This window comes from Cajanus cajan, chromosome 3 (genome assembly GCF_000230855.2).
Source record: "Cajanus cajan strain Asha chromosome 3, NIPB_CcT2T_4, whole genome shotgun sequence".
Lineage (NCBI taxonomy): Eukaryota > Viridiplantae > Streptophyta > Magnoliopsida > Fabales > Fabaceae > Cajanus > Cajanus cajan.
Window position 1 is genome coordinate 67,287,582 of NC_138519.1, and position 144,179 is coordinate 67,431,760.

Here is a 144,179-nt window from a genome sequence, read left to right on the forward strand (position 1 = left end):
GTATTTCACCTACACATGACAATGAATAGGGTTTTTGGTAGGATATTATTGTACTATTCATATTTGAAAAATATATTTGTGTATATTTCTTCATCGTAATTTTCGTATCCATTTAATACCTTGCAAGTATACATGTACCTGTTACTCGTACTTTATTTATTATAAAATTAATAAATTAACAAAAAATACAAATTAAAAAATATTATAACTAAATTAAAAACTCACTCTTAAATTATTCAAACATAACTTTAAAATATTTAAACATAAGGCATAACTCGTAATCAAATAACATTAGAAACATAAAATTTTAAATACAAATTTTAATCATTTAATAATATTATTAATATTAATGAAAACAAGTTAATTAGAATAGACTTTAATGAGTTTAGGTCTATTCTATTTTATTTATCTTATAGATTTTTTTAAGGTTGAATTTGACTTGTTTAAAAGGTTTCCTAGCCTAAAAGTTTATCTACATAACTTGTTTTGTATAAGATGTATAAACATATTTATAAGTCTAAGTGCACGTTTAGGAACTAATTTAATTTGAAAAAATATCACAATGAACGACAAAGTAATAAAATGTTGTTTCTTGATTTTTTATTCGGGAATGCGTAAAATCCAATTTGCATCAATGCAAATAGGTTTTCAAACATGTTCTAAGTAGGCCAACAAGTCTTGTTCATCATATTTTTTTTCTTATATACAATAGTTGTACTTTGGTCAAAACCTAATACTTCTTGTATATTATATCCCAACTCTCTTCCCCTTACTAGGCTAACCTAGTGGTTCTCATTCATTTTTTTTTTTTTTTTTGTAAAAATCAATAGTAATAATATTAAAAAAAATATCGGGCTTAATAATAAAATTGCATTCTTCTTTATGAATTCAATTTTTCAAATTTACTAATAAAGATCAAATATATTAAATATATAGAGAGAAATTTAGAAAATATAGTCACTAATTAAAACAATCATTGTCCCGTAACTAAAAAATACAAAATATAAGACTATACAAAGCTATAAATGTGAAAGGTTAGTGAATGTTTGTAGCATAAGCCTTACAGTCATATAATAGTAACGCTTTTAAAATTTCTAAATTAAATTATTTTCATTAAAAAATTTATTATTAGTAATTATATGTGTTAATATAAGCAATATATATAGAGAGAGAAAGAGAGAGAGAAAAACATTATATATATTATATATTCATCTCATTATCATGAAATATCGTATGAACATTAATCTCTAAAGTTTAAATATTATTTTTGTCTAATAATATTTAAAGAAACTAAAACATGAAAAAAAACTAAGGATTAAATTATCTAAAATCATAATTAAAAATACCAATAAAAGATACAATAACTCTAATTAAATAAATAAAATAGTACAATTTAGAATGTTAGGTTAAAATTTTATATTATAGGGTATTTTTATTTAATTAATTATATAAAAATAAAAGTACAAGATGACAAGATGGGTACTATAATACTTGTACCACCCTCATCTCCATTGAATTTTGCAGGTAAATTCTTGCCTCACAACCCATCCTTGTTAAGTAGACTTTTACCCTCCCAATTGAGGAAGGTATTTTTTGACAGTACTTGTGGAGTCCGGTTATATTTTTCTATCCATATTCACTCCATATCTTCACCCCGTTATTCCAACTACCACTAAACAAAACATCTTCAACAACAACAACAACAATAAAAACAACAACAATAGTAATAATAATAATGATGATGATGATGATGATGATGATGATGATGATGATGATGATGATGATGATGATGATGATGAATGAATGAATAAATAAATAAATAAGTAGGGGCACTAGTGGGCATACAAAGTACAAGTGAAAACACACACTAAGGGATAGATGTAGTTGAAAGTATATCATATGACATTTTTTTGGAGCCTCAATTGATTTTGAAAGGAGAGAAAACAGAAGAAAAAAAGTAGGAGTTGTAGAAGTTGACAAAAAAGTGGTTCCACAAAGAGATTCTTGTAAAGTCATCAATGGTGAGGTTGAGACTCATGGTGGTGACTTTTGATTGTGGAATGGTTTCAAAAGAAAGGAAATGAAAGAATGTTATGGAATATGTATGAATATAGTGGTACATATATTGGTAAGAGGATAAGGTAAGTTGGATAGTGGATTCACCTTTATTGGTAATGCGGGTGTATTAGTGTGAAAAGATAATTGTGAAAATGAATTTTTTTCTTAGATGTGCCCAATGGAACAAAGTCGTTCAATACCTAATACCACCTTAGCACCTTAAACCAAGAGAAGATAGCATGGAATTTGGAAAAGTTTATGTTGAAAAATGATGGGTTCCTTTGGGCAAAGGCTTGGACAAAGTTACGTGTTTGTCATTTCCTACCATGATTGAAAAAGGATTCATCAGTATTGTATGAAGATTGAGGTGATGGGCTATACATGATTAAAGTATATTATAAGAGTTGTCTGTGTCCATAAGTATCATGTTTGAGAGACCATGTATGAAGCCTTGGAACTTGAGGATTTAAAAGCTTAATTGGAGAGTTAAAATTGGATAGCATTAAATGGATTGTCCAATGAGGATGGTTTTAGAAGAGTGGTGGTGGTAATTGGGTCATGATGGCAAAAACTAGGAGAAGTGATAGGTGTTCTTCTCCTCGGATTCACCAATGCTTGGACCTCTTCAATGGAGCTTGAAATACGAATGTAAGACACTTGAAGGAGTGAAGATTTTCGGACTTAGGGTCCCTAGACTATGGATGGAAGCATCCAAGCTTAAGGAACAAAGGAAAGCTCACTTCAAAAGGTAGGAAACCTAGCTAGGGTTCCTAAAAAGTGATGGCTCTCTCTTGGTGACTTTTGGAAGAAATTTGGCAGAATATTTGCTCTCAAATTTCATATATGTCAAAAGTGATTACAATGAGTGAAGGAGGCAGCTTAAATGGATCCGGAATTAGGGACACTTGGCGCCAATGTGGAGACTTCACATGTGGCGCCAAGTTTTGAATTCAAATTTTGAATTTGAATTCAAAACTTAACTCACATGTGCAAGTCCGGTTCACATTGATGCTAGGTGTATTTAGGTTTGATTTAGTGTGCATTTAGGGTTGAATTTGAGTCACACATGTTCAGCCAAGGTGACACCATCCATGTGACTCAAAATGCAACTTAAATGCATGCTAAATTAAACCTAGTTTTGAATTTTGAATTCAAAACTTAACTCACATGTGCAAGTCCGGTTCACATTGATGCTAGGTGTATTTAGGTTTGATTTAGTGTGCATTTAGGGTTGAATTTGAGTCACACATGTTCAGCCAAGGTGGCACCATCCATGTGACTCAAAATGCAACTTAAATGCATGCTAAATTAAACCTAGTTTTGCCTAATTCAATTAAACTAATAATCCTCCTTAAATCCTAATCTAATGACCTAAATACAATGGTCAATGAAATAAAAACATTAGGAAATAATAAAAGAAACAAAATGAGCCCAATATTGGGTACCAAAAGCCCAAAGGTCCATGAAGCCCAAAACTAGGCCCAATAGGCCTATGGCCCAAAAATGCTACTCTATGTGGTCCAAAATACAAGACCAAAATATAGGAAACCTATACTAACATGATATATACAAGATATAATAAAATAGCTAAAACCAAGTATGGCCCATGAGAAGCTCAACTTGGGCCTTTCAAGCCCATTGGGCCCATTGGGCCTTGACTGGCCCAAACCTTCATGTCTAGCCAACTCCTCTTGACTCCTTCAATATGTCACCTCTTGCCTTCCTAGGCATGATTCCATCATCCCCTCCCTCTTGAAAAGGATTTGTCCTCAAATCACGAGGATGCATGGAATAAGAATCATCACCTACATACACAACAAACCATGTATAAGAGGTGACATGTTTAGAGGAAGAAAATGGAATGTGGATCCTAAGGGGAATCCTTCTAACTAGCCTAGCAAAGAAAACTAAACTATTAAAATGAGAATCCCTAAAAGTAGAAATAGGATCCTCTTCTAAGTATAACCTAGAATGAAATCCTAAAAATGTAGTGACACTATGACTAAGACAATGAAAAGAATGATTCTTAAAAACTACAACATCTTGCCTAAAGTACCCTAAATGGTAGCCTAGGATTTTCCTAAAATATAAAGAAACAAATACTAGAAAACGTCCTAAACAATTTTGAATCATATTGTTTGGTAGATAAAATTTCTTGGAAAATCTTGAAAACTCATATAAACTATTTTTGTCTTGTAGGAAAGGGTGCAAATTAAGTTCAAATAAAGATGAACTTCCCATAAGATCAAAAATAGAATATGAAATATGACAAGATGTATCTATCAAACAATATATTCCAAAATTTGGGTGCTTTATTAGAACAACTATGGTAGAAGGAGTCCTAAAGAGAGGAAGGCTATCTTCCTTGGGCACCTCCAAGGAAGTAGCACAAGAAGTAGATCTAAGTGTAGTCCACTCCTTCTTCACTACATCTTGAAGTTGAGATTCATTTTTCTTTAAAATATTTTGTTTTAGAATCTCCACTTCATGACTAGTGGTAGCATAAGGGTAAAAGTTAAGGTCTTGATGTATGAAGAGAGTATTTTACAAATGGTTTATAGAACAACTCTCTTCACTCACAAGTCTTTTAGAGGAGATATTTTCCTCCTTACTCTTCCCTAAGAGAAATGCCTTTTTTCTTTCTTTTGCTCTTGTTTTTCTCAATTTTTCTTTTGCTAAAAGTTTTTCTTTCTTTTGTTTAAGAATTTGAATTTCTTCCTCTAAAATTGCAAGTCGTGCTTTTCTTTCAATTTTTTCTTTTTCTCTTGTTAAAACTTCTTGCTTTGTCCAAAGTATTAGTGATTTAAGCTCTTGAGTAGGATGTGAAAAACTTTTTGGGGAGCTTAAGTCACTACCACTTGAGGAATGTTTTCTCATATTTAAACAAAAAGAGTTTTCCAAAATAAGTTTTCAAAAATTCCTAAAGAAAAGTTGGCTAAAGATTACTAGATAAGCGTGGTTCTAAACAACACTAAGCCTTCGGAACTTAGAAATTATTTCCCTTAAACGTCCACAAGCAAGCATATAGCAAACTTGACAATTAAACACATTGAATTTAAAAGCTTAAAAACAAGAAAAAAAATGTTAAGCAAACTAGTTAAGTTTCAAGAATTTTTAAAATGTAATGCAAAAAGAAAATATTTTTTTTTGGTCTTTTCTAGGAATAAGACTAGCACTTGGAAGTCTAAGTGTACAAGTTTCACTATAAAGGGAGGTGAGCTACTAAGAGCCACTTAATAACCAAGCCTTTTCAAGTGGAAATCACTAAACTTCCTTATGGTAATCTCAATTCCACAAAACTTTTCACAAATGTTTAATGATTTATGATTTTCACAAGTGTTTTTGAATGCTTACTAAACATGAACAATAAACTCTACACAATGCTAGTCGAATTAAGGCAGCAAAGTAAACAAATTAAAGAACAAACAACTCAAAGGAAGCAAGATTAAGCAACTAGTCGTTTTGCCCTAAGTGGAAGCTTGAAACATATGAAATTTCCAAGCCACTTCCACTAGTACTACACATGAGTGAGCTACCAAGGGTTAGATATACCTGACCAGCTTCTTAATACTCCCTCCAAGCTTTACAAAATTGATTTAAAATACAAGAGAAATTGCAAAAATTTAAACTACACTAGAAAACAATTTGTGGCGCCTTTAGTGACCAATTAGTGACGGATTTGTTGTCCAATTTTTCTAACAATTGTTTAAGTGTTCCAATCCACCACTAATCTTTGTTTTTGCTTTCTCCTGGACCCTGCACAAATAACACAACAATGTGATGAATGTAGGCTGCTCACAAGGTTAAGGAAATGATCACTCTTGTGAAGGTAGTTTAGGAAAGTTTTGGTCACTAAATTAGGTCAAATTTCAAAGTAGTTTGTAACCAATTCTTTCCTACTTTTTGTTGAGTCAATGTTTGATCCTTAAGCAAGGATTTGAGGCCACTTCCAGCACAGAATTTTTAATCAAAGAAAACAAGACAAGCAACAAAAGCACAATTTATAAAGCTTATACCAAAATTGAAGAGTAAAGTGTTTAAGACAAGACTCAAAGATATTCAAAAATTAAAAGAAGCTAGCACACAAAAGATAACCTATCAAAGGCACTAGAGTGGATTACAAAAACAAATCTAAGATTAGAAACAAAATTAAGACACAAAATATGTGGCTGGACTGAAAAAATTATAGACAAGAACACACCAAAATCGAGAGCTAGGTATACAAGATTTTTCACTCCTTTTGGCTTTTTCTTTTGCTATTTTCTTTCTTTTCTTTTTGAAAAATATTTTTCACTTCTTTTTCTTTGATTAATCAGTAGTTTAAATGCCTTTTTAACACTTATAGGTCTCGGCCTTAGGCTAGAAAACTGTAGCAAAAATTTTCACACAAAAACAAGAGGTGTTCACTTCCATTTTGTAACTAGTGCTTCATAATTTTATAGTATTTTTAGGTCAAATTTTTAAGCACTCATTCTTTTGTTTTTCTCATGTATTTAGAACACAAACACCTATGTTTTGCCTATGTTTTAAATGTATAAGATTTGTTAAAAATTTCAGCCACACAATAAGACTCAAGGAAACCTAATAGGAATTAGTGTTTAGTAATTTTTTTGACAAAACTTTTAACAAGACATAAAGGAAACCTAAATCTAAGAAATTTGCTAGAACTAATAGCAAATCATGAACTCAAATATGTAAAACAAAAGCACATATAGGTAAGGTTCATATTTAATAAGAAAATATGCAAAAAATTTCAGACACAAACAACACACAAACAAAAACTAGGTTAAACAAGTTATTCAAGGAATTTGCAACATATAAGAACTAAACACAACTTACTAAGACAAAACAAGGATTCAAAAACAAAAATCTAATGCAATGGATGGAGTCCAATCACGGACACATGCTAGGAAATGAGAGACTCAAACAAAAACAAAAAGAAGCACAAGCAAATAGGTCCTAAACATATTGATTGTGAAAGAAAATCAAAATACAATCAATCAATGGATAGAAATTTTTCAAAAAAAACAAATAGATCCGAAATGAAACTCAAACAAGACACACAAGAACACAAAGACAACAATACAAACGGACCAAAAAAATTAAGGAAACTTATCTCCAAGAAGAACCTTGCTCTTGATACCAAAATTGATGGCAAAAACTAGGAGAAGTGATAGGTGTTCTTCTCCTCGGATTCACCAATGCTTGGACCTCTTCAATGGAGCTTGAAATACGAATGTAAGACACTTGAAGGAGTGAAGATTTTCGGACTTAGGGTCCCTAGACTATGGATGGAAGCATCCAAGCTTAAGGAACAAAGGAAAGCTCACTTCAAAAGGTAGGAAACCTAGCTAGGGTTCCTAAAAAGTGATGGCTCTCTCTTGGTGACTTTTGGAAGAAATTTGGCAGAATATTTGCTCTCAAATTTCATATATGTCAAAAGTGATTACAATGAGTGAAGGAGGCAGCTTAAATGGATCCGGAATTAGGGACACTTGGCGCCAATGTGGAGACTTCACATGTGGCGCCAAGTTTTGAATTCAAATTTTGAATTTGAATTCAAAACTTAACTCACATGTGCAAGTCCGGTTCACATTGATGCTAGGTGTATTTAGGTTTGATTTAGTGTGCATTTAGGGTTGAATTTGAGTCACACATGTTCAGCCAAGGTGACACCATCCATGTGACTCAAAATGCAACTTAAATGCATGCTAAATTAAACCTAGTTTTGAATTTTGAATTCAAAACTTAACTCACATGTGCAAGTCCGGTTCACATTGATGCTAGGTGTATTTAGGTTTGATTTAGTGTGCATTTAGGGTTGAATTTGAGTCACACATGTTCAGCCAAGGTGGCACCATCCATGTGACTCAAAATGCAACTTAAATGCATGCTAAATTAAACCTAGTTTTGCCTAATTCAATTAAACTAATAATCCTCCTTAAATCCTAATCTAATGACCTAAATACAATGGTCAATGAAATAAAAACATTAGGAAATAATAAAAGAAACAAAATGAGCCCAATATTGGGTACCAAAAGCCCAAAGGTCCATGAAGCCCAAAACTAGGCCCAATAGGCCTATGGCCCAAAAATGCTACTCTATGTGGTCCAAAATACAAGACCAAAATATAGGAAACCTATACTAACATGATATATACAAGATATAATAAAATAGCTAAAACCAAGTATGGCCCATGAGAAGCTCAACTTGGGCCTTTCAAGCCCATTGGGCCCATTGGGCCTTGACTGGCCCAAACCTTCATGTCTAGCCAACTCCTCTTGACTCCTTCAATATGTCACCTCTTGCCTTCCTAGGCATGATTCCATCATCCCCTCCCTCTTGAAAAGGATTTGTCCTCAAATCACGAGGATGCATGGAATAAGAATCATCACCTACATACACAACAAACCATGTATAAGAGGTGACATGTTTAGAGGAAGAAAATGGAATGTGGATCCTAAGGGGAATCCTTCTAACTAGCCTAGCAAAGAAAACTAAACTATTAAAATGAGAATCCCTAAAAGTAGAAATAGGATCCTCTTCTAAGTATAACCTAGAATGAAATCCTAAAAATGTAGTGACACTATGACTAAGACAATGAAAAGAATGATTCTTAAAAACTACAACATCTTGCCTAAAGTACCCTAAATGGTAGCCTAGGATTTTCCTAAAATATAAAGAAACAAATACTAGAAAACGTCCTAAACAATTTTGAATCATATTGTTTGGTAGATAAAATTTCTTGGAAAATCTTGAAAACTCATATAAACTATTTTTGTCTTGTAGGAAAGGGTGCAAATTAAGTTCAAATAAAGATGAACTTCCCATAAGATCAAAAATAGAATATGAAATATGACAAGATGTATCTATCAAACAATATATTCCAAAATTTGGGTGCTTTATTAGAACAACTATGGTAGAAGGAGTCCTAAAGAGAGGAAGGCTATCTTCCTTGGGCACCTCCAAGGAAGTAGCACAAGAAGTAGATCTAAGTGTAGTCCACTCCTTCTTCACTACATCTTGAAGTTGAGATTCATTTTTCTTTAAAATATTTTGTTTTAGAATCTCCACTTCATGACTAGTGGTAGCATAAGGGTAAAAGTTAAGGTCTTGATGTATGAAGAGAGTATTTTACAAATGGTTTATAGAACAACTCTCTTCACTCACAAGTCTTTTAGAGGAGATATTTTCCTCCTTACTCTTCCCTAAGAGAAATGCCTTTTTTCTTTCTTTTGCTCTTGTTTTTCTCAATTTTTCTTTTGCTAAAAGTTTTTCTTTCTTTTGTTTAAGAATTTGAATTTCTTCCTCTAAAATTGCAAGTCGTGCTTTTCTTTCAATTTTTTCTTTTTCTCTTGTTAAAACTTCTTGCTTTGTCCAAAGTATTAGTGATTTAAGCTCTTGAGTAGGATGTGAAAAACTTTTTGGGGAGCTTAAGTCACTACCACTTGAGGAATGTTTTCTCATATTTAAACAAAAAGAGTTTTCCAAAATAAGTTTTCAAAAATTCCTAAAGAAAAGTTGGCTAAAGATTACTAGATAAGCGTGGTTCTAAACAACACTAAGCCTTCGGAACTTAGAAATTATTTCCCTTAAACGTCCACAAGCAAGCATATAGCAAACTTGACAATTAAACACATTGAATTTAAAAGCTTAAAAACAAGAAAAAAAATGTTAAGCAAACTAGTTAAGTTTCAAGAATTTTTAAAATGTAATGCAAAAAGAAAATATTTTTTTTTGGTCTTTTCTAGGAATAAGACTAGCACTTGGAAGTCTAAGTGTACAAGTTTCACTATAAAGGGAGGTGAGCTACTAAGAGCCACTTAATAACCAAGCCTTTTCAAGTGGAAATCACTAAACTTCCTTATGGTAATCTCAATTCCACAAAACTTTTCACAAATGTTTAATGATTTATGATTTTCACAAGTGTTTTTGAATGCTTACTAAACATGAACAATAAACTCTACACAATGCTAGTCGAATTAAGGCAGCAAAGTAAACAAATTAAAGAACAAACAACTCAAAGGAAGCAAGATTAAGCAACTAGTCGTTTTGCCCTAAGTGGAAGCTTGAAACATATGAAATTTCCAAGCCACTTCCACTAGTACTACACATGAGTGAGCTACCAAGGGTTAGATATACCTGACCAGCTTCTTAATACTCCCTCCAAGCTTTACAAAATTGATTTAAAATACAAGAGAAATTGCAAAAATTTAAACTACACTAGAAAACAATTTGTGGCGCCTTTAGTGACCAATTAGTGACGGATTTGTTGTCCAATTTTTCTAACAATTGTTTAAGTGTTCCAATCCACCACTAATCTTTGTTTTTGCTTTCTCCTGGACCCTGCACAAATAACACAACAATGTGATGAATGTAGGCTGCTCACAAGGTTAAGGAAATGATCACTCTTGTGAAGGTAGTTTAGGAAAGTTTTGGTCACTAAATTAGGTCAAATTTCAAAGTAGTTTGTAACCAATTCTTTCCTACTTTTTGTTGAGTCAATGTTTGATCCTTAAGCAAGGATTTGAGGCCACTTCCAGCACAGAATTTTTAATCAAAGAAAACAAGACAAGCAACAAAAGCACAATTTATAAAGCTTATACCAAAATTGAAGAGTAAAGTGTTTAAGACAAGACTCAAAGATATTCAAAAATTAAAAGAAGCTAGCACACAAAAGATAACCTATCAAAGGCACTAGAGTGGATTACAAAAACAAATCTAAGATTAGAAACAAAATTAAGACACAAAATATGTGGCTGGACTGAAAAAATTATAGACAAGAACACACCAAAATCGAGAGCTAGGTATACAAGATTTTTCACTCCTTTTGGCTTTTTCTTTTGCTATTTTCTTTCTTTTCTTTTTGAAAAATATTTTTCACTTCTTTTTCTTTGATTAATCAGTAGTTTAAATGCCTTTTTAACACTTATAGGTCTCGGCCTTAGGCTAGAAAACTGTAGCAAAAATTTTCACACAAAAACAAGAGGTGTTCACTTCCATTTTGTAACTAGTGCTTCATAATTTTATAGTATTTTTAGGTCAAATTTTTAAGCACTCATTCTTTTGTTTTTCTCATGTATTTAGAACACAAACACCTATGTTTTGCCTATGTTTTAAATGTATAAGATTTGTTAAAAATTTCAGCCACACAATAAGACTCAAGGAAACCTAATAGGAATTAGTGTTTAGTAATTTTTTTGACAAAACTTTTAACAAGACATAAAGGAAACCTAAATCTAAGAAATTTGCTAGAACTAATAGCAAATCATGAACTCAAATATGTAAAACAAAAGCACATATAGGTAAGGTTCATATTTAATAAGAAAATATGCAAAAAATTTCAGACACAAACAACACACAAACAAAAACTAGGTTAAACAAGTTATTCAAGGAATTTGCAACATATAAGAACTAAACACAACTTACTAAGACAAAACAAGGATTCAAAAACAAAAATCTAATGCAATGGATGGAGTCCAATCACGGACACATGCTAGGAAATGAGAGACTCAAACAAAAACAAAAAGAAGCACAAGCAAATAGGTCCTAAACATATTGATTGTGAAAGAAAATCAAAATACAATCAATCAATGGATAGAAATTTTTCAAAAAAAACAAATAGATCCGAAATGAAACTCAAACAAGACACACAAGAACACAAAGACAACAATACAAACGGACCAAAAAAATTAAGGAAACTTATCTCCAAGAAGAACCTTGCTCTTGATACCAAAATTGATGGCAAAAACTAGGAGAAGTGATAGGTGTTCTTCTCCTCGGATTCACCAATGCTTGGACCTCTTCAATGGAGCTTGAAATACGAATGTAAGACACTTGAAGGAGTGAAGATTTTCGGACTTAGGGTCCCTAGACTATGGATGGAAGCATCCAAGCTTAAGGAACAAAGGAAAGCTCACTTCAAAAGGTAGGAAACCTAGCTAGGGTTCCTAAAAAGTGATGGCTCTCTCTTGGTGACTTTTGGAAGAAATTTGGCAGAATATTTGCTCTCAAATTTCATATATGTCAAAAGTGATTACAATGAGTGAAGGAGGCAGCTTAAATGGATCCGGAATTAGGGACACTTGGCGCCAATGTGGAGGCTTCACATGTGGCGCCAAGTTTTGAATTCAAATTTTGAATTTGAATTCAAAACTTAACTCACATGTGCAAGTCCGGTTCACATTGATGCTAGGTGTATTTAGGTTTGATTTAGTGTGCATTTAGGGTTGAATTTGAGTCACACATGTTCAGCCAAGGTGACACCATCCATGTGACTCAAAATGCAACTTAAATGCATGCTAAATTAAACCTAGTTTTGAATTTTGAATTCAAAACTTAACTCACATGTGCAAGTCCGGTTCACATTGATGCTAGGTGTATTTAGGTTTGATTTAGTGTGCATTTAGGGTTGAATTTGAGTCACACATGTTCAGCCAAGGTGGCACCATCCATGTGACTCAAAATGCAACTTAAATGCATGCTAAATTAAACCTAGTTTTGCCTAATTCAATTAAACTAATAATCCTCCTTAAATCCTAATCTAATGACCTAAATACAATGGTCAATAAAATACAAACATTAGGAAATAATAAAAGAAACAAAATGAGCCCAATATTGGGTACCAAAAGCCCAAAGGCCCATGAAGCCCAAAACTAGGCCCAATAGGCCCATGGTCCAAAAATGCTACTCTATGTGGTCCAAAATACAAGACCAAAATATAGGAAACCTATACTAACATGATATATACAAGATATAAGAAAATAGCTAAAACCAAGTATGGCCCATGAGAAGCTCAACTTGGCCTTTCAAGCCCATCGGGCGCATTGGGCCTTGACTGGCCCAAACCTTCATGTCTAGCCAACTCCTCTTGGCTCCTTCAATATGTCACCTCTTGCCTTCCTAGGCATGATTCCATCAGGTCACCAAATTCATTTCAACCAATAAGATGAGAAATTTGGGAGTGGTGCATTTGTGACTATAACATTTAGTCTCAATATTAACAAAGACTAGTGGCTCTTCTTTCTTAGAGTTGGCTTTGGAAAATCATTTGATAGGTTGGAGGTTATTTGTGGGAGGGAAGGAATGGGTAGTGTATTGGTGGTGTGTTTGGAATCTTAAAGGGACTAAGGTTGTTAGTGGATAATGGTGTGTAAGAGCGATTAAATTTTGGTGTAGCATTTTTAACCTTAGTTTCCACAAGTTTGGTCAAACTAATAACTTGTGTTATGGATATGGGTTGTAGAATAACAAGTTTTATGAGGATGTCTAGTGTTAGTTCTGAAAAAATACTTAGAATAATGTAAAAAGTAAAACTAGTGATTTGATTACAATTTTTTCAAATATAGCCTGATAATTCATGACTAAGTCAAATTGGAAAAGCTTGAAGAGCTCAACTTGGTGGTTTTCGTATGTCAAAGGGCCAACCAATTGAGGTTCCTCTCTTTTAATGTAGAAGGTAATCATGGGAAGGCAATGATCTCATGGAACTTGACGGTACATGAAAAATTGATCATCCTATAATAGTCAATCAGAGATTAAATTCCATCAAAGAGAGCAAGTTGCAATTTGGTTAATCAAATAGTTTAGTGGAGAGATGTATGAGGTGGATATGGGGCACGTGAGATGTTGTATGTAGAATGGTAATTGTGAAGAGATTTGATTGGTTGAAATAGGTTGATGATAATTAAAAGGGAGTAATAGAGGGTAGGTATGAGTGAATGATGTGGTAGTGTATAATAAAGATATAGTATGTGGGGTGGGACTAGAATATGGAATTTTAACATGAGGTAATTCCTTGGGAATTTGTGGAAAAGGTTGAGGAAGTGAGTGAAAAAGTGTGTGCTATTGTAGAATAAGAGTCGTTAGCTAGTTGTTTAAGGATGTTTATCATTGTAGTGATAATTAATTCATGTATCAAATCTTGAAGCTATAAGTGCACTTTTAGTTGTGTGTTAGATTTTTATAAATAACTAAATTTATAGAGTAATAATATACTGAAAATACTTCATCTTTCTTCATATTCTTTCAACTTGATACAATCACTAGAATAATTATAAAAAAAAAGATATGGTCAAAAAGTTAACGATTAGAGAATTTTAGCTGTACATATGTATACACTTCTTAGAATTAAAAAGAGAAACTAAACAACCTAAAAGGCCTAAAGGTTACAACCGATTAATAGTAATCTTTTAACCAAAGTGGAATTTGAGTCTTCCTTTTGGGTTTGGTGGGTTTGTTAGCTACAACTTGGGCTTGAAGGTTGGTATTAATACCCTCAAGCGAAGAAAAGACCTTATCCTCAAGGCTCAACAAATTAGAGTAAATCACATGAAATGCTCAGTGGGGGCCACATTAAGAGTAGACACGTCTAAATCTTGATTAGAGGATGTATTAGTAGTTGTTGGTGAGTTGGTAAGTGCTTTCGAATTGGACCATTGGATGGTGTTGGAAGGGTTGAGATCTAATTCATGTGGTTGAAAGTCATTAATAGACTCTTCTGTTCGTAGTGGGTCATTTGGAAATTCATTGTTCAAGTGTGTGAGAGAACAAGTATGGGAGAGACAAGATGGAATGGGTAGTGTTATGGTGGGTGGGATGGTTCCATTGAATCATTTCAGTAATGAGACATGAAAAACATTGTGTATTTGTGCTTTGGATGGGATGAGCAGTTCATAGGAACTTTTCCTATAGTTACGAGATAGGAAAGAACTCGTAAAAATTATTTTGCAAGATTATGAGACAAGCGATTGTCCAAAAAAGATTGGTGATACTAGTGCAACCTTAACAGAACCCAATTATCGAGTGAAAAGGTAACATCTCTTCAATTTTTGTTAGCTTGTGTTATCATCATTTGTTGGCGTGTTCAAAGCAAATTTTGCTCAAAGGTTTGTAACACCTGTGTTCTATCATTAAGATATTCATCTATAGAGTGAATGGTTGTGGAGCCTACAATAAAGTCTGGATTGTTGGGGGATGGCGCCTGTAGAGTCCATAGAACAATGTCATTCCGATAGCCAAGTGAAAAGAAGAATTGTACCAATATTCAACTAGATGTAAATATAAGTACCATTTTTGGGGATGTTCACCAGTGAAGCAATGTAAGTATGTTTTTAACCCTCTGTTTAAAACCTTTGTTTGTCCATCCATTTGATGATGGTAGGCAATGGAATGTTTTGGTGTAGTCCCTTGTACTTTGAATAACTCTTTCAAAAAAGAATTAAGAAAAACAAGATCTTTGTCTGTAACGATTGATCACGGACTCCATGGAGGTGACATATTTCACTTGAAAAATGAAAAGCAAGTTGAGAAGTTGTGTAGTGGGTAGGTAAGGCTAAAAAAATGGGCAAACTTAGTCAAACGGTCACAAATCACCCAAATGGTTGTATGGTCAATAGAAGGTGGCAAATAGGTGATGAAGTCATCCCATACCTTGTCTATAGTAGGCAAAGCTTGAAGTAATCTTGATTTCTTTATTGGTAAATATTTATTTTGTTGACATATGATGCAAGTGTGAAGGAACTGCTTGATCGTTGAGTGGAGGCTCGTCCAATAAAAAGTCGTTACAAGCTACAATAGGTTAAACCCAAAGTGTCCTACAAGTGGTGTGGAATGGGGCAGATCTTGAAAGTCAAGAACAAAAATGCAATTTTTGAAATACATAATTCCTCTAGAAACATGGGTGAGATTCATAGTATTTTTGCAATGTTTGTAGAATATAGGAAACTGGAGATGAAACTGTCATGTATAAAATCGAAACTAAAATTAGTCTAGAGAAGGCATCAACAACTTGGTTTTGTTTTCTAGGTCGATAAAAGATATCATAACTTTAACCCATTAATTTGGTAACCCATTTTTGTTGCTCTAGCGTAGTGTAGGCTTAAGTCAAAATTGCTTTAAGCTTTGCTGTTTTGTCAAGATGTAAAAGTGATGTCCCACCAATTACTAATGCCATTTTTTTTACTACTTTTGTGACAGCATAGAGTTCCTTTATATAAATTGAGGAAGACTACATCTAGGGCATATATTTTGGCTAAAAAAAAGTTTTAGGGTGGCCTTGTTGAAAAATAATAGCGCCAATGTCTCTACTAGATGCATTTTTCTCTATGGTGAAGACTTAAGAGAAATTTGACAATGCTAACATAGTAGTGGAAGTTAAAACAATTTTTAATTGTGTAAAAGCAATATTAGCATCCTCTAACCATGTAAATAATTTTAATTTTAAGATGTTGATGAGAGGAGAGGCGAGAATGACATATCCATAAACAAAACGATGATAAAATCCTATAAGGCCTAAAAAATCCTAGAGAGTCATGTGGAAACGTGGCAATGACCATTTTACATTTGTTTTTATTTTTTCTAGATCAAGTGCAATGCCCTTTATTGAGATAGTGTGCCCCAAATAAGTGACCTGATCGATTGTAAAAACACATTTGGAAGCCTTGGCAAAATATTGATTAACAATCAGTAAATCCAATATAATATGTAAATGATTAAGATGATTAACAAAAGATTTATTATAAATTAGAATGCCATTAAAGAAAACCAATACAAACTTGCATAAAAATAGTTTAAGAAGATCATTTATAACATTTTGAAATGTAAAAAGGGCATTTGATAATTCAAAAGGTATAACCAAAAATTCGTAATGACCATCATAAGTGCGAAATGTCATTTTAGGGGTATTAGAAGGACATAACTGGATTTGGTGATAACTAGAACAAAGTTCTATTTTAGAAAAAATTGAGCTTGACCCAATTCGTCAAAAAGTTAATCTGCTATAGGGATAAGATATCAGTCTCAAATAGTTTTTTTTAAACAACAAAATATTAATTAAGGCACTAGGGGTGCCATAACCCTGTTTACAAAGATTTTGGTTAGATATAATATAGTAAGATGACTATATTACTAGCTAACCAGTTTAATTGTCAATGATGGTAATCAAAAACTCGTGAAGCCCAACACCTTCTACCTACAGATTTGGTCCATTCCCCATATCTACATATCCTAGTATTCCTTCGTGGCCCAATATGGTGCTTTCCATTGTTGGTTCCAGCTGTCCCAACTTTGGTTGGACACATGAATGGCATTAAATGCCTCATCACGCACCAGAAAAGACTATTTCATTTCCATTAGACCCTGAATGCATGTGGTCGTTTCTTCCTCATAAACCAAGTTGGTGTTGCCATTTCTTCTCATTTCTCCTCTCCTAAAAATTGGTACCTCAAATGTCCTCACCCATAAGGTTCCTCTTTGTTGAAACATATGCTACCTCCGTTTTCTTAATAATGCTTTGTTAAACAGGTCCATATCTTTAATCCCCAATCCTCCTTGATCCTTTTGTCCGTATTTTTCCACCTTTTCTAGTTTATTTTTGTTCCCCCATTTTCACCTCATAGGGAGTTCCTCCTATTTTTCTCCACACATTATAGCTTAAACTTTACATGAGGCACTCACCTGGGTTTATGGGCCACTGCACAAAGTTGTACTTAAATTTCTTGACCAGACTTAGCCAATTCCATGCAGCAACATGAATATCCTATAGCAATTATTGTGGCTAAAAACCTTTTCCCCTGAACACACAGTTGTTCCTAGTCTGCCATATGTTCTAGATTACTGCACACCAAATAACCCTCCAATTTTTTGTGACTTCTTTTGAGGCCTTGTAGTTAACATAGAAATGTCACAAATCATCCTTCTTTTACCAAGATGACCAGTGATGAATAAGGCTTGTGATTAGGAATGATAATAACCAATTGAAGCATGTCTTGGATGAGGTTAGCCATGATCTCCTTTTGGGAATGTGGATATTTATACGAGCGAACATTAACGAGAGGAATGGGAGGGATGAGGTTAATATGGTAGTTGGTCATGAAGGTGAGGTGGAGGTAAGCCTTATGGTTGTTGAAAAATAGAAGTAAAATTTTCTAAAAGTTTGGTAATTTCTTTACAGTGGAAAGTGGATGTCGCCACCGGCCCGAAACGGGCTTTCGGCATTCGCGAAGGATGGTTGGACTCTTTTATTTGTTTAAAATATGGATTGCTAGAATGACTTATTCTCAAACTGAGACCTCGTCAAACGAGCAATTTTATTAAAATGGTTCACCAATCCATATTAATCCCAAGCGGGACCCTCCATGGATTAGTGGTTTTCGCAAAAGGAGGGTTCTTTGGAGTCGCCACCAATGTTTTACTCAAAACATTGGAAAAAGGGATAAGGCAATCGATTCAAAAATCGACTTCGGCCATTACAACCAGAGTCGGGTAAGGAAGTCGGTTACGCGTAGGGAAGGTGTTAGCACCCCACAGCGCCCCTTTCGGGTTCCCTATGACAGATTATTTCTAAAATAATAGCATAAAATTACTAAATTACCCCTATTTATTCTAAGCAATTAACTATCTACATGATGACAGTTTAAATATGCACACAGAAAGCAGTAAAAGGAAGGATTTAAGAAGAAACCTTTGAAGCGTGCTTTTATATATTTCGTAAAACTGGGAAGCTTTTTGGCGTTCCCTCGCTCTACAAGCCCGCTCGCTCCCTCCTATAAAATTTTAACTATGGAAATCCGGAGGATTTCCCTTCGACTAGGTTCGATCCTCAAGCAAAATGGCTCGGGGCTCAAGAACTTCGTCGGATCAACTCTCCGAGTGATTTCTAGGGCAGAACACTGCTCAAAAACCCCAGAATACTCAAGGAGAGGGTTGAAACTATGTTCCAAAGTGTGGAATGACGTCCAATTGACGTCATATTTATAGGGAACAGGCCCAATACGGGCTACAGAATCAATACGGCCGTATTGAAATTTTTGAACTTCAATACGGCCGTATTGAGTTCAATACGGCCGTATTGAAGCTCAGAAATTTCAATACGGCCGTATTGAGTTCACTGCGGCTGTATTGAAGCTTCAATACGGCCGTATTGATTTCAGTACGGCCGTATTGAAGTTTCAGAAACTTCAATACGCCGTATTGAGTTCACTGCGGCCATATTGAAGCTTCAATACGGCCGTATTAAGTTTAGTACGGCCGTATTGGGCTTCATTCCCTCCACTTCCTTATTTTAAGCTACTCTAAGACCTCTAAATCTAAAGATAGCCATCCTATGGTCTTCTAGGAGTCCTTCTGGCTGACTTTCCTTCGATCTTTGAGGGTCTTCGAGTTTTATTTCCGACCCGGACAATTTTAGGGGTCTACAGCTGCCCCCCCTTTACTTAGTCGGACGGCCTTTTGGTGTACCGGCTGACAAGTAAAGGAGTTGACCCAATTGTCCGGGTGATGTGCCGACCTTCTGACTTGTAATGTCTTCCGGTGGAAAATTGTTGAGTAGCCTCTCCAGGTGGGTGCATACCTCGGCGCTTCTGACATCCTCGGTAGCTGAGTTTACCCTCTCCAGGGTCAACTTCACTCGACGCCCGAGCCGGAAGTTGAACACCAACGTGCCTCTGACGACGCTGATGGTTGAGTACTGTCTCTCCAGACCTTGAGTACCGTCTCTCCAGACTTTGAGTACTGTCTCTCCAGACTTTGTTTGAGTATCGTCTCTCCAGACTTTGTTTGAGTATCGTCTCTCCAGACTTTGTTTGAGTATCGTCTCTCCAGACTTTGTTTGAGTATCGTCTCTCCAGACTTTGTTTGAGTACCGTCTCTCCAGACTTTGTTTGAGTACCGTCTCTCCAGACTTTGTTTGAGTATCGTCTCTCCAGACTCTGAGTACTGTCTCTCCAGACTTTGAGTACTGTCTCTCCAGACTCTGAGTATCGTCTCTCCAGACTCTGAGTACTGTCTCTCCAGACTTCGAGTACTGTCTCTCCAGACTTTGAGTATCGTCTCTCCAGACTCTGAGTACTGTCTCTCCAGACTTTGAGTACTGTCTCTCCAGACTTTGAGTATCGTCTCTCCAGACTCTGAGTATCGTCTCTCCAGACTCTGAGTATCGTCTCTCCAGACTCTGAGTATCGTCTCTCCAGACTCTGAGTATCGTCTCTCCAGACTCTGAGTATCGTCTCTCCAGACTCTGAGTACTGTCTCTCCAGACTTTGAGTACTGTCTCTCCAGACTTTGAGTATCGTCTCTCCAGACTCTGAGTACTGTCTCTCCAGACTTCGAGTACTGTCTCTCCAGACTTTGAGTATCGTCTCTCCAGACTCTGAGTACTGTCTCTCCAGACTTGTGCATACCTCGGTGCTCTCGACAACTGGGTAGCTGAGTACTGCCTCTCCAGGCTTGTGCATACCTCGGTGCTCTCGACAACTGGGTAGCTGAGTATTGCCTTTTAGGCTTTGAGATGATTTTGTCTCCACAGTCCACGATGCTGCTTCGACGGTTTTTCTGATTTTGTGCCGCTGAGGGCTGGATAACGCAGGGATCCGTCTAGGGGATGTGCAGTCATTCATAGGTTCCTGTGCCCCAACTTGCATTGCATTGTTGGTACCCATTGAGGAATTTCTGTTTCCTTGGGGTGTAGACACAGATGCTCTTACTTGAATTGAGCGATGCCTTATGTTTGGCTGACGTCCTTTGACGTTGGTGGAGTATCCCGGTTATCTTTATTCGGGTATCTCTTTTGGGTTTTCTGATTTTTGTCGCCTCTGTGTAGGCTGTTATCCGCTGGGGATTCTGTCGTTGATTTTGATTAGCCTCTTCTGTTAGGCGTATCAGCTTGACGTTCAATGATTGGCTAAAAAGCCAAATTCCGCTTGGGGAATTGTTATTGATTTTTTCTCTTTTTTTTTTGGGTTTTCCTTTTTGAAGGAGTGCCTCTTGTGTAGGCGACTGGGGATTTGAAGTTCAGTGTTCGGCTGAGTGCCGGATTCCTCTTGGGGAATGGTTATTGATTTTTTTTATTTTTCCTCTTTTTGAAGGAGTGCCTCTTGAGTAGGCGATTGGGGAATGAGGGATCTTATGTATCCCAGAGTATTATTTAGGAAGCCTCTGCAGGCTTAGCCTCACTCAACACTTGAGCTGGAGAGCTATCTTCACTGAGGAAGTTTAAGTCCTTTGACTTGGATATTCTGCTTGGGAGATCGTACTTCCATTGGGGATTTTGACGATTTTGCTTTGATAGCTCTCGCTGGGGATTTGTTCCGTGAGCTTGAGTTGAGGTTTCTCTGGGGAGTATTATTTCTGCGAGCCTCTCCAGGCTCATTTATTCTGAGAGAGTATTATTTCTGCAAGCCTCTCCAGGCTTTAGTTATTCTGAAAGAGTATTATTTCAGCAAGCCTCTCCAGGCTCAATTATTCTGAAGGAGTATTATTTCGGCAAGCCTCTCCAGGCTCAATTATTCTGCGGGAGTATTATTTAGGCAAGCCTCTCCAGGCTCAATTATTTTGCGGGAGTATTATTTCGGCAAGCCTCTCCAGGCTCAATTATTTTGAGAGAGTATTATTTCGGCAAGCCTCTCCAGGCTCAGTTATTTTGAGAGAGTATTATTTCGGCGAGCCTCTCCAGGCTTAATTATTCTGTACGAGTATTTTTTCGGCAAGCCTCTCCAGGCTCAGTTATTCTGTATGATTTGTTGGATTTTCTGTATTTTGCCCTTTTTTCAATTTTGGCTTTTTCTGTGTTTTTGTTGATTTTGCCTTTTTTGTTGGTTTTGGCTTTTTCTGTACAGAAATGTCTCAGTTATTCTGAGAGAGTATTATTTCGGCGAGCCTCTCCAGGCTCAATTATTCTGAGAGTATTATTTCGGCGAGCCTCTCCAGGCTCAATTATTCTGTATGAGTATTGTTTCGGCAAGCCTCTCCAGGCTCAGTTATTCTGAGAGTATTCTTTCGGCAAGCCTCTCCAGGCTCAGTTATTCTGAGAGTATTCTTTCGGCAAGCCTCTCCAGGCTCAGTTATTCTGAGAGTATTCTTTCGGCAAGCCTCTCCAGGCTCAGTTATTCTGTATGACGCTGTTGATTTTCTGAATCTTTGCATTTTGTTTGCTGCTGTCATACACAAGCAATTTTTTCTATTTTTTCTATTTTATGCAATTGCCTCATGACGAGGTCTTTGAAAATTTCTTTATGGCCAATACGGCCGCATCCATTTCAGTACGCCCATGTTTGAGTTAAAAATTTGTTCATAACCCCAATTTTAGTACGGGTGTACTGAACATGGTACGGGCGCATTGTTTTTTCTGAAGTTTATATATTTTTTGTTTTTTTTTGTTTGTTTTTTCAATAAACAGAGAATAAGTGATCTTCCAGTACACCTATCATCTGTATGCATGTATGCGGTATGATGCACCTAATTCTATTTGACTCTTTTTTCAAAAGAATTAACCGATGCGTTTTTGGATTTTGCCATTCCTCTTAGACGGGCTGTGCGCTGCCGACTTCTGTAACCGAGGAATGATGCGTATTATATTTGAGATTTGGTGTCATCAACCAAATGATCCTTCCCTTTCTTTAGAAGATGTGTCAACCCTCCTATTGACCACTATATCTCCATGTTTCCACTAGATTATTCAAAAATCGTTGGGACAAGAGAGAAAAGAAGGAAAGGGTATATTTTTCAAAAGTTTGTGTTTTAGAGGGGATTATTTTATTTTTTGAAAAATGGATTTTGTAAGAATGGCTGGCCAATGGTAGGCTTAAATGTTTAGGTTTGTTCGATTAAACACTTATGAGGTTAAGCACATCTTTGTTATTAATGATTGTGCTTTGACAACTTGGATAGCTTTTCTTGAGCCCCTTGTTGAATTCAATTGATGGTACCATCATGGATTTATTTTGTTTTTTTCTTTTTTTGACGGCCCTAACTTTTGCCTAAAACACCCTTTTGTGATGTCTTAGCGGGCTTTTGTATTCATTTTGTAACCCTAACTTTTGCCTAGGTCACCCTTTTCGTGGGATTCCTAGCGGGTTTTTGTCTTCATTTTGTAATTCTAACTTTTGCCTAGGTCACCCTTTTGTGGGATTCCTAGCGGGTCTTTTGCTCTTATTTTTGCGCAGTCCCCTTTTTGGGTTTCCTGCCGAGCTTATTATCTTTAGGATTTCTTTTATCCATGATGGCACTTATTGATGCCAAGAAAAGGTGCTCCAAGCTGTCATGCACATTTCCACATAAAAATGATGCGGGTTTATTGTTATCAAGATGATTTTAACCTCATTTATGCTTATTCAAACAGGGTTAAAATAATGTGGTCTAGAATTTTATTGCAAGCAAGAAAAGAAGCAATAAAGAATTAATGAAGAATGATTTTATTATAATCGCAGCGGAAACATGTGCCCTATCGAGGCTCGGGGGTCGGGCTGTCCCCGAGGAGTGATCTCTAATAGTCACTGAGTCTATACATCCCTATCGGAAGGAGAAAAACATTTTGACGACGACGACCGGCCTTGACGCTTGTGAACCGGCCTTCCTAAAGATCTGGCTTAAAGAACGTCGAGAAGGATCTTGATTCCTCTTCGTTCTTTGATCTTTAACAGGGTTGTATCCTAACCCTTGTTTTCCCGGATTGTCCTTGATAATGGGTAGCTCCGGGATTCCTTGGGAGTCCTTGCCTAATCCTTGTCCTGGCAAGTATCCGTTCTTTGTGAGCATATGAGCTACCTTCTTCATTTCTCAGGGAAACGTTTCAACATTGACAATTTCCAATGCTTGGAAGGCGGTTTCTAGAGCTTCCTCCACTGCATCCACGTAAGGTATGGTGGATGGCTTGCTGATGAGTATGTCATCTTCAGCTTGTATAGTCACCAGCTTGTCACCCACAATGGATTTGACTTTCTGGTGGAGCGTAGAGGGAGCAGCTTTCGCATCATGAATCCAAGGTCGGCCGAGGAGACAGCTGTATGCGGGAGTGATGTCCATCACTTGGAATTCGACATCGAAGATAGTGGGTCCGATTTGGATTGGAAGATTGATCTCTCCCACCACTTCTCTTTTAGATCCATCGAAGGCTCGAACGATCATGTTGCTCGGGCGCATTTGGACTCCCTTGATTGCCATTTGATCAAGAGTTCTTTTGGGCATCACATTCAAGGAAGATCCATTATCTACCAAGACTTTAGCGATGTGATATTCTTTGCACTTGACAGAGATGTGCAAGGACTTGTTGTGGTTCGGTCCCTCAGCGGGGATTTCTTCATCGGTGAAGGTGATCATTAGCCTTGATGTGACTAACAATCCCCTCAAACTTGTCTTGGGAGATAGTGTGCGACACATATGCCTCGTTCAAGACTTTCAACAGAGCTTGCCGATGCGGTTCGGAGCATAGGATCAACGACAACAGAGTAATCTTTGCTGGCGTCTTATGAAGTTGATCCATGATGGAGTACTCGCTCTGTCGGATATATTTTAACAGCTTGTCTGTCTCCTCCTCGGATTCCTTATTTTCCTCGGTTTTTTCTTCTTTTTCTTTCCCTTTATTCTTGGGAGCTTTGTCATGAAGATCTTCGGGAGTGTAGATCCTGCCACTCCTAGTCATGCCCCCAAGTCCAGCGATGTTGGAGATATCGCTGTCGGCAGAAGAGTGGATGTCGTATATCCACGGCACAGCCTTATTTGATTTGTAAGGGAAAGGCCTTGGAACTGTGATCCTTAATGGTGTTGGACCTTCCCCTTTGTTTATCTTGATTACCAACAACGGAGTTGACGTGCGCTCGCTTGGCGCGGTTGTTGGCTTACACTTAATAACAAATGGCGTGCGATCCATCTTGAACATACGCATCGATTATTTCTTTCTTTTTATTAATGTTTATTAATGAATTACTAGGAGGGATGTATGAAGTGCAAACCTAGATCCCTCCATGATCTTTGATAAGAATGCATGATATGAGATGATGAGGTTGAATATGCATGCATAGTGTTTATTCAACTAAGCATTATCATGTTTTTAGGATGTTCCTAAGATGATGCATGATATTGCTTGGTTTGGATAAATAACCCTTTTTTTTTTTTGGGTATTTTGTATCTTTTTTGTATTTATTTTTTGGGTGAAAAGGGAAACTACCTATATGAATGTGATGAAGGTAGATGTTAACACCATGTAATGGAAGATTCTTATTCCCATTTATTCTTATTTTAAAAAAGGGAATGTTGTATGTTTAAATAATGCAATGTATGCTCATACAATGTCACATAATCAATGCACAAACAATTCACTCATCCACGAACAGTCACGAGCGAATCACGAGGTAGGGGTATCCTGCAGAAAAGTGCATATTCAAGGTGGATCTAACTGTTCTCACCGGTCTGAGGCCCCCAAGGTGCCCCCATTATAGGGACCCAATTCCTCTCATCGTAGGTCGATGGAAAGCTCCAACGCACCGTCGGACTCAAGTTCATGGTTATCACCTTGAGTGATGTTTTCCGACAACGGTCTACGGGCACCTATAGACCCATTCGACAACCGGCCGTACTAACATCCACTCCCTATGGTTAATCACTCATGCCCCCGGGTATAGAGGGAACTGTTGTGTGCAAAGGTTTGTGTACAGTTTGTATTTCAAACAATTGCGGAATTTAAACATACAACAGTTATTTAAAGCCATATAATAAATCATGTTATCATACAAGCAAGGGGTAACGAAGTAATTTTTAACTATTATTTGTTAAAAACAATCTGTCACTAAATGGGACTGACTCTCGAAGCTTCCCCAGTGAAGTCGCCATCTGTCGCCACCGGCCCGAAACGGGCTTTCGGCATTCGCGAAGGATGGTTGGACTCTTTTATTTGTTTAAAATATGGATTGCTAGAATGACTTATTCTCAAACTGAGACCTCGTCAAACGAGCAATTTTATTAAAATGGTTCACCAATCCATATTAATCCCAAGCGGGACCCTCCATGGATTAGTGGTTTTCGCAAAAGGAGGGTTCTTTGGAGTCGCCACCAATGTTTTACTCAAAACATTGGAAAAAGGGATAAGGCAATCGATTCAAAAATCGACTTCGGCCATTACAACCAGAGTCGGGTAAGGGAGTCGGTTACGCGTAGGGAAGGTGTTAGCACCCCACAGCGCCCCTTTCGGGTTCCCTATGACAGATTATTTCTAAAATAATAGCATAAAATTACTAAATTACCCCTATTTATTCTAAGCAATTAACTATCTACATGATGACAGTTTAAATATGCACACAGAAAGCAGTAAAAGGAAGGATTTAAGAAGAAACCTTTGAAGCGTGCTTTTATATATTTCGTAAAACTGGGAAGCTTTTTGGCGTTCCCTCGCTCTACAAGCCCGCTCGCTCCCTCCTATAAAATTTTAACTATGGAAATCCGGAGGATTTCCCTTCGACTAGGTTCGATCCTCAAGCAAAATGGCTCGGGGCTCAAGAACTTCGTCGGATCAACTCTCCGAGTGATTTCTAGGGCAGAACACTGCTCAAAAACCCCAGAATACTCAAGGAGAGGGTTGAAACTATGTTCCAAAGTGTGGAATGACGTCCAATTGACGTCATATTTATAGGGAACAGGCCCAATACGGGCTACAGAATCAATACGGCCGTATTGAAATTTTTGAACTTCAATACGGCCGTATTGAGTTCAATACGGCCGTATTGAAGCTCAGAAATTTCAATACGGCCGTATTGAGTTCACTGCGGCTGTATTGAAGCTTCAATACGGCCGTATTGATTTCAGTACGGCCGTATTGAAGTTTCAGAAACTTCAATACGCCGTATTGAGTTCACTGCGGCCATATTGAAGCTTCAATACGGCCGTATTAAGTTTAGTACGGCCGTATTGGGCTTCATTCCCTCCACTTCCTTATTTTAAGCTACTCTAAGACCTCTAAATCTACAGATAGCCATCCTATGGTCTTCTAGGAGTCCTTCTGGCTGACTTTCCTTCGATCTTTCAGGGTCTTCGAGTTTTATTTCCGACCCGGACAATTTTAGGGGTCTACAGTGGATGCAGTAGGTGAAGTTTGAAAGGCATGAAAAGAAAGGTAGTTGGAGGCGACCGAGTCTGTGTGGATGAGGTGACAATATTGTTGAAAAGTGGCATTAATAGGATGAGTTGTAGGGTTGCCTTTAATGGTGATTTGAGGGTCGTCATGCTTAAATGAAATGGTTGGATTGGAGAAATCTATTTCCCATGGGCTCAAGGATCGGAGCCATTCAATTCCAAGCACAATATTTGCACCTTGTATAGGTAGAAGATAACAAGAAATATAGAAAATGTCATTCGAAAAAGCCAGAGGAGTATTGAGGCAAAGTCCCGAGCATGTAATGTGCTCTCTATTTTCAACCATCATAAAAAATGAAGGGTAGGAGGTTGTATATAAATGTAGATGTGAGGCAAGGTGAGGTTGCAAGATATTATGGGAGCTCTTGGAGTCAATAAAGATCATGACAAAAATACCATGGATTGAACCTTGGAATTTGAGGGTTTGTGGGGACTATGAGCAATTAAAGGCTTGAGGGAATAATTGCAAGTGGATTGAATCGATGTGGGATTATGTGAGTATGGACTGGCTAAAATCAAGTTGGTCAATGGCCAATGAGTACTCCTCAAAAGAATCTTATACCAATAAAATCAAGAGTTTAGGGGTGCGCACTTATGTCCCTGATGAAATTTTTTGTCACAGTAATATCATAACCCAATTGCCTTACGTTCTTATATTAAACTTGGGATAGACGTTTGATAGAGAGTGATGATGATGAGGATTGAGTGACACTATTGGTTGGAGTAACGGTGGATGAGGTGATTGATGAGGGTTTGCTTTGCCATGGTGATGAAGTGGAACCTTTGAAAAATTTAGGCTTCAAATCTTGGATTTTGTCTTCAATGAGCTCAGTCAAACCAATAGCTTTAGTGATAGTGGGAGGGTGGTGAATGGCTAATTCCCTTTTGATGGTCAAATGCAAGCTTGAAAAGAAATAATTTAAAATGGCATGAGGAAGTAAATCAACAACGCAGTTATATAATGTTTCCAATTAGGCTTGATACTCATATATAAAGCTAGTTTAGCATAATTTAAATAGCTCTGTCATGTGGTTATTATAAGATGAAGGATCAAAGAACAATTCAAAAGCTTGAGTAAAACTAGGTCAATCAAAAAGATGATGGTTCATGTGCATCCATTTGAACCAACTAAGTGTTTCTTCTTTCATATAAAAGGAAATGATATAAATTCATTGATCCTAAGGTGTTTGATGGAACATGAAAAATTATTCAACCTAAAAATTCCAGTCCAGGGGGTCAAAGCCATCAAAAGGTAGGAGCTGGATTTTAGGAAGTCTTATGGATGGAGCACATCTACTATGATGATTGTGAGAGTCTCATGACAAGGATTTTGGAGTTGTAGGTTGTTGTCTATACGAGTGACAAAAATACTCAATTGATTTGTCAAACTTTGAAGCGTCTCTTCAATGTCCTTGGGATGATGATCCTTTGAGGTATTCTTGGGAGGCATGGTAAATCTAAGAAAGCACCAATTGTTAGTTGTTTATAAATAACTAAATTAAGAGACGAATAATATACCGAAAATACTTCATCTTTCTTTGTGTCCTTTCAACTTGATACAATCTTTAATATAAAAAAGAGGTAACAATCCCAAAGTTAGCGACCAATAAATTTTGATCATATATATATTTTTTAGAATTAAAAAAAGGAACTAAAGCAATCTAAAAGTTATGGTCCATCAATAGAAATATTTTAATCAAAGAGGAATTTGAGTGTTTCTTTTGGATTCCGTTAATTGCAGTTTGGACTTAAAGATTGCTATCATTGTGTAATTGTGTAGAGAGAATACTTAAATTATTTGATAAAAGCATGAAGAGTATTTTCTAGATCCTTAGACAAATGTTTAAAAGGCATGATAAGTCAATGAAAGTACCAAAATATTATGCTAACGTATAGTTGTAAAAATAAGGGCAAGGCAGAGATGGAAATAGATACACAAATTACTAATAACAAAACATTTCACTCCTAAAAAAGAGTTGTTACAACGACTTATTTAAAGTAGTAAAATTGTAACGAAATTAAGTCATCAATTGGGTTGCTTCTACAAAGACCCAATAATAATAGTCCTTAAGCCATGCTAGTGGTTTGGCAACATGTTGGGGCTTCTATTAAATGATCCATTTAAGTTTGCATACGCATAGGCCTATTTTGCTTGTGGGAAGGAGAATTAATATTCTTCGACGTATTTTGGCCAGTGAACTGGCACAAGTATTTAGTTACATTTTTTTAAGTCTAAAAGATGTATACAAGAATTCATCATGACCATTAAATAATTAAATGATGAATATATATTTATTTTATTCTCTAATATAACAAACTCACTTTAAAAGATGTGAATTCAAAATTAAAAGAGAATTCTTATATATATATATATATATATATATATATATATATATATATATATATAACTTATCTACATTATAATAAATAAAATATTATGTATCTATAACTATAATTAAACTTTATTAGGAGTGGTAAAATGAGTGAATATACTTAAAATTGACCCATTTTAGTAAGTTAACGAGTTAAAAATGGTGCATTTGATAAATTAAGATATATTATTACTTTAATATATATTATTAATTGTAAAATTGATGAGATACACTATATTTTTTCAAGCAAATGACCAAAATAATAAATATTTTTATTGAAAAAAGAGATTATACATAAAAAATGTACTGTTAAAAAATATGTGAGTAAAATAATATATTTATATTTTATATAAAATGAGAATAATTACCTAGAAAGCAAAATAATGCAATAAAATCAAAGTATTGATCTAATATAAATTCACTACAAACTTATCTTTTAAGAACATAAAACAAAAGAAAAGTATATTCATACGAGTTAACCTATCGAGTTGATAAGTTAGATGCAATGAGTTAATGAATTTATTTATCATACTCAACTCACCAAAATAGGTGGGTTGACGGGTTGAATATGGAACTCAATCCACATTATCATTTTTATTTAATATTTGCTACCAATTCAATAAAAAAAATATTATTACTACAAAAAGTCAACATACTTGTAATTCATGATAATTTGTAATTAGATAATAATATAAAATTATTTTAGATTATCTATCTATTTTCTCTAATATAAATAGTAAATTAAAAAAATTGTATAGAAGAAGTATTTGTTAGTCTACAGAATTTTTTTTTAAGAAATGAAATTTGAAATATTTGTATTATATATAAATTATGCACATGTTTGTTTGGACACCCATTTTAAAAGTGAGAAATCACGTCAATTTTTTTCAAACCAGTGAAAAGTTAAACTATTTGCTTTCCCATTTTTTATGTGAAAAACCGCATCCCTACCATGTACCGAATACATTATACATTATATGTGATACTAACTCTCACTTGATTTATTTAATTAAATGAGTCCAAAATTGTGATTGGTTTATTTGAAAATATAACGTTTACTTTTGACTTGTTTATAATGTTGGTAATTTCTACGGTGAGGACTTAAAAAAAACCCATTATTTATATAGGGTTATTTTTAACATTTAAATATATTATTAAAATAAATAAATAGTAATAATATACATAAAAATATTTCAATTTTTGGATTACAGACTGATAAGACTAAAATTTGAGATTGGAACTGGAATGGAGCCTGATACTTGCGGATTAGAATGACACAATTTTTTTTATATCTTTTGAATAATAAAAATTAAAAACACTCAAACAAAAACAGCAAACAGAATATGCATAAAGGATTTGAGAATTGAAATTAACAGCACCACCAGCTCTCAGGGTAGCGACAAAAGATCCTAAAAATGTTTCAGTTTTCATCTTCTCATAGATTGTGAAATTACTGGTGCTACTGTAACTCCTTGCCCTTGTCTTTCCACGTTGGCGTCCCAGCCTAAATATATTTCAACAAGAAGTCAGTTTCATATCATTTTGAATGAGAAAGAAGTGCTCAGAAATAACCATCAATGATCAAACTAAACCTACAAAGTGGAATTTTATGTTTCATTTGTTACCCTTTTGTATCGGCACGTAGAACTCTAGCTCAAAGTAAGATCTAAAGGGTGAAAGATGACAAAGATTTAATTATATCAAGACAGCTCAAATGATTAATTCTAATCATGGAAAAAAAGAAGTCAATCTATCACAAAATAAAACATGTAATTTTTCATCCGTCCAATCAGATTCAATAAAATAGTACCTCAAATGTTTTTTTTTTTTATCTTGTTCTCTAATTAAAAGTGGAGATGCAATCTTGTCCCAAAGAAAATTCATATAATAGATCAAGCTAATTATAATAGTAATTTGTAAACTGCACTTATAGAACAAAGATTCAAAGGCGTTATTAGCCAGCAAACCCATATGATATCTGACAATTCACCAAGATTCTCACCCTCGTACATAAAAAACAAAATTTGAAAAGAAACATGGAGATTAGTGGGGAAAAAAATAGGATCATCAAGAAAGTAATTAAAGATCCTGAAATTGATGAAATGACACTATATTTGTCGATCACAAATTAGAGATATTACCTATGCTCAAGTCAAATCCCCGGTTTTTAAGCTCTCTATACTCTTGACATAGAGCACAAGTTTCACAACAGAAATGAACTAAACAGTCCATACAAGGAGCCTCTGGTAAGTTATATTGTGCCCTCAATTTGGACCGATAATAGCACGAATACAAGCATGCAAGCCCAGTCAGAGATAGTAGCGTCCCATAAATAGCCCCATGACAAGTGCAAGCTGCAAATATTGAAACAAAAAATAGCAATAGATATAACCATTGAGTCATCCCCTCCTATATTGTAATGATCATAGAGCTTATTTGGACATTAAACATATCCGGAAAGACTTCTATCAAGAAAAAATTGAAAGAACAAGTGAAATATGTTTCTTCATAAACTAAAATTAACTTATTTATAAGCTATAATTTATAAGAATTCTTTCATATAAATTTTCCAAAAAATTACAAATAAACTTATACATAAGTTAGTGTTAGTTTATAGAGAAACTTATTTCATTTTTTTTCTTCTAGAAGTGTTTTTATAGAAATTTATCCAAATATGCCCATAATATATGTATATATAATGTTTAATATAAAAGCTTACTTGTATTGCCTTTATCTATTATCTCAGCAATCAATCCAAATGTAACGCAAGGGCAGAAGCAAGTGACGAAACCTTAGAAAATGAACAACCATATAGTGTGTCAATTGCTTGATGTTTATACCGCAGAAAAATAATGAATCCACATGATTTTTGGGTTCTTACAGCTTCCAGGATCATCAAGACAACGGCAAAGACCAGTTGACCATCTGTGTGTGTTGACACTGCCACTGGTGGTGATGTATGGAGGAGCATAAGGTTGTATTGGTTGTGGAGTGCCATAACTTGGAGGCACCACTGGTATAACATAGTTTGGATGGCTATGATGAGCTGGATATACCTCATCATGTTCATTCACTATAGGATACATTTTGTTGCAAATACTTACTGTAATGCCTCTAACTAAGACTAACTTCTATAGCTTGTCTTGGTATATAAATTGCAGGAACTTAATAATTAAAAGAAGTTACTCCGCATTTTAATTATCTGATTATTTTAATTGTCAGAAGTTGCAAAGAAATGTACCAATTAGTGATGAGTATATATTGAAATATCAACATAAATAATAAGAAAATGTCCTTTGATGTCAAGTAGATTAAGATAAGATCCTTACATTGCCATGCTCCTTCTTTAGGATTTAAGTTGATGTTTCCTCGAAAATCTTACTGAAAAAGGATTGGAAGAGAAGACAATTTGTGATTACATGATACATGTCTTGACTTGGACATGGTCAGGGAACATCTCTGACTCCAGAATAATATATCATTTGCAATGATGCAAGCTGAAAAACCATGCACCAATGATTAATCTGCCACAGGGTAATATGAATCATGAGGACCTACAATGGTTTACCAGACAAGGATAGTCGTGTTAAAATAAATAACAAGTCAATATGAATCAGTTTCAAGTAGCAACTTTCCTACAAGTATGTAGTTTTTATATCAATACAAACAAATTATTCAACAACCTTAAATCTTATAATATCTTCAACAACCGAAGGTTGTAATTTATTATGTTTTGTGTTCAACAAAATAAAATATAAAAAAAACTATAATTACTTCCAATGTGTAGAAGCTTCATAAACGAAAAATTATTATATTTTTGAAAAGAAAAGCGACTCCACTGGGGATCGAACCCAGAATCTCTGGTTCCGTAGACCAGCGCCTTATCCATTGGGCCATGGAGTCAAATTTTGTTGAGAGTGGGATTTGAACCCACGCCCTTTCGGACCAGAACCTTAATCTGGCGCCTTAGACCAACTCGGCCATCTCAACTTCATGGTAGGTTTTGCTCCAAAATGATATTTGTTATATTATAACAGTATCAGCGACACTTCAATTTAAATATCACTTCGAGTTGTTCTATAATCTTTCGTAGATTCCCTCTCACTTTCCTAGCCATATTTTTTTGAAAAACATAGAAGAGCAAAGCTTGATACACCCTATCTAATTCACCATATTTGTGTTTGACAATGTTATACCAAATTGTCTAATTATCGTGTAGACAACATCGTTTCTACTTTGCAAGCAGGTTAAGATTAAACACCAATTAAGTTTTTACCCCTAGAGCTTCCTATTCTTTGGGCTGACAAATTTCATCTAATTCATGTAATTTTTTTAGCTTCATCCAACCCACTTTCAAAATTTTCGTTGAATACCCGCTAGTACCTAAGCCACTTTTTTTTTTTGAAACAGCCAATAATATATTGAATATGTGGCATTAGGGGTGCCACAAACCCACAATTACAGTGAAAAACAAGGTAAGGTATAGTTAGTTTATGAGCAAAGCTAGGCAGCAATCAAGAAGGTCTACATATTTAGGTATAATTTATCCCAATAGAGAGCACATGTAGCCCGGTAGGTACGCCTGGCCACCATATCAAATCTCAGACTTGACTTCTCCACCCATTTCACAACCACACAGTAAGGTGTAAGTTGACTTTCAATTCCTCTAGCGCAGTCACCCTTCCTCTGAAAATCTTGTTGTTTCGCCCATTCCAAATACACCATACAACAACACTCCTAACAATATCCCAACCCTTCATTTGGCGAAGACCAGAACATAGTTGTGGGTACTGACAATAATGTAGCCTCATTGTTTGAGGCTGGACTGTGCTGATAGAAGCCCAAGAAAAACAGTACTTCCACAATTGGTCAGCAATTGGGCAGCTGAAAAAGAGATGCGGTAATGTCTCTGGTTGCTCATTGCACATCACACACATTGAGTCTAGAGGAGGCAAGACGATGCCTCTTCTTAGAAGATTATCAACTGAAGGAAGAGCATTATGTAGTAGACGCTATTGCAAGATCGCAACTTTAGGTGGGATTTTCAGATGCCAAATGTGAGCCAATAAGTCGTCCACCTGACCATTGTACTTGAGATCATGTAATGCCTTGTAGGTAGAGCTGACCGAGAAGCATCCTGACTTATCAATAGGCCACACCCATCTATCCTTAGCATGTTTTTGCAAGGCCACTGTGGAGACTGCATGTTGAAAGAATATCCATTTCTCTTGATCTCTCTCTAGCCAGTTTCTTCTCCATTGGAATTGCCAGTGCCAATCCTCTCCCTCCCAGCAGCCCATGTCAGCCAGCTTATAACTTTGTTGCTTTGAGTTGACATACACCCGAGGAACCTTTTGCAACAAACTTTCTTCTCCTATCCACACATCCTCCCAGAAGTTAATTTCACCCTCATTCCCAATTTTCCACCTCTTAATTTTATCAAACCATTGTGACTGCTCATGACTTCCACAACATTTCTGTAGATCCCTCCACCACTCAGACCAGAATCTATGTTGTCGACCTCGTTGTCCCCCTCCCAAGCTACCATGGCCACCATATTTTGAGTCAAGGATGCGACTCCACAAGGTATCTTTTTGATAGAATAAGTTCCATCGCCACTTTGCAAGTAGAGAGGCATTGAAACATTTCATGTCCTTTATCCCCAACCCTCCTAGACTTTTTGGAGACGTGATCGTTTCCCACTTTACCCAGCAGATTTGCTTTGTCCCTTCGTCCATGCCCCAAAGAAATCGCCTTTGAATAGCTATCAACTTTTTATGTACTAATGCTAGCATCCTAAGGAAAGACAAGTAATAGAGGGGGATAGCTGATAGCACTGAGTTAATCAAACAGACTCTCCTAGCCATAGATACGAACCTGTGTTTCCAGTTGGCAAGCTTATCTTTAATCTTCTGCAGTACCGGTTTCCGTGTAACTAAATGTAACAGCCCAGCAACCCGCATGTGGATATTGTCCGCTTTGGCCGCAGCCCTCACGGTTTTGCTTCTGGCAATGGCACGCATGCCACCCCAAAACGCGTCCACACAAGGAAGGTATCCACACCCATATATATGGCATGCTTCGTTCTCCTTCCTAACCGATGTGGGACTTCACAATCCACCCCCCTCAAGGGAGTCCAGCGCCCTCGCTGGCACACCGGCCCGAGTCCCGGCTCTGATACCAAATGTAACAGCCCAGCAACCCGCATGTGAATATTGTCCGCTTTGGCCGCAGCCCTCACGGTTTTGCTTCTGGAAATGGCACGCATGCCACCCCAAAACGCGTCCACACAAGGAAGGTATCCACACCCATATATATGGCATGCTTCGTTCTCCTTCCTAACCGATGTGGGACTTCACACTGAACTCCTAGCTGAGGCCCCGATTGGCAGACCCAAGTATGAGAATGGAAAGTGGAGTGATTTGCAATTTAGCAAGTCTGCATACCTTTCTGTAAGACTGTTGTTCACACCTAAAATGCCTACACTGCTTTTGTGAAAGTTGACTTTGAGTCCTGATGTCAATTCAAAACTCCTCATGAGGCACTTGACTGTAATTACATTTTTCATGGTTGCCTCTCCGATAAAAATTGTGTCATATGCATACTGTAATAAGCTGATTGGCACCTTTTTCTCCCCGACTTGATACCCAGCAAATTTACCTTTAGAAGTTGCCATCCTCATGAGCCCTGTAAGGCCTTCAGCCACGATAGTGAACAGGAACGGTGCTAGTGGATCACCCTGCCTGAGACCTTTCTGTGGAATAAACCCTAAACCCTAAACCCTAAGCCACTTTAGTTGGCATATGATACAAAGATAAGAAATACATAGGCAAACTAGATAAAATAAAGTTCAAAAGAGTAATTATACTTCTAAAAGAGACTTGTTTACTTTTTCCCTAAAGGAGTTTATAATTGGTTGCCATGTGGGTTAGTACCTTGGACAGTACATGGAATTTAAATGGAACACTGTCAATGCTATAATGGGATCTTAGAACCTAAAGTAACTGTCTCATTGACCTTGTTACAACCTTGTTTAATGCTTATAATTATGTTTTTCATGTAAGCTATTATAAAACATTTAAGTCGAGAATAACAAAAGTCGTGTGAGTTTCAAAAGATTGTGTGTCATTTTTCTTACCTACTCCTTCATTTTTTTGATCAAAAGATCATTACCATTCGTCCTGTACTTTGGCCTGCACATGTGTCAATATTATACTCAACCTTTTCGCTTTTTTGTTTTTCTTGCTTACTTGAGTGATCATGAGACCGTTTTTCTTTTCTATAGTGAGTTGGGATGATCAATGTGATCTAAATTAACCGGTTATGCATTATACCCACAACTTTGATCAAGCTTTGAGCCCATATTAGCTAGGTTCAGCTTTGCCCATATCAGTAAACATGTTAGAATATTTCTTGTTATACTTTACTTTTTCTCTTCGCACCTTATGCATGTCTTTACTCATCCTAAAATTTCTAATTAAAATATTAGAGCAATATTTTTTTATTCTTTTCCTTTTATGGAAAATTGTATTTTTCATTATAAAATTACTCATCCTAAAAACTAATTTTCGGAAGGCATTAATTTTCGTAGAATTTGTAGATGTCCCGAAAATTTAATTTCCAAAATTTACTAAACTGACCAGCATGGTATACTCTAATATTCTATATATTTTTGTCATCTTCTGCATTCTAATTCTAATTAACCTAAACATCAAAGTCCTTGTAGCTGATCACACATCAGTGTTTGGCTTGTACATAATTCCCAAAGATTATACCACAAATATTTCTAACCTTGGGTTGGTGCTAAACAAAACATATATCTTTTCTATTCACTTTGTTGATTAGTTATATAGTGTAATTTATTAACAACACATAAGATTAATATTAGTTTATATAAGTAGTAGGTGATTATGTCTTTTAATTAAATTATTCAGGATTCGAATCTTGATCTTAAATATGAAATAAATTATATTAAAAAAAAATATATTCACTTTATGTACTCTCACAATTTCTGATAGAAATTAATTATTAATATTTCATATTAATATCATAATTATAAATATAAATATAAATATAAATAAAATAAAATAACAACACATAAGTAATCGTGAACATTCAAGTGATTATGTTAAGCAAGGAGGTGAGGAAATTTCCCTAATCACGCACTTTAAAATCGTTGTTGGTAACCGAGGTTGGCTATTCATTGATAATTAAGTTGGCAAAGAAGTCATGGAGATGAGTTAACTAGGGTTGTACATTATTTTTTCGCCAACCTAGTGAAGGCTATAAAGTATTCTCTTTTAAAATATTGAGATTCGAATGTCTCGAGAAAATGGGATTAGATTCTCTTCTAAGAGTGACCTTAATTATGAAGCCATGATCACCCTTGTGCTAGGGTTTCAACAACTGCAAGCATCCGTTCACACGGCAATAATATTAACCCAAAGAAGAAAAAAGTTTTCCCCCATATAGGGATGAAGAAAATGAAGTAGATAACTTTGAGAAAGGACAACCGATGACTCGAATTGAACCTGGAGTACATATCATTGGTGTTACAGTTTCTGTCATGTTATGTTTGATGTTAGATTCAACCTATGCTATGGCGTGTTTATGTTCACGAAAAATATGATTTGTGTTGATAAAAACAAAGTATGTCGTGCTATGATATGCTGGTATATCACGCTTTCTTTTATCTTAATCAAACATGATCATGAGTTGGATATGTTCTGTTCTTGTCAGTGTAGAATCTTTTTTATATTTCCACTGCCTAACTTGTTACTAAAATCATAACTTAAGCAATAGAGAACAACCACATTCCACAGAATTAAACAAAGTAATTCAACGTTTACAAGAGAGATTACCGTGTTACGTTTTGAGCAAGATTCATGCATGCCATGCCACCCAAAAAATAAATTAGAGGATTTCTCGATCTGACATAGTAAAATGAGCCTTGAGCGTTGAGTGTGTATAAGATATTGAATATAATTAGAATAACAAGGAGTAGAGCATCATTTGATTGGATATGATGATATTAGATTAGAATAATAAGGACTAAAAGCATCATTTATTGGATTAAAAGAGACAAGTTTTGCTAACATGATAGGAGACCAAAAGGGGGACAAACTCTCAGGCCTAACTTTTCTCCAAGTAACCTAGCTAGCTAAGTGGTGAATTTCATTAAATCTTCTACTAATCTCTCTAACAACATTAATCTTCGAAGTGGGATGAAACCATTTGTCCTAAGCTCAGTTCCCAAGAAATATATATAAAAGTTGAGGATGGGGATTTCATGTGAAGGACACTGAAAAGAAACACGTGAAGGTCAATAGTTCAACTGAAAGATTCTTTACCGCCGTATGAATTATTAGTCTTTGCATGCATTACTTAATTTGCATGTATGCTTTGTTTCCTTCTTGTGCTTACAACTAGCTTCCAATATTTGTCAAAAGAAGAGAAGAATACAGACATGCTACTTCGGCTAAATAATCTGACTTAACTCACATGGACCTTCAAAGTCTGAGCATCTACTATTTCTACGTTCACTTATTTTTTATTTTCCATTTTACTCGAATCAAATTTCCAAGAAAATATTAATACTTTACCTATTTAAACATTTAATGGTGATATACTGCCATACAGTCTATTAATAATGGTTTATATGATTTTTTGGATAATTATTATATAAATTAATTTATATATCATTTATGACGAATTATGGCAGAATAACTAGTTAAAAGTGTATTATCATTAAATTTTGTAAACATTGCCTTGATGTAGTCTCTCTTTCTTTGTATGGACAAATGTTCTTTTTCTTACGTTAATGTATAGTACGTATTAAATGTAGATGGTTAAATCTTGTAATAATTATTTTTAAATTATGTTTAAAGCTAAGTGATTTTTAATTGATATGAAAATCTCTGCCTTAACAATATGATAGTCGGTGGAAATTTCGTTCGAAATTTTAACATGTTTTGCATAACACTTGTTATTGGAGATTCATTAGGTTCATGCTTCATCAGTAAGTACTCACCTATTAAGAGCAAGCTATTTTGGAATGGATGTAATAAAAGATTAAAAGAATACAGGAAAAAAGATGAAAAAACTGTATAAGTATAATTATTAATAAATTAATATAAAAGAAGTTTTGAATCTTTTTATAAAAATAAAAAAGACTACAAAAGATGAAGAATGGACATGTTTTTAATACATGAATTTCTTCTTCTCTTTTATTATCGCATCATTAATTATATCACATCATTTAGTTTTCCTTTTTCCCTATTTTTAGGTGTCATAAACACTTCTTATGTGTGCAAAATATCTTCCTTTTTAATTATAACACAGCTTTTTTCTCTCGATAGTCAAAATCATCCGCAAATAATGTCGTTACCCTTTTTATCACGCATCAGTTATATGTCAATATACGTGTGTTGCAAGACAAAATTAAACTAAAAAATATTGTGTTGTAAAAAGATATTGTTATAAAAAGTTTGTCATCCAATTAAATAATTCAACCTGAATTAAATACTTCAAAATTTTATTAAAAAAATTATGTCATCGTATATATACTTTATAAAACAAATTTTTTTAAAAAATATTATCTTATATACAGTTATAAATATTTGATTAAATTGCACTTTTTTTCTTTATTTTTGTCTTTCAATTTTCTATTTTAAAATAGACATTTAATATCTTTAATTTTAAAAATATTAAATTTTAATTTTTTTTCTCAAATTAACATCTATTAACTATTGAATTTTAGCATTTATTTATATTAAGTGATATGACATTTAGTCATTTGACATTTAGAAATGAAAGAACAAAAAATAAGATCATGTAAATAAAATTTATCAATAAAATAAATCAATCACTCGGTTAACATATATATATATATATATATATATATATATATATATAAGAATTTTTATGTTATTTTTTAATTTTTGTTTGTATATGTTATATTACTTAAATGATAATAAGTTATTAAATAATATCAAAATTTAATAATCAATAAGTATTGAATTAATTAATTATTTTAATAAATTATGATATTATTTTAAGTATTCATAGTGTATATATATATATATATATATATATATATATATAATTTAAGTATGTTTTTGAAAAGTGTTGCAAATAATATTTAAGAAGAACTAATAATGTGTGATAGGTCAAGTCAATATATCATGAGGTTTAAAATAAATCTTAAGTGAAATTTTTTTAAATTAATAATGGTATTTTTAATTAAAAAATAAAAATATTTTAGATATGAGTCCTAAAAAAAGTGATCATTTTTGGATTTTTTTAAAGACAAACCTTTTTAAGTGAGTTTTTAAAAATAAAAAGGTAATTTATATGTTTATTTTAAGAGGTCCAAAGCAAAGGTCTCATTAGCGTTATACTTGACCGGCCCTGCATGTATATGTTTGATATGAAAGAAATATTAATATTTTTTTACTGTCTTTTGAGGTGCATGTATTTCGAGAGAAAATAAAATAACAGGAAAAGGAAAAGAAATAAATAAACTTTAAGAAGTGTATAAACAAGAAAAGGATAAAAAAAAAAAATATATATATATATATATATATATATATAATAAAGAATGATATGGTAAAAAGGTATTAATTGTATAATATTAAAAAGCTTTTCGATTGTAATTAGATGGTAAAGTTATTCACATTACAAAGGATAAGAATTCATATGAGAAAAAAAGTTAAACGAATAGATATGGATAATGACAAACATTTTTGCCCAATTGGTCAATAATATATCATTTGGAAAAAGAGTACACTCATATTCACAGGCAACAACTAAACAGTTAAAGGTGAAGACCCGCATTTCTAGCATAAAATGACAAATCTAAATAACATGTTATGTCCACTAAACACACACAGAGCATAGAATCCCCCTCATTATATATAAAAGGGCAAACATCTGCATGTGGAAACTAACCCTTCAGACTGAACGGCCACAGAAGATATAATATAACTATATAATTAAGTTTTGCCACATGAATATTGTCCATGCCCTATAATTAACCAGAAAGTTCTTAGTGTGTGAGCTTCAACCATGGACCCAAGAATCTCCTTCTCCTATGATTTTGTGGTTCCCCAACAGGCAATCAAGCATGAAAACATTTACAGAGAAGATCCCGTCTCTTCAGATTTTGAATTCTCTGTCAAGAACAATTCCATGATATCAGCAGATGAAGTCTTTTTCCAAGGTATGTTGTTGCCTCAGAAGAGTGATGACTGCTCCAAGAAGGTCACCTTAAGGGATGAGTTGCTTGTTAATGATGATGATGAGTTACCAAGATTACCAAAGGGTTCAAGCCGGTGGAAGGAGCGATTAGGACTCAGGAGGGTTTCATCTAATAAGAAAGATAAGAACAAGAATCATGGTTTTCATCAGAGAGTTGCTGATGAAAAAGGGTTTACTATTGGACAAGGAGACAAGACTGTTAGCAAAGACAATATGGTAAGTTTTTAACATCTCTTCTAAATCTTTGTTTACCTTTTTTACCACTTCATGTGATCTGTTACTTAATAGAAACTTTACATGTATACATTCGATCTTAATGAGTCCTTTCTTATCACAGGCCTAGGAATTGTTTTATGAAGGTGGTGTATAAGTTGTAGGGGCAAGTGAACTTTATAGGAGCATGCAGCATTCATTCTCAAGTAGGGGATGGTGGTTTCTACTAATATCTAAAGACATTAATTGTTAGAATTTTGGGCTGACTACTTTTTCAACAGTTAAGTTAAATTTAACCTAGTTAATTATTATGTTCCCCATCTTTGTAGTAGTAAAACGGTAGTACCTCGAGCATTTTTATCTTTGTACAAAAATTTGTAGTTGAAGAATTTCCATGAGTCTATGAGTGTTTTTCTGTGTAGTACATCAGGTAGTTGTGTTGTGACCCTTGTTCGATATATAGTGAATTGCTAGTTGTTATTATTATTAGTCCCTGTGTAGTTTGTCAAACATCTTATTCCCTTTATATATACTACTTTTCTAAGCAAGTTCTTTTGATATATTCTTGGCTTTAATTTGATTTTATCTGAGCGAGTTTCTTCCTGTCTTATTTTTTCTCTAATTGGGGGAGAGGGGTAAAGATAAACGACGAACTTAAGAGAAAAAAGCAACATCAAGAGGAAGAAAATGTTTGGATACAACTTCTAAACTTGTATAAGTTTAGAACGGTTTTTAAGAAATTCTCAACTAGAAAATACAAGCTAGTTGAAAGGCTTGTATTGTTCAAAAAACAATTGAACAAATAAAAACTGCCTTATATAAAAATTTGCAGCGGCAAAACAGAAACTAAAGGATTCCCCCGTAAACAATCCGCTTTTAATGTCCCATTTCTCCATTCAGTTCGTAACTCTTGTTCACACATTTTTGACAAAACTATATATACAAGGTTGCTAGTATAAGAATAACGACACATTACATATGGAAAAAACGAATAACAATTAACAAGTATTCATCTGGACTGATTTCACTAATTGGGTAAAGTTGGCAATGATCCCCTTGTTAGACCAAGAGTTCTTCAACATCTCAGACCTAAATATTGGAGTGCAATACTCTCTTGCAGTACAAAAGCCGAATATATATCACCCGATCTTGGATATTCTTAGAAAGAGTAAAACTGCTAATAAAGCCCACCATTAAAAATAATTGTTAATCATTAGATTTTATAAAGTAAAAAGTCGTATGTTAACGAAAATGTTTAATATATTAATAAAAAGACTTGACATATATTTTTCTCATTCAAAGAAAAAATTTCTTTCAAAATATACTTTAAGACTTAACATATTATTTCCTTGAAGTTAAAATTGATGTTTTATCGAAATAACCTGACATATAGTTGCAGTGTTTTGAACATAACATATCTTGGATTGTAGAAAATGAAACAATATGCCAAAATTTTATAGAAAAATTCATCTATTATTTTCACGAAGACGCCTTGGTTAAATTTCCACATTGTAGACACGGTTATTCTCATGAGCATGATGCATGCTTAGCCCTTTTTGTATGTGTTTTTTGTGTTAGGCTTTTTTTTTCTTACATTAGCCTCTTAGGTCCTCAGGTTTTTTTTCTTCGGAAGGTCCTTATTTTGGTACGACCACAACACCGAGGGAAACTCTAAAGAAAAGTGTAAGCACAAGGATAAGGATTAAGACGATTCACCTATTTTCCTTCTTTCCAATTTGAATATTTCTTCTATTAAGGTCTTTCTTTAGTTTATGGGACTGGAAAATGTCTTTGATATATTAATAATTTCAAAATATAATTAACTTTTTTCCTTTTCGCTAATGTATGAATTCCTTTTGGTTTGATTCTTATTGAGCATATATTCATATGAAATATGTATGATGGTTTACAAGTACTCCATGTGTTTGTCTATGTTAGTCACGTTACCATATTTGGAAATAGCAATAATGCAATCCAATAAACTTTTAAACAATATAATTGAGTGCTTATCTTTCATGTAAAATACTTTTTGGAATCTTGAAATATCTGTTAGGAATAAAGGTGGCTCAAACTTCTACTGAATTTATTTTATTCATTCATACTAAAATTTTGTGAACATGAATATGCATTAGACATTATCTCTAAAGTTAGTTTTTAGGAGTTAGCATATTAGTTTTTCACTTTAGTAGATAATGATTTGACTACTAAAAGATTACATCTTGACTTAGAACATTATCGCTGCTTGATATAAGAATAATGATTTATCTTTATATTATGAGACCAAAATCCTTTATTTTGTACATATTCTTACCCAATTCTAGAGTTCTCACTAAAAACATTAGGATATATATTGCTCTTTACATCATGCATTTCTTGTATAGAAACCCTAGACAAGGGTTATATAGTTGTACATCAATTGTGAGTTGCAATTGAATGGTTGATGTGATTCAAATTGGCCAAGATGTCTCTTGACTAGGTGGTCTCTTACCAACTAATTTGTTCAGCTTGCAGATTCGCCTATTTTTTGGAAAACCAAGAAACAGCATATAGTGTTTCGTTTTAGCTAAAGCAAAATATCACTTTATGACTACTACGACCTTTGAGATAAAATTGTTAAAAGGATTGATAAAATGTCTCGGATAATCATTCCAAGCCTATGAAGCTTTATTGTGACAACTAAACTACCATACACATTATTGCTAATCTAGTTTTTCATAAGCGTAATAAAAACATTGAAGTTGACCACCGTGATAGGTTTTTATATGGACCATAATTTTTAACCATCAGATTTATCTGACCCTAATAAATTATATTTACACTAACCATGCTAGATTATTTCTTCCCTCTCTCCAACTTCCCTCCAGCCCTCAGAATATGGCGTCAGCGGCAATAGTTGTGTCGAAGCAAACGATTTGTATACGCTATGACGTCTATACAATTGCCACCAAATCTACATCCAATTCTCTTTTCCACTTTCTTCATCTTTATCTCTCTTCATCATTTATGAGTTCTTGTTTACTTATTCAATTTGAACGCTTCTAACGCAAAGCAGAAGGTTAATTAGTGCACCCGTGAGGTGATAACTTCTATGAATTTTACCGTACAGCTTATATTTTAATAATTTTTTATATAAGTTTCTACTCTCTTTTTTTATACAAAATATGAAGAATACAATTACGAAAAAAACCCTAACAAAATTAAAATAGATCGAAAACGTAACTGTTAGAGATTGGGAGGCTGTTTTTATCAAATGAATCGGATCTTTTTTTCAAGGATCGATTGATCTGACTTTAGCCCTTCAATTTAAGTGTTAGCCATGCAATTTGGGAAAAAAGGGAAGTCATACAACACACATTTTGCATAAGGTGGTCAACGCAAAACAAAAGGGTGATTTCAATCAACTGCTCTGGACAAGAAAAGGTTGAACTCAGGGCTGCTTTGTGTTGTGCAGAACCAGTGCTTAATTGACCATTAATGCCCCTTTCACTTAACACTTAAATTTTGATAGAGCTGGTCATACCTTGTAATTTTCTTCCACTCAGTACGAACTATTTATTCAATGATGTATACTGCTCCTTCTGCTTATGTGGAACTTTCTATGGGAAACGGTCAATGACACGACCAGCGGAACCCAACAACAAAAAACCCAACTCAAAGGCTATCAACAACTTCCCTATAGGTCTTCTTCCCAAGAGTGCCCGACCTCCCTTTGACTGTTATGATGGTGTTCACTTTCGCCTCAACACGGCCCACAACTCATCCATCATGCTTTATGTTCTACAAAAAACAGACACACCCAATATCTTTATTGGGACGAAACACAGACAAATACGTAAATTCATTTATAACACCACTAAATTATAATTCTCAATATTTCTACCGATATTGGTAAATGGTAATTGATGGTACATCCATCCATGTACCACGACACACTACTTTAAAATGATATCTCACCGATATACTACTTAGCAAACCGCTTAATGTTAGAATTTCTCATTCAATTTTGGCATTTGAAATTGCAAGACAAGGTTATTGCTTTTTAGGACATTAATCCATCCACTTTCAAGTACACAATTCATCATTTGAGTCTCAATTCGAAGTGATACATTGCATCATTTTAAGAAGAAAAAAAAAAAAGACTGACAGTTTTACTTGTAATTTTAAATAAATATATATATATATCTATATATATACTGTTTATAAAATAAATAAAACATTAAAAAAATTTATTAAAAAGGAAAATTTTATCCTCCCAATTGTTTACTTTCAAAAAAGCCAAATCCGCATCTTGCATTAAAAATAATCAGAAACTTGCCTTACTATTACTAATACCACACTTCCAAACAGAATAAGTTCAACAAAGCACATCTATTCAGTAAACGCATTACTAGCAAATCATGATTTTCGTTGTAAAACCAAAATTCAAATGAGGCTTTCTAGTATGGTCGAGAGCCAACAAGTAATAGAAATCTGATATAAATAGTACCTATTCAGCATAAAGTTAAAAACTCGATTATTTTACACTAATCAGCGATTAGCAACAAATAAGTACTTCATTATTGTTATTACATGGGGAAAAAATTGCTGGCAATCATTGGCAACATATAGTTACTACATCATGGAGAGACTGCATTATCAACAGTTCTGGTACTAACCACAAAGTAAAATTAAAATATTAGACACTGCTGAGTATTAAACACGATACACTATTTACAACAAATAAAGGCAATATACATAAATATCAAGGTTTTCAAAGAATGATATTATATTATTATGTACATCTAACTAAACCAATGGGGTCATCATACCTACAATGACATCCGTTTGAATAAGAATATGATTAACAAGCACCATCCATATTTACAGTATATACAATTACTCTGAATCTCCGATAGAAAAGAATCAGCTGACTGGTTCTGTTACTGTACATCTGCAGCCAATGCACATATTCAGAAGTGGGAAATGAGACAAATTACACTTCAAGAATAAATAAGAACTCAATTTACAGCATAAGACAGACAAGTCACAGATCCTCAGATGATTTTATTACCCAAGTAATATTTCCAAAACAACGTTCAGGAATCAATGGTTATTGCCAAAAGGTATCGCACACATTTAACTAAAGTTGATACATGATGAGAATAATAGAAAAATGAAATGTTAGTTTGATAGCACCTATCATATCTAGCTACGAAACTCAAAATTAACAAGCCAAAGATTCTTTTTATATACTTAACTTCAATTGATAAAGTACATTTTTTCTTATCTTCTACTAGCAAAGGAGACCCAACTCACATGATAAACAGGAGACTGCCCGGCAAATTGAAAAAAGCTCTTCTGAATCTGCTTGATCAGGGAAGCGAGAGTATCAACTAGTCAATCTCATTAATCTGCATGGGGTTAAGAAAATATTTAATGTTGAAATTATGGCGTCATTTTAGTAAGAAGACATTAGAGTATGCCACTAATGGCACCATTAATCAGCCTTCTTCCCAGGGTTTTGTTGGACAATATTTCTCCATGGACTCCTTTTTACGTTCGGGATCAAGGCTGCAATTGCAGAAAATGCAAGGAGTTACTGAAACAAGAAATTGTCCACAGAATAATCATTTAAAATCAAGTCAGCTTTATCACAGACCTGTTTCTGAATCCAAGAAGAGCATAGTGTACAGCACTTGCACAAGCCGAAGCAGGAGCAATGGCAGCAGCAGGAACTGCTCGGACAGCAGAAGCCAAGGCAGGTCCTGCACCTGAACCACGCTGGAATTTTTTCAAGGGGTTCTGAACCAACACAGCAGCAGATTTTCCCAGGCCATCACTGAGACTCTCCACAGCCTGTATAATCAAGAAAAATAACCTTAACAAAATCAAGGAAAAAATTACAAAACACAATGAACTTCTGTTATTATCCAAGCATCCGCCCATGTTCCCCAATTCCTTGTGTCCAACGGAATGAGTAATTAAATTTAAACATACATTATGTGATGCAAACAACTTATCCAAATGGTTTCAACAAATCAAATGATATTTATAGTTATACAAATAAATTTAGTACAAATTTTATAGTAGTTAGTGTACTAAAATTATGACAAGTATTTTCAACTTACATAGCATTTTTATATTATATTATAATGGGACTTGAGTTTCTCATAAATTTATTAATGCACATAAGTATTTGTGTGTTACATGCAACTCCAGATTACTCCTATGTTGTATTTATTTATGGAAGCCTTGTTTTTTTTCAGCCCTTTCATGTCAAGCATGCATTTAAGAAGTCAACATAAAGCTACATATCATTCTCAATATGTTTGACACTTCACCTGTTGAATTCCTTCTTGGGCATCTTTAGGTTGATTAGATCGAACACCTGTTTTTGATTTGTCTTTTACAGGCAGAGGAACTGGAGAAGGTAGGCTTGCAAGAATATATTCTGCTTGGAGCAGAATGTCATGGGCTCCAGCAGCTAGATGAACTCCAAGTCCAACAGCCTCAAGAGAAATGCTTCGAAGAAATGCAATTGTACCTACAATGATTTTAGAACATTACAATGAAAAACTGATCAAGAGTGGGCAAATTAACATAAGAATTTAGCAGTCAAGAAAATAAAACAGACAAATTCAAATGGTAGTTTTTCATAATATTGAGTTATGGAAGCTTCAGAAGTGCCAACAAAAGGAATAACACAACAGAATTTGTATCCGAGTTGTCACAAGTGGCAGCTAGACACCACTATTTTACACGTGAAAAAACTCTTCACTAGCCACTAAAGGGCCTAACATCCCTTGCAACCCCAAAGCAAGATTTTAAAAATAAAATAAAAACGAGTAAATTTTGTGGATTATTAATCAAGAAAAAAGGGGTTTTTAGTAAAAATACTTATAGTCAGTAACAACTAATCAACTAGTTGACAATGTGCAAAGAGTGGTTAATGGGTAGCTTCTTATTATCTTATTAATCAAAAGCTGAACTTTAAACTCCTTAAATTGTAAAGCAAAAGCTGTTTCTGATACAACCCAAGCAATCAGCAAATCCTATTGCAATTTAAGAATGTCTACCACAATCTTATAATGTAACTTAAAATATAATAAATACGTAAATTAGCCATTAGCCATAGTTAAATAACAAATTCCAAAGAATCAACTAATCCCTAATTCCAAGACTAGGGATATGCATCAATCATTATTCAAAACTAATGGAAACCAGGATACAGTGTTTCATCCAGCTATATCATTCACTCCATGTAGCTGACACTATAAGAAGTAATGTTCATATTAAATTCAATGATAGAAGTTGTCGTAGACAAATGAAGATAACAGTTTCATCAAGAAATAAAGTGATTGCTAAAAATATCAAATCAAATTAGGATAAAATTGCAAGGTATGGGTCTTGAGTCCAACATTGAATAGTAATTCTAGTATGGGGATTATAAGGCCCAAGGTTCTCTAACTACTTTGGCTAGCTTTTGCGGCATGGTTCTCCCAAGGTTATTATCAATTGGTATCAGAGCTCTACACCATGTCTCTCAGTTGCAATTGAGCTTTGCAGAGCATTGCAGTGTTCACTCAGGATATAGTCAAATAAGGCTGGTACACAAGCAGCTCACATGGGCACCGGGACAGCAGCACGTGATGGGGTGTTAGGATTCAATTGCAATATATGAGATTGGTGCCCCACATTGGAAGTATGGGATTCTGCAGTGGGGTTTACAAAAGACTTTGGGCTCTCCAACTACAACAGCTAACACTTATGATTTGGTTTCAGAAATGTTTATCATTACCAACAGATATCTCACATAAATATTTTGATAAAGTTCTGCTGTTATTGCTGTTATTTTTTATTATCTCATTCATAAAACTAATTATCCAGGTAAAACTAGCTAAGAAATACCTATCAATCCAACCTACCTCTCTGCACACCCTTGAGAACTCTCCGCTCCTTCTTGTAGCTCTCCACTGGCGATGAAACCAGCTTAGCAGCACCAGCCCCAACTGCAATCAATGACCGTACAGTGGGAAGCCCCCGCAGTATTTTATGAATCTACATATTGAAAATTATAAATGATGAGAACAAAAAAGTAATCCTGACATTTCCATGCAACATAATCCCAGTTAGCATACCTGCTTATGAGATATATCTTCCAACCATTCCCCTACAGCAGTTTCACAAACACTGGCCCAACCATAGATGCCAGAAGCATGAACATGTTTCAGGTTAAGCTCAACCCCCTGGGCCAACACACAAACATCTCAACATAGAATTCCAATTAACATATCCCAAGGAATTATTTAATATTTAAGTTTCACTTTTAGCACCAAATAATTTATTTTCAAATTAATTACTGCAATTAAAAATGGTCAAAATTTTCAGTATATGAATTTCAGAGTATACAACCAGGAGTGGTGTTGCGACAGCATATAAAATCCTTATATCTGAGTAGACATACACATCAAGCACAGTTCAAATAAAAATGATCTATTTAAAAAATGTGGAAAAAAAATAAGGAAACAGAGTTTCCAGTTACATTCTTATAAAAACAACACCTATTTGTCACTTGTACTCACCCCACTAATATACAGTTTAGAACACTGAGCCCATCAAGTGATAATATGGGTAATTAGAAAACTATAATAAGATCTAAAAGTAAAAGAGGACAACCTGAGGCCATAAAACTCCCACCATGCAGGGTCCATGGAAGGTGGACTCGGTTTTTATCTAAATAAAAAATAAGAAAGAAAATAAATCAAGAATTAAAGAGGAAAATTTACCTTCCAAGGGACAAGATTTACAAGTTCTACATACTTTCCATGTCTTAATGCTGCTAGATCTACATGATTTGGACTGTAATCCACACGCACAAGAATAGGCCATATATCAAGCTTCTGAAACCAAAATTAATATATGAATACATCAATATGACCAGCTACAGAAAATCTTATCAAATTAACATGAATAGAGTTTAAGACGAGGATTTGATCATATGTGCTTGACTCTAGCCAAAACACAATGACAATATAGATGGGAGCAACAGCTCAATTGAATACAACATTTCTTCACCAATCTGCAGAAACCGGATTAAATGGAATAATAATTGGAATTTCCATATTTCTTTACATACTTCATGGTGCAATACAGAACACTGTATGGTCCAAAAATATAGCAAAACAAGAAATTATAAATTTAATCATTATAGAAAACCACTTGCCTGGAAGTAAGGAAGCAATGCCTCTTGTGCAATTGAATGAAAAGCGAGATCTTTACTCTTCTGAGTCTTCTCAGGCAATGATTTTGAACCCTCCAAATCTTGCCAACTATTAGGAAACTGTTCCTTAGATGTGTTTTTTCTCCCAAAGAAATTAACAAGAAAATCGAGCTGGAATTGATGTAGATGTAACAGCATAGGTAAAAAAGCAATATTTAACCTGAAAAGGAGAAAAAAAACACTTAATGTATGAGGTGCTTCATACTTACTTTTTCCTATATATTTATTTAAAATTTAGGGAATGTTGTCATCAACTGCACTTCAGTTGCAAAGAAACACAAGATTTAGGATATCTAATATCTATAAAATGAAAATTGTAATAACACAAATAGATAGCTATAAGTCTCTAACTACTTGAAGAAAGTTGAAGCAATTCTCAAACCAGTCAGCCTATTTTCAGTCACAAGTCAAGACTAATGATGAGGTTTACAAAGGAATAGATTATTCCATGATCTACAAAAACAGTTAGAATGTTATTATAACACATTACCTGTACTCCTCAAGAGGAGTAAGAGGATCTGGTCTCACTGCCTCCAAGTCCAATTTAAATGCTTTTGAATAAGATTCCCTAGGATGACCTTTTGAGTGATAATATCCAAGTACCTTCCAATTCAAAAGTAGAAATATCAAAACCTAGAACTTTTGATGTGAAGTCGTATATATAAACAATTAAACTTTCAAAATTACCAGTATCCAAGGTGCATCTTGGCTTCTGTCGTACAGATAAAAATCTTGAACAGACACAGACATCTTAGATACACGTAGTCCACCAACTGGAAATATATCATACTGAAATTTCATCCCAGACAATGCAAGTTCCAAGCAAACAGATGTGTCTCGCTCAGAATGCCGTCCATTTTTCTCTGAGTCAGGCCAGTCAGAACCCCCATACATTTTCCACCTTATATCAATTTTCTTAAGAATTAGACGTCCACAAGTCTCACCGTGTGACGAACTATCATCAAATGGACGCATGCTACCATGATGATCTACAGCATTTATTGGTCCAGCTTGCTTGCTTTCCTCCGAAATGTGGTTTTCTAATACTTTTAAAGAGGTGCCTCCATACCATCCACCGCTTCCTCTTTCAATCTCCCTATGTTCCACATTCCTCAGTTTGTGTCTAGAAAGCTCATCAGAATGTCTACCTAAAGATAGCTCTGACAGAGGGCGCAAGTCAGACAAACAATAGCTTTCTATAATCTCTGGGAAGCAACCCTCTTGCAGAAATGAAGTGTGACTACCCTCAGTCAAAGTTAATTCATGAGAGAGAACTTCAGGCTCATCCAAATTCATCTGACCAACCTCAATTAAGCTTCCATCAAGTGGCATGCAAAATCCTGATTCAAAAGAAGATTGGCTGGTACTATTGTTATTTACTTGAAATGCATCTTCACATATTCCATCCATTAAGCCAGCTACACGAGATCCATCCATCAAAAATGCTTGAGGGGAGCACTGTTCAGAAATTGCAGACATCGAATCACAACTGAGATTCTTACTTTCATTTTTAAGTTCATTAATTTGCTGTGCCTGTTGAACATTCTCCCACCTATTCTGCAAATGCACAAGAGATTCCTCAACATCAGGCGCAAATAATTGCTGAAGTTGTGCGGCCAGAAGAATCAGAGCAGCAGTTGTATCATAGCATGTTTCCACATAAAGGTGAGATTTAGACAATTCCAGTTCCCAAAGTAGACCACTAGCACAGTTTGTTTTCAGAATAGCCTCCATAAAAGCCTCCTGAGCAACTTTAACATAACCAGTCTCTTGAAGATGATCAACACTATAAATGCCAGAGAGAGAATTCAGTTCTGACATTAAATGAAGCAGAAGCCCCAGGTCATGCACTCTGATATGGAAAACACTTTCAACTGCTTCTTCCGAAGATGAATTTGAAAGAGTTAAGCTGGATGCAGCCAACAAACAGGAAACACATTGTTCACTCTTATCTTCTTTTATAGAAGAAAAGCCAGACTCTGAATCATGTTCACTGGGAACTACAAGATTCTTCATATAAGGCTCATAACTCAAAGCAATATCAATCAAGCTGAGAACAAAAGAAGTCATGTAAGAGAGATTCTGTTCTTTCTTTGAAATACCAGTATCACATTCATCTTTAGTATTAGAAGCAGGCATACGGAAAAATGATGATATTGCATCAATCCAATCCAACCGACCACCTACAGCAATAACTGTACCACAACTGACAGTTATAGATGTAATATTATGGGAAATCTCTGGGTCAGAAAGATACATGATATCAGAACCAGCACATTTGAATGATAATGCATTGGAACCTCCTCCATCACCTCGCTTCACAGAGGAGTTGCTACAAGTAATTAGAAGAAACTCGTGATCAGGAACTCCAGTGACAATCCCCCACAACTTGCCTTCACCATGACTTATTCGGAAGAAACTCGCAGCCTTAAGACCACCAGTATTAGTGACAGACAGCATCTCAAACTTCTGAACTTTCAGCCTGAATTGATGCCACACTCCAGGAAGTTCACTCTTGATCACTGAACTTTTGATACTCTCAGATGTATCCCTGTTAATAAGAATTTCTACAGAATCACATTCCAAAAATATTGATGATTGTGAGACAGTAGATTCCTTCTCAACATTGGCTTCCTTAGAAGTTACACATGTCAATGCATTCAGTATCTGATGTAAAAGGTGATGTAAGCCTTTATATTGAGAATCAATCATATTAATCACAACTTGAGATAGATGGACATGCATGAGAAATGATGAGCTTAGAATCATCTCTTGTTGAGTTTGAGATTTCCAATCTTCCAGATCTTTCACCATTGATGCAGACGCAAACTCATACCCACTTCCTCTAATATCGTCTTTGCCCCTAGCTTGCTCTGAATTAGCAAATAACCTGGCTTTCTTAGCAATCCAAGGACCAGTCACTTGACCCCCCTGCCAAACAACACGAACAACAGAGAAACAGCCCCTCCTATGAAAAATAGAAAAGAAGCAGCTAGCAGAAAATTTCTCATTCTGCATATCATACGAAATCATTTGACCATTCTCATTACTTGATGTGATCAAGTAGACATCAAGATCACAGAAACACAATTGAAGAGATTGAGCAGCTACCAAAGGAAATCTTTTCTTCGAACTTGCAGTTGATGTTTGACTATAATCTGGACTGCAACCCTTGTTCAAAGGTGATGATGAAGTAAAATCAAGAGCAATGAACTGTTCCCAGGAAAATGAATTTGCATGAACCTCATCCATTCCAAAAGGAAAACACAGTATTACTCTTGCATTAGAAAGTGATATATCACAATGCAAACATTCTGCTGTGGAGAAAGATGTCACACAGGGACTAGAACCTTCATTCAAATCACTTTGAGGTGATCCATACTTGTTATCTGAAGCTTCAGACAGAATTTCCTTTTCTTTATTAAGCATTTTAAGTGAACTTTCAACTTCCTTTAGCAGATTCATGAGCACATTTATTAAAGAAAAGATTACCCAGAAAATAAAGGGGGGCAAATTCAGTGAGAATGATGTCATCCCTGTCAGACAACCATCTGATGGACTAGATTGTGTTGAAAATTTGCAACTTGTGACACCAGAAGTTCTAAACAATGTAACTTTCAACAAGAAATCATCATTTCCAAACAAGGAATCTGTTGCAACTGACCCAATTAATGAATGTGAATCTACATTGTCAGAGGTAGCCGAAGGGATAGCATCAAGAACCTTAGCTTGTAGGTGTTGAACCAAAGCACTTTGATTTTTAGCATCAATTCCAATGTTCAAGAAATTAGCAACTTCTACATGCTTCACATTTCCATCAAGAGTCATACCTTGAGGGCATATCTATTGAAATTACAATGCAATTAAGGTTAGAGTGAAAGATTTTATTCAAAAACAAGTAGCAGAGAGCAGATAAAGGTAGATAGGTCTCCCAAAGCAAGCATGGAGACATGGGTAAAGAAAATCCAAGGGGGGTTCGGGGAGAAAGCATGGAAGCAAAATTACCTGCAAAGCAATAACAATGTCATTGCACTCTACACCAAGATAATCAATTTGTAATCCAACCTTCTGACCAATTTCAGGTTCAGAATAATGATTCTGTTCATCATCACAGAAGGACAAAACAACAGATATTCCGGCAAAAGTTGCCCTGAGATTGGTTTCCATATGTTGCTGTTCTGTTTATTAATATCAGTAAAAAAAAGTTAGTATTTAGTAACAAACAATCAAAAGGAAACAGTATATTTTTGCATCCTTATTTGTTCAGCATAAACATTAGAAACAGTAGTCTCTTGTATATTTGCCTGTTAACAGTAACACCCGCAAAAAGATGCAATAATATGCAAGAGTAAACTGTATATAAAAAGTTTAAGCCAGATGCAGAAAATAATGAAAAAGCAAAGTGCAAACACATTGAGGATATAAAGTTTCCATAACAACAACTACAAGTAATAATTTGAGAAGTCAAGTACCAGGTGGAATATGCAAAGATCCAGAAGCAAGGGTAGAAGCAGCAGTAATAGCACTAAAAACTGAATATGTCCAATTCCACATTCCACTGCCCCCTAAAGCTGATTGAGAATTTCTCATTCCATCAAAACATTCAAAAAACTGGTCCACACTGCAGGAATCCCCATAATTGGTTATCAACAGCAGCAGAGTCAATAAATGTAGGAAAGACATAAAATGCTAAAATTTAGCTATCAAGTGATATATGGTTACATTGCAAACATTAAGTAAAATTGCACAACATGCACAAATTAGTGAAATTACCTGAGAATAATCATAAAGATTAATTGGCAACACAGTGATCACAGATTATACAAACATTTCAAAGTTTTTAGACTCGTTTGTAACTCATGCAACCAGTACAGATATTTGAATGCTAGAAAAATTTCAAAATTTCAAACTGTAGAGTTTCTTTTTCTCTTTGGGATTGGAGGATCAATTGATGACAAAATGATCAATTTGGAAGTAGAATAGGAATTTTTACCATTCAATAACATGGAGTAAAAGGGAAAATTTTAATTATGAGATTGTCAGGGGAAGTTAATTAGTCAAACACTCAAACTTGATAAGATATTCAGAATTCTCAGTCATGGTCTCCAGAGGGACTGCCGACTGCAATTTTTTTCTACTACATGCTCCCGTAACTATGAGAACATTTAAAAGGGTAAAAAGAAGGACCTACCTTGCCCCAAAATCAAGTTCTTGAATTCTGTCCTTATGATTTATGTGAGTAGACAACGGCACCCAATCTGATATAAGATGAGCCACATGAAGTAAATCTTCATCAAGGCTTTCAGGTTGGTTCAAAGAAGTGTAATCAGCTGGCAAACTACCATTAGAAGTTATCATTTTACTGGTAGCATTGGTAATAGAAACTGAAGTTGATGAATGACACGTTGATGTAGAATTCAATTGTGTACATCCTATTGAGCTGTCATTTGTGCAATGTTTTCCATTCTTGTTCAGACTCTTGAGAGTTTCCCATGACTGCAATAACCATTTAATTGTGCTAGGTTGAAATCTTAACACCATGGGACCAACACAAACATCAGCATCCACCTTGCAAACGTCCAAAGAACCATTCTTCCAAGGAATACTTAGTTTTATATTGCCATTAATTCCACCTTGGTTCCCAGTCATGACTGGACAAGTTGTTATATTTGACCCCAAAACAGGTTCACCACATCCTGCTCCTGATTCATTATCTATTTTGAGAATCTCAATAACTGCTCCATTAAACTTTACAAAGCTTGTTAAACAGCTTATTCCAAGGACATCAACATTTGAATCAGCATCCTCAGACAGACTAGTACCACATTGTATTTCAGAAATCTGAAGAACTAAGGTATGACGAGAATGTGTTTTATTTTCTTCGTTATCTAAGGATGGATCAAACGCGACAATTGCATTTGTTACTTTAACATGGAAGCTTGTGAGCAACCACTTTATCATCTTTGCAATAGTTTTCACACCTTCATGAACATCCATTGAAGTCGACTTCACACCATCATCTCCTGTTTCATGCTCAGTCCTAATTGAGTTGTATTTGTGGGGATGACTATCGCTATTGTCCAAGCCACAAGTCTCATCTTCACCATTAGAGATTTTACTGGTACACGGAGAAACAACTAGTTCAAGCCCATTCACTTCAACCTCACAACCTTTACCACTCCAAGGCATTTTAATCAACAGGTAGCCAATTGAACCTTCTTTAACCATTAAGGATGATTTCTTGAGAAACTGTTAAACATAAGCAAAGGAAAGCAATAAGCTAATGAAAAAGTAAATAAAATAAATACTCTGGGCAATTTTTAACCAAAGCAAAATAATCTTAAGAATTTAGTTCGTGATAAAACTTACAACCCTACATTAAGAATTCACATTTTTCTTATAACAAGCATCATTTGACAAACTTGGTCCTTATGAGAGGTGATGCGTGTGTGTAAGGAGCATATCAAGTCACGGCACTATATTATCGCAAGAGATTGGCAAAAAGGCGTTCTTTGAACTGTGAGGCCTGCCCTGACCCTAGTAGCTCCAGGAACCAACTCACCTACCTAAACTGCTATTTAACAACCAAAAAAATAAACAGAGATTGGCAGAACCAAACTTGACCATTCAATTTCACCTATCTGACCAAAATTAGAAGTTACCAAGACCATGAGACTACATATCCTAACCTTACACAAGTGTATACTTTCATTTCATTTATTCACATCGGCAACTCATGTCAAAGAATCATCAACCTTCGACAAATATGAAGAAGAAACAGATATAACATCTCACTCTATCCACTAATATCAACAGCAGCAGTGCCTTGTCATGCGAATTTCCAAACAGGGAACAAAATTGAGAAGAAGAAAAAAAGAAAAAGAAAAAAAGCGAAGATTAGTATTACCTTGGCGTTGATGAAGTCGACGTTGAGAGCCAGATCGGTGAGCTGAATAGTGCCCTGGGAGAGCTGAACATCGAGCTGGTCGAGGTCGATGTCGCCGAGGATGAACTGGCCCAATTTCTTCTTGAGGAAGAACTTGCAAACCCTCTTGAGGGCCAAGCGCGAGAACGCGGCCTCCGCCGATTTGGCAATGTTCCGCCACGGGAACATGGTTGCCGGAAAGGGAATTAGGGTTGGCGGCGGAAATCGGGAGATATTAGGAGCGGCGAAATCGGAGGAGGGAGGATTGTTGAGATGTTTGGGGGTGGCGGCGACGAACCATAAAGCTCCATAAGATGGCACGCAACCACGAAATTGTAGGATGAATAGGAACGATGGTTTTAAATTACAAACGAGACTCTACCGTAGCCTTTTTCGTCTTTTCCTCCCCTTTTTCGCCTCATCTGCTTTCTGTTTTTCCCCCCTCCTCCATGCAATTTTACTTTACCCCCTTTCAAAAATCAGTTTCTTTTCTCTATAAAATATTGTTAACAACTAACCTGTCTCTTAAATACTTCTGAATTAATAAATCATCTAGAAAAAAGTTAATAAATAAATAATGTAAAATATATAAGTTATGTTTTATAATTATGATAAATAATTATATAATAATATAAATTTTTAAAATAAATTAGTATATTTTATAAAGGTTAAATGTTTGTTATATATATCCAAAATTTATAATAAGTTATATATAAAAAATAAATAGTATATCTAATCATATAAATTATATTATATTTAAAATTTGTATAAATATATATTTTAAACAAATAAATTATATTTTAAATTTATGATAACTAATTTATATTCTGACACAAGATTCTTTTTAATTATTGATAATCTACTTTTAAAATATTAAAAATTAATTTAAAATATGATAGATATAAATTGAAATAAATGAGAAGTTAAAAAATAAGAATAAAATTTTATTATAAAAATTATAAAAATAAAACCATCTCATTAAATCGTTACATTGGTTATATCCTTGTTAGTGAAAACATCACATTAAACTCGATTGATGTTATATAATTGTTTCAATTTGTCATTTTCTAGTATATTATTGGTGATCTGAGGGACTAAAATAATATTTTTAAACATTACATGGACTAAAAATAATATTTTTAAATTTGAGGGACAAAAAATAAATTTATCTTATATTTGAGATACTAAAGACATATTTAATCTTTATAATAATCATCATTATTTTTAATTATATTTTAAATTAGACTTAATTGTATTTTTATCCCTTAAGTATTGCAATTGTGATATTTTAGTCTTCAACTAATTGAGCAATTTTAGTCTCTTAAGTATTATAATTGTACAATTTAACTCTCATTAAAAATCTAATAATTTATAGTATGTTATATATATATATATATAGAGAGAGAGAGGGGGGGGGGAGAGGGAGAGAGAGACACACACACACTACATATATATAATGTTTTAAAATTGCACAGTAGTTAACCTGTTTAACCTATTTAAATTGTATATATCATAATTTTCATTCATATATCAAATGATATATTTTATTATTACTAAATAAATACATTTATATATATATGATAATATTAATATACTTTTACAAAAAAAAATTAAATATATTAGAGAAGATAAATATTGTAATAATGTGTTTTGAGTTGTGTGCTTTTTAAATACTGCATGTCATATGATGTTTTGTGTTGATATGATGTTTTTGGTGTTTTTAGAACTCTAAAAATTTTAAAATTCTTAAGAGTTTAGTTGTTCAAAGGTGTTTTGTATTGAGATCAAAGTTGACCAAAAATGAAGAAAGTTTTCTAAGAACTTGAACAACATAAGTTTATTTTTTAGAGTTTTAGAGAGCTTTTTAGGGAGATAAGCTCTAAAGCCAAATAAGTTCTTATGAAATTCTTGTTTGATGGAGTTGTTGAGTTTTTAATTGGATTATGAGTTGAATGTTGTTAGAATCTTTGAGATTTGCAATAGTGTGGATTGACTTCGGAATGGGTTGCATTTTGAAATTAGAGTTTTGATGTTATCTTGAATGCATTGTGTAAAAGTGGATAATCTTGATACTTTGATGGTTGCATGTGTTGTTTTTGGTTGGAAATATTGTAGCATTGTGAGTCTTGTAGAATTATTATTGTTTTTAAATTATATGTTGTTATGGTTAATAAGTTTTTTATTGTTGAGAAACTCTTGAGTTAACCAATTTCTCGTGAGTTTTATGTTAGTTGAAGGTTTCTCTAGGTAGAGGTCTAGTTTAACCTTGAGATAAGGAGCATATAAGGTCTCTGTTTATAATTGAGCTTCATACGTTTCGTTTTTCAAAAATATTAGAGAGAACCCTAGAGAGAGAATCACTAAGTTCTAATTTCTTCTTCTTCTAGGCTCCTTGGACCACTAAGATTTGTTGCAGAGTGTTGGTTCACATCCTTGAAGTTGAGTCTTTTTCTTGTTGAAGAGTGTGAAGCTTGTCTTCCTTTCTCTTCTTCTACCTTGGAGTAGCTCAAAGTCCTTCTCTAGTTTCACTTCATTTCAAGGTAAGGGAAGCTAAAATTATTGTTTGATGGAGTTATTGAGTTGCTAGTTGGATTATGAGCTAAATGTTGTTAGAATATTTGAGATTTGAAGTTGTTTGGATTGACTTTGGAGTGGGTTGCATGTTGAAATTGGGGTTTTGATGTTCTTTTAAATGAGTTGAGCAAAAGTCGATAATCTTAATATTGTGATGGTTGCATATTTTATTTTTGGTTGGAAATGAGTTGAGAATATTGCATATATATGAAATTTGATGTTACATATGGTTGATTTTTAAGTTCCATGTATTAATCTAAAGTTTTGGAGTTGGATATCATGGTGATTGTCCTTGTTCTAGAGAATTAAGCATGTTTTCCAGGTTTTCTCACTCAAAGTGTCAATGTGATCGCTCATATAGAGTAGGTATGATCAAGTCAAGTACGTTTTTTGAATTGGCTCGTTTTGAGCGAATTATGTTCACTTATAGTGAGGGTTGGCTCACTTGAATCGGCCAAATCAAAACTCTAAAGGGTGTTCTCTACTTGGGCTCACTCTAAGCAAATTTTGGGCGCTTAGAGCTAGTTTCCGTTGCTCAAAGAAAACCCAAGGGCGCTTTAAGAACTAGTTCACTTCATATTTTGGAGTTGATTGACTATATGTTGTGTGATTGGGAATTAAGTTAATTTATTGTATATCAATTGATGGACATGAATAGAGTAGATAGATTTATTACATGTGTTAAGATAAAATTGTTGCCCATGTTATTCATGTTAATATATGAAAATGATGGTTAAGTGTATACAATGCTGGATGAAAGTGGAGTTAAATTGTACGATGTATACTATGTAGCTGTGTTGAAGATATAAGATGTGTGTTGGTTGTGTAGATGTGATAAATTTACATGATGTTGTTGTATTATTAAGATGGTGAATGCAAAGAATGCTTTAGGCATTTAGGCATGGTGTTGTTGAACTATGTTGATCAATCTAGGACTAGAGGGGAGGTTATTTTAAAGTTGCATATCTCATTGCATGGATACTGGGTCGTAGTGTTTCCAGAGTCCAATTTTGTTGAAAACCTTAATAGAATGTTGACCCTTGAAGATAATAGTTGAGTCTCCTCTAGGAACTTAGTTTGTACTGTATGAGAGCCAGGTCGAACCATATGTGTATAAATTGACCGATTGGGTAAAGTACGAAGTTAGGAACTTAGTTCCTACTGAGTATCAGAAAGGAATAGTATTTGGAGGGTAGTTGGTGAACAAATCTCATAAGAGACTTAGTTAAACTAGCTAATATTGTGATAGGCATGTATCTAGTTGTTCTACCCTAACAATAATACCAAACTTTCTTGTTTAAATGACAACATTCGAGAAACCAAGTTGTGGTGTCGTGAATCTATATCCAATTTACTTTTGATCTAGCAAGCCAAAAAGATCACCCCATGTTGATGGTTCGGTAGGTCAAGTCACTAAGATTGTTCACTTGTGTTGTAGGAGTTCTCCTAGTTAGAAATGTGTAAGAACACATATAGTTGTTATGTTGTGCATATAATGAGTTGCTTAAATTGCATTGTTCTTATGCTATATTGATCTATAATGAAATATGTTAATGTGTTGAGTTACGAAATGATGTGTGTTGCCTGTGTTGACCTTTTGGTTGCTATATGATGAGTCGTTTGTGTGGATATTGCGGAATGTTGTTAAAGTAGTTGATGATAGTAAATACGAGATGTGATGATGAATAGTGTTGCTTATATTTATTTTGTTGTATGTGTTATTTTCTTTTAACTCTAACTTATCCTTGCATATTTTCATATGGTTTGGACTGCAATAATCATACATGGTATGGAAGCAGAGTGGGGAAAGGCGAGAGGAACTGTACTGAGATGACTATCAAGTGGATGATGGAGTATTCTATATTTTGGTGTTATTGTTGTGTAGTACATTATATAGTTGTGCTTGACCAACACTTAGGGATATTTTGATCATATGCATTATTGTACAATTATATATACATGTATGTATCCCATTGTTAGTAGATGTAAATATGTATGTTTATAGAAACTGTCAAGGGTTTATTAGATGCATGAGGATATCCTTAAGTAAGTTGATTATTTGTGTTTCTAATGCTTATAATAGAGTCATTAAGTATAGGAAATATGGCAGATTGTTATATTTGTCTTCTTCTAACTTCATAGGAGCGTCTCAATCCTTCCCCTAAAGCAGTGTTGTGCTAGCTGAGTGGAAATTTGAAGCCAAGGAAATGAGAATTCGAGGGAGGAATTGTTGAACAAGAGTTTGGGATTTCTCAAGTTTTCTTCCTATATTCCTTGTTTCTAGGAGCATTTGAAGTAAGAAACTTATAATTTCTTTATATCTAAGTTGTGGATGTTGAATTTATCATTGTCTTACCCTTTTGTGGTAATCTAAATTGAATTGTGTTGAAACTGAATTTATGTATTAGGTGTTTGTTATGAAGGTGGTGATTTCTTTTGACCCATGTTGGATGGTGGATACATGTGGATTTTCATTTGATTTTGAGATGTATGAGGCGAATATATGTTCAATTGAAAGTTTCATGTTTATGGTGAGTGATATTGGTTTTTAAGAAAGAAGTTGAATCTCCTTGGGTGAAAACCCTATTCTCGCTCAACGGAGGAACCACATGGGGTCATGTTCGCTTAATGAGCTTTTGGCTGCCCAATGACGAGCTTTAGAGGTGTTTAGCCACCCAACTAGCTAAAAGCCCACTCTTAGTGAGAAAAACCATAGAATGTTACCTTCGTTGAGCAAGAATGATGTCATCTAATGAGAAGCTTTAGAGAGCTCAACTCGTCCAACAATAATGCCCTCGCTTATTGAGAACCCTATTTCATGACTTTTTATGCTTAGTGCTTTTAACTAATATGTTGAGATGATAAGTTGAACTATTATGAAGCTATGTTGTATAATTTTTCTATGACTAATGAATCATGATGTACAAAGTTGAAAACGAAGTATGTTAAATTGTTTAAAGTTGAACTGGATAATATTCCCAATGTTGTATAAATTGTGTTAAATAAGTTAAGATGTTGTGTTGAGCTAAAATGTGTTGTGATGTGCATGATGCATGTTGTTGAATCTTGTTGTGAACTTAAAACTAGAGGAGAGCGTGTTATTTTTGAAAGTTGAAATATTTCTTTGTGTGAAAATGTGTTATGGTGTTCTGAGAGCCTAATATTGAAAATCCTTCTTGTGGAGAAATGAAAGACACTGGAAAGGTGAGGTTGAATAGTATTAATCAAAAACTCAACACTTTTTCAAAATAGTAAAGTAGTATCAAGGACCTTACGAGTACAAATGAAAAGTCAAGAGAAAAGTAACACAATATTTTTATATTAATTCGTCTCAATCATCGAAACTACATCCTCCAGTTCTTAATCAATTTAATCAAGTTGCACTGTCTTTTGAAAAAATACAAATATTATTTCACAAGTCACTTCTGACTTAACCTAAATATTCTTTAACTTGCATCTTCAAGCCATTGACTACCCAACTATTCTTTGAACAACAAAGTCTCTCCAAACTTCAACAACCAAATATTCTTTTAACAATGAAGTCTCTTTAGGTTTCAACAACCAAGTATTATTTTACAGTCAAACCCCTTCAAAGTCAAAATAATAACACAAAGTTAAAGCTGAAAAAACACTTGTTTTGTCTTACTATTAAGAAGTGATACAACTAATTTAAGTACAACACTTTTTTATAAAAAAAAATGAATATGAATTTTTACAAATTTTATTATCTTTTCTTTCTAATTCTTCAAGCTCCTTTATATATGTGTTTCATGAAAAATGACCGTTACAAATCTTTGAGCATCTCTCACAAGCTTACTTTGTCTATCTCCATCTTCTTTCTTTTTCAAGAAGAGGTGTCCATTAGTGCATTAATTGTGAGCAATAAATGTTTTTCACTAAATAGTCACTTCTTATCTGATCAATGAAATTACTTATCACCTTTTTGGTACCAAATGGAAGGAATGATTGTGTGTGTCAATAAAATGACTTATTTTTTAGATTTTACATGCTTTGAGAGATTTGTTTGTCCCTTTTTAAGTCTGGTTTCCTCCTGAACTAACATATTGTACAATTCATGCACATTCCATTTGTCTTTCATGGTATTATAGTTTATTTGGAAAGGACCATACTCAGATGGTAATGAGTTCAAAATGAACTGCACGAGGAAATTTTCATCCACTGCCATTCCAAGAGACTTAAGTCTTGTTGCAATATTTGTCATCTCAATAACATGTTCATGCATAATACGAGAACCAGCAAACTTCATGATGCTTAAGATACTCATTAATGTCCCAAAAAGAGACTTATCAGCAGTTTGGGAGCACTCTTCCACAAATTTCATAAATTCTTTTGCAATTTCAATTTTAGGAAGAACAAACTTAATGTTATTTGTTATGCTCATTCGTATAAACATTAGGCTAAGTCTGTTTGATTTTTCCCAAACCTTATAATGGGTTTTTTCTTCATTGCTAGTAGCATCAGTAATAACAACAAGTTTTTCAACTTGAATAACTAAATCAAGATCCAACACACCTAAGTGAAATTGGACTTGTTTGTTCCAATCAGAGAAATTCAACTCATTAAAGACTGGAACAGACATAGCATGAAAATGCAAAGATACAGGAATAGATACTGCAATTAACACATGCTTAACATTATTACTTTGAGTCATAAATTAAACATACGATACAAATTCAAACAACAAACAAACATTCTATGCATACTAATGTTCTCCTTTGGGTGATACATTAATACACAAAACATAATAATGCTAATAATATTAACATTATTTGATAAGATATATGCATTAATTAGAAATACTTATTATCTTTGAATATGTAAATAAAGCTAATAATGCATACTCACTATCAACAGTCATATCCATTAATTATAAAAATAACTAATCAATCTTTAGGTGATCCATAAATGCCTTATAATAATAAACTTTAATTAACCCATAAACCAATCATTCATAATTTAGAATCTGTGCTATGGGTAATTGAAATAAAATTATCACTAATTTGAAATTAAATAAGATATAAAGATTTGACTACTTTGGTAATTACAAATATGTCGTACATTTAATTTCAAAATAAATCATGACAATTAAAAATTACTTTCAATTATAAAATACGTTGTTTCATAAGGGTTTAATGCAGCCATTCAAAATATAGTTATAACTTTCAATTAAAAATTGAATTAGATATAAAATACAATCACAGACTTTTAAATTTTCAATCATGCCCAAATTATAAATGTAAATTGCAATTCTAAAAATAATTTCGACATTCCATACATATAAGCTATAATTTCAAATAGGGGTGAGCATTAAACTGACACCCGAACCGAACCCGAAAAACCCGAAAAAAAATATTGTTTTTGGGTGGGTTCGGGCGGGTCTTATGGGTAAATCGGGTTAAAATTTTATTTTATACGGGTTATATTGGGCGGGTTCGGTTTTGAATTTTTAAACCCGCTAAAAACCGAACCCAACCGAAAATGAGATAAGTTTAAATTTTTATTATTTTTGTATAACTAAACAACAATGGTCCAAATTTAAAAGTCTTTATTTCAAGTATAATATAGCCATCAATTTGTAACTTATTTTTTTCCTTTTTCTCATAACTTAGATATTTATTTTGTCTTCTCCTTCCTCATTCAACTTCTCAACACACTAGTCCATTTTTAGAGTTATCTTTTTGCTTCTTTCTTTGTCTTTCTTTTCCATCTTCTTATCTTCATTTTGAGTACATTTTGTGTGACTGTGATTTCTTATGGTTTTGTAATCTAACTTTATATTTCTTTTCCATGTAACAACTATGAATTTTGTTATCTTTTATTTTTGCTTCTTTAGTTTGTAAATGTTTCAACTACGAATCTATTTACACCATCTATTGTCACCTTCATTCTATTTTTATACACTATTTTAAAAATATTTTTTATCGTTTTAAGCTTCATCTTCGTTAAGATAAATTGGTATACAAAAAAATTCAAACCCGATTATACCCACCCGCTTAAATCCGAATCCGTTTCAACCCGAACCGCCTCAAATCGAAAGCTCAGTCGATCGGATATGGGTCACATTTTTTCAAAGTCGGTTTACAACGAGTTGGACATTTTTCACCCGAACCCGACCAAACCCACCCGTTGCTCACCCCTAATTTCAAATTAAAAATGTCGTGATAGGAAAACTGGAAAAGCATTCACCATTTGTTTTCAATTTAATATTTTTTTCATTTCAAATCCGAAATCTCTCTGTTATGAGAAAAGCATTTCAAATTCAAGGGGTATTCCATTCTTTATATCAATTTAAAGCTTTTATTATTTCAGATTGAAATAAATCCGTATGTAGTAGAAAAGATAACGGTCCCGTGATGACATCCATAAATTCTAATAAAATTTTCATTATAATTGAATTACCATAAAATTTTAACATTGACATCTTAATTTTTTAAAAAAAAAAGAAAAAAGAATTATGATTCATACAAATTGGGAAAACATCATTCATGGAGAATCATAAATTCAACAACCTAAAACTCTGATACCACATGTAAGTTATAGCCTTCATATATCATTCATGATTCAAGAAAACTACCGCATACTATAAGAATTTCATAACCTATGATTCTCACATATATTTATAATAGTAAGAGAGACTTACTTCATTCTTCTTTTCAAATCTGTCTCTTTCCTTCTCTTTCTATTCTCACGTTCTTTCTTGATGGTTAATAGTGAGTGTTTTTTCAAAGTACTATTTCCTTTCTTTTGCCAACTTCCATCAAGTTGGTTACCGTCAGTTTTTTAAGTTTACAAACAATAACTTCCCATACTAACCAATAGGTCTCTTTATTTTATTAAATAACATTTAGGCTCATAATTATATTTCACATGAGTCATATTATTTTATTAAATCACATTTAGGACCATAATCCCTTTTGAACTGATATGTTTAAGATGGAGGCCACCTAGTGACGGGAGTTTGAGATATTTATATTCTATAGATTATCCTTAGGGAAATTTTTTTTTGTAATTAGTTGAAATATATATATTTGTGGCATGTTGGGCCACCTGTGTGCTATATATGTCTATATATTGTATTATACTATTTAATATATGTATATGTGTGATTAGTTGTGTGTTGTGTCAAATTCCAAGCGTGTGATTCAGTGGTAGGGGTTGATCCACGCTTAAGCAAGGTCAGGGGTTCGAATCCTACCTTGTGTATGCAGTTGCGTTAAATCTTAGGGCCAGCTATCCCACCCTTTGAGGTGCCTCTAACGTAGCGAGGAGAAATAGTCACCATGACGGATCCTTACATAAATTGCATTTAATTGATATATTTAATTACAACTATTAATTTTAAAAGAAAAAAAAATCCTGAATGGTCTCGCATTTGAGTAGACTTATTTAAGAGAAAACTTTTTAAAATATTTATTTTTATATAATAAAATATTATTGGTATTAAAAAATTGTAAAAGGTCTGGGCCACAGTCTATATGTGTGATAAGAAAGTTCCGTCCATAGGGGTTCGAATCCTGCCTTGTGTATGCAGTCGCGTTAAATCTTGGGGCCAGTTATCCCACCCTTTGAGGTACCTCCAACGTAGCGAGGAGATTAGTCACTGCTGTCGGCGGTAGATACTCCAGGACGAACAAAAAAAAAACACGAAAATCCATATAAACAACGTGACTAAAAATGAGTTTATAATTACAGTGTCTACTGTCGAAAATGAAGTTGTCTGTCTTTTTCTCTAGCAACTTGCCAAAAGGAATGCGTCAGGATTTTCTCTCACATGCTCGCTTCCAGCTCCCACGTGCAAAAAAAAAAATTAAATGTGACGTCCTCGTTTTTATAAAACGGCATCGAACATATCGAAGAAAATTCAAGAATTTAACCGCAGACTTGCAAACAATTGCATTTATTGTAGTTATGTGCATATTTATTTTTAAAAAAAATTAGTTGAATAATTTTTTTTTAAATATATAGTTTAATTAAAATCTAGTAAATTAACACCTCGACTATAATGATGGGAAATAAATTAGTAATTTAAATTTTTAAAAATTTAATTTATTTTTTTAAAAAAACTTATTTGATATTTATGTAATTTTTATTTTATTTTAAATTTATTTCAAATTAAACTTAATAAATGTAATTCATAATTGTTATTTTATATTAAAAATTATTATTTTTTATATCTTTTAAAAAAATTAATTAATTTTTGAACAAATACAAGTACAAATATACTTATATCTGATGAAGATGAAGATGAAAATGTAAATTTCATATTCGACAGATATGTAAATAGAAATGGATAAAGGATACGAGACGAAAATTGAAGAAAAAAAATGAAAGTTTCTATTAAGTGTACTATGATGAAGAGTTTTTGAGAGATAAAATTAGCAAATTTTATAATATTTCAAATCAAAATGATTTGTTAATTTTGCAACAGGTTCAAAGAATTATTTAAAATTATATAAATTTTATAGTTATTTTTTTCACCAAAATGATTTTTTAAAATAGAAAATTGAATAAAGAAATTTCAAATAACACGTAAATTAAAATTTACATATGATAAAATTAAATTATGTTGTTTAAACAAATAATTTATAACACTAGAAAACTTTGTACATACATACAACTTTCTATGCTTTATTTTTCTCTATATTCTCTATCTGTTTATTTATTCTATTTATAATAAAGGAAATGTCTTTTTTTTTAAAAAAAACTTTTTATTAGATTAATTTATTCTTTAATTACTCTTATAACAACAATAATAAATATAAATACCTCTCTTTTTCATCTTTACTTTTTATCATAATACTTTACTCTTTAATTATTATCTAAATTATTTACTATTTCATCTTTTGACTATTCTCTAAATTATTCGATATTTTCCCCTATAAGTAAAAAAAATTATTCATATATCACTTGTAACAGCCCAAATTTTTACTGGGCCGTGGGTCCAATTCGTTGCCTGGAACGGGCCGTTTCGAAAGTGAAACGGGCCGTTCCGGAATAAAGAATTTGCCTAAAAAACGTAGTTGAGAACGGGCCATTCTACTTTGAGAACGGGCCGTTCCGGTTGGAGAACGGGCCGTTCCGGTTGGAGAACGGGTCGTTCCGGTTAGAGAACGAGTCGTTCCGGTTAGAGAACGGGCCGTTCTGGTTTGGAGAACAGGATGTTCTGAAGGTAGAACGAGCCGTTCTGCTGAGTTTTGGAACGGGCCGTTCCGGTTTTGGAACGGGCCGTTCCAGTTGAGATTTTTGCTTGGTTCTGGAGGGTCCAGAACGGCCGTTCCACTTTTGGAACGGGCCGTTCCGGATTAGCTGAGGCAGATTCCTATAAATAGGAGACCTTACCTCTCATTTTCTCACATCTCTCATTCTCTCTTCCTATTCTCTTCTGTTCTTTTTTCTTCCCCTCTTCTTCTCTCTAAAGACCATGGGGCACTTAGAGGAGGAGACCAAGAGATCCCTGTTGTAATTTCAACTGCTGTTTATCCATGTACGGGGGAAAATGGGATTATTTATATGTAGAGTTACATGAGGGAATTGGGTAGAGAAAGAATCCTAATTTTATAATTATTTCTGTTTAGAGAATTCTTTGTTTTATGTGATTCTATATGAATTTAGGATTATGAATATATATATTTTATTTGTAAAAATGATGCTCTAGGAGAGAGAACAAAATTATAGAAAAGTGCCTGTAAGTTAGGTTTTAGAAAAATTGGACTATTTCTAATTGAGAAATTGAGGATCCCATTAGATTCTGTATGTGTTGAGGATTAGAAATATATATTTAATTTGTAAGAATGATGATCTGAGACGGAGAATGAAACTGTAGAAAAGTGCGTGTGGGCTAAGTTTTGAAATAATTGGGGGTTTTACTGTTTACGTTAAAATTATATTAAATTGATAATTTCATTGATTATAACATTAATTTATGAATGTTATTGGTATATTATTTGATAAGAATTGATGATCTAGATGTGAATTGCTTGAGGGGTGTGTAAACCCTTATTTTGTTGGACTTGTCTGTTGTGTATGTGATATGGAATTGTGCATGGAATTGAGATATGAAATGAGATGTTGTATGGATGTGATTATGATTGTGATTGTGGTGCCTCACATCAATGACTAGGGATGGCACGGCCCTTGGGTAAGTGGTGCTACAGGGAGGGCGTGACCCTAACATGGTGTGGGATGCGTAAGACAGTTAACACACACCACTTATGTCGATTATGGCAGCCCTGACATAGGGTTAATTGCAAGAGACTGTATGGATTGTAATTTGATTGTGGTTCCTCACACTAAAGGATCAAGGATGATACGAACCCTGATAGTTGATGTTTCAGGGACGAGCGTACTCCCGGATGATCAGGGATGATACGAACCCTGGGTAGGTGATGCTTCAGGGATGAGCGTACTCCTTAATGACTAGGGATGGCACGGCCCCTGGGTAAGTGATGCTACAGGGAGGGCGTGACCCTGGTTTGGTGTGGGAGGCAATTAACCTGTATCACTTGTGTCAGATGTGGCGAGGTCTTGGCATAGTGTTAATTGTAAGATTGGTGTGAATTATGGATGTGGAAATGATATTGTTAATTGTAAGATTGACATGAATTATGAATATGGAAATGATGTTGTAAATTGTATAATTGGTGTGGATTATGATGGATTGAGATATGTATGTGAAATGAGATATGTTAAATGTGAGTTGAGATGTGATGATGATGAATGATTGATATATATATATATATATATATATATATATATATATATATATATATATTTTATTTATTAAATAATGAATTATGATGAGATTATATTGTGATGTGTTTGTATGTACTTTGCATATAGATATTTTCTTTTCTCACCGTATAAACTGTGGATATTTTAGGTGAAGAAGATCCGGCTACGAGTGACATCTAAAATGTCAACAGTTAAATTATGGGAATGCTATGATAATGTGACATCAGGGCAGAGGATTTCTAGGACAGAATATTTATATGGATTTGGTATTGTAATAAATGATTTTAAAATTGTAAACTCTTAAATTTTACCTTTCAAGTTTTATTTTTCAGTCATTTTCTTATATTGAAGAAAGAACAGTTTTGAAGTTTTATGTGAACCCTTTTACGAACCCTTTGAAAGTTTATTCTTCTTAATTAAATTATATTATCTATGTGTTGGGGTAGTAAGGGTGTCACATTTAGTGGTATCAAAGCAAGTCGATCCAATCGACCGTGAGTTATGAGTCTACTATGCTTATTTGGTAGATGAATGATAGAATGAATCGATTGTCAAATTTATTGATATGTTAGTATGATGATTGATTTTGTTTGTTGTTATTTAATTGTGTGTACTCTAACAATGTTTTGCATTATGATGATGTTTCCCTTGTATTGTTAGTGTTGTGCTTACACTTATATTATTTTTTCATAGTTTGGTTGAAAGACATGATATAGCTTAGTTGATGCTATTCATGATTGTTCATTTGTTTTGATACTTATTGCTTATGTAAGAAGTGGTGGTTGAGTGGTATCGCTCGTGTTATGAGCATATGTGCTAGTAATAGTGGACGAAGCCTTGTGCTAACCAACTAGAACTATTAGAACCTTAAATGTGGGTAAGACATTGATTTATCGAGTGTATTAAGAGTTTATGATTGGTGGAGTTTCTGAAAACTATAGTTGTAGTGATTGAATCCAAAAGGTTATGTGTTGAGCATTAGAGCTTTGAGCATTCTTGATGAAAGGTCAAAGTATTGGTGATTCCCTTAAGTTTTGATACTTGCATATTAACCTAGTTAGGGTTAGGTTGCATGAGGATTTTATTTCAGTTATAAGTCTTTTATGCTGAATGTGTGAGTTGATTTGGTTTAGAATTGTAGTGAAAAGCTTGGATATGAGTTTAAGGTGGAAAGAAGTGATTTTGGAATGGTTGAGGTATTTTGTGGGATGTTAGTACACTATTGCTGTATGGTGTAGGGAATATTTTCGTTGCAGTTTTGTTGTGCCAATAACAGTACCGTATTGACAGATTTAGATTTTATAGTCTTCACAAAAGTTGTAGCCTTGAATGTTATCTTTCCAATGGAACTGGAATTAGATAAAACGGAGGTCTAGAACTTTAGTTATAGCTACTTTAGTGATCAAAGGTCTAGTTGTAAGCGCCGAATATATCTGTTGAGGTTTTTGAAATTTTTAGCTAAGAAGATGATCTTTTTGGAATCTTATGTCTTCATAAGAGTTGTAGCTTATTTTCTTAGCTTTCTTTTGAGATAGGTTTGAGATCATTTGGATGAGTATAACTCTCTGTGTGTCAATTGCTTTTATAGTTGTGGAAGGTGGGTATATGTTGTCATGATGTTTTTGAGTTCTTAGGCATAGCAAGGATAAAAATAGATTTGGATATGATGTTTTGAGGTTTTGTCATTGAGAGGTTGTTTAAGATGATATGATGCTATGTGGTAAAGTTGGTTCATGTACGTGCTATATGGAGTAAATGGTGATTGATTCGTACATGCTTAGGAATGGTATATATGAAGGTTTAAAGTAGGTATTCTAATACGATTTGATATGCATGTATGTTGATATGAGGATAAATGACCTTATGGATCATTTAGTGAGTGTTTATGTGTTTAGTAAGATTGACCTTAGGGTGTGATATCATCGTATTGGAGATGAGGATGAAGATGTATCCAAGACAGCTCTACGCTAATTTATCTAAGTATGATTTTTAATTGTGTGAAGTGAGTTTTCTAGGTCCTGTAATTTCTGGCGGAGGTATAACGTAGATCTATCTAAGATAGAAGTTGTGCTTAAGTGAGCGATACTATTAGTGAGGTTAAGAGTTTCTTGGGTTAGCTCATTACTACTAGAGATTTATTGAGTAAATTTCTAAGATAACATTACTTTCGACTAGGTCGTCTAGGAAGAGTGTTGTCCTTGTGGGGGATAGTAAGTATGAGAGTAGTTTTGAAATTCTTAACGAAAGATTGACTAGTGTTAATACTACTAGATTTTAGTAAGTCTTTTGTGGTATATAGTTATGCTTCTAAGATAGGTTTGGACATAGTGTTGATGCAAGAAGGAACAATAGTAGCTTATGCTTCTAGGAAATTGAGAATTCATGAGAGGAATTACCTTACTCATAACCTTGAGTTAGTGATTTTGTCATTTATACTAAGATTTGGAGACACTACCTATATGATTCTAAGCTTGAGGTATTTAGTGATCATGAGAACCTTAAATATCTTTTGACCAAAGGAGTTAAATATGAGATAAAAGAGATAGTTGGAATTTCTTAAGGAATAAGATTTTGATCTTATTTATTATTTGGCTAAAGCCATTGTGGTGATCGATGTTTTGTGTAGGAAACCTTTATATTTATCTTCCCTTATGATTAAAGAGATGAATCTTTTGGCTCAAATTAGAGACTTAAGTTTGGCTTATAAGGTTACCCTTAGTAGTGTGAGACTAAGTATGACTTGAGTAGTGAATGAATTGTTGAAGGAAATTGGAGAAGCATAATTTTGGTGACAAGATATGAGGCTATAGGATAAGGTGATGAATGAGAGTTTGACTTGGGTATAAATAGAGTGGTGAAATTAGAGATCTGATATGTATACCTAGTGAACTTATGCTTAGGTGCTTAATCTTTAGAGATGATCATAGAAGTAAAACCAATATTGTGGCAGATGCCTTGATTATGATGACCTCTGGTATATCATTTTGATGATTTAAGGGTTGGAATTGATTGAAGAATTTAGAGACTTATGCTTTGTGTGTGAGATTATCCTTAGGAGCATTGAATTGATTATGTTGAAAGTGACTAGTGAATTAATAGATGAGATTAGAGAAGCCTAGGAGTTAGAGCCTTTCTTAGAGAATCAAGTGGAAAAGATTGGTAGGAGTGTAGATAACTTTTCTGAGTAGAATCGATGTTGTTTTGAGGTGCAAGAACAAATTTGGGTGCTTAGTAACCTTTAATTAAGAAAGATGATTTTAGAGGAAGACATTCATTTAGGAGCTATTGAGATGTATCGGGACCTTAGGAGGATGTATTAGAGTGGTGCAGCGTAGGGATGACAACGGGGCGGGGCGGGTACGGGTTTCATGATACCCGTCCCCGTCCCCGCGACTAAAATCCATACCCGTCCCCGTCCCCATACCCGTCGGGTATGTAAATTTTATCCCATCCCCGTCCCCGTCGGGTATTGGGTATACCCGTACCCGTACCCGTAAAAAAATATTTTCTTTTTAAATTTTTTTTTTAACGATCTGGATCCTATTCGAAAAGCAAAACCCCAATTGAAGCTGCAAGGATCTGCCTGAACAGCTCCACACTACAGTCCAAAACTACCTGTTTTTCATATACAAATAGATAAGCATGTGCTTTAAAAGAAGACCCTTTAAAGCATTGTACCCATGTACACGCAGAAGTGAAGCAGAAAGAGTACTCGTGGCTGATGCGGTGGCTCCGTGGCTGACTGGCTGGTGCGGTAGGCGGCGGCGCCGTGGGCCTTGGAGAGGGAGACGACGACGGCCACGCGGGCGAGGTTAGCGTGGCTACGGTGCACTGCGACGGCGAAGCGTGAGAGGCAGAGGTCCTGGTATAGCGTGGTGTTGCAGCTTGCTCGGATGAAGTCGATGTCGCCGGAAGCGTCGGGTGCGGTGGTGACGGCGGTGGCAGATAGGGTGAAATGGGAGAAGGTGAATGTGAATGTGAAGAGTAAGAGAGAGAAGCGGAAAGGGATTGTTGTATGGATTGCGAATCACATTTGAAAAATTGAAACAATAACCTAAGTGTTTGCTTGCTCAGACGTTTAGATTTTACAATAATATTTAAAATGTTAATTTTTTTAAAATAATTAAACGGGGATGGGTATTTAACCGGGGACGGGGATGGGGACGGGGACGGGGACGGGGACGGGGCGGGTAAGTATATACCCGACCCCGTACCCGTACCCGATTTTTTTTATCGGGTTTTACTCGTACCCGTACCCGTACCCGGTCAAAGTGGGTATTCCCCGTCAAAGTCGGGACGGGTTCGGGTATTACCCACGGGTACGAGTTTATTTGCCATCCCTAGTGCAGCGGAAGCATGGTGGCCTAAGGTAAATAGAGGAGTAGAGAAATTGTATGCTCGTGTTTAGTATGCAAGAAGTCTTTAGGAATTTGTGTAGCACTTAGATGTCCCATTTTGGAACTGTAATGGTGAGTGGATAGACTTTAATTGTAGGTTTGTCTGAGACGCTTAAGAGATCGATTCTATTTGTGTTTTAGTGGATAGGCTCACCAAATTTACTTGTTTTATCCTTAGATATCCTTTGGTGAAAGTGATAGAGTTGTACATCAATAAGGTAGTGAGGTTGGATAAGAATTAGAAAGTAAGAAGCGAGGAGACTACCATTGCAAAAATTTCGGGGACGAAATTTCTTAAAGGAGGGGAGTATTGTAACAGCCCAAATTTTTACTGGGCCGTGGGCCCAATTCGTTGCCTGGAACGGGCCGTTTCGAAAGTGAAACGGGCCGTTTCGGAATAAAGAATTTGCCTAAAAAACGTAGTTGAGAACGGGCCGTTCCGGTTGGAGAACGGGCCGTTCCGGTTGGAGAACGGGCCGTTCTGGTTTGGAGAACGGGATGTTCTGAAGGTAGAACGGGCCGTTCTGCTGGGTTTTGGAACGGGCCGTTCCGATTTTGGAACGGGCCGTTCCGATTTTGGAACGGGCCGTTCCAGTTGAGATTTTTGCTTGGTTCTGGAGGGTCCAGAACGGCCATTCCACTTTTGGAACGGGCCGTTCCGGATTAGCTGAGGCAGATTCCTATAAATAGGAGGCCTTACCTCTCATTTTCTCACATCTCTCATTCTCTCTTCCTATTCTCTTCTGTTCTTTTTTCTTCCCCTCTTCTTCTCTCTAAAGACCATGGGGCACTTAGAGGAGGAGACCAAGAGATCCCTGTTGTAGTTTCAACTGCTGTTTATCCATGTACGGGAGAAAAGGGGATTATTTATATGTAGAGTTACATGAGGGAATTGGGTAGAGAAAGAACCCTAATTTTATAATTATTTCTGTTTAGAGAATTCTTTGTTTTATGTGATTCTGTATGAATTTAGGATTATGAATATATATATTTTATTTGTAAAAATGATGCTCTAGGAGAGAGAACGAAATTATAGAAAAGTGCCTGTAAGTTAGGTTTTAGAAAAATTGGACTATTTCTAATTGAGAAATTGAGGATCCCATTAGATTCTGTATGTGTTGAGGATTAGAAATATATATTTAATTTGTAAGAATGATGATCTGAGAGGGAGAATGAAACTGTAGAAAAGTGCGTGTGGGCTAAGTTTTGAAATAATTGGGGGTTTTACTATTTACGTTAAAATTATATTAAATTGATAATTTCATTGATTATAATATTAATTTATGAATGTTATTGGTATATTATTTGATAAGAATTGATGATCTAGATGTGAATTGCTTGAGGGGTGTGTAAACCCTTATTTTGTTGGACTTGTCTGTTGTGTATGTGATATGGAATTGTGCATGGAATTGAGATATGAAATGAGATGTTGTATGGATGTGATTATGATTGTGATTGTGGTGCCTCACATCAATGACTAGGGATGGCACGGCCCCTGGGTAAGTGGTGCTACAGGGAGGGCGTGACCCTAACATGGTGTGGGATGCGTAAGACAGTTAACACACACCACTTATGTCGATTATGGCAGCCCTGACATAGGGTTAATTGCAAGAGACTGTATGGATTGTAATTTGATTGTGGTTCCTCACACTAAAGGATCAAGGATGATACGAACCCTGGTAGTTGATGTTTCAGGGACGAGCGTACTCCCGGATGATCAGGGATGATACGAACCCTGGGTAGGTGATGCTTCAGGGATGAGCGTACTCCTTAATGACTAGGGATGGCACGGCCCCTGGGTAAGTGATGCTACAGGGAGGGCGTGACCCTGGTTTGGTGTGGGAGGCAATTAACCTGTATCACTTGTGTCAGATGTGGCGAGGTCTTGGCATAGTGTTAATTGTAAGATTGGTATGAATTATGGATGTGGAAATGATATTGTTAATTGTAAGATTGACATGAATTATGAATATGGAAATGATGTTGTAAATTGTATAATTGGTGTGGATTATGATGGATTGAGATATGTATGTGAAATGAGATATGTTAAATGTGAGTTGAGATGTGATGATGATGAATGATTGATATATATATATATATATATATATTTTTATTAAATAATGAATTATGATGAGATTATATTGTGATGTGTTTGTATGTACTTTGCATATAGATATTTTCTTTTCTCACCGTATAAACTGTGGATATTTTAGGTGAAGAAGATCCGGCTATGAGTGGCATCTAAAATGTCAACAGTTAAATTATGGGAATGCTCTGATAATGTGACATTAGGGCAGAGGATTTCTAGGACAAAATATTTATATGGATTTGGTATTGTAATAAATGATTTTAAAATTGTAAACTCTTAAATTTTACCTTTCAAGTTTTATTTTTCAGTCATTTTCTTATATTGAAGAAAGTACAGTTTTGAAGTTTTATGTGACCCTTTTACGAACCCTTTGAAAGTTTATTCTTCTTAATTAAATTATATTATATATGTGTTGGGGTAGTAAGGGTATCACATCACTAATTTATCAGACTAATAAAATCAGTATTAGTAAGTATTATTTTGTATAATTTATATAAATTTTAATCATAATTAATAAACATTTAGTACAAACATTAATACATATTAAAATACTAATAAATTATAAGTTTCTATGAAAAGTTATAATATTAAATAAATTTATTTTGATCAAATTACTTTATAAATTTATAAACTAGCTTTACGAATAAAATCATAATAATTTATTTATAAGATATTTTATTTAAAGAAATTTATAATTTTTAAGTAATTTGTAAGTTAGTTTGACTATTGTAAAAAAATATTATTATATATATTTTGAATTAATCAATTATTTTATAATAAAAAGATATTTATTGGACAAAAAATAAGATATTATAATAATAATAATTAACGTTTTACTTAAAACCGAAAAAGGAGAGAAAAAATAAATAAGATATATGAGCAATTATGATATTAAATGCTTTATATATACACGTGATTTTGTTAATAAATATTTCAAATATATTAATTAAAAATCAATAAAATAAGATTTTTATTAAAACCAATCTTTATATACAAAATACAAATAATTATATTGTGCCAAACCAATTTAAGGATTTTCTATTCTTTTTTAACTTTATATCTAATTCAAATTTCATTTCTTATATTTATTTATAAATTAAATTATTATTATTTTAAATAAATTATCAATAAATAAAAATAATTTATGTTATAACATAAATTATTCATTATAAATTTAATATGTAATTTATATATTTAAATATAATATTTATTTATATAATTTATTTTAATTTTTAATTATATATAATAAATATTTAATATGTATTTTAAAAATATTTTAATAAATACAATATATATGTTAAATATACTGTTTTTTCTGCATCAATAGAAAAATATTTAACATGTATATTTGAGTAAAATTCTTTATTCATTAGGAAGCTCGTTAGTTTTTGCCTTCTGTGGTAAATAACTAACTATATATATTCCATTCGGCTGGGACACGACACCATGAATCGAGAAGTGCTATAATACTATATTGTTTTGTTTTGTTTCACCAATCTTATCATTTTCCCTCAAAATCTGAAGAAGAAGAAGAATAAGAAGAAGAACGATACTAATGGAGATCAAACCTGGTTTGTCAGCACTCGTTACTGGTGGTGCTTCTGGAATCGGTAACGTCCTGTTTTTCCTTAGCGCCATTCGTAATCATATACTCAATATCATACATACTCTTCCCTGCAATTATCCGCATTCAAAATAAGTTTCAGTTGACTCGAGGAACCAATTAAACAAGCCATGCTATGGAGATTTTAGCCACTCCTGAATTCAATTAACACGATCATTTATGTGTGTGTATGACACGCTTTTTGCAATTAAAAGATCCGATTCCTTCACTCTTTGAGATTTTGTAGCGGAATTACTTCGTTCATTTGTGCTGTTTCAGAAAGAATCAGTGGTCTAATTGGGAAGAAAAGGCATAGCAAACTATAGAGCGCGTGTTCAAACAACTACTTAGTTTATTTACTCAATCTTATTCCTCTGTCTTCATGTGTAGGAATTAAATTAGTTCTAAGGCTCAATCCAGCTGAGTAAAGCTTTGGTCACAGACAAGTGAAAGAATGATAACGTTAGCATGTTACGTGTTTTTTATACATGTGTCACTAAATGTGTGCTCAATGAAATTCAGGCCTTGTTTGTTTACTGTTTTTATCAAAATCGGTTTTCCGTTTTAGAAAATTTGTTTGTCTCCTGCTGTTAGAAAGCTTTTGTTCCACCACCATGGATACTTTTATGTTTTATAAAAGTTTGTCACTTGAAGAAAATAAAAGAGGATGAGAAAACATCACCTAACTGGATCTATTGTTTGGTTTTTTTGTAAACAATTTTCAAAACTTAATAGACTTTGGATGAGAAATTGATTGCTGAGTATTGTGGAATTGTTTTAGGAAAAAAGTTTTTAAAATAAAAAAGTGAGAAGAGGATCAAACAAACCCTTAGTTTATATCACGCGATTCCTTTGCTTATACTATTATAGCGTGTAATAATGTGATTCTATGTTTTTGGTTTTTATACAGGCAAAGGTCTTGCCCTAGCTCTTGCTGAGAAGGGAGTATTTATCACAATCGTTGATTTCTCTGAAGAAAAGGGAAGACAAGTTGCAAGCCTCGTTGAGAAAATTAACACCAAATTTCGTTCTAAGTTAGAATTTCCCTCTGCCTTGTTTGTGAAATGTGATGTGACTAATGCAAGTAAGTGGATTATTGTCTATTAGCAAGACATACAACAGGCTTCCCCACGCTGAAAGTTGAAATTGGCTCCTTATGGACTCTATTTAAGATCCTTATCAAATCTTTGTTCTTCTAAAATGCAAATATAGTGTCTCCATTTGGGGTAGTGAAGTAAATAGTAGCACCACTTAACACGAAAATACATAGTTATCGAGATTCACATGGTAGAAAGCACATAATAAAATTTCATAATCTGTAAAATGAATGTGTTCCAAGTTCCAACTACCATGAAATAGCATAATAATATATACATATAATATAACTGTCATAAATTGTCAAATGCATTTGCTGTTTTGATTGCCTTTAGTGTACACAGATGTATTAATTCAGAGTCACCAACAGGAGATCTAGCTTCTGCATTTGAAAAGCACTTTTTGACATATGGAGGACTAGACATTTGTATTAACAGTGCGGGGATTAGTTCTCCTATACCATTCCGTGAGGATCAAACAGATGGCACACGAACATGGAGACACACAGTTAATGTGAATTTCACTGCTGTTATTGATTCCACTCGCCTTGCGGTAAGTTCAAAACGTGAAATGGTTTATCTAATATCCTTTAACAAAATATTTACTTAATGCTGCCAAAAGAAAGTTGGTTCATATTCTCAATGATAAAAATATTATAATTTCCTCCTACATAATCACAATAAGATCACACACATAGTTCACCATTTGCTGTTTATTTGCAAAAGAGGGGTTAAAACCATTGATTATTGTTGACATTCATTATCTCCAATTCTCCATTTTAATAGATTAAAACCATGCAAGCTGCCAAAAGACCAGGTGTGATTATCAACTTGGGTTCTGCTTCTGGTCTTTATCCAATGGTGATTGACCCTATCTACAGTGGCTCTAAAGGTTTGTAATTTACCATCTCTGATTAGGGTATACTCCTTGACAACTTTCTGTCGAATTTAAAAAAAAAAATTGCCACACAAAAGGTCTCAAAGACCTATTCAATTCAACTTAATTGAAGCTGTTAACATGAGCATACGTGCAGATGACCATTGGGCTTGAAGTGTGGATCACACGATGGCCTCACTGTTACCTTGCTCTAAAATTTAAAACTGCTATTCACAATATAGGTGGCTAACAGAACCCTGTTTTTGTGACATAAAAATAATAATGCTAAACACGCTTTTATGTATCGTCTATTTATTGTGATTTCCAAAATTTCTTTGTATTTCTTGCAGGATTCAAAATTTAATTGTGAGAATGGGGGTTGCTTTCATCAAAAATCATGAAATCTTGTGATTTTCTTATGATCCTCCAAGTTGCACCTCTTTTTTTCCCCTAATAAAATTTCTTGTGTATCCCAAAAAAAAAAGAAAAGAGTCACCATTATTGGCATCTCTTTGGTGTGGTTTAATATGTATTTTAAATTTTTTAAATCAACAACAACAACAAAAACCTTATCCCACTAGGCAAGGGGTTGGCTACATTGATCATACAATGTCATTCAAGTTGGTTACAAACCAAATATTCAGATAAATTGTTTATCATGAGATTCCTCTTAACAACTTCCTCCTATGTTCTTCTTGGTCTCCGTATCCTCCTTTTACAAGACTAAAAATTGCAAAATTATGCAATCTACTCTGCTCATTGGCCAGTGGCCATCATTATTCGAGTCCAAACCATTGTCATCTTTTTTCTCAATGGGTGCCACACCAATATCTCTTTGTATACAATAACTTTGTATCTTGTCATTTCTTGTGTGGCCTCACATTTATCTTGACATTCTCATTTCTACTAGCACATTTTTCTCTTATTGTCCCTTTTAAGCCCAATATTCATTACCATAGAACACAGAATACAGTAAGATGTATAAGAGTACGATAAAACTTGCCTTTGACCTTGGTAGGTTTGTGATCATAAATAACTCCCGATTTTTATCCATCCCACTTTTAAAAACTTTTAATAATAAACAAAATACTGAGAAGGAAGCTTTTAACCGGAAAGTTGTTTCCAAGGACAAATTAAGACGAAACAAATGATTTTATCTTTTCAGTGAGTGTTAAATGACGGGTTTCATATCTCCATCTCTAGAATTTGCGATTGCTTCCTAAAATCTTATGATGTTACTATACTTTTGTAGGTGGCGTTGTTATGTTTTCTAGAGCACTCGTTTCATACAAAAAACAAGGAATTCGAGTCAATGTGCTTTGCCCTGAGGTAAGATCTGTATTTGAAGCATGAATATTCTTGGGTTATATTATTAATCTTCAATCTGTGGATATATTAAATACACTGTTGAAATTGGCTTGAACTTTTTAAAAAAAAAGCTTTCCTCACACAATGAATTTGACTAGTACTTCTCTGTTATTCTGTTAAAAGCTATTTTGGGTCCCAACTGAGTTGAGTCGAGTGAGATGGATTCACTTTTTCAATTTTTTTTTTTTAATTTTTTCCCGGTTCAAGAGACCTTGGTTGGAACCAACTGCCATGACTTTGGAACCAACATGTGTTGAATATGTTTTGATTTTCAGAGCAAAATTTCTTGTAATGCTTTGTTACAAGGTTCTATAATGCTGAAATTTTGGTGCAGTTTGTTGAAACTGAGATGGGGTTGATGATAGATCCCAAGACGATCAATTTGACGGGGGGCTTTATACCTATGGAAATGGTGGTGAAAGGTAAGTCTATAAATTTCCTTGTTCTCTGATGTGGCTTGGCCAAAAGGCGGTGGGTGGGTGTGCCTGTACTTTGTAGCTTACTAAATCATAAATTTGTAAAATTTTGCTTTATATGGTAAATATTACAGAAGTTGTGGATGGATGGTTGATTAGTTTTCCATTACCCCCTATTACATTGCGTGCACATCTCCTAAGATCATTTAACATGCTTAAGTGCATCATTTCTATTAAAAATATCTAGAAAGCATCTCATAATATCAGTATGAGACCTAGGTGTTTTGAGAATATTTTATAGTATTTTGGATGGTGTTTTAAGAGTAAATTCTGCGTTGCATTATATTTCTGAATTTTCTTTCTTATTTGATTATAATTATGAGCCAAACTGGCCCTAATATAATTACGGATTATTGCTCTGAATTTTGTATCATATCAATTTGCATAAGACAAGACTATTCAAAGTCTCTATTTTCTCTTTTCTTTCTTCTCTACCTAAAATCCTAACTTCCAAACATGGTATCAAAGCAATGCCATCTTTTGTGACTTGAGCTGTCCCTAGTTGACATTATCAACTTCTGCGTGTCCAGATTGGCCAATGCCAGAAATATTATTTGGGTTTAATGCTATATATGTTTTATCTATCTAAAATCCTAGTTTCTTTGTCGATTGAAAATTGTGCTGTTAAAAACATTTTGTTGATATTTTATACACGTTATGATGTCAATTGAGTCAATATAGTGATCGGTCAATGTTTTTAATGTACACAAATTTTGATACGAAAGTATTGCAACCTCTCAAGGTGCTTTTGAGCTCATTATGGATGAAAGTAAAGCTGGTCATTGCCTATGGATTACAAATCGCCGGGGTTTAGAGTACTGGCCCTCTCCATCTGAAGAAGCAAAGTACAAGATACGTTCCTCTCGTCTCTGGAGAAGATCTGATTTCAAAGCGCCATCAATTAAACTTCCTGAGAGTTTTGAGAAAATGTGTGTATCGGAACTCTATGTCTTGTTATAACATATACATGTGGAAGATGTTTATTTTCTATGTTCATTAGTGTTAGAAAGGATGCAATTATATCTTCAAATTGACTGATCTATTGACTATTTCTTTTCAGAATTTTATTAATTTAAAGATGTGTTACATACTGTTTGCAGAGTTGTTCACACCTTGACTCACAACTTTCGGAATGCTACCAGTAAAGTGAGAGCACCACTGAGATTACCTGTCAAACCAAAGCATGTTCTTGTTAAGATAATTTATGCTGGTGTGAATGCTAGTGATGTAAGTTGCTATATCTTTCCGAGAGGACTTGGTATGCATATTGTTGAGTTTTATTTTCTTAATTCTCTCTCAGACATGTCGAAGCCCTAACTTCCTGACAAATAGCCTCAATTAGAGCAAAAAGATACTGTCTTTATTGTCAAACTAATTGACTAGAAGAATTATGCATTAGCTTAACACTTACCTTTTGGGGACCCTAATATTATTTTTATATGATAAAATGTTAATAAATGGTAAAAATATGATAAGCCAGATTTTGTGTACACTTATATTTTTCACATATACAAGAGCATGTCTGTTCAAAAGTTGCTTTTATGACAAAACTGATGGCAGAGTTCTTAGCAAATGAACCAAGTAGATGAACTCTGAGACTTTGACCCAGGGAATCGTTTGGTCCAAGGGACCCAATAATTGATAACTTATCTTAGATTTTAATAGTTTTGATTTGTAACTTAAGCATGACAGGAGAAATGGGACTAAAAAGTGTTTATTTTATTAAAAAGAAGTGCCTTTAAAGGAGAAAAAAGTTTAAACAAACAGACTTATTGTTTCTGTAATGAGTGGTATTGATTTATATAAGGAGTCTCATGATATCCTCTCATTTTAATCTATACATGTTTGACTTCAATGACTTGGAAAAATACAAATCTTCTCTCCGCCAGTCTTTCTAGTGCTATATCCTTTCATCATCTAGAACATGCATTTTCATCTATAATCCATAATTCTAACAAGAATGAATTATGATAGGTAAATTTTAGCTCAGGCCGCTATTTTGGTGGCAACAATGATGATACTGCTTCTCGTCTTCCATTTGATGCAGGATTTGAGGTATAGATATATCCTCATGTAATATGAAGTCTACCACTTGATGCAGTAGACCTCTACTTACATTTGTACATTTTTGTTGTTGTTATATTATAGGCTGTAGGGATAATTGCAGCAGTTGGGGATTCTGTCAATGACTTGAAAATTGGTATGCCTTGTGCATTCATGACTTTTGGAGGCTACGCTGAATTCATAATGGTGGGCAATGCATAACCTTATAATATTTTTCTTTCGTGTGAATCACTTAGTCATTTTAGTTTCCATGTACCACTTATAAAACCGTGAGGAGGAATATTAGTGATACTCTTTTTGTAACACTTTTTCTATTATTGATTAAAATTTATTGAAAATTACAAATTTTGATAGGTCCTGCATTTCAATTAATGAATCTCTCTCCTAACTTAGTGGTGGGATTTTCCAAAATTTGTAATCTTATAAACTTCAAACTAATAATTTAGAGTTGATTAAAAAGTGTTAGAGAGAGTATTGCTAGTATTTGTCTAACTGTAATTTTGGTTATTAGATTGATGTGATGATGATACAGAGGTGAGACTTATTATGATGCAAGTTAATAAGTTATTGACACTGTATTGTTGCTTTGGGTTAGATTCCTTCAAAACATGCCCTTCCAGTGCCTAGACCAGATCCTGAAGTTGTTGCCATGCTTACATCAGGATTAACAGCCTCAATTGCTCTAGAAAAGGTTGACTAATATAAGATTGTCTTCTTGATGTACCTTATTTGTTATTATTTGAAACTCTACTCATCTCACATATTGATGTAATTCGTGCTTTTTTATTATATAATACCTTCTGTGCATCTTCCACTGGATTGGCTTGTCCTGATTAGAGTTTATTTTTGTACACTGAAAAGGCAGGTCAGATGGAATCTGGAAAAGTGGTCCTTGTCACTGCTGCAGCGGGTGGAACTGGGCAATTTGCTGTTCAGGTACTTCATACATGCCCCTTTTGTCTTCCATATGCATCTGTGTATATGTTTCTAGGAATTATTCTAACAAATTGGGTGTTTCTTGATATTTAATAGTTTTAGGGAACCTGGGAAAACTAACTAATGTTAAAACTTGGCAGATTTTGTATCTTTTACTCTATCTATTTTCTTCACACTCTTTCTATATTGGTAGACATCTATTATCAATACTATTTTATTCTCTTTTTTCCAAGCTTTACTTGTTCTTGAGATCACATATAGAACTCATATATGTTCCCTTGACTCCTAAAGACCAAAGATAACTCACGACTATTTTAAGACAGATTACTCATTCTTTTGCCATTTCTTCTTAAATGCTTGGAGATGAGGTCCTATGTGTATGAAACAAAGAAAGGAAAAAAAGAAAGTAGTCAACGTAGACCATCTCTTGACTTAAAATTTAAAACAGTTGACTTCCAAGATTGATTGTAGTAGCGAAGTATCACTTTGTGTAAAAGAAACATGAAAAAAGAAATAAGCAAAAAAAATTACAAAGCTTGCTCAATTTTATTAATAAATAACTTGGTGGGTGCTTCAATCTTGGATTTCGTACTCTAAAATTTATGAATTTCTCTGCATAGAAGTTTCTTTGTCTGGCCTATTAATTTGGATTAGTGTGCAGCTAGCAAAATTAGCAGGAAATACAGTGGTTGCAACTTGTGGAGGTGGGGCAAAGGCCAAGCTTCTGAAAGATTTGGGAGTTGACAGAGTCATAGACTATCACAGTGAAGATATAAAAACTGTATGTTTTTTAAATCTTGTGATTCTTTTTAGGGTTCTGTTAACCATAACCGCTATTATTGTTGTTATTTTTATTAAAACAGTTAAGTTAAAAAAATCTTTATAACCTAATTAACCATTCAGATGGTTAATGTGTCCTTTATGTATTTAGCTAATTGAATTATCCAAGTTGCTGTTTAGATTATAATATCAATTCTATTCTTTTACCTATTTTGTTGAATGAATTTTCAGACTTTGTTTCCATAATGTCCGATACTATTGAGTACTGATACACCTCAATATCTGTTCTTTCTTTTATATTATTTTATAGTCCTTTTTTACCAAACAAGTACAATGTCGTCTAGAAAAGGCATCACGGGAGTGAAACCCATGTATGGTATAAGAATTCACGAGCAACAATCCGGTGATAGCCTAAAATATAAGAAGAAAATCCTTGAGCACCAGAAGTAAATATTTACCTTTTGCTGAATGAAAGGAAAGTAGAATTTCATCTTAAAACCGTGTAGGACGAAATGTTACAACATCTCTGTTGAGCAATTTGCATTGTGGAATACCTATCAACTCTCTTTAGACAAATATGCTCCTTCAAACAGGTAAACCATTACCTTGGCTGACAAACCTGTGAAACAAACTGGACATAGCCTAACTGGTTCTAATTGCCAAAGAACAATAATTTATAGCTGAAAGCGCTGGACAGTGGAGGAGAAGATGATCCTTCACATAACGAAGACAAATTAAACACCATGACCTAAATCTTTAATGATTATTCAATGTTCATATCAGGACTCCATTTAAGTTCAAATGGGCATCTTTACTTTGTTGATTCTGTTCTGGTTGTTGTCTTTATTGGAATAAATTATGTAAACTGCTTCCTATCAACATTTTAAATTTTTTTACTTAATTTTGCAGGTTATGAGGAAAGAGTTCCCTAAAGGTATTGACATCATCTATGAGTCTGTTGGAGGTGATATGTTGAACTTGTGCTTGAATGCTTTGGCAGTCCATGGACGACTCATTATTATTGGCATGATTTCTCAGGTTTTTTCTTTGTTCTTCTCATGCCACATTTTTGGTTCTCCACTGCACTTGTGAAAGTTTCACTGCATCTATAGTATACTACACAACTACCCTTTTTTGAAGAGGTAGTACTGAGAACTGATTCATTTAGTGATTCTAGATTCATGTAATATCTTGGATTTTATCCTCATTTAAGGTAGTAAAAATTAGATTTGAACTTTTTTGTGGTATTAACTATCAAATTCACAAGATATAAGGAACATGGAATTCTGTAACACTGTAACCCATCTCAGATATCTGGAATTAATTTGGATTTTAGCTAGCTTTATTACCATAATATAGAATTCTTTTTATTGTTAGAGTCCCTAATCCATTTATCTGTAGAAGAGTGTATGAAGCTAATACCTGGTGTTAGACTGTTAGTCCCTCAAGAGTACTGTGCTGGATTATAAATTGCAGTACTCTGTTTCTGACCTCTTAAGAAATATATTGATAACGAACAATATTGATTTCATATTTGTTTTTTTCATTCCAGTATCAAGGAGAAAAGGGTTGGACGCCATCAAAATACCCTGGACTATGTGAGAAGCTCTTAGCAAAGAGCCAAACTGTGGTATGTAGCAATATGATGAAGTTATGCACTATTAGGCAGCCATTACTTTTTTTTCTTCTGATTTCTTATTTCATTGTCATTTAGTCATGTGACTTACGGAACTAAAAATATCTCTCATTCAGGAGTAGAATGTTTTCTGGGTAAGAAAGTTGAACTTTTAAACCTCAATCCTGTCATATCATGCAGTGATGAAATGTTGGAAGGACAAATACTTATGCCTTTTAAGTAATTATTTATAAATATGACTATTCTTTTGTTAGAGTAATAGAAATCATCTTTCTACAGTCTGGCTAATTAGTAGTATATGATTTCTGTATTAATGTACTGTAAAAGCACCATAGACACAAAGTGCAGAATTTTGGACATAACCTCTAATTTTGATTTTCTAACCAAAATATTTTTAGTTTTGGACAGCAGGTATGGTGAACTCATCAACAACTTACTTTCATTCCAAGAATTACAATCTCCTGTGCAATGTATCATTTTATTTTTCTTTGACTTATGTTCGTACACAATTTCAAATTTTCAGTCTGGCTTTTTCCTGGTGCAATATGGTCACTTGTGGCAAGAACATCTTGATAGGCTATTTAATCTTCACTCCACGGGAAAGCTAAAGGTGATTTATACGCATTCCATTCATATCTATGGATAAATAAAATTATCTTCATTAACGGTATATTTGCTTGATGTGTATTAGTTGCCATGCTTTGAAAGTATGTGTTCCTTTACTTTTATGGTTTCTTCATACAGGTTGCTGTTGATCCAAAGAGATTTATAGGCCTGAATTCTGTTGCAGACGCTGTTGAGTATCTCCATTCAGGGAAAAGTGTTGGGAAGGTATTTACTTTACAGATACATTGTTATTTTGATTTTTTTATTATTCTGTAATAATCTAATGATGTAATTTCTCTAGGTTGTTGTCTCCGTGGACCCAACCTTCCTCAATCAAGTGGCCAAATTGTGAGTCAACATGTGTCAAACAAATGACCTCATAGATTATATTCTAATGATTTCAGTTATTTAGAAAAAAAGGTTAAACTAGCAGATCTTGTGCAAGCAATGTTGTCGAATTATTCTGAAATTACTCGCATGAGTTCAATAACAGAGCTGAAACATTCTCAACGTTTTTCATTTTTTTTTATTACTAGCATTTTGCTCGTGTATACGCCCGTCCTAATAGTACACTGGACATACATTTAGTAATAAACTCACAAATATTTGTATTTTATTTAAAATAATTGTAAAATTTTATCTGGAACTTATGCTTAGAAAATTTAAATCATGTTAGATTTAAATGTTTTTGTAATTTTGGCTTGTGAAATGATAATGTAATTTAATAATTTTAAATTTATCTTGTAATTTAAAATAATTTTTATTGACTTTATAATATTTAGAATTTATAAACATTTTTTTATTATAATTTTATAATATAAAACTAATTAATTTAGATATAAATTATTGCAATAAAATTGTATTTAAAACAAATTATTATTTTAACACTTAATAGATAATATATATTTCATTAGCACTTGTGTAAAATGAATTGTTATAAGTGTTTAGTATTATATCCATAATTTGAGAAAAAATGTACAAATAATTAAGTTTTTAATGTACGAGTTTTTTATGAATAAAAAAAAACTTGGTACTAAAAAAAATGTTTGTGTTTTTTTTTCTTAACAAAATCATGCAACGTTGGTTATATCAGTTATAAATAATTAAAAGAATAATATTTTTGTTAAAATATTATGTGTCCATTAAAGATTTTTAATGATGTTATATGTCGCAAGTATATCAACTTTAACATAACATAAAATTAAATTAAATTTTAAGATGAAAGATTTTTAAGTTTTAGAAAAATTATACACTTTAAAGAAAATAATAGTATAGTATAATATGTATAAATTTAATTATTGTAAATAATATAAAATTTTAAATAACTGTCCTTATTAACATCAGATGTTAAAATGATTAAACATATTTTTTATATTTAATATTACACTTAAGTTTAAATGTTACTGTAATTTGAAATGATAAATGATAAATAATTTAATTATTTTACGATGTTATTTTAAAAAATATATATATACTATTTTCATAATATTTTTAGTTTATTCTTCCTATATACACAAAATTAGAATAATTGTGTTAAATGAGAGTATTTTTTGTTAAAAAAAAATAAAGTGTTTGTTTAGAAGAATTCATCCATATATATCAAATAAGGACTATTTTAAGAATTCTTTTTAATGAGAGTTTTTTTAGACGCTTTCTTCGCTAAAAAGATTTTAAAGAATTCTTTTAATTTCTTATTAATTTTTATTTTTATTTATCATATTTATTTATAAATTTAAAATTTTAATATTTAAAATAAATTATTAATAATTAAAAATAATATTATGTCACAATATAAATTATTTATCATAATTTAAAATATAATTTATATGTTTAAAAAAATATATTTATATAAATTTTAAATATAATTTATATATCAAAATATAATGTTTTTTTTCTATATATACTTCATCATAAATTTTAATTATATAATAAATATTTAATTTTTGTATTTCACACGTTAAAATGTTGGTCTACTTTAAAAGATTTTTTGAGCAAAATTATTTTTAGCGGTTGCTCGTTAGTGTTTTCTACAAAATATAAATTTGTTTTCTGACTTTCACCCTCAACGGAGCCCCTATAGCTCAGTGGTAGAGCGTCAGTCTTGTAAACTGAAGGTCTGTAGTTCGATCCTGCATGGGGGCAACTTTTATTTCCCTTTTATGTTAGAAATATTAGTTGTATCCTATATTTAAAAATTTATGCTTTTATGTTAATTTTATATACTAACTTTCTATCTCATACAATTTTTTCTCTCCATATTTTATAGAGGATAATTGTGGTTGGGGATTCCTAGTAACGAGTTCTCTTTTTAATATACTTTTTTATTTTTTAAAATTCATGTAGATTTTACTAGTTTGAGAAATGTACTCGCAAAACAAGGAAAGAAACTCATATTTAGTGAGATGATGATATGAATTTCACCCAATAAAAAAATGTCAGTAAAAGAATATCAGAGAATATATTGCACTATATTTCTCTCATTCTAGTTTTGAAAAATAAAAACAATAGTAGTAATTTAGGATTGTTCAACAAAAACCCCAACAACAAAATCATCAGTTCTCATTCTCCAATGTTGCGCCTTTGCCATTTGTAATAAATAACAACAAATTCATTTTGAGGAAGTGTGAATCATAGCTTAAGAGGCGAGGTTAGTGTATTTGTGCCTACGTGTATGTCTGTGTTGATACAAATTTCGTTGATTATTGATTCTGGTTGTGTACATGTGCTGATATTTGTGATATCTGTTTTTTGGAGCTAAGGGTTGTGAGGAAACCATGGCTAAGGGTGACTTAATCAAGATTTCATGAGGAAACCAGATTTTACCAAAACTGGTTATAGTATAACATATCATGCATGTAAATGTACCATTTTAACTATCAAGGAACAGAAAATAGCATAAATGGGTTCAAATATAAGAATATAACCTATCAATTAGTAAAAGAACGACCAACTTAAACTGAAAGGTGAGGCTCTTTTAAGTCCATTATCTCCCTCATTAAATATTATACAGTGCCAATCAAATTTGGAGCAGCTTGCTCTGGAACTGGAAGTCACAAATTGAGAAGCAAAAGTTGCAAATGTCTAGCAAGAATGGTGTTCCCAGCCACACAGGAAAAAATTCAGTAGTTTGATTTAAAGAAATACTAGTAGCACAGTATTTGACACACTCTTTTATACACATACACTTTAATTGATTGAAGAATAAAATTTGGTTGATCTCACATCCTATCTAATATCTTTTTCTTAATTTTATAATTTTTAATTAATTTTTTGTTAAAAATTGTATTATTAGCACTCTTCTTTAATTTAAGGAGAAAAAGTAAAACACTCTCCGATTGAAAGTCAAAACCTTTAAGAGCTTTGAAGGGCAAAATAGTTAAATAGAAGACTCTGTTGTCGTCTTCACAAAAGAGTTCCGAGCAAAGGGGTGAAAACAAGAAAATCTAAACTTAAATCAGTTGTTATTATCTTCTTTGTTTATTTTGAGTAGCAAAGATAGAGAAGCTTGCTTTCAGAACTTCCAATAATTCCTTTCAACGTTGTATTAAAGCGGGGTACGGCGGCAAACTAATCATTTAAGATTAGAGGACATCACGTATAAGCAACGTTACACTCTTACGCATGCATTCACACTGAGAGATGACATATATATGATCATTAATTCATCATTATAAGTATACATTGCTTGGTTCTTACATGCATTTAAGAATCAGTTCCATTCAAGTATTTCAACCACGTACTATGATCGATATTTAATTACAAATATTAACATATATAATGTCTTAAATTCAAATTTATTATCATATGTAGTGGAAGCAAGACATCATCTTAACAGGAGTCAATATCAATTTTTTTTTTTTAGGAAAATCACAAAATATTTTTATATACAAATCTTTAAAGGAACCTACAAGGGACCGTGGTAACCCCAGTTCCCCCCTCCCTCCCCTAGGCCCTATAGCTCCTCCCCTGATGGTATTATAAATTTTATTAATAAATAAAAAATATTTCGATTGAGATATGGTGTTATGCATGAAAGACTTTGATCTCTTTCATTCTTTGGTAGCCTATAATTCCCTGGACCTGCAAGTGGTACATGTTATAACATAAAACTTATACGTATCAGCTCGACTGAAATATTGTGTTTAAAATTAATTTAAATTAAATAAAATAAATTATAACATATACAGATAAAATCATTTAATTATTATTAGATTAAAATTGTTTTAAATTTTAGACTCCATTTAAATTAAAATTAAATTTAATTATACAGATAAAATCATTTTTCATATTTTTCCTTCACTTTTATTATATTAGCAAACAAATAAAATCAAATCACCCTATATCATATTATCATTCCTTTTAATTTCTATCGATCTAAACAATACAAAATTTTACCTAAAAATCACTTCAATCAATATCCCCTATTTTCTTTTCCTTATTCTTATTTTTTACTTCTCAATTTCACTCTTTATCCAAAGGAAGTATTACGGATTTTGAATTCAATTGAGAATTTAACTGCATTAAAAGCTTAAGAAAAAAACTTCACTGCTCATAATGATTCTATTAGATTCTAGTCAAGTCAACTTTGAGTTAATGGAATGTAACGTTACTCATATTCACATAAAAAAATTCATGATTTCAGTTAGCTATAATTATCTTAGGTACTCGTCTTAACAATATAAACCTCAGTTTTGTGGAAGTTGTGCTTGCATGCAATCATCATTTCTCCATCGAGAAACTTAACTCCTGCCAAACAACATTATGAAAAAGATGCAGAAATCCTGCTAACAAAAAAACCTAGTAAAACAACAGAAGAGGGATTATATCCCTCTTTTTCCTCTTCTGTACATTGCTAGACATGTCTTATTTACAAGTCTCTTCCAGCCTTAAACATGAAAAGTTTTATTCCCTCAAAAATATATAATATGCACAGCTATTTTCTTGCTCTAATAACAAATAAGTCAGTACAGTTTTATACCATTTCATGCAAATGCAATTACCATAGCCAAGTAACAACCAGTTTGGACTATCAGAAGCTCTCCTATGACAACAGTCATGTGTTTGTTTACTTCTGAGGGCATTCAGAAAGGATGGAACTCAGGTAACCTGTATCCATATCACCCCATCATTTTCTCATAAGTGCCAAGGAATTAATAGTTGAGCCATTGCAACCATTTTACACTTCCACTGCCACCTATTGCACCAAAATCTAAACTATCTTCCTGTGATGTCTAGGAAAATTGCTGATGTTTACCATAAGGTATCTCCTCGAGTCAGATATGGGAACAACTTTATAATTTGGACCGACCAATGCGTTTAGTACCTCTGAAAGGTGAATGCCTAGGAGCCGAAGCACACGACCTCCCATTTAGATTCCCAGAAAATTTCACATCCCAACCCTCAACATTCTTCGGAACACACACATCGAAAAGAAATTGGCCAAGTACACTATGAGCACTGATGCTTGGGAGGCTAGGCAGACTAACAGGTTTTTCTTTCTGTTCGTCTTGCGGAGTCACAGATTCTCTATCACTGTAATGTCCTGCTGAACTAGGTAAAAAGAAGTGGTCAGTTGGTCCTACTGCAACTCTTCTAAGGCTCTTATTTGAATTGATTGCCACCTTCTGCAGGTCACAGATTAACTCAGATATTTCATCATGTGTACCATCAATACCAGTTCTTTCTCTTTCAAGCATCACTTTCTGTGAATATATTGTAGTGGCCTTCTCTAATAGATGGTTCACAGCAGCTCTATATTGAATTGGATGGTGTTTATAATGACCTGAAACAAATAACAATAATAACAATAATCATGCTATAATGGTTCAAGTTTGTCATAATGTAGTTGAAAATTAGTCTCAAACTAACCAAGGTGAGAGGAGCTACTGAAATTTACAAGGTTGACATCACCATTGAGATTGCGTAGTCGTTGGGCAAATTCATAGATACTTTGGTATCGCACAAATTCATCTTTCTCAGAGCATAAAATGAGAAATGGAGCTCCAAAATTCTAAAGAGAAAAATGAGATCAGAGTTTAAAATTATAAGACTAAAAAGCAATAAAGATTCCAGTGGTCAAGATAGAACTTACAACAGAAGAATATAAAGCCTGCCAATGCTCAGCAGCTTGGGATTCAAATCTAGTTAGGTATAAAGCATCCAAACCAGAAGTAAAAGATTTTGCTACCAAAGAAACAAGTTTTGATGGTCCAGGCACTTTTGCAATGGAAGGGGGTACTGCGAAGCGAAAGCCAAAATCACTTGTAATATCTAGCGGACCAGAATCATATATGTGGCCAGAAACACAGTTCCTGAGTAATTGATAGTTAGGCTACAAAAAATAAATCAATAATTAATAAACTTCACCGTGTTCACAAAGCACAACACATCACCAATCGATGAAGAGAGGGAGGATTGAATAAAGACGGAATTCTTAATTTCTTTTAAAAGTATAGAAGGCAAAAATACATTACCAAGTTGAGAGGACTTTCATATCTTCCATCAATAAGCTGCATTTATATGGAAAGGTATTACAGTGGGAATTTCTACTAAAAAGGACACAACTTCAAATTCTAATATTCTCCATATCAAACTTAAGATTGGATGCCTAAAATTACCTGAAATACCTTGTACAGACAGGCTTTTGAGCCAGCAGAAAAAGCGGTAAATACAACAGGACATGACCTAGTTCTCAGCTCCTGCATAATCCAAAGGAATTTTTTCACTTAAAACCTATGACACAAAGCTAAGACTAAATACTCAATTTTGTGGCATAGCATCATTAAGAGATTTTGTAAATTTACTTTTAAGAGCATCAACATCAATCTTAGCATTCTATCCAATTTCTAAAACTAACCTCAATAAGTTCATCAAGAACACAGAATGCCAATGGCGTGGCACTTTCATCATGGAAACTGCATCAAATGAGAGGAAATATTTGATACAAAAATTCTGTCAGTACTATGTACCAACCAAAAGACCAGATGAATAGAAATTAAATAAGGTGGTGATCTGTAATCAACAAAATGTAAATACAAGATAGTATACCTCAACAGGTATTTAGTTGGTTACAAGTTACAACTTGAGCATATCTCTTAAGTTTTTGCAGAAAGGGATTTAGGATAATACAACACCATGCCACATATAAGTGCACCTAATATATTGTCATTTGATATTGAAATCTCTTTAATCTAACAGGAAGTAAAACTTCCTTTTTCAATTCTTTTAGAAAAAACTATATGAATTTTATCGCAGAGCACTTCAACCAGAATTAAAAGCTTCCCATCACATGCAAGATGTAGAGAAAATTTTATTCCCAACAAGTCTCCACTATTTCCTTAGGCATCAAAAAGGGAGCTCAATCCTTCCTAAAGAGTTGCAGATAAATCCACAGCTATCTCACAAGATTCACTAAATTATGGTGTGAATTAAGTAAACCATAATTAAACCTCTCCAACCCACCCATATTCTTAATTTCATAAGTCAATGTAAGAGACATACATTGCCTCCCACCGGTATTGAGAATAACTTTTTTATACTATTCTTAACACATGGTCCCCTCTAAGTCACGTTGACAAGACAACCCATTATATAGTTTATAAGAACTACATATGAACTTCATAAATACCAGGATTCATGATCATCTATCTCTCTTTCTTATTCAAAAATTGGAGACAGATAACTAATAGATGGTGCAAACCTAATTCTAAGGCAAGGGTTCAACATACAATTAAACATGACACTAAACAGCATTCCGCTACTTTCACGTGTAAAGCATCTTCCAAACCAAACTTCTGTTTCTATTATAATTCCACATGGTTAGGCAAACGTGACATGTAACACACAAAAGCTCTCCTCTCTCATGTTGGTGGAGCATGCGTATCTGTTTGCTCACAGAAAAAAGAAAAATAAAATAAAAAATAAAAGTAAACCCCAAAAAGAAAGAAGGCAACCATTCTTTCCCAGAAGCACAACATTTTGAAACACAAACCTAAAAATCATCCAGAATAAAGTGACACAAAGAATATACTTTCCATATTACAACATTCCATTTACTAATTGTATTTCAGTTTTGTATTCTTTTATTAGTTAGTATAACCAGTTTAGCAGGTAGCCCAGGCAGATTCAGTTTTATTTCTCATTCCATCATATATTTGTACAGTTTTGTTTTTCTGTAATGACACTTAGAAACATTATTGCATTCAGTCTATTTTTTATTCTCAATCTCCTTCCCTTTCTTTCTGTTTTTTCGATCATTCCCTCAGCCGTTGATGAAACTCTGATATTCCATGACCAGGAAATACTATGAAACAGCCTAGCCTTTTCAGTTCAAATTGTGCAAAAAAGCTATAATTTTTACAACTATTCATCCTCATCTAACGCCTATCCCTCCAATTTAATTAAATTGTTGACCCACTAATTCCATCTGATAACCGGTCAACACAAACAACTACATCAAAATCGAGATAAATGAAAGTGAAACGACGACGTAGAAAGCCCCAAAAGAAAAGAAATTTCCGAAAAAGAAAAAAAAAACTTACGCCGAGAGATAATGAGCAAAACAAACAAGGGAATTCCACCCCAAAGAGGAACACAGATCAACGAATTCTCGTAACAGCGTCTGAGGAACAGAAACCCAAGCGAAGATTACAACGATTCCTCTGAAATCAGCTTCCTCTTTCCTCCCCCAGTAGATGTTACCGCCTCTGACGGCGAAACCACCACCGCCCTCAGCTCCACGCATCGCTCGGAGACGACCCAGTTAGCGAAAGGAGTGAATTTCAGCTGGGAAAACCGAAAGTTCGCAGCTTTCTTACAAGGGTGGTGAGTATTAATTTGATTAGTTAATGGGTGGGTGATGATGGATGATGGTGGATATCGTGGTTGGTAAAATTTGAAGCACGAATTCACGGTCGTGAATGGTTCAAGATGAAGACCTTGGTTGTATTATTCTGTAAGAAGAGCCAAATCTATGAGAGACCCACATGCCGATAGAGATTTGCTTTCCGCGTCAGCGTTTTAACGCCGAGTTGTAATCTTGCGTTTCACTTAACTTTCTGGCGTCACATTATTAAACATGACCCTGAAAGCTGAATGCTATGCTCATTTTTTCTACTTGTGTAATGGGAAATAAAATAACACATCCTAAAATGTTGCTTGTGAAAACAAATAAAGGGGCAATGAGAAATGATTGGTTTTGCGATGCTTAAAAGAAAACAATTATTTTTTCCACGTTGAGGACATCGTGACTCTTTGTAATGATTTTGGTGATGTTATTCACACAAGCCAAACGTACTCTAAAATATCATCCTTTTTTTATTCTAAGGAAAATTACAAGAAATACTACTCTAAAAATGTCCCCCCCAATCACAGAGTATTTAAGGAGTAAAACACTATGTAGTATGATGTAAATTTTTTTTATGTAATATACTCTTTTAAATGTATTTTTTTTATTAATATTAAAATCATAAAATTAAGTGAATTTCATGCTTTATTTAATACCTTTTATATAATTTTATAATATTAATTAATTTTAATCATTAAAAAAGTATACTTAAGATAAATATAGTGTTAACACTCGTAAATGAAGTGCTTTAGTAAGAATAAAAAAATGGAGTATTTTAGTCACCAACAACTTTACATTGATTAGTTGAAGCACAAAAGTAGAAGGAAGGAAAATGAAAAATAAAAATAAAAAGTGAGACAATTTTTTAGTTATTTGTAATGACCGGTCATGGTTGTAACACTACAAAATAATACAACCGAACAACTAGAAATGTATACTAAAATGATATAACATGAATATATAATATATATATATATACGTCACTTTGCACAAAAGGTGGCCTAACATGCCACAATATAAACAATGGTCTACAAAATAAACAAACTATACCATTAGGGATAGTCAACAAAATATAACTCTCCAGCTCCTACCACTAAGTGGCCTCAAGCAGCTAACTCCTAACCTATCTTTGTTCTGCTCTCATACATCGTATGATCATTACAGTCCATACCACATGGAAACATGCAAGGGTAAGCTAGTGAAAATAAATAACCCATATATATGAAATATACAACACAGACAACTTAGCATCACTATCATCATCTTCATCAACTTGTTCAACATACAACACATAATACTTAAACAACATATGAATGTAAAAACAACCTACAACACAACATCACTATCAAATAACAACTTATTCATCATGCAACACACAACACATAAACAACACACAACTTTATAACAACTTCACAACATATCAACACATACAACTCATCAACACATATGCATCGTCACACATTTTAACTCAGAGATCTCCTACAACACAAGGTGAGCAGTCTAAGTGGCTAGGTCCTACCGAACGGACAACACATAACCTTTTTGGGCTTACTAGGTAAACATCAAATTTGGATAAAAATTCACAACACGATAATGATTTCTCAAACTTTGTCACTTAAACAAGGAAGTATAATACTATGTCAAGATAAGACAGTTGGGTTTAGGCCTACCATGACATTAGCTAGCTCAATTAAACCACATATGAGATTAGCTTACTCACTATCCTCCAAATACTACAACCCTTTGATACTCGGTTAGGAACTAAGTTCCCGACTTTGTACTTTACTCGAATTGGCCACTTGTAACCGGTATAACTTGACCTAGCCCCTATACCGTGGTCGCTTCATACACGTGTGCCATGACCTTGCCCACACAAGGGATCAACTAAGTCCTAGAGGAGAACAACACATCATCTACTCTAAGGGACAACTTCCCAAGGAGGGTTTTTCAATAAATTGGGCTCTCAAAACACCACAATTATCTCAATCCACACAATGAGATGAGAAAATTCGAAAACATCTCCTCTAGTCCTAGTGATCAACAACTCATCATAACAACACAATGAACACAATTTTCAACTCATAATCTCAATCAACTTTCAACTTGAACAACACAATCAACTCGCAACTTTAACAACACAGTTTATCAACACAAAAATTCATTCAACTCATATAACATCTCTATGCAACTACATAACTAGGGTTCAACATGCAACTCTCAACTCACAACTATGTTTTCTCATCATACTACAACATTCATCATTTTTCAACATTTTATCATATATATCAATACACAACATTTTCTTCACATAATACATCTCCTATTGCATAATTAAAACTCATAAATCATGCCAAATTACTCAATATAACAACATAAATAAATTTAAACACCCAAAGCAACTATCAACTTAACCAAATCACTCATTGTGAAATGATAACCTTCACATAAAATAGCGTATTAGGAGTTATACTACTCCTATCATGATCATCCATATCTCATATGAAAGATAAGAAGATTTTCTAGAACTCTTATGAAGAAATCAAGTCCTAATTCCATCATCTACTTTGTTAAAAATTATAAAAACTGCAACAGCTATAACCAATGTTGATAGCTTGACCACTATTCACTAAAACAACCATATCTAGAGTTCTAGACCTCATTTTTGGGTGATTCTGTTGCCATTGGAAATATAACATCCAAGGCTACAACTTTCATGAAAACCCTAAGACCAAATTTGGTTATCTTCCCTTGGCGATGCAGCCCTCTAGTTCCAACTCTCTATTAGCTTCGTTTTCTCCTGGGGTTGCAGCGCCCAACTTGGAGCTGCAGCTCCAAGTCTCGACCACCTTGTTTTCTCACACAACTGCAGCCCCGATTTAGCACTCCAACATAAAATACAAATTTTTCTACTCTTCCATGGCTTCTCACATGTTTTTCACCTAAAATCCATCAAAAACTTATAATCCAAGGAGACCCAACGCATGCAATTGCAAGAAAACAGTCATACCATCAACATGCAACTCAAAAAACATCACAAACCCCACATGCAACAAGAATCCGACCCAAACCATCACATTTTCTCCCTTCCACTCAACACCTCACTTTCAAATCAAATGCTACACAAGTTAATCCCCATTCATGCCAACCCATCAAACAACACCACTTTCATGCTACAAGCAACAATCAATGATAAATTTCTAGCTTAAAGAAGAAGAAGATGAAGAAGAATGAAATTGCTTACTGCTTTTCTTGATTCTCAACAGCTCCAAGAAAAAGAAAGAAATTGCTTACTGCTTTTCTTGATTCTCAACAGCTCCACCTTCCAAATCAAACACCAACACCCATGTTTCAGCCAAGAAAGGGAATGAGAATAGAGTAATGGAAGAAAGGAAAAAATGTGTGAGAGAGAGAGAGAAAGGCTCGCGGGTGCGGGTCTTACATTATTTACTCTAAAGAAAGTTAAAATAAAGAAAGTTAAAAGAAAGAAAAATTATATTTTTCTTTCCTCGTCTAGTCATGTTTGATTGAATAGGAGATGAAAGAAAAAACAATAATTATTAAGTGATATAAATACCCTTAAAACAAAAATGAAATGCGATAAAAAAATATTACAAAATATACTCTTGATAATGCAAAAGAAAATGGTCAAAATACAACATAAACTATAAAAAAATACCACTTAAAATAAAAGGATTAATAATTTAAATCAATCTAGGATATTTTTATCTTTTCATTTAAAATACACTTTTTCAAGTTTCAACGTTAATATATTGATTTATCTAATGAAAAAAGATTATAGTTAAAATGAGAGATTTTATTAAAGGTAGTTAGATGGGCTTTTTTGCAATAGTGACCAACAAAATTGATGAATACTTTGTACTAATAATATAATTAAAAAAAAAATTACATTGTGAGTATGTTTGACTAGATATTTGAAAAGCTTATAATCTCTTTTAACTAACTTATAAATTTGTTTGACCAAAATAAAGTTATTTAATAAGCAAGCTCATTTTATGCACTTATAACTTATTTTCCTATGCTAATCGAAGTAGTTTATAGTTTATAGTTTATAAGCTTTTAACTTTTTTTCCTTTTTCTTTTTTTATCCTTGTTAATTACTAGGAATTATTTTTTTATTTTTACTTTAGAAATTATTTTGCTTACATATCATTCTTTCATTCTCATTGTTAAACAAATAAATATGTCATTTTATATTAGGCATGTTTAAATAAATTCCTTCATAAACACTTTTAAAAGAGTAAAATATAAAGGAAAAATCAAATAAATTTTTGCATAAGTTAAAATTAATTTATTCATAAATTATTTTGTCAAAGGTCTCTCTTATTATCTTCTTAAAAATCTTCATTATAACTTATGTACAAGTTAATTTTACCTTAAGGATAAATTTATTTTAATTTTTCTTCTTATTTTTTTTCTCTTAAAGTGCTTAAAGAAAAGTCTTTAAAAGCATACTCATTAATTAGCTAGTTTATCAACTAATTTTATCAAATACTTTTAATTTAATCGATGACTTTATAAACCTTCAATTTAAAGAAAAGTTTATACAAATAAACTCATTGATTAACTGACTTATAAACTAATTTTATTAAACAGTTTCAATTTAATTGGTCACTTTATAAGCCTCCAACTTTTCAACTCTTAACTTATAGTATTGGGAAAAACCCAAGTCTCACATCGACTAGAGATTAGGCAATTAAATAGTATATAAGTGGAAAGCAACCCTCACCTTATAAGCCGGTTTTGTAGGGTTGAGTTAGGCTTAATCCACTATTCTAACATGGTATCAGAGCCATTTAAATCCACTTTAAAAATGGGTCACCCACCATTGATGCATGCCTTATAGGCATGAGGGGGTGTATTGGAAAAAACCCAAGTCCCGCCTATCCTAGATCATTAAAAAGGGTCATTCACCATTTATCCACGTACCAAGCCCAATAGTGCTGGACGTGAGGGGGTATATTGGAAAAAATTCAAGTCCCACATCAATTAGAGATTAGACAATTAAATAGTATATAAGTGGAAAGCAACCCTCACCTTATAAACCAGTTTTGTAGGGTTGAGTTAGGCTTAATTCACTATTCTAACATATAGTTATAAACTTTTATCCAACGTATAACTAATTTTCCTAGACGCACTTTTGTGTTTCTTTACAATTTTTGGGATAAGATTTATCAAAAACATTCTTTCCTTTCTAATTTTCATGTTAATCAAAGAGGAGAAAACACTTTCTTTCAATTATTTTCTTTCTATTTTCATTATAACCAAAGAATTAGTCCTTTCTTGTATTTCATGAAGATGAAAACAAAAGATTGTGGGAACCGCACTTTATTTCATGAAGTAAAAAAAGCATTGTGGGATGACCACCATGTAATTTTGTCATTAAAATAAAAGACACAAAAGGATGAAGGAATCTTGTTATAAATGATAAGATTAAATTAATAATAACTAAAAATACATAAAATTTATATTTAATATAAATATATATTGAAAATAATTTAACTAAGAATAAGATAAAGAAATACCAATGTTTTTTTTTTTTTTTATATTTATAGATAGATATAAGTTACAAAGATAAGGTGGAGCCTTGGAAGAATATTAATAATTTTAACATAATTAATAAAAAAAAGTATAATTATTAGTTACTTTAGAATAAACATTTCGCATTGTCTGTAACATGAAATATATAACACAGCCTTTAAACTTATATTATGGATAAACTTTAAGTGATTTTCCTTTTTGTTATCAAAGTTAAGTTAATTTATTTTTTATGTTATTGACCATATATTTAGTTAAAAAAAATAAAAATAGAAGTGTAATTTTTATTAAAAATAAAATATTTGTTACAATAAAACAAAAGATATTCAAAATTTATTGACATAGTCACCGACAATATTACTATTATCATTACTATTTGATATCATTATTATCATATAAATACATCATTAAACTAATTTTAATAAGATAAGAATTTTCATTTAATAATATACTAGTCACTATTATAAAACTTTTTTTATTTAAAAAAAATACATAAAAATCAAGGTTCCTTTTGTATGTTAGTGTTTAGCAAGAGAATATTAATGTTCTAAAATTATGTCTACTCGTCTTCTTTAATCATGATAAGATAAATAAATAAATATATATATATATATAAAGTTTACCCTATTACATTTCAATATTTTTAAGAAATTAATTAATTAAAAATGTTATAGAAAAAAAAAGTTAATGCAAGAGAGAATTAGAAAAAAAAATCATAGATAAAAACAAACAATAAAGTATTTAAAGACAAATGTAACATTGTAAGTTGTGATAGTATTATATTATATTACCTCTAGTTGTTTTATGTTGTTAGGTTGAGTTGTTTGTGTTGAGAGACTCGAGGGTCTTTAGAGTTTCAGTGGTGCTAAAAGAGAGTTCTTTGGATAGAAATCCAGTTTTACTCCAAAGGAAAAAGTATATAAGATTTCTATTTGAATAAAATCTCATAAACTCATTTCCCTCAGCTTTTTAGAAAGAGAATTTTAAAGAGAAGGTCTTTGGCCTATGAGCTCTTTTTCTCTCAATCTTTTTCTCTTTTTCTTCCAACTCTTTTCTAGTTGTGTTGTGATTCAAGTGGTGGAAACCTTAAATCAAGTCACTGATCTCGTGCAAAGTCTCATTCTCTTCTTCTTTTACCTTGGAATGGAGCTACCTTAGGTCAGTGAAGCTAGATTCTTACTTTTGTGGAGTTGTTGAACTATTAAAGGGTTGTGTTGGTTGTATGTTGTATGAATTCATTTAAATTTGTGGTTGAATGTGGATTAAATAAGAGTGTTGTGTGTTGAAAGTTGGGGTTTGGGTTATTGGTGAAGAATGTGGTGAATGAAGATGTTTTGTGGTTTCATGTTGAATTTAAGTGTACATATATGTTGATTATGATGTATATGGTGGAAGTTTGATGTTGCATGTGCTGGATTCTTGTTGCATTGTCTTTTTTTGCTTAAAATCAGGTTCTACATGTGTAGAATTCTGATACTTCATCAGTCGCACTTTCAAGATGTCGAGCGTTGTCCTAGTTTTAGACTTTTTGTCTCAATCAAGCTAGGTGTAGGATTGGTGGCGTCGGACATGAGAAAAGAGACTGGTCTCGGGTTGGAACGATGTAGGACGTGGTTGAATAGTGCTAGGCGTGGATGCCATGAAAGCTTTTTGACTTGGTGATGTTGGGCCCAAAGTTGAATGGCACCCAACATGGCCAAGCTAAAGCTCTCTATATGGATTTTGTTGGGCATCAAGGTAGTGACGTTGGGTGAGACTTTGGCAAAGACTCTATGCTTGAGGGTGAGTCAAGTGTGGTGTCTTACCACGTCATGTGTGAGGTCTTAGAGACCTCTGCCTTAGCTATGTTAAGTGTAGGTTGTGCAGCGTCAAACGTGGGCGAGACAAAGAACTCCCTACCTGGATGGCGTCAAGCGCAAAACGAGTAGCATCAAATGTGAGTTGTTGAAAAAGATATGATGTATAATTTGTGAAATGTTGGATGTTCATTATTTTAAGTTGTTGCATGAATATGCAATTAATAAATTGTAATGATGAAGTAGAATGCTTTAAGTTGTGAGACTTAGGCAAAGACTCTATGCCTAAGATGGGATCGAGTGTGGTGTCTTGCCACATCAGGTGTGTGGTCTTGGAGACCTCTGCCTTAGCTACGTCGAGTGCAGGTTATGTAATGTTAAGCGTGGGCGAGACAGAGAGCTCCCTATCTGAATGGCGTCAGACATGAGTTGTTGAAAAAGATATGATGTATAATTTGTGAAATGTTGGATGCTTGTTGTTTTAAGTTGTTACATGAATATGCAATGAATAAATTGTAATGATGAAGTAATATGTGATAATTATGTTGTGTGTTGATAGTTTAGAAATAGATGAGTTGTGAGTTTTGTTTTGACAGAGTTGTATGTAGTTTGTGTAATTATGTTGAATATATCATGTGTTGTTAAGATGTTAGTTAGAGTTGAAAATGAGTTATGATGATTGAGTTGTGAAATTTAAAGTTGTGTGTTGATTTTGTTACCATGTTATTGAGTTATGTTGACCACTTAGAACTAGAAGAAATATTTTTGAAAGTTGCATATCCTATTGTGTGGATATTATGTTGTGGTGCTTCAAGAGTTCAATTTGTTGAAAACTCTTCTTGGGAGGTTGACCCTTAAAGTGGATACTGCATTGTTTCTCCTCAAGGACTTTGTTGGTACCATGTGTGAGTGAGGTTGAGGCACATACGTATGAAGTGACTATAGTATAGGGGTCAGATTAAGTTATATTGATTATAAGTGATCGACCGAGTAAAATAAAAAAGTCAAGAAATTAGTTCCTAATTGAGTATCGAAAAGTTGTAGTATTTGGAGGGTAGTTGGTGGGCTAATCCATAGGAAGCTTGGTTAAGCTAGCAACTATCAAGGTAGGCCCGTACCCAACAATTTGTTATCCTGACATCAGTATTATACTTCCTTGTTTAAGTAGCGACATCTGAGAAATCAAGTTGCTATGTTGTGAATTTATATCCAATTTGTTATTGATCTAACAAGCCTAAAAAAATCATCCTGTGTTGTTGGTTCGGTAGGATCAAACTACTTAAACTGCTCATTCTGTGTTGTTGGAGACTCTTAGTTGAAATGTGTAACAACACATATAATTGTCATGTTAAGTACATAATGTGTTGAGTTAATTGTGTTGTTTCTATGTTATGTTGAACCGTGATGACTTATGTTGTTGTGTTTAATCAAAGTTGTGTTGATCTATGTTGTATAATGTGATGTTCTGTCATTGTGTTGTTAAAGATGAGATGATGATGTGATATTTCTATGTTGTATACATATGTTGTTTCTATTTACTCTAGCTTATTCTTGCATGCGTCCATGTAATATAGATTACGATGATTACGTGGTATGGAAGAAAGGTAAGGATAGGATTAAAGAGATGTTGTGGAGGACACCTAGTGGCATATGAGTTGGAGGGTATTTTTGTTGACCACCCGGTGGTGGTAGATTTGTATAGACAATATAATTGCTTGATTGACAACTTATGACATATAATTTATATTACTGGATTACTGTATTTATATTACATCTATTTATTTAATTGATTTCCTTTATATACATGCAATATAATACATATTTTAGCATTTGTATATATATATAGTCTTGAGTTATATATTTTCTCCTATTAATAGATATGTCATATAATGTAGAGACTAAAATAAGTCATTACAAATATAATATTTAATAAGTACAAAAATGTATATATAATGATTTTTCTATCTATTTTTAAATTAAATAACGATTAAAAATTTAATTTTTATCTTTTATTTTCAAGCAAACAAATTTTATTTTGATTATATTTATTTATTTATTTATTATCCCTTCATTCATTTTCACACATTTATTTTTCTATACCAAACATTGTTATGATCTTTGTTAACTTGAAAATACATGATTTACATTTGCCGTTCTCGAATCCTGTGCCCAGTGACAGCCCGCAGTCTCATCACCAAACAAAACAATTAGTTACTTTTAATGTACAGATTAATCAAATATTCATAATTAATGTGTGATTGTCAAATTGTCAAATTATGTTTGTCCATTGAATTAATTAGATAATGACTTCTATATCGTCGAAAGTCAGAAACAAATCTGGCAAACGTCTATCATCATCATCTATTGTATTAAAATTAAGGTAATTTTAATTGAATATTAATTTCACATTTTTTAATTAATAGTTTCTTAATATCTTAATCCTAATTTAAAACATAAATGATAACCTTTCAATAAAAAATAAAATAAATATAATTTTTAATCTTAAAAAAAATTGATTCTAATTTTATAATTTTATGTCTTTCTAATTAAGTAATATTTATCTACATATAATTTTTTTATTAATATTTTTATTTATATTATTAAATTTGAACAATATATTTAAATTTATAATATTTATTAATTGTTAAATCTGTCAAAATTGATCTAGCCTAATGAATTTACTCATTACTCCACTTAAGTTAGATTGGATTCTTTATTTTTAATTTGGAAAATAAAATTGGCCTAATTAATCTAAACTAGACAAGTTAATCAGGTCACACTGAGTTAAAAAAATTAGGCTGAAAAGGTATCATGCTATTTGAACTAATATACAAACACAATTGTATATTAATTTAATTATATTCAACTTAAATAATGTACCTTTCATTCTCATACTCACACACTCATGTTCTATTTTTATCTCTTAGAAAAGTACATTTCACATACTAATTTTTATCTTTTAAGTTGGATTTAGATGAAGAAATTTAATAGTTGATATACTTGAAACTTTAATGGTTTTAATTGGATAATTTAATTTAATTTTCTTAAATTTTAAATACTTATTTGTTACTGTATATAATTTTTTAATATATGTTTAAAATTTTGAAAAATTTCTAAATTAAATTTAATTGAAAATAAACATAAGTTAAATTTTAATAATTTAAAAAATTAACAATTAATAATATTTAATAATTCAAAAAAAAATTATTAATTAAAAAATTTGGTTAAATATAAATATATATTGATATATAGATAGATAGAGATACAAAAAAAATATTGAAAAAAAATAGAGAGAAGAAGAGGAAATAAATAAAAGAGATGAATAGAAAGAGAGAAGAGAAAGAGAGAGAAAAGCAACAAAGGTGAAAAAGAAGATGGAGGAGAGAGAGAAAAAAAAAGAAGGAAAAAATTATACTAAAATCTCAAAGGTTTTGTAAGCTTATTAGGTGAATGAATTATATGCAAGTTGTAACGACCCGGCTGGTCACTACACTCACAATCACAGCACACCGAAAATACTAGACAGAATAGAACGAGTATATAAATATAGGATCTAGAATATAAATATATACAATGTCCCAATCCGACTAGAGTTAGAGTGTACAAACAAAATACAACCAAAGTAGCCAGATAGTGGCCCAACAACAAGACATCAGCCAAACAGGACTCATCTCTTTGCCAACTGCAGACTTGCCACTATCACAAGTCTAACCCTGCTCTGCTCCCATACATAGTATGACCATCGCAGTCCAAACCACATGGAAACAACAAAGGGTAAGCTAGTGAAAAGAAATAACATACATATATATAAATATATGAATAGTAAACAGCTACCCCTATCAACACATCAAATCAACTCATCAATCAACTTAACAAAATCAGTTTAAAATACCACAACATTCAGCAATAACAGCACACATTTCACATCATCAGTATACAACTCATCGATTTTACAACATAATCAGCAATAAGCACACAATGCGTCGTCACGCATATCAACTCGGAGATCTCCTACAACAACTTAGCCTTTCGACCTACAACACCTCAGCCTTTCGGCCTACAACACCTCAGCCTTTCGGCCTACAACATCCAAAATCAACACACAGTACAACACAACTGTACAGCTCAACATATCAACTTACAACAATATACAACTGATACCACACAATATATCAACTTACAACAATATACAACTGATACAACTCAACATATCAACTTACAACAATATACAACTGATACAACTCAACATATCAACAAGCAGCGTTAACCACAAGTCATCACATTATAATCAACAACTTCGACTTAAACTCAACATAAACAACCTCTGACATCCATTAGTGAAATCACATCTCCGCTCCCGGCGCAATCGTGGTTACGCTCAGCGCGGTACAACCAGAGAGCACCAGAGGGGGGCCAACGCGCCCAGCGCAAGCATGCCCGCGCTCAGCGGGACCTAGCCAGAGAGCCCAAGGCTCACTCGCGCCTGGCGCAATACCAATTGCGCCCAGCGCCCACAAGGCAGAGACTCCCAAGGAGTCTCACGCCCAGCGCGACAAGGGCCGCGCTCAGCGCAGCACATCAATATCAGCATCCAGCACAACTAGTTAGTATACAACACAGCTTACTGCTCATAACTCAGTTCAACAATCTAAGTACAACAATATTTTAATTCAACCTGAAAATCATTCATGACAGCCCAGCTCAGCACGACAATATATATATATATCTATTACAGCGTAGCATTACATCATTAACAGCATGTACAACATACAACATATTCTACGCATATACAGCTCATCCACCTTGTTTACAACTCATCTATCTTGTCAAATTACCCATCCAAACAACATCAATCAACCTAAGCACTTAAAACAACTTTCAACTTAACCAAATCACTAAATGTGAAATGGCAACCTTCACAGAAAAATAGCGCATTAGGAGTTATACTACTCCTACCATACTCATCCTTATCTCATATGAAAGATAAGAAGATTTCCTACAACTCTCATGAAGACACCAAGTCCTAATTCCTTCATATACCATGTTAAAAATGATAAAAATCGCAACAGCTATAACAAAGTTAGCAGCTTGACCCCTCTTCACTAAAACAGCCATATCTAGAGTTCTAAAACTCCTTTTTGAGTGATTCCAGCGCCACTAGAAAGCTAACATCCAAGGCTACAACTTTCATGAAGACTATAAAGTCAAATTCTGAAAATCAAACGCACGCCTGGCGCATTAAAAGAGCGCCCGGCGCAATTCTCAACCAGAGAGTCTATTGCGCCCGGCTTGGTTCTCCCCACGCCCGGCGCTATTCACCCAGGGATTTCCCATTTCAAATCACGCCCGGCGAGAAGAACTGAGCCCTGCGCAAATTCAAACTGGAACCCTTACCTACTTCGAAAATTTCATCAAAACCTGCGAAAAACACCAGGAAACCAACATGCAAATCATCCAAAAGCCAGCATTTTCATCAAGCATCAAGAAAAACACTTCATTTCCAACATGCAACCATCAACAAGTGAAATCCCCAAGATTTGTACCCGAACCCCGGAAACTCGAAAACGAAATTTTTTTTCTTCAATCACAGCCAAGAATCAACCTCTTCAACAACTATTGAGTTACTTGAACTCCATGACATCCAAAAACAGCGAAGAAAGCTAGCTTCCCTTACCTCGGTTCAACGGCTCCGAGCTTCGGAAAGGAGAACGAAAATGGCTTGAACGAATGAGAAAGGAGAATGAAGAAATCCGCACACCCCAGCTAGCACTCCAACTACTCAGCACCTAAGCTCACCCAAGAAGGAAGAATCAACAAATGAGTAGGAAGAGTTTGAGGGAGAATGAGTGAATAAGAGAATGGAAATGAAAAAAATGAGTATAGGGGAAGAGGAGGAAAAAAAAAAAGAGCGGGTCTCACACAAGTTCAACTAAAAAATTTCACAAAATTCATCATTTAAAATTTTTCATTAAAATCTTAATGTTTTTTTTATACTAATGAACTTTTTTTAAGTGAGAAAATATTAATTAAATATCATTAGATTTTATCGTATTTTAAAAAAACTCTTATTTATTTTAATTAAATATCACATAATTTTTATATTAAAAAATATTGATTAACTATCACAAGATTTTCTATAATATTCTTTTAAAAACTTAATAAAATTTTAATTCAATACACTTCCTAAGTATTTATATTGGTTTATTACACATTTCAAAATGAAAAATGAATAATTATCAACCTCAAACGTTATATAAAAATGTTGTTAAATTTTGGGTTTAAATCTTATAAAATTTTGAATTTTCATCGTACAATTTTAGTTTTTCAAAAAAAATTATTCGAAATTTGATCCTTTGAATTTTTGTAATTAAGTAAAATTAGTTCATCATTAACCTATATCACTTATAATTAAATGAAAAATATTGTCATAGAATGGTTAACTAGTCACATATAAATATAATAATATTAAAATTAAAATAATTTAGTAAATCACACATTTTAATTAAAAGAAAAAAAATAAATAAACACAATATATATAATTTAAAATAATAATATTCCTTATATAAAAGTCAGTATAACAAAATAACTATCAAATAAAAATATTACTCATGTTTCACCAAAGGTGGATAGACATGGTGGCTTCCATGATAATAACAAAAACGAATGGACTTGGTGGCTCCCCCTCCCCACATTTAAGGTTTAAAAATTTGAACACAGACATATAATGTTTTATTTTATTTTATTCCTATCGGTTCCATTCATATTTTATTTTTTTATTCATTTTTTTTGTCATTGTTTGTAAGTAACGTATTTATTTTAAATCAGTAGATTTTTATGTTTAATTTTCCATTAAAAAAATTAATGTAAGTATCGATTTTTGTTAATTTTTTTAAAGTTCTAAATGATACGTGAAACTAATGATGAATATTCATAATAACTCTAAAAAGTTTAATTTTTAATATAAATATATTTTTTGACGTATACTGCTAAATTATTGAAAAACACAATTATAAATATAATATTTATATATTTATTAATAAATTTTATCTAATTTTCAAAATTTCCCTCTTCCCTCCTCCCTCAACCTACCTACGTTCATTTCATATATTTTTTTTATTTAATTTTGAGTGATATATTTATGGTGGATTAGCATTGTTTAATTTTAAAATTAGAAAGATCAATTATTGATAAAAAAAATTAGGAGCAAAAATTATATATTTACAAAATTGTAAGATGAAAAATATATTTTAACCTAATATATATATATATATATATATATATATTCAAAAATTTGTTTTTTTTAATTTTATTATAATTTTCATATATTTTATTATCATAACTTTTTTAAAGTATCTATAGCTATTTATTAATGACTTGAAATATATCATAATACATATTATATCAAAATAATCATATTACACATCGCATCAAAATAATCACTAACATCGTATATATATATATGAGAAGGAGTCTGTTTATTTCAAGAATAAGTTTAACTAAACTTATTTCGTTCAATAACTTATATGTTACATCAAATTTCAATGATCTAATCGTTGAATTTAAAGTTTTTAATGCATAGATTAAATATGCAAATTTTAAAAAAAATTGAACACTATTTGATACTTCTTTTCATTAATTTAAATTAATATATAAAATGATTTCATTATATCAATAATGATAGGAAATATTTCCAGAAAGATTAAAATTTCTTGGTAATAAAAAAATAAAACTTAAATTAAAATTTAATCATTATAATAACACAAAATATATTTAAGAAAAAAATATGCAAGAGGAGTGGATCCTCTATTTACGTTGTTTGAAGACGTAAAATTCTGAAAACGTGAATAATAAAAAATAAAAGTTTAGTGGAACATTTCTCTTTAAATAATAGGAATATCCGAAGAATCTACAAGAGGGAGGTATATACTTCAAAAAGAGAGAAAAAGAGAAGAAGAAAGAAAACAAAAATGAAAAAGGCAAAGAAAAAACAAGGAGGATTGAAAAAGAAGAGTGAAGCAGAAAGATGAAAGAGGATAAAAGGGGATTAAAATAGTGAAGAAAAAAAGAAAGATAAGAACAAAAATATGACAACTGGTGTAAATTGTCCAAAACAAGGGACGAAAATACATAATCAAGTAACAACATTTGCTAAGGCCCAATTGAAATGGGCTACCAATTGGCCCATTACTAACGCTACCTGCTAGGCCTATATGTATAACAAGGAAAGTACCATCACCCTAGAGATACAACCCTATGCCATCATTAGAATGTTTCGAGTTGTTTATTTCAATTTATTTGCATAATATTTTAATTTTAAAAGAGGAAATAAATATTTAAAATAAATATAATATTTTTAATTTAAATATCTTAAAATTTTGAGATTGAAAATTTGAATTATTTATCAACAATTCTTTCTTGAATTAAAATTTTTAAATTTATTCTTTTTATTATCATAATACTCGTCACAATCATCATCAATCAATCATATTTTGTTCTATAATATTTTTTGTCTCTATTTTGTGAATATTGATATTGTTATATGTCAATCTTCAAAATACTCAAGTGACTGGTTAGTAGGCTATATGAATCAACATCTCCTACCATTGTTGGAAACAACAAAAAAAATATTCTTTTTACTCACAATAATGATGAGAATACACACAAAAATGTCAAAAAATTAAAGAAAGATCTCACAATTTATTAAACATGGTTTGACCCCTCACATGTACGTTCACAAGAATATCATTATCTTAAAATGCATTAATATTTATAGGAAAATTCTCCTTCAAGTTTTGTGGATAAAACTTGAAAAATTTTCCTTATAAATTTTATGAGTGAAACTTAGAAATTCTTCCCTCACAAATTTTGCAAATGAAACTTAAAAAATTTCAACACAAGTTTTCTAATGGAACTTACAAACCTTCCTTCACAAGTTTTCCAAAGAAAATTGACAAACTCTTCTTCATATACCCCTCTCTCATTTAATGTGATGACTTCCTCGGGTTAAATGATTCATCTCATCTCAAAATTTATTGACCTAACATCTAAATCTTAAAAGAAGAAACAAATATTTAAAATAAATACAATATTTTTATATAAGAATATTAGTTGTCTTTAATATATTGTTTAAAATTAAAAATATTGAGATGAATATCACTTTATCCTTAGTATAAGCCAACCTAGTGAGAAGGAGTTATACCTCCTAGTTATAAAAAAAATTAAAATATTATATTATTTTAAAAATACACTTAATTTGGATAGACTAAATAAGAGTGAAAATATTATCAATTTTTACAAATTTAAATTTTAAATAATAAAACATGAATGATATGTATCAATAATACATATATTCTTCGTCTTATATAACTATTGTCTTATGTTATTTTATACGGATCAAAAAATTAATAAATAGATGAAAGATAATAGTGATTTAAAATATTATTCTCATGATTAATATTTTAATATTAAAAACGATAATATTGCATTGAAAAGTCAACATGACATTTATTTTTTGTTCTAATGTGACACTTAATATGGGACAAAAGAAGTAATATATTACTATTAACAAGTAATTATTGTTGTAACAAAAAGTTTTTTTAAAATTAAGATTATTGATCTTATTTAAATATATGCATGTGTATTTAAATAAGATTAATAATTTTAATTTTAAAATATTATTTTTATCCTTATAAAATATTTTTATTCCTTATAAAATGAGTAAATTCTTGTTTTGGTCCCTTTAAAAATATTTTTCTTTGATGTTCATCACTCAAAAATTTAAAAATTACTATTTTTAATCCATAATGATGAGTTTAAGGTATATGAAACATTTATTTTAGAAAGCTATGAAACTATTTAAAGGTGTCACACACTAATATGGTATCAATAACATTTGTGGATAGCAATTGAGATAGTTACTTAAGCTTTTAATGAACAAACAAGTAGTTAAAAATAATTACATAATAATAGAGACTAAAAGTAATAGCTCTAAATTTTAGACAAACAAAAACAAATTTTTTTTTTACTTGTTCATTTTGCATAAAATTAAAAACATATTTAAACTTAGAAAATTGTACTATTAAAATAATAAAAGATCAAATTCACTCACACACATAGGAAAAAACATTGAGGAAAACGTGAATTGATTGATATGAGATTGTTTTAACTTAATCAATGGTCTTAAGTTCAAATTCTTGAAATGAAACAAAAAACCTGACTTAAATAAGATTATCTTAAGGAGAAGATATATGTACTCTATAAAAGAAACACATAAAAGGAACCAAAATTTAAAAAATATCATAACAAGAAGATCAAGTGCAATTAATTCAAATTCTTAATTACTATTCTCTTTGTACCTATATATAAGAAGAAGAAAAAACTAATTTTATATAGATTAAAAAATTAATTAAATATTTTTAATTTTCATGATTTCATATAAATTTTACATTACATTTCTTAAAATATCTGTAATTATTGTAGCTAGTGCTCTCACTTATTATTTTAGAGGTATTTTTTATTACAAACATTCAATAAGATTATCTTAATTAAAAAAGTTGCTTATGTTTAACCCAAAAATCTAAATATTTTTTTTTTGATTATATATAGGTCCAAAGGAAATACTCCCTTAAGGTGTGTTTGATTCTGCGAAAGAAATATGTAAAAAATAAAGTGAAAAAAAATAGAAAAGAGATAAATAAATTTATAAAAAAAATAGAGTGAAAAGTAAATATATATATATATATATATATATATATATATATATAAACAGAGAAACAACCTATTAATGGTCACAAATTAAGTGTTTCAATTGTAAAAACAGTAACCTTTCAAAAAGTAAAATTTAATCGATTAAATATCAATTAAACAACAATTTAATCGATTAGATTTTGCAAGACAAGTATTGCACTTCTATTTGTACACAATTTAATGCAGCAATTAAAAAGTGATGAGATTCATTACCTTTTTATTTCTTGTCACCTAAAATCTTATAAACCAAAGAGTCCAACTTATTTTCATTCTTGCCTTCCTATTTCTTAATAGGCCTGAGCATCCGATGGTTTAGGAGGGTTTCGGAAAAAAAAAAAACTTAAACCAATAAAAACTATTCGCTGTAAATATTGAATCCATAACCGACTGGGAAGACTTTCGATTTTGTCGGGTCTTAAGTTCACTGATTTTGTGTGGTTTAAGTTTATACATGAGTAGTGCAGAACTAGAGATAGAGTTATAGTGTGAGACGATGCTTCGCGACGAATTTTCATGATCACTGAACTTGAAAACCTGAGAGTGAATGTTTCAGAGAAACAAGAAAATTAAAATATTGTAAGCTTATAAGGTTTAGAGTTTATTAAATTATTTGGTCAAGTTGAAATACTGATAAAATATATTTTTGAAATCTGAATCCAGCCGTCTTAACCCAAGTTTTTTTTTACAAATATATATATTTTTTTATTCTCTGGGGTGGAAATTTTTGATCAATCATTTTCATTTTCATTGTAACAAACACCGTTAATTAATCAACTAGTCAAGGAGTCATTTAAAAATTACGCTAAACACTAGTTACATGAAATTCAGACACAAATATTATTTTATTTGTCTACCCTTCATTAATAAGCAACATTCCATTCCCTTTCCCATCATCAACGCTGCATTTTCTTTCTTATCCTTTACATTGCCTTACTTTTCTCGAGGCCATTTTAGATCTTCACAATATATCGAATAAAACAGCAATGTCATATCAGAATACCTTCGTACCATATGCATGTTTGTTAATTTAAGACTTTCGGTACACTTTAATAACTGTTTGATACTAGTTTTTTTTTTTTTTTTTCTCACACCAGACTTGCAATTTCATTTTGAATAAATGTTTGCTTATTTTTTGTAATATATTATTTGATTTTTGTAATGTAGTTTTTAAAATTTCAAAACTATCATGCACACCTCAAAATAATCATTGGAGTTGTTTCCTTGAAACTATTTGGGTAATTCAAACCCGTGTATCCATTAGGAAGTACGTTGTTCATTCACTCAGTTTGATTTTTCTATCTCCATTAGTATTCTTCACAACCTCTCACGTTTGATTTTTCTATTTCCATTAGTATTCCCTCATAGTTTTATTTTTATCATCACCCAAATTTTGTCACATGACATAAATTCAACCTGCAATGCCAAAACTCCCGAATATGTGAGGTAGTGTAGAAATTCTCATGTCATATTATAAAAAATAAACTATGAAAGAAAGATCAATAAAGTTTGAATTATTATTGTTTTTTTAATGAGAACTCTTGTTTTTTCCACGAGAAGTTTGAATAAGTTAAGATCCCGTGCAATTTACCGTAAATATATTCTACACGATTTTTATCATAAAATTTAAATAATTAAATCACTAAAATTAAGAAAAGTTACTTTTTTTTTCAAAATCAATAAATAAATCTTAAATTTATAATTTTTTTAAACTATCCCTAAATTAATTTAATGTTTGTTTTCAAAAATTTTACACTTCAAGAATAAAAACACATAGACCAATTGTATTTTAGGAGACATATATTAAATAAATTTTACTTATTTATTGAAATCAAAAATACATTTAATAGATTTGGTCTAATAAAAGTGACCAAACCAATTTGAAATATAAAACATTTAGGTTATATATAATAAAGATCAAGGAAGTATAATTTATTGTTTAAAGATATAAAATTTTATGTACGGATGTGTAAGGATGACTTCAATGAGAACACTTGCTTATTTGAGAATATAAAAAAATATAACAATTCTTAGATTAAAATATATGGTTTAAATTAAAAAATTACAAATAAAGTTATCATATATTGTTACTATCCTAATTATTTTTATTATTGTCATTATTATTTCATTATTACAATTTTTATCATTATTTTTATCGTCGCCACCACTATTATTATTGTCATTACTAATACACTACTATTATTATTGTCATTATTAATACACTACTATAATTGCTAGCATCCATCATTGTTGACATCAACATTATTGGTGGTAGCAACAGTAGCAACGAAAATGGTAGAAACAATGATAGAGGTGATGTGGTAGTGGTAGTAATAACTGCAATGACAATTATAAGAACTATAATAATAGATTGTCATTACTAATACACCAACGTATATCATTTCTAGCATTCGCCGTTCTTGAAAATAACAGTGTTGGTGGTAACGATAATAACAATAATGATGACAAAAATAACAATGGAGCTCATATGATAACAATAATAACAATTATAATGACAATGATAATAATAATAATTATAAAGATAATTATGATGTGGTGGCAATAATTGTGACAATAACAATAATGCGATAATTTTATTTATTAGTTTTTTATTTAAGCCATTTATTTTAGTTTAAAAATTATTATTAATTATTTATTTTTTATATAAGCGAGTATTTTCACTTATATATTTATTTATTTATTTATTGCAGTGGATTAAATACATAGTATACAAGATGAAGAAATTAACATACCTGACCTACCAAATGACAATAGTAGTAATTTTTTCTTGTGTTTTTCTCTCACGTAATTTAACATTGCACGTTAAATCCTGCATATCTCTCTTGCGTGGTGTGCACTCTATTTTTAAAATGGCACCAGATCCGAAGCAAATTAAACCTCGCGATATTAATGCACCACACCACGTGCAAGTCTTCTACTTTCATCATTTATCTTATATCGTTTTTTGGTACATCATATAGAAAAAATGAAGATGGACACTGGAAGGCTGGAAAGTGCACATTTGGATCCATGATGACATGGATATGGGTGATGGTGGTGCCATTTTGGACACGTGTGTAATGATGACATTCTACATGGGAGCTATGGACCCTTTTTCTTTTGGTTTCGACAAATTCACTCTGTCATGACTCACCCAAACCTTTCTTATTCTTGCTTCTCTCTGATTCATAACGAATATTATGTCACGTCTATATATCCTTTACTGAACAACCGTTAAGCAAGAACCAAAAGAGAAAAAGGAAACATACAAAATTAAGATTAAAAGCTACTTTCCTTTTCCCCTATTTGCTCAAACGGATACCTAGCTACGAAAAGATATGTATAATATATGTAGCAACACTTACCCATTTGTTTCGTTGCTACATTACGACGACGATTGTCATGTGAACCGTTAAGCGTTCATGCACTTTTCATCCCTTTCAATGACCAACACATATTTAGCAACTTTAATAATTGAAGATCAACCCAAAAAGACAATTAACACTTACAAAATGGACCAGATTCGCTTTTACGCACATACTTTTAAAAATAAAATAAAAATCTAATAAGAAAACAATGCGACGGACAACATGGTTTCCATTATTAACCGAGCAAATCCATAAATTTAGACATGTTGGGTAGGTCCATGGATTTGTAGAGTTATTACTTTTTTTTTCTATATTAAATGGTATAGGTTGTAGGTTCGGGTGTCATTGTAGGTGGGTTGTTAATTTCGTGCATGTTGGTAATGCTAGTCATATATACTACTACTTCGTTCAATTATCAACCCGCGTATGAGATAATTAGTTTATGCAAATATCATTTCTTATGTAGCAATAGCAGGCAGGCACACGTGGTCCCCACAGAAAACAGGGGAATCATAGCTCGGGATGGAGAGGATATTCCAAATGGCCTAAAAGCAAAAATAAAAAAAGAAGAAAGGCAAACATAATAAAGGTAATTGAAGCTACGGAAAGCTGAAAAGGAAACATGCAGAGGCAAGAAAAGACACTTCGAATAGAAAAATTACCAAATAGTAACAATTAATGTTCTATCCATAAATTCTTCTAATGAGTAATAAAAACAGCCGTAAGAATTAGCTGAACCCCCTTATTTGTACTGGAAACACTGAAAGAGAAGGTCTGAATTACAATACTACCACCAAATATTACATCACCAATTCAATGCGGGAATTTTTGTGTTCTTTGTATCAGTACTTCCCACAAACCCAATTATTATTTGAGTTGTTTTTTTTTCCTCCATCGCGTGGCGAAGAAGGTTCTACTTGTATCTGAGTGCGGAGATTGCGCTGCTGCAGAAAAAGCCAGCTTGTTGTACCCAACATAAAGAGAAAGAGAAAGCAGTTAGCTATACAAAAACCAACCCATCCCCAGCACCACACCACAACCGTCTCTCCAAGTCCCACGCCGTTTTCGTGTCAGCTTACGGTTAGCTTCTTCACCACTCACCACTGTCCAACAGGCATAGCCACCACTACTCAACACTACACCCTCCATAACCCTCTCTCTCTCTCTCTCTCTCTCTCTCATTATTCAAGGCATTCAATGTAAACGCACCCACTGGTACCGACCCTCCAACGGCATATCTCTAACGATATCAAAGTTGTACCTGCACACAAGGGAAAGTTGTTAGTTAGTTAGGGTTCCATTCTGCAGACACCGCTAGAGTGCGAGGCGCCTCACCTTCCTTATCATGTGTCGCACAAATTAAAATAAAAATAAAAATCAATGTTATTATAGTTACCTAAAACTATAATATTACTACTACTACTTACTTCTCTGCGAACCGCTTTTGCTCGTACTTTTCAGCCATTGCGAAAAACTCTTCGATCTCCGCCGAAGGCGGCGTCTCCACTTTCCGACGCCCGCTCTCCGCCGCCGGAAACATCGTCGATTCTTCCGAGTCTCCAGAAAACTCATTCAACACACTGAAGCAATAAAATTAATTAAAAACACATGTAGCATTCGTTTTCAGTGGATCGTTTCTTTTGAAATTTGATCGTGTATACATGGAATAAGAATCTGGAATAAAAACCTGAACGATTTGAGATTGCCGTTGGTTGAATGACTGGAGTCTAACGTTTCCAAACCCTTGGTCTGCATTAATTGGCGAATATCAATCAATAAATAGATACAAAGAAATTAAATAGGTTAATTAAAGAGAGTAATTGAAAAGCGTTTGGAATCGAAGAATGTAAAGAATTCAGAATTGGGAGGAGCGAACCTGCAGATCTAACGGCGCGGAGTGGAGGTCCTTGACATAGGTGGAGCTGCAGCAAGAGCGATCGGAGCAAAATTCATCGGAAAGGAGCGTGGCGGCGGAATCGACGGAGGGTTCCGGCGAGAAGGTTGCGTCACAGTGGTGAGCATTGGAAGAGCGTAAGTGAACCTGGAAGGAAGCGGAAGCGGAAGTGGTAGTAGCGGTGGTTTTTCTTTTTTTGGAAATGGTAGGTTCGCTTGAAGAAGCCTCTTCAATGGGCGCAACTGTGAGAACGCAGCGTTTAAACTCACCCATTCTCATCCTCTTGTTGTTGTTGCTCTCTCTCTCTCTATGAGGTTCTTTCTATTTTCAGATGGGCTAGGTTGAGAGCGAGAGGTAGAGGGAGCTTAAAAAGAGGGTGATAGCAGAGGAATATTACTGAGCCTGATGATTCCATCCATCGACGGTTCAGATTTCATTTATTAATTAATCCAATGGTGGCCCCTCTTGTCCTCCTCCTCCCGCTTCACTACCTCCAAAACGACATCGTTACGATCATTGCTACCCTTTTTACCCTCTTTAATTTCTTAACACTTCTTAATTAAATTCCTTTTTTAATTATATAAGTAAGCCTATATTCAACAAGATTACAGAATAATTTAAACTCACTAAAAACAATACTTATTTAATTGTTTTAACAATTAGCTTTACTCGTCAAATCAAATCAAATTATTTAAAAATTATTTGCTTTTAAATTAACAATGAAATCGATTATTTTTTAAATCCATCACTCACACTCGCATTGAAATTATAAAATTGAAGAATAGTTTTTATGCTTTTTTTTCCCGCTGGTGGGGCCGAACTTTGCCAAATATCAACACGATAAAAATGCGAACCTGTTCCTTTGCCAATTTGCAACACCCCATGTGAGACGCTTCCTTCTGTGTGTAGTTGCAGGCACTACACACACCTTTACAATGCAAATTTTTGTTTAAGCATTTTCTCTCTTTTTCTCTCCTTTTTTTTTCTTCATTTTATATTATTTTATTTTATTTAAGGTATACAATGAGCTATTTAAAATTATTATAAATATGAAATTTGAAAATATGAATTTGTGGGTATTTATTATCAAAGTTAATAAATTTATTATATATTAATAATTCATAATTAAATAACTAATAGTGAAGTTTTTTTTTTATATACAATTGATTCATATAAATAAATTAGTTAGTTTTTTTTGACAAGTAAATTAATTAGTTAGTTACTCTGAAATTTGCATAGATGTTTTTTCGATCAATTTGTTATTTAAGAAGTTTTTTCCTTTTTATTATCATTCGAAAGTTAACATTTGTATCTTGTCGATACTAAATAATGTTTAAGTGAGTTGCTGGCCTCCGTCCTCAGAACTCACCAAAAACAGGGACATGTGTTGAGAACGGAATAAAAATTCTACTTGTATGTTATTTTTGATTCATTATTTTATTAATAAGGAATATTCATCGATTTTATCAATGAGATATTCCACATTCTTTAAAAAAAAAAAAACTTATATTCCACTTTTATATTTATTAATAATTTAAAATTAGATATTTGTTTTTTCAGTATCTTAATCAGATATATTTTTAAATTTTATTATGAAAATATTTTATGGATGATTAATTTTGCATATAATATATTTAAAGTTTTATTATTGTAATTTTTTAAAAATAAATTGGTTTGTAACGTACTCATTATCATGTGATAAACCAAGGTACGTAGCTGAAAGCTAAGACTAATGTCTAATGGTAAAGCAAGGCACTCATTGTTTGTAACGTACTTTTTGTGTGTATCATCACATCACAAAATGATAAATATCCTGGTAATTAATGCCTAAACCTACAAGTTATAAATAAATTTTAGGGTTACATTTTATTGAATTTTAACTGTCATATGCTAATTATGATTCCGTTTCAAAAATAGTTTCATGGAGACTTAATTTACCCTATCGTTTGGAATCTTAATCTTTAAAATGAAGTAACTTATTCAATGTATAAATGAATTCTCATATATGACTAATAAATTATACCATATTTGATAGGATTTATAAATAAATTCATTTCACGTGAATTATTTCGATTTTAAAACTGTAAAATTTTCAAATATAACTAATTAAGCATAAGCTTGATTAGGTAGAAAGGTAACTGAAAAATTAGCTACAAACTGAAAAATTATTAAAAGTTAAAAGCGATTTTTCTAAAACTAACTAAGAACATGTACAATGAAAGTTACTTATAAACAACTCTCATTTACTTTAAATGCGTCATACTATGTCACATAACTCATAAGCAATTCATATTATATTTTTCAGTGTTTTAAAAATCGGATCGAACTGGCCGGTCGACCGGTTTGGACCAGGAACCAGTGGTCCAGCCGGTCTGAATCTTAAGTTAGATTGGATATGCAGTCGACCCGTTTCAAACCGGATTGAACCGGTCAATTTTCTGGTTCCACCGGTGAACCGGTGGGTCAAACCGGTTCAACCACACGTTTTTTTTTTTTTTTATTTTTTTTTTTTAAAGGACCATAAACCACAAAAATAATAATGAAAATTGAATCTCTTAATGGAAGAGCAAAGAGTCTTATTAAATATAAAAATGACTACTTGTTTTAATGTATTTGTTTGTAATATATATATACAACTTAAATAACTTTTATAGTATATTATTAATTTTAAATTATATATTTAATAAAATAATATCTACGTAGATATTACATATATTATTTTGTGATATCAATTGCAAACATATTATATATATACATATTATTTATATTTTTAATTTGTATTAATATACGGTTTAACATGTAATTTTTTAATGTATTTTTTTTACAAAATAAAAATAATTTTAAATAAAATAGAAAAATTGAAATTTAAAATAAGATATGAATTTATTAAAATTTATAAGTATAAAATATATTTAAAATGAATATTTAAAAAATAATAATAAAAATCGAGTCATACGATTCAACTAGTGACCTACCGGTTTAACTTTTAACCCACTAACTCAGTACCTTAACCGATTTGATCACCGGTCCAATTTTTAAAACTATGATATTTTTACAATTTTTGCTCCAATAAAAGTTGTTTATAAGCACCTTCACTTTTTGACAACTCATGCTTTATTTTTTGATAAATTTAAAAAATTTAATTATTATGGATAACATATAAATATGAATAAATTTTTTTAAAAAATCACATAATCATTAAAAATAAAAAAAATTACATAATAAAAAGAAATGTGATAATAAAAAAAATTATATAATAAATATGCACTAAATAAATATCACAGACCCTATATAGCATATACTTTTTCCTTCAAAAGTGTGTATATGGCTTATGCGTAGACTGAATCTGGAAGGAAACAGATATTAAATTATTTTTTTATTCCTAAGCAATTGTGTCTTATATAATGAACGGTACTTAAATTTTAAGTACTTCTACTGTCATGTCAGCATGCTTCAATGTAGTTTTCTTATAAGCAATACGAGCTTAAACTTAAGAACTAACTAAGTATCTCCTATTGAAGATGCTCTAATAAATAAATGCATAGTTAATTATTAAAGAAGATTTGTTAAACATGGAGAGACAAAAAAAAGTTTTGGGATATGGAGCCGACCTAGTGCTTTAGGATTTTATTTTCATCCGTACTAAAATAATATTTGATCAATGATTACATTTTGTATATAGATAAGTCTTTAATTGCCAACTTTAGAACACTATATAGATCAAGTCTATAAAAAAAAGTACCATAAAAGTGAAAATAAAGTTGATATGAAAAATATTTTGATTATTATGCCAATAATATGTTTGAATATAAATTAGAAATACTTTTAAAAATTTATCTACTTTTTACCGTGTAAAAGTGATTGAAAATGTGAAGTGTACATTTGTTGAAAGAAAATAAACACTAATATATCGTGGTTTTTTTTTTTTCTTCTTTTCTCGTGTAAGCTCAGGAAAAAAAAAAAGCCTAATTCTTCCTGATTCAAACAAATTTATTGCTAACATTTTAAGAATGATCTTGTAAAAATTTTTTTTACCAATGATTAATTCCTAAGAAATAATTATTTATTTTTTAAAGGCTCTTATATGAAATATTCACACATTTTGTTACATATGTTTATAGAACTGTGAATTTAATGCCTCTCCAAACACATGTTTCTTCTGTTAAATCATAGAACTGATTTTCATTAGATCATCTAAATTTTAAAATAAAAAATCAAAATAAATTATTAAAATAAAAAATAATTTAATCTAAAACAAAATATATTAAAAGAGATTAAATTTTTAAATAGATTAATTTATTATTTTATAAATAGTTGTATTTAGGATGAAGTATAGACCCGTAAAAGATGTAAAATAAAGATAATAAACTAAATTATATTTTTTATTTTTTATCTTATTTTTATATATATTTATTTTAGTTTTTTATTTATTAAAATTTTTATTTTAATCTTTTATCTTTTATATTTACTAGTAGGAAAAGTAAGCATTTCATGCCTCTTACTTTTTAAAAAAAATATAAATAAATTAAATAAAAGAGATAAATTGAATGAAGGTTGTTAGTGGTTATTTAAAAAATATGAATGATTATTTAATTAATTTTTTTCACAAATGAGGGATATAATGGTCTACTAAAAATGGAGACAAAAATGATTGTTCACCATTTATCTTCTTTATAATAGGTATAGATAACAATTTGGTCTTTTTAAAAGAAATTATAATTTTTAATTTTGTAACACAATTTTGAATCTATTTTTTGTTGATTCAAGACGTATAACATTATATTCACCTGTATAAAAACTACAAAATTCAATTATCATTCAAATCCAATAGAAATATAATCAGTGAAAAACACTTTAAAAAAATATTCCATGAACATCATAAAATAATGTGATATAACACTACTAGAAAAGTGTTATTTTCTTGCAAATTTTCCTATAAAAAAATATTTGTAGAAAGTTTTTGCGAATTTTCTTGCAAAAAAATATTCACAGAAATTTTTTGCGAATTTTCCTGCAAAAAAATATTCGCAGAAATTTTTTACGAATTTATTCACGAAAAATAAATTACAGATATTTCTTACAAATTTTGCTACAATTTTAATAATCATAGAAATTTTTTTCCATGGTAAAAATTTGCAAAAAATATTGTAAGAATTTTATTTTGTTTCTTGCAGATTTTCTTGCAAAAATAAATTCGCAAGTAATGTTTACTAAATGGTAGAAAAATTTTGCAAGTAATTTTTCCTGCGGATTTTCCTGCAAATTTTAATTCGCAGGAAAAATAAAAAAAATATATATTTAAATTTATAAGTTTAATATTTAAAAAAAAAACTTAAAGTCCCACATCGATTGAAAATAAAGCAATTAAAGAGTATATAAGTTAGGACAACACTTACCTTACAAGTTGATTTATATGGTTGAGTGTTAGACTTATAATCTACCATCTTAGAATTTAAAAGATTATGTATTACATGTTGGAGGCATGGAAACAAATCCTTCAGATGAATTCATTGTGAGCATTTGAAAGTTGAAAAATTATTGATAGAATTTATAGTAATTTCTTTAATTTTTTTCGTGAAAAATATGAAACTTTCCTGCGAATTTTTTTCGCAAGAAATTTTGTAGGAAAATTTCCTGCGAATTTTAAAATTCGCAAAAAAATATTATCCACGAAGGTATTACCTGTAGATAAAATTTCGTAGGAAAATTGGCAGAAACAACGTTTCCTGCGAATTTTTATGAAAAATTCACAAAAAAAGTCGCATGTAATAAGAGAAATTCTAGTTGGGTAAGATTTTTAAAATTTTTTCAATAAATTTTTGCACTTATGTTTACGTTATTTTTATCATATTTATGAAAAAAAAATTATTTAAATTTTAGTTGAGTTCATTGTTTTCATATAAGTGAATATAATGAAAATTTTCAAATCTTAAATTAATCAAGAATTGATTCAAAATTATGTCACAAAATTGAAAATAATCATTGTTTCAAAAATGTCAAGTCGGTTCAACTTTAAGAGATAATGCACTAAAATAAACATTTTAAAGGATAAAGGATCAAAATGAATATTAAAAATAAAATAAAGAATTTAAAGTATAATTTAGCAAAGATAATATGTAAAACGTCGTCAATCAATACCTATATATTAAACACAAACATCTATTTTGTGTAAAAAAGTTTTTAGGAGTTTTTTTTATGTGAGTTTTTTAAAAAATTTTAATTTTTTTTATCTAATTCAATTTCTATTTATCATAATTATTTATGAATTAAATTTTAATATTTTATATATAAATTATCATTAAATCAAAAAATATTGTACTATAATATAAACTAGTTATCACAAATATAAAATTTGATTTATATTTTTTAATTAAAAATATAATTTATATGTTTAAAATATTTATTTATATAAATTTTAAATATAATTTATATATTTAAATATAATAATTATTTATATATTTTTTATTATAAATTTTAATTATATATAATAAGTAAAATATTAGTAGTATATAAATACAAAAACTGTAGTACATAGATCATAAATTATTATACTTTTGTTAACTATTATAATTGTTCCGAAATGAAAAACATCAACAAAAGTCTAGTAATCATTTATGCTTAGAATACTAAAAACTAAAAGCGTAACTTATTGCCTCTTAATTCTAAAAGAATATATATATATATATATACCATTTTATGTGTTTGAGTTTATAAAAATCTCACATTCTTCAAAAATAATTTTCAAAATTTGACATGTTTATTTTTTACATCTTTACTTAATAACTATTAATGTTTATAATTCTTAAATGTTAAACTATTGAGTCTTTTATTTTGGTTAAGTTGACATCTAATTGAGGAGCTCTAAAGTTTTAAAATTCTTCCTTTTCTTCTTTCTAGCTTCTTGAGAGTGTCATAGAAGTCAATGGTTGAGTACTAGAGTAGTGTTGGGATTCATCCCAAGTCCCACATCTGTAAAATGAAGGAACATTGGCTAGTTTATAAGGGTGTCCACCATTCCATATAGTATGAGGCCTTTTGGGAAGGAGCTCAAAAACAAAACCGTGCGGGCCTAGCCCAAAGCGGACAATATCATACTATGGTGGAGGAACATGTGGACTATCGGGACCAACAAGTGGTATCAGAGCCAACGGTTCGGCTGGGTTTGATGCGGGAAGACCCTCAGTGTTGTGCCTCGCGATGGAGATCCGAACTTGGTGCCTTGTGTCGAAAGTCTTCCTGATATTGTGGTGTTCAGGCGGCGTGTCCTGTAGAGTTAACGACGATACAAGATGGTGACGGATTATCGCTTGAGGGGAGGAGGTCACGAGACATGTGGTCCTTGGTCTGAGGGGAGGTTTGTTGGGATTCATCCCAAGTCCCACATCTGTAAAATGAAGGAACATTGGCTAGTTTATAAGGGTGTCCACCATTCCATATAGTATGAGGCCTTTTGGGAAGGAGCCCAAAAATAAAACCGTGCGGGCCTAGCCCAAAGCGGACAATATCATACTATGGTGGAGGAACAGGTGGACTATCGGGACCAACAAGTAGTGATCTGAAGCCCCTACTTAAAGATCGAAATAGCACAGAGCTTTCCAATGTGTTCTCAGAGTTTTTTACTTTATTCTCTCTCATACTCTCTTTTGGAGTGATTTGTTGAGATAAGGGAAGTTAGGACTTTGGTTTTGATGAATTATTTGAGATATATGTTGATTGATGGTCATAAAAAATGTTATTATGTTGGTTGATTTCGAATTGAATGATAAAGGTTTTAAGTTTTGTTGTTATGAAGTATGTTGAGGTGATCTTGGTGATTTTAGCCAAATGATTGTTGCATGCGAGTTTTTTTTTTGGATGTTTTTGAGTTGATTGGATTGTGTATGTAAGATTTGATGTGTTGCATGTTCGGTTTTTCTCAAGTTTCATGTGTGAGAGCCAAATTCGTGAATTTGCTAAGTGTAGAATTTGCATTGCACTGGGCATGCTTTCATGACGTCGAATGTGACTCATGTTAGAGACTCTCTACCTCACTTACGTCAAGTGCATGATTGGTGGTGTTGGGCGTGAGTTAGAGAGAAGTGTCTAAATTGGTCATGCTGAATGTGGTTTGAATGATGTTGGACATGAGGAGAGATAAATGTCTCTAACTTGGTGACATCGAACCCAAGGTTGAGTGGTACTTAATGTGACTAAGATAAAACTCTTTGCTTAAACAATATTGGGTGCCAATAGAATGACATTGGGTGTGAGTCAGATAGAAACTTTCTACCTAAAACGAGGTCAAGCATAAGTTTTGGCCATGCTAAGCGTGAGAGCAAACAGGGGTTATTTGCCTCATCCATGCTAGGCACAGGAAGATTGGTGTCAACTATCGAGCGTGGGCAAGTTAAAAACTTTTAGCCTCATTTTACACCAGGCGTGAGAAGAATGGTGCTAGGCATGGACTACCTTATACATATGTGTTGTCATAAGTTGAATATGTATAGGTTTATGGAATTTATGATATGTTATATGATGATTAAATTGTGTTTTATATTGTATGTTGATACATGGGGTTGAGTCTTTATACCTTGGTGTAGCATAATGTATAAAGTTGATTAAATAGTTGAATTTAAGTTGACTTATATGTTGTTGAGTTAGGTAGCTATGTTGAGAATTCTTTGACATTAAAGTTGCACTGTGTTGATCGATTTAGGGCTAGAGAAGAGGTTTTTTTTAAAGTTGCACATTCCATTGTGAGGATATTGTGTTGTGGTGCTCTAAGAGTTTGGCTCGTTGAAAACCCTTCTTAGAAAGTTGACCCTAGAAATGGATAGTTGAGTCTCCTCTAAGACTTTAATTGATGTGATATATGGGTCAAGTTAAGGCATATTAACTACAAGCGACCACTTTTTATCCATATATGAACCAGGTCGAGGCATATAAATATAAAGCGACCAGATTAAAGTAAGATACAAGGTCAGAAGTTAAAATACCTAACTAAGTACTAGAAGGGTATAGTATTTGAAGGGTAGTTGACGAGCTAATCCTAAAGGTGATTTAGTTATGCTAGCTAAAGTTGTAGTAGACTTACACCCAAGTTGTTCTACCTCGACAAGAATACTAGATTTTCTAGTTTAAGTGACGAAATCTGAGAAACCATGTTGTGAATTTTTATCCAAATTGGCAATTGATCTAGCTGGATTGAAAATATTTGATTATTGGTTCGATAATGCCAAATCACTTAGATTGCTCACTTGTGTTGTAGGAGATCTTTTAATTGAAATGTGTGACGACGTATATAATTATTGTGTTGTGCATATGATGTGTTGAATGAGTTGTGCTGTTTATATGTTATGTTGAATTGTGGTGAGTTGCATTAAGGTGTTGTTGTGTTGTTCAAGTTGAAGAAACATGTTGTATTGTGTTGAAAAGTTGTAAGTCGATACTATGTTGAATTAAGTTGAGTTATTTATGTTGCTAGTATAGTTTTACTTCTATATTGATTATGTTGATTTCTTCAAATTCTAACTTACCTTTGCATGTTTCTATGTAATTGGATTGCGATGATCATATTTGGTATGATAACATAGAAAAAATAGGTTATCTAATGGAGTTCTTTGGAGACCAAGTTGGTTCGGGGAGTTGATTAATTATTAGGCTATCTCGGGGTAGCTAGTCTAGTAATTGTTATTTGTTGATTAACTAACAATCTAGGTTTATATATTACAATTTTTGGATTACAACATATACGCATATACTTGTATAGTATTTCGATTGTTGATTCAGGATTTGTACACACATACACACACACATATCTGTTACTTGTATATCCAAGACTTGATAGACCGTTACATTAAGTTTGGAAGATACTATAATAATTATTTATAATATGAATTTTATAGTTGATAATATAAAAATTTCTTTTTAAAAATAAATATGAAAGAATATGTTTATTAAAAAATGTTTAAATAGATTTCATTAATCCGAGTAATTCAAAACTAACTCTTAAGTTTATAGAGAGGTAAAAAAGAGTTAAGAATTAAGACCAAATCACAAGAAAAAAAAAATGTTTTCATTGGTAAATTCAAGAAGAGAAATTTGAGTATGAGATATTTTGATATTATCGATGAGACTCAACTAATGATATATACTTGTGCAAATAAATAATAAAGACAGAAGGGGACAGACAGACAAGTCTTTTATCCCAGTACATAAATCACATCTGAGAATTAATTCAATTTATTTCTTTTTATTCTGTAATTCAATTTATTTCGACCATGTATCATTGTAGCTAGCCGACCATAGGCTCCTGTGCGTTGGCATGCCACTTTCTTTCTTTCTTCTTTGTTTTTTTTTCCTCTCATTTCCACTGCCATATTTGCCCACACTGAAAATTATAGGACCATGCATCATGCATGGCTCCGACTATGAGGTTTCATCCTAATATTAAAATATGTCAGTGGGGACTACACAAACATTTGATTTCTATGTTCAAATTCAAATCTTGTAAATTGATATGCCAATGTAGATAACATGGAATGGACCACTGGCTGTGACTCTATTATTAGAAATTGGATGAGACCATGGCTGAGTACATGATCAAGATCACTCGTTCAAACTTTTTGCTGGTAAGTTAGTCACGTCTCCTTATTAATTGCAGTTTAAAGTAGATGAAATTCGGAAAAGTTTTATGTTCCCTTGTGAAAGTTTTGAAGCAGCTTTAATCTCAACAAGTGGTGGTTTATATTTAGCAACATCTTTATTACTAGCTGGCAGAAAGTAGATATACTCAAACGGAAAAATTCATGGTGGTAAATAAGGGTAGGTACACGAATCTGTGATTGCGTTACGTTTTGGTGAAGTTAAAATATCTACATGATGCGCATGCAATAAAGTCCATAAATTAGTAAGGTAAGGCTTATTTGGGAGGGTGCTTTTTTCGTTGCCTTATTTATTTAAATTCATCGTTTCAAATTTGATATCAAGCTTACAATAACTTTTTCAACTAATTGTGTTAAACCATTTTGATTTTTCGCTGGATTTATTTGAGTTTAAGGTAAAATTTAGATTGAAATTATATGATTATAATTAATTAAGTTGGATGAGTTGAGGTTTTGAAATTTTTTCGGCCAATATATATCTAACAAATTTGATTATGACGGGATTAATTTGGTGTTTTTCAATTTTATATTAATGTAACTCCCTTTATCTTACGTTCAAGTTTAAAGTTTTTACAATATATTAAATAAGATAACAATAAATACATTATTTTTAATATATATGATAGTTGGATAATTTATGGAGTGAAAAATTTAAGTAAGCAATATTATATTAAAAATTTGGAAATATTTTTTATTTTTAAATATTTTTTATAATCCCTAAAATTCGATCATTATAGGATGAAAGAAGCATAATTGTTTTTTCTCATAGTTATATTTTTCACAACTCACTAGTTTTTTTTATTTAAAATATGCTTATATATATATATATATCTATATATATATATATATATATATATATATATATATATATATATATATATATATATATATGAAACATGACCGGATAAAGACACTTCGTAAAACAAGATAAGATCATAAAAAGAATTAAAAAGAAACAAAAAGACAAAATAGAAGAAAAATAAGTAATCAACTTTGTATATTAAATATAAACTACTATCGTATTTTTAAGAAATTTTCTTTAATAAAAAAATTTATATGAATTTTTTTAATTTTTTTAATCTAATTTGATTTTTATTTATCAAAATTATTTATTAATTAAATATTTATATTTTTATCAATAAAAATTTATGTTACAATATAAATTATTTGTCATAAATTTAAAATATATTTATATATTTAAAAATATTTATTTATAAAAAAAATTTAAGTATAATTTATATATATTTAAATATATTATTTATTTATACATAATATATTATAAATTTAACTATATATTATAAGCATGTTTTTACATTATACAAACTAAAGTACTAACAAAATCTAAATTATATTAATGTAAAATTAAAGAAAAAAGGCTTATCAATCATATCATATTTTTTATGAGTAAGAATTAGACATAATATCAAGAATTTACGGCCACCCACACATATTGTTGAATTAACCAATTCTTATATATTAAATTTGAATGACTATTGACATTTTTAAAAGCTATCCTTTAGTAAAAATATTTATATGGATTATTTTAACTTTTTATATAATTTAATTTTTTATTTGTCATGTTTACTTATAAATTTAATTAATTTTTATATACTAAATACCAAAGACTAGAAAGTATTTTTAGGAGTTATTTTTTTTATGAAAATATTTTTAATATTTTTTTTTAACTTTTTTATTTATTATTTTGTTCATAAATTAAATTTAATATTTAAAATAAATTATCATTGATTAAGAATAATCTTGTATCACAATATAAATTATTTAAATAAAATATTTATTTATATATAATTTATTATAAATTATAATTATATTTAATAAACATTTATCCAATAAAATACACACTTAGTGGAGTTAAATTGCGTTGGTAGTTGATTGCATTATTGAATTGGATTGGTGGTTTGATTTATAAGAAAGATAAATTCAAAATTTCAATTATTATAATTAATTTAATATCAATTAAAAAACAATTAATTCACTGAATCAATTCGATCGGTTTGGTTTAAATTCACCAACTTAATATAATTCAATAAATACTCATGCTTGTTTGTACATCTTTGTCATATTACATATTTTATTATATACTTTTTTTTTTTATCATATATATCTCATTTTATTTCAGAAATTGTTGAGAATATCAAACGAGGATAATATTACTGTTTTTTTTTCATATACACATTACTGAAATTAATTTCAGATATCTTAAGTAAAGTTTTCATTCTGGATCTTATAAATAAGAAATACATATAATTGGAAATATAAACTTTATTAAAGGTGGTCTATCATATCATAAATTATAATATAAAAAAATTGGTGAGTTAAAAAAAATGTACATCAGTTCATTTGCGTTCCGTTCGGAATGTTTGGAACTATATGTTCCCCACCCGCAAAAATCTCGTTAAATATTTCTTTGATGTAAAAGCTAGAACTATGAGCTTCAACTTTAATTTTGATAGCTATGTCCATGATCCCAAATCAAATTCGCTGTTATATGTAAAGAGGAAAAAGAAATATCGGTGCACAAATCGTTACTATTCATGAAATTACTACTCGTACACTGCACACGAGTAAGTCTAGGTAAACTTACTCTGTTCAATAACTCATGTTTTACATCAAATTCTAACGATCCAAATTAAATTTACAAATTTTTAAAATATTTAAAAATTATTTGATACTTTATTTTATACATTGATTTGAATTAATAAAAACGGTTTTCAAATTTTTTTAAAATTTACAAATTTGATTTATATACTAAAAAAATTAAATTTAATAGTTGAATCGTTAAAATTTGATGTATAATATAGATTATTAAACAGAATAGATCTATATAGACTTATTCTTGAAGTAAACGAATCTCTCTTATATATATATATATATTACTATTTATTAATTACGGATGACCTTAGCATTATTTTGAATATGCAAACTGAAATTTTCTAAAAATTGTATTTGTGGAAAACAAACTGTGCTTTAATCCAAACAATGTATAAAGAGATGAAAAAGAAAGAAAAAGAAGCAGAAAAGGTACTCTTCTAATGATTAAAATTGTAAGACTATTGTTTATGGAGAGTATGTTATGTTAGAGATAGTGGGAACAATAGATGGGCACTCCTTCCAATGAAATGAAAGGGAATGGTAAGATGGGTGGATAGTAATAGTAACAGCAACAGTGAAGTAAGTTAGGTGTCCCATTTCTTTGGCTTATACCTTCTAGTGTCTAATGAAATGAAGGAGTAAGGACCTCGATCTAACACCATCATAAGCGTTAACTGCTATTTATTACACCGTACTACCATTTGGTTTGTCCTTTGCATGGAGTACCACCAAGAGAGAATATGAATTTGGATTCAATCTATATAGTTATCCATCATTATGTTATGTCCATGGACAACCCAAGCCAAAAGATGAATATTGCAAATATCAATGCCAATCATGTTTCAAAACTGAGGCTGCATTATAGAGGATTTGAAGAGTAATGATGAGAGTTGGGAACTTTATGCTTTTGTACTTGCATAATTGCATGAATCCATTCTAAAGTAGATGAAGGTAAAAGCAACTAGAAAAGGGCCAATGAACAAAAACTGGGCAAACCCGCAAACCACGCTGGTGGCTGGCTTAAATACTTCCAGTGTTGAGGACAAAGGGGCAAAATAAGTATTAAAGAAACAGACAAACCATGATTCCACAATCCACACAAAGGTTCTCACGGTAACAATAGATGTTCCCACTTCCCACATTCCGTCGTCTATCAAAGCATTCAAAAGGAGGAAAGCCAAAACCAGCTTTTGATTCACTTTTCATTATCTTTATTTACTTATTCAACCTACTATATTTCTTAATCTTTTTTCTTTCTTTTTCTGAGTTGGTTAAAATTTATCTTTCTCCAATTCGCGGACTGTCACAGAATTATATTGGGAAGGGGCTTATATGTTTCCTTTTATCATATTTTAAGTCACTATCGTATACCCAATTATTAACAGGAGAAGAAGTAATTTTTCAGTATTAGATTTCTCTGTGTTTTGTCTTTTATCTGTAAGTAATGAAAGGGAAATATTATTCAGTTTTCTGTTCTCGAAATTATCAGTATTTTGCTCATATTTTGCCTTGTGTGAGACACATACATGTACACATTACAATAGGAATCATTTGAAAAACATATATAATTGAAATTATAGTATTATCATGTTTACCATCATCATTATCATAAAAGTGGGTGTATGTATATACAAACTATTTTAGTCATTAAATTTTTTTAGTACAATGAAGGTGGGAGCACTTTAATATGCAAAAACTTCTGCAATCATCAAAAGGCGGGGGTGAAAAAGAAAATTAATAACAGAGAATGTATTACACTCATTACTTAAATTTGATCTACCCATGCACGTATTAGTTCCAATGTTTCCTTCCACATATTTATGGCATCACCTCATTCATATTAATAGTATATCTTACTCTGAAATGTTCGTACACACCTACTCAGACTCTGATTAAAAACGGTGATGCAGCATCTCATCAGTAATTCAGCGATACTGATGACAGCTGCTGACTGCTTCACTGATGATCGATAAATTTTCTCCGTAGTCAGTGCAAATGGTTCTTTCGTAGCAGCACTTGGAGTTCACGCACATAGTAACAACATATTATACATGTATTCTTAAATTTGAAACTGCCCAATTGAATTAAATTGCTCTCTGCATGCCTTCGATTTTAACTGTCAAAAACAAAAAACCTTGGGATCGTTAGAAAGCCCCCACACCCACCTTGTTTGGAAAGACAATATTGTCCAATCTGACACGTTGGGGTAGGCCTCCCGTGTCCTGCGGCTAGGCGACATTTTATTTGTAGTGAAAATTTATATTCTCCTCAGTTTCTGAGGTAAGTTCGCTGTCATTGTTAAAGTTATTGCATTTGAGATATTGTCTGCTTTAGTTTGTTGAGCCGTCACGATTTTATCTTTTAAAAAACGTATCAATGGGTTAACGAGGAATGGTATTTATAAACTACCTTTTAACCTCGACTCTCAAGTGACGTGAGATTTTGAGTATACCAGAACATCCTCCAATTTAAAATTTTAGATCGATCAAGCTAAATGCTTAAGTAAAATGGTATCAAATTTCTTTGATAACTATTTGATTTAAGTTTAAGCCTACATGCACAGCTAAATTTTGCTCCACTTTAAGATCATCCTGGGCTACTTACCGACCTCCCTTGTAACCGACAAAATGAGATGAAATATTTAAGATAAAAAAAAATTATCCTTATACTTTAGCACTACAAAACCATATCTTATGCAAGATTTGCCCGATTCATTTGAAGAATCGTAAATAAATTTACTAAGAATATAAGATTCAGATCATTTAAGGGTAAATTTGTATGGCAAGCTGGGTTTTTTAAAAGTAAAATAAATTATTATTTCACATAGAAAAGGGTGTGTACAACCTATGAGCACGTGCATCACCCGGTAAGAAGTTGTTTTAGTTTAATTAATAATATTAAATTTAATTCTTAGATATACGATTAAGTTAAATATTTGAAAGAAAAATTTTATCGTCATTTATGATAATCTTATTCAATTTGAACAATTCAAATTGTCTCCATAAAAAATATCTATGAAATAAATGAAAAGAGATGTACACAATTCACAATACTATTGTTTTAGGCCAAATTATATGTATTATGGTTCTAACTTATTGTTGGGAAGTCGATTAATAAATAGTTTTATAAAAATTAAAATCAATTAAATTCTTCGTTTACAATTTTTTACTTTGCACTTCCTTTTCCTTTAGTTAGATGTGCATCATCCAACTTCCCAAGACTCCAAGTGGGTGCCATTAATTGTCTCATTTCCTCCCCAACATTTCATGTGACCACACACATTAGAATTGAAGTTTGAATTTTTTTTTTGTTTATTTTGATTTTAATTTTTGATAAAAATGTGAAATAGAACGGTGTTACAATACTGGTGTGGTTTCATTGTGGTTGCCTTGCGGAATTTCATGTTATTGAATGTGTTGTGGTCCGCAATTGAAACACTGATATGCATCTTAAATGTGTATCCCATGCGTTGGCTCTAGGCCAAATTAATATTATACGTTAATTATGTTCTCTTTTTCAGTTTTTTCAAGTCTTATTTGCCTTTTTGACTTGAGGTTCAGGCTATGTATCCTTTTTGGTTTTAGACCGAGTTATATCCATTTTAAATCTACAATCCTATATCAATCAATCACTAGATTCGACCTATCATAATCAGACATCCTCGTTTTTTTAATAACAACCAACCAACTTGAGTTTAAAATTCCCCTCTATTTAAAATATAACGAGAACTTACTTTTGAATGTTCTAAGTCCTAAGTTATCTTAAACTTATCATTCGGAAGTTTATTGTGACTAAAACAATACAAAATACAATTTCCTTTCTACTATATAATAACTAGTATTTTAATTTGTGTAGTGTATTATTAATATAATTTTTAAATATATAAATAATATTATATATTATAAATTAAATATATAAATATATTATAATTATAATTATAATAAATAAATATTTTTATCATATAAATTATATTTTAAATTTATGATAAATGATTTATATTGTAATATAAGTTTATTTTAATTACTTGATAATTTATTTTAATGAATATTAAAGTTTAATTTTAAAATAAAATAAAAATGATATATTAGAAGATGTAAGAGGTTAAGAAATTTTTTCAAAAATATTCTCATTGAAAAGAAATAGCTAAAAAATGTTCTCATTGAAATGGTCTCTAAAAACTTTCTTATTCAAGATAATTATTGTAAATTATATATAGAGAAAATAATATGAATGAGTGTGAAAATCCAAAGGCATGCATTATCATCTGGTTAGTTGTTGCTATATTTCTATTTTTTTACCTTCGACCCAAAATTAGAAAGAGTACTGAGGGACTGTGTTCTCTCTCTCTCTTATTTTTCTTGATGTATAGGATGATGAAGGTTTTTTTTTTTATTATTTTTTTTATAAGGTTGAGAAATAACAAGAGAGATGAAAATTATTACCATGGGATACGTAAACTCATTTAATTAGAAGAATGTTAGTAATACACATTTTAATACACTCTTCATAATACTCATTACTCTTCATTCTTCTTTACACTTTTACTCATTTTTAATTTACATTTTATGCAAGTTAAATCATCAAAAAATTTACAATTCATTTTTTTTTTGGCATTCCATTCTTACTTTTTATTTCTTTAATTTTCAAGTATTTGAGTTTAATAGTATTACTTTCAAAAAATTTACACTGACTTTTTTTCTTTCAATTTTATTCACTTTACACTTTATGCATGGTTTATTTCTTCTCTTAAGAAGAATGCCAACAACAGGTTCTTTCTAATACAAATTTTTCTATTGGTTAAAATTAATTGAAAGCTATAAAATTTGAGACTCACAAAAATTTGTAATTGTTAATAAATTTTAATTAATAGTAAGAAGTGTTTTAAAAGAAAATACATTAAAAATACGTTGCAAGCATCTTTCTTCGTCAAAATTTATCCTTTTCTTCATTTATATTCAATTACGCATAACTTCTTTTGTTCACTGCATTCTTTTTTTCAGTATCATTCTTAGTTTTATTTTTATTTTTTGAAAAGGCTAAAATTTACTATACTATAGGCGAGCCACAGGCCAATCAGAAGCAGTACTAAGGCTTGAATTGAACCACGGAACAGAAAGTACAGCAGCTATCAACATAGCATTACCACTAAATCAACAATACAAGACCTGACCTTACAACCCCACAGGTTGAGAAAAAACAGACTTGGCAAAATTAAAGACCATACATTCGCCAAATATCATGCTACCTCCACACACAAAAAATGTTGTGTTAAGCAACTTCCTTTTCATCTAACTAGAAAATATTAGATGAAATGTCTTGGAAATATACTAGATTACCATAGCTAGATCAAATAGGTATCATACTCCTCAAATACTTTCTTCTTCTAACTTCTTCTTCTAAGATTAATCTTTAAACAAATCATTCTTACATAGACTAAAATATTATCTTATAATCATACATACTCTATAGGAATATAATATTTATTACTAAAAATTTCTTTTACTTATATATAAATACGATATATGTTAATATATTGCTAAGAAGTATAGGAATAAGTTATATATAATAATACATAATATACATTATCAAATCCTATTTAAAATTAATACTAAAATTATATATATACATTTGATATTTGTATTAATCAATTTTACAATAAAATTTATTTGCAATTCAATTAACGTTTATAATTTAATGCTTTGTTTACACGTTTAAACACTTGTTCAGACAAATAAAGTCAAGATTGTTTTTGAAATCAAATATTCACAAATTAAACATTAAATCTTACTTCTTTTTTTGTCAAAGAATTAAATTGAGATTTTTACTTGGCTCATATTATCGTGTTGAAAACATAGTGCTACTTGTTTATAAAAAAATATTAGTTATGTGTGTCTCACAAATAAAATATACTTGTTAATTATAATCATTAATGTAGAAAGTCATGTGTTTGATCAGAAAAATTTGAATTTAATAACAAAATCCTTGAAACAATTTTTTTAAAACCATAATATAATATATATATATATATATATATATATATATATATTTTGTGATTAATTTCATATTTGATTATTTAATCACTGTAGAAGTTCTAACACAATTGATATACAACTGGGTTAAGCGTAGTCTCTCACTATCGGTTGAGATGTATCCTAGATGCAAACCAAAATAAAAATTATAATAAAATGACAATTTAAACTTCGAACTGGTTATAAATACAACTTTGAACTGTGACATAAAATGACTCGAGTTTGTAAGCTCACACTACAATAAAATAGACTTTTAATGACATTTAATATAACTTTTAGTGACAATAAAAATTGCTACAAATTTTTTTACCGGCATTTCACACATTAGCCATTGTATGCAATGTCGTTAAAACATTTACCGGCAATTATTTTAAATGCTGGTAAAGACCCTTATAATGGTCGAGAAAAGTGTATAACTTTTTGCCGCTAAAAGTTTAAGAAAAGATTTATAATACTCTTTAGTTATCTTATTTCTAGTCGATGTAGGACTTGTAAGATGAGTACAAATACTCTTTAGTTACCTTATTTCTAATTGATGTGGGACTTAGAAGATGAAGGTTATCTTCTAAGTATATATTTTTTAAGTTTTTTAATTATCTTATCTCCTAAATACCAACTTAGAATAGCAAGTTATAGGTCTAACTCAACCTTATAAAACATACTTATAAGGTGAGAGTTATCATTCAGTTATATACTCTTTAATTATTTTATTTCTAGTCGATGTGGGACTTAAGTTTTTTCTAACAAATAATTGTCGCTAATAATAATTTTTGATGTGATGTAAATGTATTTTTAGTGGTCATTATATAATAGTCATTAATATTTTTATTAAATAATAAAATAGAAACAATTAATTTATTGTCATTAAATAATTGTCGGTAATACTAAATTTTGTTGTAGTGTCAGTTGAATTTGAATATGAAAAATTAGTGAAAAATCTTAATTTAACCAATCTCAATGTTTTGTCCCGATCCAACTAAGGCCCAAAACCTACCCGATAAAGTCATTAAACCGATCAGCCCAAAACCCATTTCATCCTAAGTTTCAAACGGGTGAAATCTATTCATAATTTCTCTTATGAGTGTGGTTGTTAAAAAATCATAATAATTACCAATGAACAATATAATATATAATATTATAATATATTCGAATAAAATTTAGAAAGAATTTCATCTCCAGAATAAATGAGAGATCTATTCTTGTCATTCTTGAACAACGTGAGAGAAGACTGTTCTTTTCCTGGTAAGAGGTGAAAAAACAAAAGATAAGAAATGATTTTCTACATATGAATTGACTAATGGGGTACCAGTTCTATATCTTTACTGGTAAAGATTAGAGACCTCTCAACGGACTACTAAATAGTCCAACTCATTATGGATCATTCATCAGAAACCCAATATACATTACCAATAAATTAATAATAATGTGCAATATAATTGATATTAACATATAAATATAATTTATTAATTAATGTTAATCCATACTAATAATAATAATAATAATAAAATAGAGAATAATTATATAAATATAATAGTGGGAGGAGTGATAAGGTGGTTTGGTGGCAAAGGAGGTGGTCCTGGGGCTGGAGGGATAAGGATGGTCGGAGGTTCGAACCCCCTGTGACCCAACTAACATAACTTACTAATTACTAACATTTGCCTATCAAAAAATATATATATATAATAGTGGTATTTTAGGATTAAAACTTGAAACCAACGAAAACTAAATGATGATTAGGACAAATTATGTATAGTAAACGTCACCTAATACTAAATGAATTCCATCATCATGCTATCATTTTATTTTCCTATCTGAAACAGATGAAGTGCTTATATGAATTGCTTCTTTCTCCCTTCCTCTTGGGTTATTCTATTATTTGAGAAAACTCAACACGCAAGGTTAGCGAGGAGATTTTAACAAACACATGAAAATGCACATGAAAATGAACGTTGAAGCATTCCCAACTACATGACTACTTCTTCGTAAACTCCATGATCAAGACCAATCCATGACAAGGAATTCAAATGAGAACAATAACCCAAGACCCACAAAAATGACTTTACACTCATATGAATTCCACCATCATGCTACCGTTTTATTTTCCTATCTGAAATAGACGAAGTGTTTTATATGAATTGCTTCTTTCTCCCTTCCTCTTGGTTTATTCTATTACTTGAGCAAACTCAACACGCAAGGTTAGTGAGGAGATTTTAACAAACACATGAAAATGAACGTTGAAGAATTCCCAACTACATGATTACTTCTTCGTCAACTCCATGATCAAAACTAATTAAGAATGACAAATAAACTCATACCCATGGGTAATACTTGAATTTGTCCTAACTTTAACGGAAAATACCCGATTTGATCAGGTACAAGTACCTGTACGGGTAAAACTCGAAATATTAAACCACGGATGGGGACGGATATATACTTACCCGCGCCGTCCCCATCCTCGTCCCCATCCCTAGTTTAATATCTGTTTCGGATTTGATTGTTTTAAAGAATTTTAATATTTAATTATGTGTGCTTGTTTATTATGATGTGAAACATTTGTGATTGTTTAATTATTAAGAAGTCTCTTGATTAAAATATGAGATGAACAAACAACTCAATTACAATTGTAATATAATGGAAAAATAAGTTAAAAAGTATTGTGTGTGTTTTTTGCAAAAGAAAATAATTAATTTTTGATGGAGATGAGTATATTCGATACCCACCGAAGACGAGGATGAGACAAAAATTACATACTCAATGGGTATGAAAACGAGGATGGATTTGAACCACAGGAACAAAGATGTGTATCATGAAACTCGTATCCGATTCGTCCCATTGTCATGCCTAAGACCAATTCATGACATGGAATTCAAATGAGAACAATAACCGAAGACCCACAAAAACGACTTTACACTCATATGAATTCCACCATCATGCTATCGTTTTATTTTTCTATCCGAAATAGACGAAATGTTTATATGAATTGTTTCTTTCTCCCTTCCTCTTGATTTATTCTATTACTTGAGCAAACTCAACATGCAAGGTTAACGAGGAGATTTTAACAAACACATTAAAATGAACGTTGAAGCGTTCCCAACTACATGACTACTTCTTGGTCAATTCCATGATCAAGATCAATCCATGACATGAAATTCAAATGAGAACAATAATCCAAGACCCACAAAAATGACTTTATACTCATGAATTCCACCATCATGCTATCATTTTATTTTCCTATCCTAAACGGTGTGTTTATATGAATTACCTCTTGTTTATTCTATTATTTGGGCAAACTCAACACGCAAGGGTAACAAGGACATGAAAATGAACATTGAAGCATTCTCAATTACATAACTACTTCTCCGTCAATTTCATGATGAAGACCAATCCATGACATGGAACTCAAATGAGAATAGTAACCCAAGACCCACAAAAACGACTTTACACTCGTATGGGCCCTTTTA

The 144,179-nt window shown here is 32.2% G+C and overlaps 7 protein-coding genes and 3 non-coding genes across 15 annotated transcripts; 3 read left to right on the forward strand and 7 right to left on the reverse strand.

Moving 5' to 3' along the window:
- Positions 1-30,345: 30,345 nt before the first annotated feature.
- Positions 30,346-32,882, reverse strand: LOC109790267 (protein PLANT CADMIUM RESISTANCE 7). Its single transcript, XM_020349384.3, has 4 exons — positions 32,209-32,882; positions 32,047-32,118; positions 31,469-31,681; positions 30,346-30,831 (listed from the first exon to the last, which is right to left on the reverse strand). The coding sequence occupies exons 1-4, from the start codon at positions 32,411-32,413 to the stop codon at positions 30,755-30,757; spliced, it is 567 nt and encodes a 188-aa protein (XP_020204973.1). The 5' UTR covers positions 32,414-32,882; the 3' UTR covers positions 30,346-30,754.
- A 275-nt stretch (positions 32,883-33,157) lies between these two features.
- TRNAR-ACG (transfer RNA arginine (anticodon ACG)) lies at positions 33,158-33,230 on the reverse strand. The gene has a single exon. It is a non-coding gene; the product is annotated as a tRNA-Arg (tRNA).
- Positions 33,231-33,236: 6 nt separating this feature from the next.
- TRNAL-AAG (transfer RNA leucine (anticodon AAG)) lies at positions 33,237-33,317 on the reverse strand. The gene has a single exon. It is a non-coding gene; the product is annotated as a tRNA-Leu (tRNA).
- A 7,848-nt stretch (positions 33,318-41,165) lies between these two features.
- Positions 41,166-42,358, forward strand: LOC109789558 (uncharacterized). Its single transcript, XM_020348871.3, has 2 exons — positions 41,166-41,801; positions 41,923-42,358. The coding sequence occupies exons 1-2, from the start codon at positions 41,394-41,396 to the stop codon at positions 41,926-41,928; spliced, it is 414 nt and encodes a 137-aa protein (XP_020204460.1). The 5' UTR covers positions 41,166-41,393; the 3' UTR covers positions 41,929-42,358.
- A 2,614-nt stretch (positions 42,359-44,972) lies between these two features.
- Positions 44,973-58,409, reverse strand: LOC109795097 (autophagy 2). 4 transcript variants are annotated; one of them, XM_083071130.1, is made up of 15 exons: positions 57,965-58,394; positions 56,249-57,306; positions 55,530-55,678; positions 55,063-55,235; positions 51,745-54,900; positions 51,548-51,660; positions 51,001-51,217; positions 50,564-50,677; positions 49,916-50,023; positions 49,703-49,835; positions 48,119-48,321; positions 47,437-47,633; positions 47,094-47,348; positions 46,607-46,728; positions 44,973-45,575 (listed from the first exon to the last, which is right to left on the reverse strand). In XM_083071130.1, the coding sequence occupies exons 1-13, from the start codon at positions 58,169-58,171 to the stop codon at positions 47,279-47,281; spliced, it is 5,898 nt and encodes a 1,965-aa protein (XP_082927256.1). In that variant the 5' UTR covers positions 58,172-58,394; the 3' UTR covers positions 44,973-45,575; positions 46,607-46,728; positions 47,094-47,278. The 4 variants fall into 4 exon arrangements, with proteins under 4 accessions (XP_082927256.1, XP_082927257.1, XP_020210113.1 ...); XM_083071131.1 differs by having other exon boundaries at positions 44,973-45,601; XM_020354524.3 differs by lacking the exon at positions 44,973-45,575 and having other exon boundaries at positions 46,485-46,728; positions 47,094-47,188; positions 47,273-47,348; positions 57,965-58,395.
- A 6,135-nt stretch (positions 58,410-64,544) lies between these two features.
- LOC145956421 (uncharacterized) lies at positions 64,545-65,228 on the reverse strand. The gene has a single exon (XM_083072018.1). It carries the CDS (start codon positions 65,226-65,228, stop codon positions 64,545-64,547), a length of 684 nt encoding a protein of 227 aa, XP_082928144.1.
- Positions 65,229-79,228: 14,000 nt separating this feature from the next.
- Positions 79,229-89,880, forward strand: NQR (ARP protein (REF)). Of its 2 annotated transcripts, XM_020382089.3 has the most exons (18): positions 79,229-79,404; positions 80,308-80,481; positions 80,863-81,044; positions 81,278-81,383; positions 82,621-82,697; positions 83,071-83,158; positions 83,955-84,141; positions 84,313-84,439; positions 85,187-85,267; positions 85,361-85,462; positions 85,872-85,967; positions 86,138-86,212; positions 86,874-86,993; positions 87,902-88,030; positions 88,545-88,622; positions 89,152-89,238; positions 89,373-89,459; positions 89,536-89,880. In XM_020382089.3, the coding sequence occupies exons 1-18, from the start codon at positions 79,350-79,352 to the stop codon at positions 89,584-89,586; spliced, it is 1,902 nt and encodes a 633-aa protein (XP_020237678.1). In that variant the 5' UTR covers positions 79,229-79,349; the 3' UTR covers positions 89,587-89,880. The 2 variants fall into 2 exon arrangements, with proteins under 2 accessions (XP_020237678.1, XP_082927259.1); XM_083071133.1 differs by lacking the exon at positions 79,229-79,404 and having other exon boundaries at positions 80,341-80,481; positions 80,837-81,044.
- A 1,424-nt stretch (positions 89,881-91,304) lies between these two features.
- Positions 91,305-91,376, forward strand: TRNAT-UGU (transfer RNA threonine (anticodon UGU)). Its single transcript has one exon. It is a non-coding gene; the product is annotated as a tRNA-Thr (tRNA).
- A 2,656-nt stretch (positions 91,377-94,032) lies between these two features.
- On the reverse strand, positions 94,033-98,370 carry LOC109800516 (peptide methionine sulfoxide reductase (Protein of unknown function DUF829, transmembrane 53)). Of its 2 annotated transcripts, none has more exons than XM_020361305.3 (7): positions 97,775-98,370; positions 96,091-96,148; positions 95,861-95,932; positions 95,708-95,743; positions 95,326-95,565; positions 95,103-95,244; positions 94,033-95,016 (listed from the first exon to the last, which is right to left on the reverse strand). In XM_020361305.3, the coding sequence occupies exons 1-7, from the start codon at positions 97,975-97,977 to the stop codon at positions 94,526-94,528; spliced, it is 1,242 nt and encodes a 413-aa protein (XP_020216894.1). In that variant the 5' UTR covers positions 97,978-98,370; the 3' UTR covers positions 94,033-94,525. The 2 variants fall into 2 exon arrangements, with proteins under 2 accessions (XP_020216894.1, XP_020216887.1); XM_020361298.3 differs by having other exon boundaries at positions 95,852-95,932; positions 97,775-98,368.
- Positions 98,371-120,152: 21,782 nt separating this feature from the next.
- On the reverse strand, positions 120,153-121,822 carry LOC109803289 (cyclin-dependent kinase inhibitor 6). The gene is made up of 4 exons (XM_083071134.1): positions 121,419-121,822; positions 121,230-121,291; positions 120,970-121,122; positions 120,153-120,803 (listed from the first exon to the last, which is right to left on the reverse strand). The coding sequence occupies exons 1-4, from the start codon at positions 121,713-121,715 to the stop codon at positions 120,737-120,739; spliced, it is 579 nt and encodes a 192-aa protein (XP_082927260.1). The 5' UTR covers positions 121,716-121,822; the 3' UTR covers positions 120,153-120,736.
- Between the last annotated feature and the right edge of the window lie 22,357 nt (positions 121,823-144,179).

What these genes read in the sequence shown, in the direction of transcription:
- LOC109790267 (XM_020349384.3), bottom strand. Translation starts at nt 32,413, where the DNA reads ATGTATCCTATAGTGAATGAACATGATGAGGTATATCCAGCTCATCAT. An exon ending in AATAGATAAAGGCAATACAA is followed by an intron (nt 31,682 to 32,046) that starts GTAAGCTTTTAT and finishes CAATATTTGCAG; the next exon opens with CTTGCACTTGTCATGGGGCT. An exon ending in GGGATTTGACTTGAGCATAG is followed by an intron (nt 30,832 to 31,468) that starts GTAATATCTCTA and finishes AAATATATTTAG; the next exon opens with GCTGGGACGCCAACGTGGAA.
- LOC109789558 (XM_020348871.3), top strand. Translation starts at nt 41,394, where the DNA reads ATGGACCCAAGAATCTCCTTCTCCTATGATTTTGTGGTTCCCCAACAG.
- LOC109795097 (XM_083071130.1), bottom strand. Translation starts at nt 58,171, where the DNA reads ATGTTCCCGTGGCGGAACATTGCCAAATCGGCGGAGGCCGCGTTCTCG. An exon ending in AAGATATATCTCATAAGCAG is followed by an intron (nt 49,836 to 49,915) that starts GTATGCTAACTG and finishes TTCAATATGTAG; the next exon opens with ATTCATAAAATACTGCGGGG. An exon ending in CTTCTTGGATTCAGAAACAG is followed by an intron (nt 47,349 to 47,436) that starts GTCTGTGATAAA and finishes CTGCAATTGCAG; the next exon opens with CCTTGATCCCGAACGTAAAA.
- LOC145956421 (XM_083072018.1), bottom strand. Translation starts at nt 65,228, where the DNA reads ATGACTCAAAGTAATAATGTTAAGCATGTGTTAATTGCAGTATCTATT.
- NQR (XM_020382089.3), top strand. Translation starts at nt 79,350, where the DNA reads ATGGAGATCAAACCTGGTTTGTCAGCACTCGTTACTGGTGGTGCTTCT. An exon ending in TAGCAAAGAGCCAAACTGTG is followed by an intron (nt 88,623 to 89,151) that starts GTATGTAGCAAT and finishes TCAAATTTTCAG; the next exon opens with TCTGGCTTTTTCCTGGTGCA. An exon ending in CAGGGAAAAGTGTTGGGAAG is followed by an intron (nt 89,460 to 89,535) that starts GTATTTACTTTA and finishes TAATTTCTCTAG; the next exon opens with GTTGTTGTCTCCGTGGACCC.
- LOC109800516 (XM_020361298.3), bottom strand. Translation starts at nt 97,977, where the DNA reads ATGCGTGGAGCTGAGGGCGGTGGTGGTTTCGCCGTCAGAGGCGGTAAC. An exon ending in TTTGCTCATTATCTCTCGGC is followed by an intron (nt 96,149 to 97,774) that starts GTAAGTTTTTTT and finishes CATTTGATGCAG; the next exon opens with TTTCCATGATGAAAGTGCCA. An exon ending in ATGAAAGTCCTCTCAACTTG is followed by an intron (nt 95,566 to 95,707) that starts GTAATGTATTTT and finishes TATTTTTTGTAG; the next exon opens with CCTAACTATCAATTACTCAG.
- LOC109803289 (XM_083071134.1), bottom strand. Translation starts at nt 121,715, where the DNA reads ATGAGAATGGGTGAGTTTAAACGCTGCGTTCTCACAGTTGCGCCCATT. An exon ending in CCGCGCCGTTAGATCTGCAG is followed by an intron (nt 121,292 to 121,418) that starts GTTCGCTCCTCC and finishes CAATTAATGCAG; the next exon opens with ACCAAGGGTTTGGAAACGTT. An exon ending in GGCAATCTCAAATCGTTCAG is followed by an intron (nt 121,123 to 121,229) that starts GTTTTTATTCCA and finishes TTATTGCTTCAG; the next exon opens with TGTGTTGAATGAGTTTTCTG.